General features: G+C 38.5%; 1 long non-coding RNA gene across 1 annotated transcript; it reads left to right on the forward strand.

Moving 5' to 3' along the window:
* The first annotated feature begins 15,377 nt into the window (after nt 1–15,377).
* LOC142360732 (uncharacterized) lies at nt 15,378–114,899 on the forward strand. Its single transcript, XR_012763318.1, has 3 exons — nt 15,378–15,491; nt 114,008–114,139; nt 114,599–114,899. It is a non-coding gene; the product is annotated as an uncharacterized LOC142360732 (long non-coding RNA).
* The last annotated feature ends 29,280 nt before the right edge of the window (nt 114,900–144,179 follow it).

The following is a 144,179-nucleotide window of genomic DNA, read 5'->3' on the forward strand; positions in this document are numbered from 1 at the left end:
ATGTGAGACATGCGCTGCAATCAAACAAGCCAAGCGGGTAAAGCCCCAGTGGTATGGAGGACGATGACTAAAATATAAATATGGGGAGGCTTGGCAGATTAACCACATCACACTGCCACAAACCCGCCAAGGCAAGCGCTATGTGCTCACAATGGTGGAGGCCACCTTTGGATGGCTGGAAACCTACCCTCTGCCCCATACCACCACGCGGAATACCATCCTGGGCCTGGAAAACAAGTCCTGTGGTGACATGGCACTCCCGAAAGAATCGAGTCAGACAACGGGACTCACTTTCGTAACAGCCTCATAGACACCTGGGCCAAAGAACACTGTATCGAGTGGGTGTATCACATCCCCTACCATGCACCAGCCTCTGGAAAGATTGAACGGTACAATGGGCTGCTAAAAACCACTTTGAGAGCAATGGGGGGTGGGACTTTCAAAAATTGGGATACTCATTTAGCAAAGGCCACCTGGTTGGTTAACACCAGAGGATCCACCAGCCGGGCTGGTCCTGCCCAGTCAAAACCTCAGCGCCCCGTAGAAGGAGATAAAGTCCCTGTAGTGCACATGCGGAACATGTTAGAGAAGACAGTCTGGGTTAGTCCTGCCTCGGGCAAAGGCAAGCCCATCCACAGGATTCCTTTTGCTCAGGGACCTGGGTGTACCTGGTGGATAATGCGGAAGGATGGGGAAGTCCGATGTGTACCTCATGGGGATCTGATTTCGGGTGAGAATAGTCCATAGATAAATTGTATAAAGATAATTGTTAAATAACCCTGTCACTGTCTGTTATCACTGTTATAATTGTTATGTGTTATACCAGTAGTATCATAGTAAGAATCGTCCAGATTAAAGAAAGATGGACTTTTTGATGAAAACCTAGCAGAGCACAGCGATGATGGGACTGGACCTGGTTTTCAGCAACTGGCACACAGCAACTTCATCAAGATCAACATCTCCTGCAGACTGTGGGCACAGGCCGCAACAGATACATCAGCCGTGAGCTCTGGATGCAGCAAGTGACTGCCCATCACCACACATCACCTCTCCTGCCATGGAAGACTGTTACGACAGATGGAGCCCAAAGTCATGAATTAAATGAACTCAACAGACACTTTGATCCATAGACTAAGGGAATGATATCTGGAGACAGGAGAAGTGGTGGTGATCAACTGGACAATCGGGGACCTGGGCATGACGTAGATGGCATGGAATAAGGCATGGATTTCACAGAATCACAGAATCACAGAATCACAGAATAGTAGGGGTTGGAAGGGACCTCTGTGGGTCATCTAGTCCAACCCTCCTGCTGAAGCAGGGTCACCTACAGCAGGCTGCACAGGACCTTGTCCAGGCAGGTCTTGAATATCTCCAGAGAAGGAGACTCCACAACCTCCCTGGGCAACATGTTCCAGTGCTCCGTCACCCTCAGAGGGAAGAAGTTCTTCCTCATGTTCAGACGGAACTTCCTGTGCCTCAGTTTGTGCCCGTTGTCCCTTGTCCTGTCACTGGGCACCACTGAAAAGAGCTTGGCCCCATCCTTCTGACACCCACCCTTCAGATATTTGTAGGCATTTATAAGGTCCCCTCGCAGCCTTCTCTTCTTCAGGCTGAACAAACCCAGTTCCCTCAGCCTCTCCTCGTAGGGGAGATGTTCCAGTCCCCTCATCATCCTCGTAGCCCTCCGCTGGACTCTCTCCAGTAGCTCTTCATCTTTCTTGAACTGGGGAGCCCAGAACTGGACACAGTACTCCAGATGAGGCCTCACTAGGGCAGTGTAGAGGGGAAGGAGAACCTCCCTCGTCCTGCTGGCCACACTCTTCTTGATGCACCCCAGGATCCCATTGGCTTTCTTGGCAGCCAGGGCACACTGCTGGCTCATGGTTAACCTGTCGTCCACCAGGACACCCAGGTCCCTCTCCGCAGAGCTGCTCTCCAGCAGGTCCACCCCAAGCCTTAATCATGTCCTGAGTTTGGCCAGGACAGGGCTAATTTTCACCGGAATCCAGGAAGGGGCACAGCCAGGCTGGCTGACCCCACCTGGCCAAAAAGAGCAGGGTATTCCATACCATGTGCCATCATGCTGGGTTCCGGTGGGGGGGGACCTGGGCAGCGGGAACTCACTCGCAGCTCAGGAGAGCGCAGCGGCAGCGGTCCAGGAGAGCAGCTCTGTGGGTTGTGTGGTTTGTGTTGTATTTTCTCCTTATCTGTATCTTTGTTGTTCCTGTTCCCTTTGTTTCTTGTTCTGTTAAACTGCCCTTATCCCGACCCACCAGTTTCTGCCTGTTTCTTTCCATTCTCCTCTGCACCTTGGCGGAGGAAGGGGCGGCCACGTGGCGCTTTTGTTGCTGGCTGCAGCCAAACCATAACACTTCTTTACGTTGTTCTCCTTTGGGAACTCTTCTCTATTTCCACATTCTTAGAATCAGGTCATAAGACTTGTACACAACAATTTATTTGTACGATGCTGAATACTTAAACAAGATTACTTCTTAGACTACTTTCAGTAGTGGTAATAAGCACATAGGTATGTCATCTAAGATCAAGACCTAAATGCTGACATCCAAAAGAGAATAATTTTCTAATGCTAAACATGTGCAAAAAAGTTATAAAGTGCAGAAGTGGTTCAAATCAGCATCTAAATAATTCAAAACTGTCTGATTCAGTTAAAGCAGACTGGTTTTGAAGATAGAGTACAAAAATCTGTTTTCAAGCAGTAGAAAGATTCGTATCCAAATTATAGAATCTTTGCAAAATAGCCCTTTCCACAGCATTTGTTTTTCAGCATACATCAATGATACTTGGTTTTCAAATGACTTCATGTGACCTCATGGTCTTTTGCCAGCGGAACTTTCCATTTCCCAAGAGTGCAATAACTGTATTCCTCTCCTCGTTCTCAAATTTACATTCTATTATATTATTATAATTGTAAAATATGGTGAGTTCACCCTGGTGGGCACATAAGCCCCTACCCAGTCACTCCCTCCCTCCCTCCCCCCCAGCAGTTGCCATTAACTTCTACTGTACACCTTATCATTGTTTGAAATAAGCCAAAATGCCATGTCAGCTTCTAAGACAGTAATATTGCATATCCATTCTTCTTTCTCTTTTTAGTTTTCATCATTTTTTTTACACTGTGCGTATATACTAAACATCAAGATCCTGGCAAAGCAGTGCAACAGTTGTTTATGTCTGATGTAAAGTGCTTTGAGATTCCCCTTTAATGACAACTACATGTAAAAAGGTAAGGTATTATTAATCATTAGAAGTGAAATTATGAACCAGGCTTGTTAATCAAGACCATTTGGAATTCAAACAACATCCACTGTGCCAGCTTTCCACTATGACTCATTATAGGTAAGCATGATACTTCATAAATACATGAAATATCAAGCGAGCAAAGTGTGTGTGTCAAAAATACTACATGTAGTCTTAGTCCTTACTTGAAATTGGGAAAGAAGCTAACAATCTACAAGATAAGGCACTTCCCCTGTATTTAACACACGCATTTTGGAAAAAAACCCTAAACATTTGTGTACTAAAAACAAACAGACAAAAAGAGTGAACCAAAAGCCTCTGTACTGTAGTCAGATAAAGACAAAAGATCATTTGTTCCATAGTTTTCTATGGTACTCATTAAGGTACCCATACTTATTTCGTTTTAATCTGTCAGAGATAGATTGAAATACCAGTGCACCTGACCAAAATTCAAGCAAATGGAAACCCACTACATAGATGCTATCAGTGAGGTGCAGGGAAAAATACAGAAAATTAAGTTATTTCAAAACTATCAGGGTGTTCTGATTAGTCAAAATCAACCTACTTGTATAAATATAATTTGGAAACTTCACGAATGTACATATATTTCTGCAAAATTACAGACTGTATTTTTATTAAAGGTACAAAAGTGTGATTTTCCAATGGATTTTTTTCACAGCTTTTTCCCTCCGTCTTTCTTTTAAAGCAGGATTCTGTGGGGATTTTTGCAATGGTTTTCCATCTAATTGAAACTTTATGTCACGGAAAAGAGGCTTTAGAGACATTTGCACAACCATCTCTACAATTTTAAGTTTGCTTTTGAAAAGCCGTAATCAGAACAGAGGAATCAGAATTTCTTTAAGAAAGATAAAGAAATTATTAATTATCTCTTCTATAATGGAGAAAATTTCTAATAATGATCCAGAATTTGTATTGCTGAAATAACATAGTTTTTCACTGAATTATTAAAATTTAATTGAAAGCACATAAATCTGGTTCACTATAATGTGCATCATTTTTGGTGGTATAAGCAGAACAGAGTTTCTCCACCCTAACACTCAGAAGGCAGGATTCTGCATTTAAATCTGTAGTTTCTAGCTAAAAGAATGAAGTCTGTGAATAAAATGCCCTGAGTTCTACAAACAAAATCATGGAGTGATTGTGCAGAATATGTTTTTAGTGGTCGTGGTGTTTTCAGAAACTACTATATACACCATCTTCAGCAAAACCTACATGTCCTTTTTGAATTTGTAGATCTATTGAATGTTTTAGGCTGGAAGGCAGCTCTGAGGGTCATCTAATCCATCCTCCTGCTCAAAGTCAGACAATGTTTCAGCATGTTGCCTGGGACCTTTCCAATCCAGTTTTGTGTATCTCTAGGGATGGGGATTCCCACTACCTCCCAGGGCTTCTGACCCCATGCGTAAAAACTCTTCCGAGGAAAATGTTTCTCCTTCAGTCTCATAGGAATTTCTCTTGTAGCTGGTGACCATTACCTCTTCACTCTGCATCTCCAAGAACAGCCTGGCTCCATCTTTCCTGCAACCAAAAAACGGGGAGTTGAGACAGCGATGATATTATCCTTCCATCTTCTAGTCCACTGGCTAAGCAAAGCTAGGTCTCTAGCCTCTGCTGCTTGTTCTCTCCAGGCTACCCTTGCCTCTCCTCCATTGAGCAGCCCAGAATTGCACAGAGTACTTCAGCCTCAGCATCACGAATGTGAAATAGAAGGCAATAATCACTTCGCTTGGCCTGCGGGCTGTCGTCTTGCTCATGGCACCTAGGGTGTGCTTCCTACCAGAATTCTCTACAAATATTTTAGAAACGGTTTAACTCTACAGACACCATAGGCAATGGGACCCTTCAGATTTGCTAAGTCTATTTTTTTGTAAAATCCTTTAGCTCTAGGGATTTCATACATATGAGAAAAAATAAAATTACATGAGAGAAGATAGTAAAACTTACGTAAATCACACATAGTCAGGTCATTCTGATTAAACTATTATTTAACTGAGTGTCAACTATGCTTTCAGAAACCAAACTTTTCAATAAAGTTAAAACCTATGTTTTAAAAACAGAAAGAAAGCAGAAGCAATGTTGCTTAGAAAAATGAGAAATATGTAAAACCTTACCAATATCTAGGAGTAATAAATTGTTTTGTTTCATGATAGCCTACAGCCATTTGTCATTGTGAAAGTCTATTTGATAGAAAACTTGAGGTATTTCTGGGCTAGGTTTGGATTTTTTTCCCCTTTACTAGTCTGTCACACTGCAAGCGCAGAAGAGTTTGCAGCAGTGAGATTTGATTTTGCTTACAAAAAGTCTCTGTTGCTTTTGGTGAAATCAGAATCAAGCCCTTCCAACTTTATCTCCTCCTTTCTCGTATTCAGCAATTTTTTACTTGATAACCCAGATACTCCTCTCATTCATGATGTCATAGTATGTTTAATGGCATATTTTCTTTAATTAGGTGTTTTTTATTAAATGGAGTGTTATGTAACGGTATCTGATGGCATTTGGGAGACTTATGAATATTAGTATTCTGAATATGCAAATGGTAAAATATTTCCCTATAATTAAATATACTATTTGAGCACTGAAAGGAGGCAGCATATTTTCATAAATTCTGATGTGTTTTATAATTGTGGTTAATTTAGTCCATGATTATTTGAAGCAGCGAACTAAGAAGGTAAGCACCTGCATGAAGAATAGTGGAAAATAATAAGAAGTATCTCTATAAATGGCTAGTTTTGAAGCAGCCAGACACAACTCAGAATTTATTCCAAAAACAGGTAGAAAGTAACTCCCTTTAAACGCGTGACTAGCCCCACTCATATCAATTCACTGCTTGCAAAAGCCTGAACCTTCCTAAATGCCTACAGTAGTCAGAAAAAAAGCATTTTTAAAAGTGAGGGGCTATTTGAGAGACAGAACTGCTTGGTCTTGTTTTTTGCCTCAGTAAATCATTAGTTGTATGCAAAGTATATATCTTTTCAAAAAAGAAATATTTCTTCATACTGTAGGCAATACAAAAAGCAACATGAATCCTGAACATATCAGTAACATCCAGTAATATTGTCCTATGTTCCACACTGTGCTTATAGCAAAACCACATTTAAAGAACAATTTCTTCTTGTTTTTTTTCTTACTTGTCAAAGTGATTAACATTGTTGTTAAGATATATTTATTTGAAGTTATGGGGTGGTCAAATAGTGCCATATTTAATGACACAGAAAATAAAAAATAAATTAATGTGTATATATATACACATATGCGGAAGGGAGATTTGTTATTAGGAAAACAGAAAAGAAATAGACAAATATCTAATAGATATAACTGAGGGAAAAATCATGAAGTGAGAAATGGAGAGAACGAAATAACAGACCTTTCATGTCAAGCTTTTTTAGGACTAGACAAAAGAGTGAACAAAATGGTTATTATTTTTGAGAATATTTCTGGAGAATATTTCTTAATACTGTCTGCAAATATTCAGCTCAACTTGAAAAAAAAAGAAGAAATCCACAAACAAACAAAAAAAAGCCCCGAAGAAACAGCAGTATCTCTACAAAACACAGGCACCCTAAATTCTAATTTATTAAGAAACTCTGGGGAACTAGGGTGCAATGACTGTTGGAAAATCTTCTCTAGGGATAAATTTATTTCTGTGAATCGTAGAGCTCAGTGAGAACTGATGTTAAAAAGCAGTGTATAAAATCAATATTTATCCCCCACCACTACCACCCTTCTCACAGAAACTTCTTTATCATTCTCAGAAAACAGAAAGATGTCCTAGCATATCAGAAGGGTGACTCAAGTGTCTAGGATCAAGAATCTTGATCTTCAGTATGATCTTTTATCATAAAATAACCACAGCCTCATAGCCATCCTATGGACCTCCCAAAATACGTTCAAATGATAAACTCCTCCCTCATGTTTCACCACCTAACTCCAGTGCTACCTGGTGCTCTGCCTGCTGTTTTCTGCTCTAGTATATCCAAATCAGCTCGTTTCTGAGGAAGAAGTGTTGGCACAGATGTGAATAGTTTGTTTCCTCCAGCATTCAAAACAACCTTCAGGAAGCTGGAATAAACCATCTTGTACAGGACACCAATTAGTTCCCAGCTGCTTTAGTTTTTCTACTCCTCCCCATTTCTACCCTTCATCTCAATCACTTGAGGGTAAGAATCCGTAATCCTTTTATGAGATAGGAGCCAAGAGTGATGATATCTCTGCATACAGGACATCGTACTACACACAGACGACTTCCTTTATGTCCAGCTGAATTGTTTCAGAAAACCAGATGCTGAACAGAATGGAGACTTGTCCAGGACATTTAGCCCAGTGAAGACTTAGAGTATAAATGGCCACTTTCCTTCCAGCCCAGGCTGAATTGACAGATATCAGCGTCAGAATGTCTAGGAATTGTTCGAAAATACTAGCTTTCCATTTTAACACAATTCAAGTATCTGAGGACAATATGTTGTCAATCTACAACTCACAGATTAATTTCACCATTTTTCTATTCATGTGATTTGACTTGATCAGCTTCTGTAAGCACAGTAGTTTTCAACCACATCATGGCAAAGCGTTTCAGAAAAGATTTTCTGGTCCATTTTTTCCAAAAACTATTTTCTAATGCAGGAATATATTGAGCTCTTTATTAAAAAAATGAACAAGCAAGAACTGCAACAAAACCACCCCCAACCCAAATAGAAAACCCGAGAAAACATTAATTTCCTACATCTCTAAAAGCGAGTGGTAATTAAAAGAATAAATCTACTTATCTAGATCATATCTCCCCAATTTGGGTATAAAGGAGGAGGCTGTGTCAACAACCTTATGAAGGACACGGAAAGCAGCAATCAGTGCTCTTTCCTCATCCACTGGCCCAGTCATCTCATGAAAGAAACAATCATGCCGGGCAGGCATAATCTGCCATTGAGAAATTCACACTCGCTGTTCCCAGACATCTCCTTGTCCTTCATGTTGAAATGGTTTCCATAATGTTCCCAGAGACTGAGGCAAGTGAGGCTGAAAAGCCCAGATCACAGAATCACAGAATCACAGAATGTTAGGATTTGGAAGGGACCTCCATGGATCATCTAGTCCAACCGCCTGCTGAAGCAGTGTACCTAGGACAGGCTACACAGGACCTCATCCAGGAGGATTTAGAATATTTCTGGAGAAGACGACTCCATAACCCCTCTGGGCAGCCGGTTCCAGTGCTCTGTCACCCTCAGAGGGAAGAAGTTCTTCCTCATGTTCAGACGGAACTTCCTACGCTTCAGTTTGTGCCCATTGCCTCTTGTCCTGTCACTGGGCACTACTGAAAAGAGTTTGGCCCCATCCTCTTGACACTCAAATTTAAGATATTTATCAGCATTTTTAAGATCCCCTCTCAGCCTTCTGTTCTGTAGGCTAAACAAGCTCAGCTCCCTCAGCCTTTCCTCACAGCAGAGATGCTCCAGTCCCCTAATCATCCTCATAGCCCTCCTCTGGACTCTCTCCAGTAGTTTCTCATCCTTCTTGAACAGAGGAGCCCAGAAATGGACACAGTACTCCAGATGGGGCCTCACTAGGGCAGTGTAGAGGGGGAGGAGAACCTCCCTCGACCTGCTGGCCACACTCTTCTTAATGCACCCCAGGATAGCATTGGCCTTCTTGGCAACAAGGGCACACTGCTGACTCATGGTTAACTTGTCATCCACCAGGTCCCTCTCCCCAGAGCTGCACTCCAGCAGGTCAGCCCCTAGCCTGTCCTGGTGCATGGGGTTGTTCCCAGGTGCAGGACCATGCACTTGCCCTTGTTGAACTTCATCAGGTTCCTCTCTGCCCAACTCTCCAGCCTGTCCAGGTCTCGCTGAATGGCAGTACAGCCTTCTGGTGTATCAGCCACTCTTCCCAGTTTTGTGTCTTCATTAAACTTGCTGAGGGTACACTCTGTCTCTTCATTCAGGTCCTCCTTGCCCTCCTTGAGGACAGGTGTGACATTTACCTATTTCAAATTATCGGGAAGGATCTTTCAAAGATCTGATATAATACAAGACAAGAGGCTGATGTTAGGTCTGATACACTAGTAAAGCCAAATTACCGAATAACATAAACAAAAATGATGTCTGAAATTTCAATCATTCATTCAGACTTCCACTATTAACACGTAATGTCTGTGTTTCTATAAAATGAAGCGTCAGGCCAACAGGACCTGTTTCCATTCATTGTGTCTTCAGATGATAATACAGAAAACAGTCTAAGTACAACTGATGTAATTGTAACGGTTATGAAGTTTTGGTGATTCAAAAATAGTATATGTACATTTAAAGTTTTTATATGACTACTTTGAAATAACTCCTTGTCGCGTTAAAGGGGGGGTAAGGGGAGTCTGATAAGCGGCAAAAGGAGAGCCCTCCCGTTGAGTCATGATGTTCAGAGAAGACCCCCTTGCATTCTAAACTCTCTCTCAGTGGAGAGTCTAGGTGCAGCTGGATCAACTCCTAGTCCCAGACTTGGTCGACGGTTTATGTCTAAAGGGTTAAGTGTGTAGCCACTTCTCAGATTCAACTTGCCTGTCAGAGCCCCTCCAAGGACTTTCACTGAAACAGTTTCACAAAGCTGAAGCAATAGGTAATTTATTCAAGCGACTGGTGTCACAGATTTGGGATTGCCGTTGCTAAATGCTCTGTCTACAAAAGTAATAGTTTAGTGCTTTAGTTAACAATGTGTTCCCCGGGATATATCTGACAAAGTCAGAGGCGCGACTCTTACCAAAAAGACCCTTACCAAGAAGGGACTTCTTGGGGGGACGAAGAGACGTTCAGGCCCGTCAACTTGTCCGTCAGGTGAAGTTCTCACTTGGCTCCTCCTCCCAAAGAGAGTTTTCAAGTGCCAATTTTTATATGTTTGGAAAATCTTTTTGCGAGGTGGGACTAAATCAATTATTGTGTGATTGGCTCTTGGAATGGAATATTGTGTCATCAGAAGCAAGACTCAGCAGTGTGCATCCGGGGGCCATCTGTGCTTTATCTGAAGCAATCTCTGGCTGGCAGTATCCCCGGTGCCCCACAAATCACTTGGTTTACAGTGATGGGCTGTCCCCCCTTACTTATGTCTGATAAGATAAGCACCAGTTAATTACTCCCTTTGTTAGCTTTGACACCTCAGTTGAGAGACGCCTTGGTCTGAGTTTGTCTTTCGTCTTACATTTGACAAGTCCAGCAAGGCCATCGATTACACTCCTGCAAAAACACACACGCACATCTTGTAACAAATATCTTTTTCACCAAGTAACTACTATAACAAAGATAGGAAGTAAAAAATAACTGACTGTTATACCAGCCAGATATACACAATTTGAATTCCACCTATATTGTTAGTGCTCATTTTTAGTTTCTCGAACAACATTTTTTGTCTCAGAAAGAATCATGACTATTTTCAGAATTTACTTGTGTGCTTTATTCTCCATTTACAGTACCCAATTACTTTCACTCAATAGTTACCTTTATTTTGTGATGAAAGCTAGACATTTTAAGGAGCCACCCTGGCCACTATATTTCTTTCACTCCGTGCCAAAGCCCCCACTTCTATTGTTGTTTAAGAAATGTAGAAAGTCTAGCCCACTTTTCTAAATCTTTTTCTAAGTATGTCAGAGTTAACAGAGCATCTTGCCTTTTTTTTTTTTTACATTGCCTATTGTAAAGTTCCATCATTCTGGCTTGTACAAAAGCTAATAAGTTTCCTAAAACAAGGAGACTTGACAAGTTCCACAGAATCTCCTATAAGAATATACAAAATCAGTATTCTTTGTTGCAATCGAGACTATTTTGTTAATGGCTATTCTAGTATGTTACTGGATTTTCTAACACTTGGGGAAAACACAATGCCATAATACAGTTTCATTAAATAAAAGTAATTTCAATAATGCAGCAACTGAAATAAAAGTGGGTTTACATCGGAGGAGGGAAATTGTAATTTCCCATCAGCCACGGGTTATTTGAACAATATACAGGGTATTGTTTTCTTACTTCTTGTTTTAATCCTCAAACATCTTTCCTTCCTTATGGAGAGATAAAAAGTTGTAATTTTTAATCTATGACAGTAACCAATGTTTTTGAGGGACAGAACCTCTCAATTTTTATCAGAATGGTCTATGATAATTTGTACAGAGATAGATCCTAATGGAATAACAAACTAAAGAGGAAATTGAGGTTTATTACAGATATTTTAGAAATAGAATAAAAATCCAACAAGGGATTGTATCTGGGCAATATGTTGACTTCTTTTAGAATAAACCTAAAATAATAATAAACATGCACCACATAAAATAAGCAACAATAAACCTTCATGACTAAATTGTTGTTCTATTTCAGTGAATGACAATACCAGCTACACAGTTTGTTTTGACGTGTAAAAAGATATTGAATATTTCAGGATGATTTTTGCATCATATTGTTAGAAACAGAATCATAGAATCACATAATGGTTTGAGTTGGAAGGGGTTTTATAAATCGTCTAGTTCCAAACCCCTGCCATCAGCAGGGACACCTTCCCACAGCCCCATCCTACCTGGCCTTGGTAATAGATTAATACTAGATAAACCGTAGAATAAAATAAATAAATAATATGGCTTCATCTTTGTCAACAGGTAAACAATTTCATACTGATGAAAATGATGAACAGCAATTGCTTATGCAAACCAAAAAGTCAGTTTAAATAATATACAAGTCTAACATCAATTTAAGCTCTCAGAAGAAAGATACTTCCTGAAAATACTCTGTATTATTTTGTGGGTTTGAAATACACTTAATTTTCTCAAGGGTTGATTTTTCTTTTCCTCTACATAAAATGTGCAAGTGTAATTTATCTACTAAAATGCAGGACTACAGAATCAGGAGAACAGAAAAAAAAAAAAAAGAAGAAATTACCATTTCTTAGAATTTTTTTTATTTCATTGAAGCTGGTCTTTCTCTTCGGCTCATTTAACCAGTATTTAATTCCCTCAGATCATATTATTTAACTGTTTCTATGTGTGAAGATATTCTATCACTGCTTATTACTACTCCTAATCATTGTGATGAACCTTTTGAAGTGTTGCTTTTAATTAGGAAGCCCCTGATATAATTCCATTTTTAGATGGAAGTAAACACAGTGAAGTTCATATAATATTCTAATAAATGATACATGCACATTAGCCCTCACTTTCTAAGTCTATAAAGACAGTCAAGAAAGCTCATACAAATGAAACAAAATTCCATATTTTAAATGGATTAATTAGATTACACTAAACATTTATTGTGACTCTTTCCTTCCCAAGGAAGCATTCTTTATTCAACATAACTCACTTTATTTCCAGGTGAATTAGAAACCCTTTAATTTACTTCTGTTCTGATTTTGAATGTCTACATAGAGAGCTAATAGTGTTTGACTAGTCCTCCATAAATCAAACTTGTTCATTGATTTTAATTAATTTCCCTAAGCACCTCTCTGTAGATAAACCCTAAAGGGAAAAATTTTAACAACTAGAGGTTGAATTCAAGATGAATAAAGGAAGGTGAAAGGGTTAATAACTTTGTGAAGCTTTAGGTTCTTTTCTCCTGTTTTGTGGAGTGCTTTCCTGCTTCTGCATTTTTACGAAGAAATATTTTACCAATGTATTCTTCAAAAAAGAACTTATTGATATATTTCTCAATTATGCCTCAGTGTCTCACTTAATACGTCTTAGATATTTACAGAATCAGGCAAAGCCCTCTTTTCTGGTCTGCTTTTTGAATATTTTGAGATTATATCAGCCATAGATGAATAGTGTCCTACCGATCCCAAACATTAACAATTCTGTGGAGCTAATTTTACTCATTTTTATTAAACAAATATCACCCTTATTTAATAGTATTAAAAAAAAATCAATGACTACTGAGGCATTCCATTCTCATGTTAAAAAAAAATAAGAGTGGGAAATTCACAACCAATATGTGAATGAAATGATGTTCAGATAAATATTTGTTTTCCACCAACTCAGTCACTTAATACATAACACAAGATTCCTCTAATCTGCTTCCTAGAGACTCTGGCTCCCCAGAAATGGGATATTTAGATCTGTGTGTGAAAGCAGATCAAAGAAATTACTGTGATCTGTTCAAAATAGGAAAGACTACTGTATTTGATGTGCATATATAACACTGTATATTTCACAGAATCACAGAATGGTCGGGGTTGGAAGGGACCTCTGTGGGTCGTCTAGTCCAACCCCCCTGCCGAAGCAGGGTCACCTACAGCAGGCTGCACAGGACCTTGTCCACGCGGGTCTTGAATATCTCCAGAGAAGGAGACTCCACAGCCTCCCTGGGCAGCCTGTTCCAGTGCTCCGTCACCCTCAGAGGGAAGAAGTTCTTCCTCATGTTCAGACGGAACTTCCTATGCTTCAGTTTGTGCCCATTGCCCCTTTGCTGCAAAAGATCATGCATCTTTTTGTAACCATTGAATGAGAGTATGGCTTCATGTCTCCTGCCATACTCCAGCCCTACGCTTAGAAGGAGTGATTATGTGTTAGACTTTGAGATGAGGGAAGGTTATGAACTATGTTGTCCTTGTTTTGTTTTCACGACATTATTTAATTACTTGTTCATTTATTTTTTTATGGTGAAAGACTATAGATCCAATTATCCCTGTCACATGCCAAAAAAAATTTAAAAAAGGAACAGTTTGTCAATTTCTTTGCTCCTATAACTAAGATTTTTCATGCATTGAAATAACATGAAGTCCAACTTCAGAGCATGGAATACGTGATAACATTCTGCAAGCTTGCTCTGAGGAATGACAGACTCCTGGCATTTTCACTTTGCTCTGACTTACTCTGCTGGGACCTGGGAGGCAACTTTTTAATCAGCAGTCAATGGCCCTTTCTGAAAATCATATGTATTTAAATGCATGTATTTAAAATGTATCAAACTGGGTACACTGAGAAGAGTGGAGAGGAGAGGAGGGGAGAGGAGGAGAGGGGAGGGAAGGGGAGGAGAGGGGAGAGGAGACCAAGACTCAGTGATCAGTAGAGCAAACTACCTGTTGTAAACTATTAGCATTAAAGTAAGTAAAAAATTCATATTCTAGCTTTAGCCATTGCTACTAAAACCCAGTATCAGCCAGTACATAGGCAAAAAAGGCTTTTACTGAATTATTTGCAAAAACCTGAAAAAATTGACAATGTGTTTTTAATAAACTCTGCAAATGGTTATGCATAACTGCAATGACAGTTTGTTTATTGAACCTTTGTCAATAGCGTAGGTACTGTGCCTAACTAGTTCACACTACCATTTTTAAATTCATATATACACAGCACCGTTTACCAGAACAGCAAAGCAACCTGAAAAATAATTCTGGTTTTGTGCATAACTGCAAATTAACATGAACACTTCAGAATTTGTTATTTCTAAAAACATATGGAAATCATATATGCACAATTTGAATATATCATTGCAAATACTGACCATATGTTAGTTTGTTACAGATTTACATTTTGCCTTCAACACCGCTAAATATTAAAGAAATGTATTTATTGTTTTACATGTTAAAATCATAAAAATAAAAACGTGTTTCTTTTCCCCTCATTAACATTTTTTTAATAAAATGTTGCAAAATGATGATCAAAATTTTGTTCATAAATGACAGCAGCGTCACCATTTTGTGGAACGGACCAGTCTGGCACAGTACTCCACTAAATTTAAAGATTACAAAGGATTGGAGAAGCATTTGGGCTATTTTTAGTGTTTTAGCTTACAAGTGTCACTATTATAGAGGAAAGCTATAACTAGCAAGATGACTTTATCTACTGTATTCTGTCAAGAAAAAAAAGCTAAGAGAGTCTTTTGGGTTGTAACCGTGAGCTCTTACTGGCTTACCACCCCTAATCCTGAAGGACTAGAACACCAATGTTTCTAAATATTATTTTTTTAAGTGAGGTGGTGTTTATGTGTGTTTTGTTATTTCTACTACATGGATTTATTAAATACTAAGCCAAAAAAATCTATATATTTCTCCCTTATTTGTGAGAAACTGACTTTATTTTTAATCTGTGTTATTAGTATCCTTATCCTTCACCTTATATGCTTCTTTTATTTTACCAACTTCGTAGTCCCTCCTTCCAGTTACTGAAAGCAGCTTCATGACCCAGGGTTGCAGACTGCCTGAGCTCTTTCTCCTTGTAGCAGGACTGAAGAAAACGTGGAAAACCCTACTGCACACTGGTAAGAAACCTCACTTGAACTTATAAGTGTTTTTTGTGTACTCACTGCTACCCAAAGCACGGTCTAATCTGAATAAGCTTTTGTACGCCTAAAAGCTTGTCCTTTCCCCATCCACCCCAAGACTGTGTCATTTCATCTAGTAAGAGACAGCTCTTTAACCACTATATGTGCAATTATGCAAATCTTGTTCTTCAATACCTATACATGCAAGAGTGAACATTGTGTTCCTTCTCCACACTTACCTGATCTGCCTTTGCAGATTAGCACGGACAACAAAATAATAGTGAAATCACAATCGAGTGTCTGAGTATTGTGCTTGAAGAGAAGCAAGGGTGAGTTCATACTAATTACTTCTTGATCATTATTATGTGATTCTTTTTTGAAAGATGTATATAAAACTAAAATATTTAAATTTCCTGTCAGGACTTGTTTTCTTGTACCAGGAGGAGGATTAAGATGCTTTGAACCTACCTACTCACTCCATGCACATTGAATTTGTTAGGATGCTAAGAAAGAGGCAGAACATAAGAACACTGTACATAGTAACAAAGATTTTATTTGAAAACCTTTCTTTTTGTTCAATAGGTATATCAACTTTTTCCTTAGGTGGAGAAATTTCTTGTATGAAATGTGAAAAAGTAAATACAGCCATGGTTAAAGGGAGGTTAAAACCAATAGCTTCTCTGAGAAAGCATGATCTCTGCAATGTTACAACATGCTGGGTATCTTTTAGTATACTTACAATGAAAGTGTTTGTTCCGAAAAGAGTGCAATGCCCCAACAAGACATTAGAGTTTTCCCATCAATTACCAAAAATTCATCTAGTTCATTTCAGTCTTACTTTTGTTACGTTTTTTCCTTTCTCAGCATCAAACTGATTCAAAATAATTGCAAATCTAATTCAAGTGAGTGGATCACAAAGGTGTAAATCTTCTATCAACATTCAACTTCATTGAAACTACATATGCTAATGCTAAGTGAAATTAATAATATGAATGGTATTTTCCAGTCTTTGTTCTGAATACTCTGAGATAGTATCAATATAATTTATTAAATTAACATAAGGAGTAATTTTAAGTATTTAAAACTTGCATAAAACCATATTTTAAAGTATATTAGAGCATTTAGGTTATTATTATCCTAGATACTTTAGTTACGCTCCTCAGGTGTAACTAGGTCAAGGACTGTAAATGCTGTGTCAGTTGATATCTCATAAAGATTGTAAAGGCAATAGTTCTAAATAATATATAAGCAATTATATAAACAGTACAAAAAATAGGATTTTTAAAGCAAGGCATCGGGATTTCTGGGCTGAAAGCCTACAATATTTTACACAATATTTTAAAACTTCTTTAAAAAATGAATGTTTCATGGCTTTCTAACTGCCTTGTCAGTCGTGAATTACAACAGAATTTAGCTGCATTTAGAGACAAGAATACTTGACCAGAGGGTCTCTATCTCCTTCTGTCACTTTTTTCCAGAATACCATTGGCACATATACTCCATCTACCTAAAGAGTTATATTTAGGAATTAGACTGAGTGAACAGTACTGCAGGCAAAAGAGAATTCCTACAATGATTTTTATATATATAAGTTGGTGGATTTAAAAAAAAAAAAAAGATTTGTGTGTGTATATATATATATATATATACACACACACACTCAGTTTATAATAGAGGACAATATTTCATACAAGCTAATTAAAAAATATTTTCCCTGTCAGTTAACCAAGCAAATATTTCTCAGAGTTGAAAGGCAACTTTCCATATTTTATCATTTACTTCATTAGCAATATAAAAAAGCTTGTCACATTTAAAATACAATTAGAATAAAGGAAAACTGTATTTATTTTTGTAAGGTGTTATTAATTTCATTTTTATATTCTTAGGGGTTTGCTCTTTGCAACACTGTGGGCACCTTTAAACTGACTTTTGTGTGTATTAGATCAGACCTTCAATCTCTGAAAGAATATTACTGTACCACAGCTAGATAATAGTTCTCTTTTTAAGCATCTTCTACATAATAAATGACACAAGTTCAATCAAAGCTATGTCTTTTGGCAACTTATACAACAGTTACTAGCTGTTTCATCTCTAACTTGAGGCTGAAATCTATGCCTTAAGCCAAGATAAAAGCTTGGCAAAAAATGGGAGCCTGATAAAAAAAAAAAAAAAAAACAAAAACAAAAAAAAAAAAAAACCTAAAAAAACCCAAAAAGCTGAATATACCCTTGAGTCCTGAATAACAGACAAACGCTTCTACAATGATATCTGAATCCTCAGACTATTAGTTATTGTTCTCTTATTTCTTAAAGGAGGTGTGAACTGAATACATCTGCTGATCCTTAATGGCACATGCTCTTACTATTACAGAGTAAAAACCTGCAGTAATTAAAAACTGAGGGCTCAATTTACTGGGGCAGCACAGGTGTCCAGTGTCTTCTGAGACTCCCGAAAGTATACAGCTTGGGTTCTAGCTGCTGCTGCAAAAGTGTGCAGATCTCTTGGAGGCTTGTGCCTTATCTGTTCATCCTCTATGGTCAGCTCAGAAACTCTAAAATATCTCACATAGCACTCCCTACCTGTGATTAGGTAAGTGAATTTCTCCCTGTATTTCATTACTATTTCTGCTTTCAGTTTCAGAAAAAGAAAGAATTGGTTTTGAAGCACTATGGAGAAGAATATTTGATCAGGTTTATAACTTGGATCAGTGGCACTGAAAGATAGAAGCATTCTGAGTGCATTTAACACATTTGAATAGTTCTACAGAGACATCAGATTCATTGCAGCAAACTAACCTCTGCTCCTGTTGGGTCTCTCAGATAATTTCTTAGGGTTAGATCAGTGAAACAGTGTTTTGAAATAGTATGTTGTGGAACTCTTACATGGCTCAACTTTAAAATAGCCCAAACTTAGCAGATAGGATTTTCTTTAGTATAACCGCCAGTTTAAAATTAATTTCAAACAGAAAAATCAAAATGGAGTCTGCTACTACTTTACACAACATTCCTACTGAAGTAAAATGATGAGGTCTTCTCACATTCCTTCTCTGTAGAACCACATTTGAAAATACACTTTATATAATACAGAAATCCAGTGAGACACAGAGCATTGGAAATTTATATTTGTGTTCCTTCCATGGAAGTCAAAGAATCATATTTTTAGATATCCCAGCTATACTAATAGTAGAAGCCATTAAACTTCTGTGCTTACTGAATAAAGAAGCAAATTAGACATATTTTCTTTCAGGGAACTGATTTACAGCAGTTGTTTCATGACAGAAATAGAAAATAAGAATTCAAAATCACTGAAGTTACTGGAAGGCTAATAAATCACAATTATAAGCTGACTGATTGATGGTTTAATACTTTTTGCATCAAAGGATATTTTTGGAACATATTCGAGTTAATAAACATGATCAGCCATTGTGATGTGTTGGACAGAATAGTTCTGGCAAGAAATGAGTCATGTAAAGAAGAGTGCTGCTAGAAAGAGAGATGTCATCTGTCTTTCTATGTGCCCAAACTGAGTACTGTAGAGACCTATACAAAGGGGAAAATAGTATACAGAGGAATAAGCTAATAAAAATTAAAATACAAGTATTAATTGATATTACTCAAAACCAATAACAGCTATAAAAGCTTAGAATAACACATTTTTAAAAAGTATGCTAAGCCTTTTTACATAATGTTGCACTACCCAGTTCACTTGTTATTCCATCCTGATAGGGCGGTAGTCAAGTTTTCAGCTTTTTTTTCTTTCCCTCTAGGTGCTCTTCAGCTCCCGTACCCAGTCATCCTTTCTGAATGACAAGATCTAGTTTAACGTGTTTTTTTCACAAACTCCTTCTATTTTGACCTTCAGGACAAAAAAAACATAAAAGACCCTCCTTTCATTCATTAAGAACTGTCCTAAGAGAGTCTGTTTCCCTAAATAAGCTGGCAGTCATCTCTTTCATTCAACTACTTTGTAAACAACCTTTTGTCTACTAGAAGAATGAGATGTCCCTCTCTTTGATGAATGCTTAGCATTACCCAGTAAGGAGCATATCATTCATTCTTATCTTACATCATGACTACAATAGTTTTTACATTTAAAACATGCTACAAACACCTAAACAGTTTAGTATTCAGTTGTGTATAACTGGCTTTTACCTGAGAGTAGGTACAGCAGCAATCAGCCGCCTTGAAGTAGTAACATTTAAGAGTTTTCTTCAAGCTCTTTGAAGTGGAACAGAACCACACTGATCCTAAACATTTGTGTAGGTTTAGTAAATATTTCCTCTGTCATTATCGATCTAACAAAGAAGGCATTCTTAGAGTTAAAAAAACCCCTACCACCAGACAAAAAACTTGAAAGAACAAAACACTTAAATTTTTATCTTATCCTTTTAAGGAAGAAGGTTCTATTAGACTTTATTCTTCCATTCAAATTTCTATTAAAATATTCTTTCTGAGTTCAGAATTTCCACAGTATGAGTTGCAGTTAAGATTCAAATTTTCCTAATATTAAAATAATTTTTGATATTAATTTGTTTTCTCTTTTCTTGATGTTAGGTTTGGATTTTTTCTAATGTCATTAGACTTAATGAATAGGGTTGAAGTGTATTAACTGAGATTTTATTGTGCAAAAATTTCCACTTAGGTAAACTTCTGATTTGCACTTTTAGGAAAAAAAATACATAAGAAGGGAGAGCTGTTCAGCATACACTTTTATTAAACTCCTACACTATTCTTTAGACTGAAACATTAGATATCACTTTGCCATGTAGGAAATAAGGCTACCTGGTGCATAAACTTGACTAAATGTACAAGTGATTGCCTGACTAGACTTAAACTAACTGTTATCACAGACACAGCACTTTCTAATTTTTGGATTTTATGCTCTCTGTGAAGGAGCTCAGTGGAAAAGGCCATGAAGGTCCTGGTAGGCATGAAGTTGGGCGTGAGGCAGCACTACACCCCAGTAGCAGTGAAGGCCCGCAATATCCTGGGCTGTATGAACACAGTTGAGGAAAGTGATTATCTCCATTTATGGTGCATTCATTAGGGCATATCTAAAATACTGCATCCAGTTTTGGGCCCCCAAGACAGGAAAGGCAGTGATAAACTGGAGTGAGTTCAGAAGAGAGCCCCTGAGATGCTCAGAGGGCTGGAGCATTTGCCTTGTGAGCAGAGGCTGGAGGTGCTTGGCTTATTCAATCGGAAGAAGCGATGGCTTGGTGGGAGAGAGGGGAAGGGGATTCTCAGCATTCCCCAACGCTTACAGGGAAGTGACTGAACAGTTGGAGCCAGGCTCTTCACAGCAGTGCATAGCAGGAGGATAAAACTGAAAGTAGAGAGGGTCAGAACAGAGACGAAGAGACCCTTTCCCCTTGGGGGACAGGACTGGACAGGAGCACAGGTTCCCAGCAAGGCTGTCTGGGCTCCATCCTTGGAGATTTCCAAGCCCTGACAGAGCATAGCTCTAAGCAGCCTGGTCTGAGCTCACAGCTGGCCCTGCTTAAGGGGGAGGCTGAACTGGAGACCTTCTGGCCTCCTTTCGCACCTGTGTCACCCTGTGATCTTATCATCTTACAATAGCGCTGGCAACTAAGAAGACCAAGGGAAAAATTGATTCTTTAAAGATGGGTAGTATTTCGAGAATGCATTGCGTCTAAATAAAGTATTACTAGACTATGAATTCTATATCATGATGTTATGATGGCAAAATTATAAACAACCAAAACAGGGTCATGTAATGAAGACTGACAAAATTTAGGAATACACAGAGCTATATAATATTCCTGTAAGGAAATACTAATATAGAGTTTTCCTGTATTTTCTGTTAGATTTAAATCAGTTGTTCTTGATTAAGAACACTCTAATTCTTTACCTGTTAATGCCTCCACTGGAAGGATGTCCTTACTATTGCAGATGTACGTTCCATTTCAAATGGAATAATCAAGGATCAAGCTACATACTGGAACATACCTTCATAAATCTCTCTCATTCAGGTTACTCTGGCAATATATTTAATCATAATACTGGATTTAATAAAAGCAATATATTTTAATCTCAAAATTTATTGTTTGTATAGTAAAAATAACATGAAAGTTTACTGAAAGCTCTTAAAGTTCTGAATATTTTTTAATTTATTGTTATTGGTCAGGAAATGCTTATTGGATCAAATTGCATTATCCCCAGAGTTGCTGTTCTGTTACATGCATATCTCTGAACCTAAATAAAAAACTAACAAAACTTTTATCCTATATTTGTGATGCTTTTCGTACTTTTTCATTTGTGAAATATCATAAAATTTACAAAATATACATTTCAATGTTTAATATTCCACATTCCAATACCATTTTTAAACAGCATTACTGAAAGGGCACATTTCTATTGGCAGCATTCCTCAGCTAAGTCGATAAAAATTTTGCAGCTGATCTCAGTGTGAAAAATTTCTGAACAAAAATATGATCATGGGTTATAGACCTCAAGTGAAGTCAAGTTCTACAAGTTCAAGTTCTACTTCTCAAGGATTACACTGATGCTTGCTAAAACAAACAATCAAACATGCACAAAAAGGTTCTTAATATAAAAAATTATTTGCTATTTACGAGTATTTCATATATATTTTGTACCTTTAAATTTCCAGTGAGATTTTGAAGCTTCTGTAGAATTGAGAGTGAATAGTAGGGCATTTGAATGGTATGTTAATCTGCTGACCCTCAAGTTTACTTTGCATAATAAGTAAATCACTCTCTCTAATCAAAAGCACTTTCTTGCTGAGCAACCTTATTTGTGGATTTCAGTTCCCTACTGACAATTCTTGATAATAAGAAGGGATTATTGAATTTTGATTAGCATCAGATTATACTCATTTTATCCACCAACTGACATTTCTGCTAATTGAGGATAAATGCACTAGTGAGATACCTCCCCAAAACATAGCACATATTAAAAATCTCAGCACAAGCTGAAAACTTAATTAATATTCATTGTGTTTCCTGAAAGCTACTGGTTGCTTACACCAGAGTCTTGCAGATAAAGTTGAAACTGCAGACTCTACAATATCACTATTTGGCATATTTTTTTTGAATTATTAAAAACAAGTGATATATCTAAAGTTATTAGCAAAATGTTAATGTAATGACTTTAGTCATTACAGACCTTTTTGTGATAAATTATGCTCCTGAAGAACACCAGCCAAATGCTGATTTCCCGGTCAGGAAAATTTCACAGACACTTGAAAAATGGTTACAGAGTAAGGAGTACAGAGCTACTTTTGTTTTCTGGTAGTAATCATTAGTATTGGTAAAAAAATGGACATCTTTCTTTCTTTGATTATTTTCATCAAGCCTCAGCAGAAACCTCAAGGCAATAATTATTGCAAATGATAGATTTTTTTTTGAGAAGTCACTTGCCCCAGTGCTTCATTGTCATGCTCTAAAATGGCCATTTTTTGATGTGAAATACTGTTATTCCAAAAGGTTTCAATTGCCTAAAATGCAAAGTCTTTCTTTAAAATCTTTTATACCTCACAGTTTAATAATCAGCTGCTTAGCTATTTCTCAGTTTAGATACAGAATCCAGGAACTGCAGCTTTTAGTTAATGACTACAAAAATGAAGATGAAAGGAGAGTTCTTTCCTTCCAAGGATACACAAATGGATAATCTCCAATACCTTTTTTTTGTTAAGCATAGGGCAAATGATATCAAAATGCACAACACTAACACTTCCTCATTTAACTGCAACTGTCATAAAGATAATATTGATTTAGACAAAGGAGAAAGAGGTTGAAGAAATTCTATGCCAAATTAAATACCAGTTTATTGTGTCACTGATTATGAATACAAGTATATTATTGGATTTATTTGAGCAGCTAATCTCTGGAATATGCATTTCTTAAGTAATCATTTTTTGTTTGCATTAACAATTAAAATAGAATGGAGCCCAATTGAAATATAATTAGCAATTCAAATCGGATTCATATTTATGAAAGGTACCCTGAATTTCAATTATAGATAGTTCACAGGCATGGCAGGAATTTTAAGGCTTTGGAATTTTATAACATTTTCCTTTTCATACGCTGGACACATCGAGCCACCCAATATTTTACAGTAACAAGTTTAACACTAATCAAGCTATATGATATCAAATGCATTGGAAATATCTGTTTCCATTTTCTGTACTGATTTTATTGTTGCAGTGTTAAACGATTGGCAACAAATTAAAAAAAAAGAAATTAATTTTAAAATCATAATAATACATTTTCAGCTGGCTAGGTTTATTGCAAATCCTTCATTTCATGTTGTGGCAAACATTAAAACAAAAGTTCTTATTATTCCACAAACTCAGAAATCCACTAGCACAGTGATTACGACTTTCATTTCATTAATAGTGTTTTACACTTTGTGACATTTTGTTTCAGACTTTTCCCCTGGGAATTTTGTTCAGCATGGCTTGATTGAGAAAATAGAAGGGAAAGGAATGCATATTCATGGGTATAGTAACTTAATGCGCCAAAGTCAGTACTCTGTTCAGACTGTGGCTGTCACAGTTTACTGCTTCTCTCTTTGTCTGTAGTTTTCCTCTAACAAACATTTAAGAGGAAGATATCTTTTCACACTGAAAAATATATACTAATATCATTAATATCGGTATTTTAACTCACTGAAAAACTCTAGTTCTTAAATTATAAGATCATAGATTGTTCTGTCATTTATGGGAAACACTTAGAACCTACCATTGAACACTTAGAATCTGTCCCATTGCTTTTTAATAGAGAAAGAAGTGAATAAAGTTTCAATATTGTCAATATTTGCTAGGATTCTCAGTTTAGAACCATAGACTTCTTGGAACATGAGCACAATGGAACAAAGGATTCCAGCTGTGACATTTCCTGATTAAACTACATTTTTGCTGAAAGTGGACAGAACTGGTACAAACTTAAACAAGGTGTCACACATGCTCACATTGTATATTGTTCACTACGTGCATCTAGAACCAAGCATATGGAAGGACAATAGCATTATAAAAACACCCTGTATTTATTTGATACAGCTGGCTCTACATAATATTCCTATATAATATATGAAACTGCTCTTTTGCTGTACTTCTTTGAAGTATTATTTAGTTGCAATTGTGAATCAAATTTATAACAATATAGATGTGACTTGTTTATCCTGACATACACAATGGGCAAAGTGAACAAACTCAGTAATGCTTTCAGAAGAATTTAAACTTTGTGTTTTTCCCATAATGATGCTCATTTGGAAAGAAAGAAGAAGAGAAGTGGTATTACCTTCAACCTGGGCATTTCATCAAGAAAACTGCTGAAGTTACGTTTGTCTGGATCCCTGCAAAAAAAGACTCATTATCATCAAAAAAAGAAAGCAATACTTTTTTTCCAAGTTCTAGCATCTTTTCTGCAGCTCTGTCCTGTCTAATGTGGTCTTTACAATCTGCTTCTGTTTTCTAAATAATAATCATTACGAACTCTATCAACAAAGAAATTGTTTTCCATTAACTAAAGATGCTTACAGTGCCTGCTAATATAGTCTCAAAATTATCAGAACTCATGTGAATAGCAATACCTTAATTTTCATCTGTGGTACTCAGCAAAGCTATCATTAAACACAACTGCTTGTGAAAAAATCGAATCGCAGAATCATCTAGGTTGGAAAAGACCTTTAAGATTATCGAGACCAACCATAAACCTGACACTGCCAAGTCTGCCACTAAACCATGCCCCTAAGTGCCACATCTACACATCTTTTAAATACCTCCAGAGATGGTGACTCAACAGTTCCATGGGAAGCCTGCTCCAACACTTGGCAACTCTTTTGGTGAAGAAATTTTTCCTAATATCCAATCTAAATCTCCTCTGGTACAACTTGAGGTGATTTCCTCTCATGCTAAGGGCACTGTAATGCCTTTATTGGCATTCAGTATTTCAAAAAGTAACAATTTTTAGTATCAGTATCAGAACATATCACAAAAACACATTCTCTTGCATATACAGTTATGATAAGCTTGGCTGTAATCCTACAGTTACATAAAATGGGATTGTTCTTGCTATAGAGGTTTATAGATTATTCCTATTAGAAGGGATGCCAAGGTGCAGTTGCATTCATAGAGCTGAGCTCCTTCAGGTAACACTTTCATCAGGGACATGCTTATTCTTCTCCTCAGAAACCCCAATATTGTCCAGGGGTCAGACATACTTTTTCTTCTTTTTCTTTTTCTTTTTCTTTTTCTTTTTCTTTTTCTTTTTCTTTTTCTTTTTCTTTTTCTTTTTCTTTTTCTTTTTCTTTTTCTTTTTCTTTTTCTTTTTCTTTTTCTTTTTCTATTTTTTGTCTTTTTCTTTTTCCTTTTTATAATTATCTGTTCTGTCTACCTGAAACTTTTGAATATCTAGAACCAGTTTCTCAACTGTTGTGAACAAAATTGTGCATGTATACATCTATAAAACTAGAGCATCTGTCCCTCAGTGTTTTTGAATACTATTTTATGGTTTATGATCTAATTCTGAATTAATTTTCCACTTCAACAGTATTTAAATTTTAAGTATGTGATATTAATACAAGCGAACCTTAGATAAACACAATATTACCTTACTCATATAATAGATTTTCTTTTCATAAATGTTTTATGTGGCTTAAATGTATGGTAAGTATTCAAGGAAGTTTACAATTGAATGCAGTTCTATTCATCAGTTAAACCATTTTAACTATTGTTATGCACTGCTGAAAGTTCTGTTAAAGTAAACTAAAGTCAATCCTCATTAATTTTCTCATCATCTATGCAAGAATGATATGAGATTATGTGATTTTGTAATGAAATCTCACTTATATTGCACATATATCATACACACTGAGAAAAAAAAAAGATGCAGATTAACCAAGAAAGCTAATTTTAAAATACTTTTGGACTACTATTTTTTCATAAATTACTGCACGGTGTGTCAGTGCCCAGGTGTTGGCAGGGGGAAGCTGCAGTGATGACCTCTGTGAGAGGAGGCTGGGGCTGCCCTGTGCCAGACACAGCTGGTTCCAGCTGGTTCCTGTGGACCCACCGCAGGGCACGGCTGAGCCCCTCAGCCAAATGACTGGCACCTCTGTGACAATGTATCTAAGAGAGGGTAAAAAATGCTGTGCAGCAGCTGGGAGAGAGAGGAGTGAGAGAAAAATGTGAGAGAAACAGCCCTGCGCACACCAAGGTGAGGAGAAGAAGGAGGGGGAGGAGATGCTCCAGGCGCCTAAGGAGAGGTTCCCCTGCAGCCCATAGAGAAGACCATGTTGAAGTAGGTTGTCCCGCTGCAGTCCATGGAGGTCTATGATGGAGAAGATATCCACACTGCAGCCTGTGGAGGACCCACGCCAGAGCAGGTGGACATGCCCTGAAGGAAGCTGCAGCCCATGGAGAACACATGCAGGAGCGGCAGCTGTGGAGAGGAGCCCACACTGGAGCAGCTTTGCTGGCAGGGCTTGTGACCCCACGGGGGACCCACACTGGAGCAGCCTACTCCTGGAGGACTGCACCCCATGGGAAGGACACATGCTCGAGCAGCTAGTGAAGAACTGCAGCCCGTGGAAAGGACCAATGTTGGAGAAGTTCATGAAGGACCATCTCTCATGGGAGGGACCGCACACTGGAGCAGTGAAAGAGCATTAGGAGGAAAAAGCAGCAAATTCTTATGAACTGACCAAGGCTTCATTCCCCATCCGCCTTCACTGCTCAGGGGGAGGAGGTAGAAGTGTTGGGAACAAAGGAGTGAAGGTGAGCCTGGGAAGAAGGAGGGGAAAGGTGAAAGGTGGTTTTAGTTTTGTCTTTGTTTCTTACTCTCCTACTCTATTTTTAATTGGCAATAAATTAGATTAATTTTCCTCAGGTCGAGGCAGCACTTAGCAAGCTATCTCTCTGTCCTTATCTTGACCCACGAGCTTTTTCATCTTATTTTGTCTTCCAATAAGAGGTGAAAGGGAAGGAGGATAAAAGTGGAGTATAAAAGGGGCTGGTATCATTTCAACAAGCTGTGGTCAGTACATTTCTCTGGCTATAGCTGTTGCCTCATCAACACTGTTGTTCTGCCTTCTTGTTAAACTCTTTCCTTAGCTCTTGCTGTGTCACCTTACTTTGTGCTCTTTGTGTTTGGGTGGGTGCACAATTCACAGATGAAGCAGGACTTGCCAGTGAGTAGGAGGAGACCCACATGCGCACAGATTAAGCTCTTATCCTAGGACTGATACAAAAATGGAGCCTAGGATCTGAGGGTGGGTATTATGCAGTCTTAGACCCTATGCTAATATCACAGATGTGCAAATGTGAATGTGCCCATGGATGGAGAGGGTCCATGAATGTGTCAGTAGTGAACCTTCAACCCAAGAGGGTGAGAAAGGGGTGGGACTAGGCATCTCATGCTCATGTGTGTGGGTGTTGACCTGGGTGCAGGTAAAGGCATTGCATCCCATTGTACTGCTCAGCATGTCTGGCCATCTCTGTAGGCATATATGTGTGCACACAGGCACCTGCGTCTTGGAGCTCAGCCTCGCTGCTGGCTCAGTCTAAGGTCCACAGGACCCAGCTACCCTTAATATTTTGACTAAAGACCTACTATCTATTACAAGGACAAACAACTGAAACTAGGCATCCTCAGTAGCATAACTTCAGTGTGAAATTCATTTGCTAGGCGCTGTTGTATAGACTGCGGTTCAAAACAAAAAAAAGTCTTAGTCAAAAGATCAAGTTAATTTCCTGTAAACTACTGCTTCATCGAGAAGTCAATGCTAGACTTTTTCAAGAGGTAGATTTTGGTGTTCCCATTTCTACAAATCACTGGAGCTGCCGGTTACATTAATCCTATGCAATGCGGTTGGGTTTTTTATACTGAAGGAACTCAATTCTATGGACAGCTGCCAGAAGTTAAACCAATCCTATTAAACAGAGCAAAACAAATTTATATTTTCAAGTGCTCCACAATAACTTTAATTCAACAACAAAATGTCTAAGTGAAAGAACAAAAAATTCCAGCTAGCATTGAAGGAATTTAAATATTAAAACTCATTTGAAATTATAAATAGAGGCTCCTCTGAAAAACTATGATCATGGGGATCCTGTGATAGAGCCATCAAAGGGTCTTTTTGACATAAACTGACAGCTTCTGATTAATGCTACCACACCAAATAGTTATGCTTTTCCAAACAATTAGTGAAGAGTAAGATCTTTGGCATATATATTAAACTATCTGCAGAGTGAATAAAAGACAGACTAGAAGTTGTTCATTAATTTAATGCTAACATTAGTCACAGAACATACAAAACCTGTATTAACCTACGTTACCAGATAGATGCTCCAGCAGCTTCTTCAGAGATGGTACTGTGAGAGCTCGACACCCCTGAAGTCCTGCTCACTGTGCATGTAGCAGAGCAAACCCCACCATGCATCTCTGACACGTTTTCTTAACGCTGCTCTTCTTACCCGTGGGGTTTGGCCTCAGCTGGCTGGATCTGGCTTGCAGCAACAGTTTCCTTGCTGCTACACAGGCACTTTGAAGCAAGTGAAAGCACCTAGGCTGGTTGTGGCTGGTTTGCAACCACAGATGTACGTTTACATTAAAATGCTAATAAAATGTTTTCAAATCAAACCTTGAGATTTTTTAAAAAGGTAAAATTTGCTTGTTAGAAGTTATGTAACACAAATGTCCACCTTGCTTTTTGCCTAACAAGTTTTGTACTGCAAAATATTTGTAGGCAAAATTTTCATTTTTTCTTGCTTTTTCCTTCCCTAAAATATCATTTGCATGTTATTTCAAATCGCTCACTCCAGTCATTTTTTTTGTTTTGTAACTGCTTCTGTCCATTTTATAATTTCATGCATGACATTTTCCATTACCTTTAAGTAGCCAGTGGCAGTTATTTAGAGAGTTTTTCCTTTCAGAATATTTCCATGGAAACTAGAATTAAATAGTCATTATACTGGGGAAGTCCTTTTGTTCCTTGTGCTTTTGCACACACTGAATTTGTTGGAATTTATAATTATGTGTCAGAATTTAGAATCCATGTGTGTGTGCATGCATATGTGTGTATGATGAGTTGTGATGGTGACTGATAACCTCAAAACTATCAAGATCAAGGTTTAGATAATGACTAGTTCTATACACAGACTGACATAGCAGCTCCAATCCTGCTGAAGATTGTCACCAATGTACTCAAGAAATTTGCGTGTTACAATACTAATTAAACCTGTCTTCATTTGTCCAGTGCATCCACCTACAACAGCCCTGAAGAACAAACAATTAACATAAATGCTCATGTGAAAAAGACAATGAAAATTCAAATGTACTGTGGAACAAAATCCATGTAATAAACCAGCAAAGGATACTGGGGAAAAGAAACTCCAGTATTGCTGAATATGAAAATAATTTGAAACTTAAATGTAATTTTAAACATACAAGACCTGTAAGAGAAAATATTTGCCTTTTTAAATACAGAAAACATGAAATAAAACATTTGGTTTATCTTTCATGGGGCCAAGAGAATAACAGAAATGGGACAGGTGCCAGCTGTCTCTTGTGAAGAGGGAAACATTGATAAATTTTCATGCTGAAGGAATTTGTGAAATCTGTACTTTTAGTTAGAGTGTGTTGTGAGATTCTGAAATACTAACTGTGCTCTCCAAAAATGCTTAGTACTTATTTAAGAAAAAAGATAGTAGAAACACAGGAAGCCGGAAGTTACAACAAATATGAAACACATTGGTACCACGGATGTTCCCAAAATGTAAGTGACCAAGACTAATCATAAAATTAAGGCAGCTGAAAACATTTAACTACATTAATCCTGCCTGTAAAGTACATCTCATGGTCATTAAAAGCTTGATAACATCTGCCATCATCATGTGCTACAAATAAAAAGTGTCCTAGAAATCTATTCTGAAGAACAATCAGATAAAAATATCTGATGGAGTGAAATCTGTAACCCCCATGCATTCAGCGGACACCAAAACATTATATGCTTCATAAACAAGATTTTTATTTGTGTTTTGTAGGTGTTCAAATAAAGTTCCAACCAAATCTCAGTTGGATAGATAAAGGTTTGTATCTCAGTGTGATAAAGGTTTCCCTGTTTCTGCTGTAGTACAGAAAACAGTACTCAGAATGAACAACATATAAAACCAACTTAAAAAAAAGGGGCTTTTAATTTACTTTTATTCACATCTTAACTTTAAATATGTTACAGCCAAGCATAGTGCAACACAAAGGACCAACTTAGTGTTTTGGTAACTTTTCTAGACTCCCTCCCTTACATAATGATCTCAGTTTCTTACATAAAACTCTTAGTATATTGGGAAGAAAAAATTCACAGCTGTGAATACATAAATTCAAATTACAGATCAAAATAGCGAAAGAACATCAAAAAAACCAAACAGTAAAACAGTAGGGCTATCGAAAGGTTTCCATTTTTAAGTGTTTTTAAAGAGAAAAGTAGTTTTTCCAAAACTACGCTTTTTCACAGGAACCTTTCACCACAAGTACGCATTTAACACAAAGTAAAAAATTTTACTTGAGGAACAAGAGATGCAAACCAGAATAAAAAGTCAGTTCGACTTTGTTCTGTGACCATCAGAATAGCCTCACTGCCTTGTGAAAAATGTAGTTTGTATTCGTCATGCTGTTGTCCTCTGCTTATGATAAGACTGTGCTCCTGTACCAGACATCAGATGTGAGATCAGTAAGAATTGCATATTTAAAGAATAAGTTTTCTAAATGTACCACCTATTAACATTATTGGTTGAAGATACAATAAAATTCCACAGTGCATTTTCTAATAGTAAAAAAATATATACAGTTTCAAATTGTTAGCATGGATGTAAGTTCGTCTTTAATTGAGAAAGTTTTTACGGTGTTTCAAAAAGGTTGCATACATATCTAATTAATTTAATTAATAGACTCACCCATTTTAGTGAAATTAATCATAGGAATAAAGTTAGATACTTGCTCACAAGTTTGCAACATCAGATTTCCGGTTTCAAAACACTAGGAGGACTGAGGGTACACTGCTGTGCTTTGTGTACTTCAAACACAATATACTCTCATTAAAAGCAAAAGCTCAAATCCTACAAGGCATTTACCAATATTTTGTAAACAGTGTTTTATTTTATCTGAGTTACAAAAGTACTTTTTTGGTTTGGGTTTTTTTTTCCCCCCTAGAAAACATCAGACTCCCTCAAATATTATAATTAAAACCAGTATGAAAATAAATTATGTAAAGATAAAATCCAAATGTTTTCACATTCTCAAAAAGTATCTCTGCCTTTAAAATGAAGAGAAAAGAAAATTAATGTTACTCTTTTCATAGGTCAAAAATCTATTTTCTTTGCACAGCAATCTTACCTCCTATTGTGACAAATCAGGTACTCTGATTTCAGAGAATATTATACCTCGTCATTGACTGATGTATTATCAGATATTTTATTTAGAACTCAACCATATATTTCTGATTTTGCAAAATGCAAAGTAATTTTTGTACAGAAGGAAATGTATTTAAATTAAAAATAGATGAAGAAGATATAGATATAGAGATGAAGTTTGATAACCTCGATGACACTACAAAATACCTCATTATCTTAGTTACTGTTATCTGGCACAAAATAGGAAAAGCGTTCTGTTGTTTTTTTAATGTAATTAGTATATTTAGTACTACCAGTTCCTACTGCAGAAAATATTACATGTCTATGTTATTTATCTTTTTAAATCCAGTTTCTATGGTAACTGTCATAGTTACAGTTTGTTAAAACTTTTTACAAACATTATTCTATTGGTTATTATAATCAGATACATGTCACAATACAGAATTATTGACCCATGGAAAAATACTGAACCTTGGTTCCATATCTTGTTATATACAAATTCAAATGAGATTAAGAGGTGAACTTCTATTTAAATGAAATTCCTGTAAAAGTTGCAAAGGTAAGAAGAGCTTTCAAACTGCCAGAAATCTGCCATAACATCTTATCTAGAAGAAAATTTAAAGAATTAACTTGGTCAATAAAAAAAATGTTGTTTCACTCAGGAATCTGTGATATTCATAGAGCTTTAACAGTGAGACAGAACAAAAATCCTGATAAACAAAAATGAAGCTATATTATTTACATGGATGATTGCATTAGTATGTTTAATAACCGCATCAATTTCATTTAAAAATATCAAGCATCATGCATAATTTGACATTTGTTCTTCCACAGCACTTATTTAAACTCATGATATCACTGTAGGATTGCATAGTTTGCATGGACGGGAAGTTTCAAAGCTGTTTCACGAAAACAAATGTGCATCCTAGCAGATGTAATTATGCCAGCAGGTTATATCTACAGCTGGGCTACAGGTAGATTGAAGCTGCCTGTTCAAACTAAATACCAGCACTTTATTTTCTTGTGTGGTTGGTTTTGGGGTTTTTAGTTTTTATATTTCAGTTTTGGTATTGTGCTAAAGGTTTAGGTGTGGGTTTTCTTTTCATTTTCTTTATCTATTTTATTTGTCAATATATTTTTAAAATTGTTAATAGATAAATTGCAGTTTCTCCAGATAAGCCTGGCTTCAGGCACTTTGCAGTGATTTACAGTGTATGGTCACGACCGCATCTTCCATCCACAGATAACAGATGTTATAGGTTCTGAATCACAGAATTTAAGTGAATGCTTAGAAATCATAATACATAGACTGTTTAATATGCAGAAACACACCCAAATTTTTTTCCCTGCTGGCAAATGAAAGACATTTGATCTCAGGGAAACTTCACAGTAATTTATAGGAGGTTGATGATACAGTTTGCCTGCTATACATTATGATTTGTCTGCTGAGAATATCTGTGAGATCAACTGGAGTATGCCTTTTATATATTTCGCTATAAATAGACGGGTCCAAACAAATTCTCTCTCCTTATAGGAATATATGAGTTACAGATAACTTTATATTAAAAAGCAAACAAAAAAATCCCAACGTATTAGCTGATCAGTATTAAAAACAGACCGTAAGCAATAAGCTCAGGCAGTAGTGTTTTGAATGTCTATTTCAAAGTTTTAGATCTAGGAATATCAGGACTGGAAGAGCTGAACTTGTCCTCTATCGAGTGTAAACCCTAACACCTAGTTGATTAATAAAAAAGCACATCTACAGTGGTAAACAAATAAAATTTAGAAACAAAGTCAAGGCAATTAAAATCCACTGCAAAGCACTGACATTTCTTAACTTTGAGAAGTCGCACAAAGGATTTAGTTATATGACCATTTCCTTGAAAATAACCACTAGTATATCATTCTGCAGTGTACACTACATTTACCGTTTTTCCCTGCCATTAATTTCCAACTCTGACTTCTTTTACACTATTCCCTGCTCATTTAAATTCATACAGTTTTCTCCATTGCTAAACGGTAAGAGGTGAGGTTTTTCTTTCACTTTAAACTTGGGAATCCATCTAGATCACTACTGTCCTCTTTCCTACCATATTTACTATTCTAAAGAGTTCTCATTTAAAGAAAAATTCAGCAAGAAAATGTATGTTCCTCTGAGGCACTTTTTTCGCAGGATTTCTTTAACCTCATGTTAAGTGCAAATAGAAACCTGTTCAGGATTCGAGTTTTAATATTAAATATCATTAATATTTTCAGATAGCTGAGATATTAGGAGGCTATACAGCCTATTTAATTCCTACATAAATATCTGTTGATTCAAGGTGCACTACTATATTAAAAATGTAATTACAAATCATTCATCCTTAAGCCTTTTTGTTAAAGTCAAGAACAAGAAGAGTATTTTTGTACATTAATTTATAAACACTTTGTACCACTAGGTGTTAAGCCTGGTGGAGCCCATCCAGTCCTGTCCATAGGAAAGCATTCATTTAAAAGGACATGTCTTGGTGTTCCTTCCCAGGAAGTTCAAAACCTCAGGCAAGCTTTTCATCTCTCTTTGTAGCTGTGAGAAGACAGCCATTTCTGTATTTAAAGATGAGGTTTGGTGATAACGTTTTTGAATATTAATCTCTTGCTCCAAATGCAACTCCTATCATGACAGAGATTTTATCTGGGACCTGGAAAGTTACTGAGCTTGTTCTGATGTTGATCATGAAAAGGACACCTTCTACACTGTAACTTATTGATGATTTACAGGAAAAAAATGCACATATGATAATTTCCAACGACCATGATGTAAAAGAAAAACTAAAATATTTTCACTTAATAATATGTCAGTTTATATTCCCTCTAGAACAATAACAGTTAGAAATGGGTATACATAGTTAGAATGAAAAAGTTCAAATTAGGTAAAGAAATATTTTAAAAGTATACCATCAGAAATGACACAACAGCAAGAAATCAGTAGCTGTAACAGCAAGAAATAGCAACGAACACTTTAAAATAATGATCAGAGTTAATTAATGCTGAATGAGAATCCTCCAGAAATACTCCTGACATTCACAATGATACTAAATGAGTTCATCATTGCTTTTATGAAATCAGCATTAAGCCACTGAACTAGGAGTAAAAACAATTATGTGCAGTATGATATTTTTGTTCCTCATTTTGTATCTATTTTGTCTTCCCACAACTTCAGTCCTCCAAACAAATTCATGAGTACATGAGTGCATATTATTCTTATGCATAATTCCATGGAGTGAAATTTATGGGAATTCAAGGAGAATGTATTAGCAATGAGCCATTTGCAAATCAATTCTGCCGTCTTACTCTTTATTTTGTCTATATTTGTAGTTCCTGCTAAGACATCTAATCTTGGAATTATTTCCCTTCCTTGCAGATGGAAATTGCGCATGACTAATTTGCAGTAAGCTAGAATTAATATAGGTAGGCTGAGTCAGACTAGGGAACAAGTCAGTGAGAAAAGCTGTAAGTATCATTGTTCTTCCCTGGTGATTGTCTAGGTTGTCTTCTGATGTCCCTTCCATCTTAAGGAACTTGAAGTCACACGAATGTAAATCCAAACCAATGTATCTGATACTTAGGATACAGAGAGAGAAAAATACATGGATGTAGGTAGGAAAAAAAGTGTATTCAGTAAGAAATAATTCAGGGAGGACAAATAACCTTTGAAGAAAAAGGGCAAAGATGCCAGGTGTCCACCACACTGCTCTATCACTCCCCTGCTCAGCAGGAGAGAGGGGGGAGAAAATAAGATTAAAAAACCCACATGGGTCAAAATAAAGGCAGTTAATAAAGACAAAGCAAAGGCCACACGTGGAAGCAAAGGAAAACAAAAATATTTATTCTCTACTTCCCATGAGTAGGCAATCTCCAGCCACTACCTATGAAGTAGGACCTCACTATGCATAACAGTTGCTCCAGAAGACAAAAATGATGAATGCCCCCCTTCCCTCTCCTGCTTTCTATTAGTTTTTATGAACACAGCGTCATATGGTATGAAATATCTCCTTGGTCGTTTTCGGTCAGTTGTCCTGGCTATGTCTCCTCCCAAGCTCTGGCCCACTCCCAGCCTACTGGCCTTTGGGGGTGAGGGGGAAGCTGGAGAGACCACCTTGATGCTGTGGGAGCACTGCTCAGCAGTAGCCAAAACACTGGTGTGTCAGCATCACCTTTCTAGCTACAAACAGCACTATGAGGGCTACTATGGGGAAAGATAACACCATCCTAGCAAGACCTAATATAGCTTTACATCGTCTGTCCTGGCCCCCTTTCAGTACTTAAAGTGGGCTTATAGGACAGGTGGGGACAGACTTTTTAGAAGGGCCTGTTGTGATAGATCAAAGGGTAATGGTTTTAAAGTAAAAGAAGGTAGACTCAGGCTATACATAAGGAAGAAATATTTTAGAATGAGGGTGGTGAAACACTGGAACATATTGCCCAGAGAGGTGGTAGATGCGCCATCCATGGCAATGTTCGAGGTCAGGATGGATGGGGCTCTGCGCAGCATGATCAAATTGAAGATGTCCCTGCTCATTGCTAGGAGGTGGTTGAACTAGATGACCTTTAAAGATCCCTTCCAACCCAAACTATTCCACGATTCTATGATTTTATGATGTCATGACCAAAGCCAACAGGTTATATAAATTGTAAAAATGGATATGTGAGTAGCCTTCATTTTCCTTATAAGGAATCAAGATCTGTAACGCGGGGTCCTACTCATGCCCTCAGCTGAGAGCCAGCTTTATTGCTGGTAATAAAAAAGGAATTTGAGCTAGTGCTTACGTCTGCTACCTTCTGTCCAGCACCCACACACAAACTAAAAGAAACAAAAAATGCAAGAAATCCATTTTGGTAACAATGGAGTGACCCAGGTGGGCGTCTGCCTGTTCCCAACCTGTGGAGCACGGCTACCGCACATGACACAGCCAGTTCTGGGTGAGTTCACCCGATTGCCCTTGCGGGATACGAATTTCCTGGGAAGGTACTAAAGCCAGGGGCAGCATCAGTCATAAGGGGTTCAATAGGTAAGGTAAAACAGGATTTGCCACTGGTGGAAATTCTGGGAAACCAGAAAGAAATTGAGGGTTCTTTAGGACTCAGTAAAGCTAGAGATGTAGTTCTCTATCAGGATGAGTGGCCAGTCGGAACTAGGGAGGGGACACCCTCTGAGTACTGGCCCCTGGAAGGTACATTTGCTATGGATAAACTGGCCTTCCTGTTGCATATGTGATACAGTATAAGGCAGAATTGTCTTTGATGGTAAATCCAAGCTGACTCCTTCCCATCGCCTTTTTGTCCTTCACAGGACAAGTTGGAAGTTGTTTCCAGGACCTGTTGCTCCATCACCTACCCAGGGCTGGAGGTGAAGCTGGCAGGCCTAGTGAGGGTCGTGGGAGGGGGCTGCACAGGAGTATGGTGTGCAATGGTCCCAGAAGGTTGGAAGCCTGGATTTTTTTTGTTTTCTTAGAGAAGTAACAGGGGCAGACCAGAGCACTCTCGTTTGGGGAAAAAACTGGCCTGTGGAAGAAGCAGTCAGTGAAATGCTCCCAAGGAGCACAAGCAACAAGCAAAGGGGATATCCTCAAGCATGTGCTCCTCTTTAACTAGACCATTACTCCCTCTCCCATCACAACAGGCCTTGCTAAAAAGATTTTCCCCGTCTTTCCTGTAGGCCCCCTTTAATTACTGAAAGGCCACAGTAAGGTCTCTGTGCAGCCTTCTTTTCACAGGCTGAACAACCCCAACTCTTTCAACCTTTCCTCACAGGAGAGGTGCTCCAGCCCTCTGATCAGTTTTGTGCCCCTCCTCTGGACCCACTCCAACAAGTCCATGTCCTTCTTGTGCTGAGGGCTGCAGAGTTGGATGCAGGATTCCAGGTGATGTCTCACCAGAGCAGAGTAGAGAGGCAGAATCACCTCCCCCGACCTGCAGGCTGTGCTTCTTTTGATGCAGCCCAGGATACGATTGGCCTTCTGGGCTGCAAGTACACATAGGTGGCTCAGGTCCATCTTTTTATCCACCAGTACCCCAAAGTCTTTCTTGGCAGGGCTGCTCTCAATCCCTTCGTCCCACAGCCTGTATTAATACCAAGGATGGCCCCGACCCAGCTGCAGGACCTTGCACTTGGCCTTGTTGAACCTCACGAGGTTCACATGGGCCCACCTCTGCAACTTGTCCAGGTCTCTTTGGACGACAACCTGTTCTTCTGGCATGTCAACTGCACCACTCATCTTGGTGTCTTCTGCAAACTTGATGAGGGTACACTCAATCTCTCTGTCATTGACCCCTGTGGACACTACCTGTTACCGGTCTCCATCTGGACACTGAACCGTTGAGCACTAGTCCCTGAACGTGACCTTCCAACCAATTCCTTATCCACCCAACAGTCCACCCACTCAAATCTGTATATGTTGCTGATTTAGAGAGAAGGATGTTGTAGGGGACCATGTCAAAGGCCTTACACAAGTCCAGATAGATCACATCCGTAGCTCTTCCCTTGTCCACTGATGCAATCTCTCCATCATAGAAAGGCACTAGGTTGGTCAGGCAGGGCTTGCCCTTGGTGAAGACATGCTGGCTCTCTCCAGTCACCTCCCTGTTCTTCATGTGCCTTAGCATAGCTTCTGGGAGGATCTGTTCCATGGTCTTCCCAGGCACAGAAGTGAGGCTGACAGGTTGATAGTTCCAAGGGTCCTCCTTTCTACCCTTTTTAAAAATGGGCACAATGTTTCTCTTTTTCCAATTGCCAGGGACTTCACCTGACTGACATTTTTTTTTAAATATTATGGAAAGTGACTTGCAACTCCATCAGCCAATTCCCTCAGGACTCTAGGATGTATCTCATCAGGTCCCTTAGACTTATGCATGTTCAGGTTCCTCAGGCGGTCATGAACCTGATCTTTCCTTACAGTGGGAGGGGTTTTATGTCCCTGGTCCCCATCTTGCAGTCCATCAACTCGGGTGGGGTAAGGAGAAAGGTTTCTAGTGAAGACTGAAGCAAAAAATATTGTTGGGTACCTCAGCCTTCTCCTTGTCTGTTGGTACCTGGTCACGATTCTTGTTCGTCATGGGGGGTATGCTTTCTTTAACCCTCCTTTTCTTTCTGACATACATCTAGGAGCTATTCTTGTTATTCTTTGCATTTCTTGCCAAATTGAGCTTGAGCCACGCCTTGGCCCTCCTGACCCAATCCCTGCACAACAGGGCAGTATCCCTATACTCTTCCCAGGATACCTGTCCCTGCTTCAAAATAGACTGAATTGTTCACTGGCCACGTGCTAAGGGATGGAGAAGACTTTTTTTGCCAATGTAGTACAGCAACCGTGTGGCTAGTCACACATTCAGGTCCTGGTCTGTCATTTCGTTTGAGCTCAGGAGGGTTGTGGAATGTAATCCCAAATCAAGCCAGGACTTCCTGATTTCAAAACTGTGATTTCATTACAAACTATTCCATTTGGACATTATATATATGACAAATAATCCCATTTTTCACATTCACAAAATTCTACTTAGGATGCACATATTTAACTACAAAGCAAGTAGTTCTGTAAGTACGAAACAGAGAAACTTTGTCTTCCTACAGATATAAATACTAAACACTTGATGTGTGGGGAGAAGTAAAGAATATACAGGCAGGTAGCAATTGTAATTAATTTCTCCCATTTCCTCCCTGCTAGTTAAAGAACATGTGTTCTGATATTACAGCTAATAGTTTCATTTAGAGCTATTACAATCTAATTGCCTATCTTCATCAGACTTGTAGAAACTGAAATTCATCATGAGGAAGGGGAAAGAGGTTTAGTCAAATAGTCAGTAAGAAGAGAATGTATTACTGGAGATAATCACTCAAAGTGTAATTCCAAAACAAGGAGTAAAAAGCATGACCTCTCTTTCATATTCATATTCAAAGATGTTAATTAAAAAATAGATATGATTGTTTAAAAAAACAGGAAAAGAAGGCTAGAATAAACTGACATAGTATAATTTGTTTTCCTGCACTCAAACTTGCCCTCCAATCAAAATGTAAAAAATTGGCAGCTTTCAAGGTTGCTTTTCATTCTGAGACTCATGGGCAAATGGCAGGGAGTTTGCAAGCTTTCTCAAGTAAGGTTTAGAGGGTATGCTTAGTCTGAATCTCTGAGAAACGGCTTGTTGCACTTCAGTATTTTTCTAACATATTTTGTGTTTCCTTCTACATATTCTCTTTAAAAAAAAAAAAAAACACCCGGAAAAAACCTGGGATAATTACATCTAATCTGGATATAATTTGTCAGACTTCACAGACATTCCAACTTGTTATAGAAGCACAGAGGTAGATGATGCTGATTATTCCAGCTTCTCTCCTCTTTCTTTATCCCTGATTTTGAGGTAAGTAAAAGGTTCTCTTGTTTTATGGAAAGCTAGTACTTGCTTGGTGGAAAAAGAACAATATAGCAATTCTGTCTTTGTGGATGTTTCACCTTCTCTTTGCATTAATATAGAGTAATTTCCTTTTATGGACATGATATCAGCCACCCTGTTAGTCAGTGTCTCATTTCAGATGCCTAAACATATTTACCATCACTTTTTCTGCTTTCATGGGATGCTGGATGTGTGACACAGGATCTCTGAGAGACCTCTGTCATTACTGATCTGCCTATTCAGTGCCTCAGTGTGATCTCAGATGTTCACTGGTGCCTGTACTTAGACAAAGTATACGTGCCTTTGCTGTCAAATCAGTTGATGTCCAAATGTCGTAATAGAAGTCAGTATAACTGAGGACTACGGGGAAATTAATGCAATATTTCGCCTTCCACGGGCGAAGATGAGCTGAGATTTGAGATTTCATGTACTCATTTTGTTACTAATTCTGTTGGGCATACATTATAGCCTAATGCAAATGAGAGTGCTAAAATACAAGTAAATTCCTCAGGAACTGGATAAACTCTGTGTTCTTATGCCATTGAGAAGTTTCAAAAATAGAACAAGAGTTGTATATAAAGTATATTCACCATATATCCTGTAGTCCTGTCAAAAATGTGGAGACTGTAGCTGGAATGTGACCATAGTCAGAATACATAAAACTGATTTTGTGCCATGCTTGATGATCATCATGGCAATTTCTATTTTACTGCCCTTCTAGGATATAAAGCAAACTGCCCCTCTAAGCTTGTTCTGGACAAATAATCGTCTATTTTAGTATATGGTTGAAACACTAGAAAAAAAGTTATTCTCTGGTATATTGTTTCATCTTTTATTAATTAAAGATTAAAAAGGATTAAATGAAAGTTTTATCTTATGTATCATAACTTATATAATATTTGGAGAATTAAATTTTATTTTCCTTGAAGCTCTCTTAAGACTTTTCTGCCTATTTCTCTCTGGTATTCTCTTCGTACTAATCAATCTAGTGCTGAAATTCCTCTCAGTGTTGCAATTTAAAAGATAGATTCAGATTAACATCATTCTAGGCCATCTGTTCTGGTTGAAATAAATTGAAGATAATATCATTCCAAATGCAAAACAATCTTAACATAATACTTTATTTAAGAGCTAAAGACAGAAAATCCACATTTCCACACAAGTCATCCCTAAGGAGATAACATTAACACTTCAACTTACAAGAGAGTTGATTCTTGCTATATTTTCCTGTATTTTCCTATATTTTACATCCTTCCAGTAGTCACAAAGGAGCATGCATTCTGATTATTATTAGCACATACAGTTTTAGTCTTCCTTTCCCCCAAAAAATTACTACACACTAAGATAAAAACCTAAAATTTCTTTCAGAAATTAGGAGCTTATTTCAAAGACTGACTTCTGCTTGATACCATGCTAAAAAAAAAAAAGCAACAAGAAAACTCACACTGCAAACAAACAACAAAAAAAAAAAACCAAACATGCACACCTTTTTCCCCTTGTAACTCTTAGGAAGAAATGTCATACCGAGTTGCTTTCAAGGTTTTTAATTTTGTGTAAAGATTAGATCTTAAAGAAGCAGTAAATAGCATACCATAGTTGTTCAACTACTGATCTCTGTCAAGCCATCCTACTTTTGAGGGTTAATTCTACCTTTGAAGTTTTTTATTCCATTGTAAACTATTTTTCATTGACAAAAGTAAAATATCTATATCACAAATTTGGAGAAATTGTTTAGGTCCTTATCTTTCTGTTGTTGAGAAATAAATTATCTCTTGTCCTATGTTCTGTTTTCCTCTCAGTTATTTAAAGAGTAGGCCAGGAATTATGTATTCTTCTATACCGAAAGTAGTATTAAATTCCCTATAAAACAGTTTGGTCACTGACCAACCTGTCTGCATTTCACACTAGAAAATTTAATTTAGATGTTTCTGTGGTCCGTGATACTTACTCCAGTACAAAATAAAGAAGAGTCACTTCTCAAACTACCCTTGAAACAATCTTGTCCTGCAGTAGGCAGGACAGGTGGTGCATCTCAAATGACATTGGATACTGACTGTAGGCAAGTGAATTAAGTGTCTTCTGAGCGGTGAGGTCTAGGTTCTGCTAAATGTATGGAATAAATTTCCCTGGAGTGTAACGACAATATCAGCTTCTATAATGGATTGTATAATCACCCTTATTTTGGTTATCTTGTCCAGAATGGAATACCATATTTTGTCTTCTCATATGAAAAATTTGTGAGCTCTCAAATCAAAAAGATATTTTCTTCCATTTTCTCTGTTTATCTAAAACCAAACAAAACAAATTCGATATTCTTCCTTCCTTTCTTCACTAAATTATAACAGAAAAAGAGAACATTTCAGGCTCTTATGAAGCATGTATTTCTACCGTTATGTCAGAAAAAAATACTAAGTACTTCATATTCCATAGCAAACATGAACTAATTTCTACTTAAATATTTTTTCGAGATCAATACAAGAAACTTGATAAAAAGTTATAAAAGTATATTAAAATTATTTTAATGATTTCTATCACCTCCTCTGTAAAAATATGAGCTAAAAGTCATGTCCTTCATTTTCCTGAAGAGTGAATCTACATTCAACAAAAACTGAATATTAACTCAACTCCAGACTAAACCTGCCTCTGTTATTTTATTGAACCTTTTGTACAAGTGAGGTTCTAGTCATCAGTAACTATTAATCATAATATTAAGTAATAAGGAGAAAGCATAAAAATAAAATAAAAAGTGTTTGTTCTTTATTATTGGTAGTTTCTTTTGTTATTTTTTAAAAATGGCAGACATCTTCAATTAGTTCTAAGAAAATATAAAACCCACTCAACTTCTGAAGTGTTACAAATTCCTTTCTTCATGTGTGGAGGGAAAAAAACCCACAGAAACTTACAATTTATATTCAAACTTCTTATTTAAACTTGAGCTGAAAAGATGTTTTGAAAACATTACATCTTGATATCTAATTGGTGATCACTCCATGTGTCACTAGCCAGGCTGTATTTGATTCTGATGATCACCAAAGTGAGACAGAAAAGCTGAGGGAAAACTCGGGGCGGGAGAGGGTGGGGGGGGAGGGGAGGAAAGTGTTAAAGGAATTCAGATAGAGTGAAGGGAGGAAGAGCACCAGGAGATAACAAAGTGATAACCTTCAGTGACTCAGTGACTTGCATTCCTGGCAACCCCTTCTGCCTTTTTGAAAATTTTCTTCACAAGGCTCAAGGGCAGAAATTTGTCTAAGGTGACAGAAGGCAATATAAGCACATTTCTATTCCTGACACAGAAAACTACTATTGTAGGCTGTAGAAGAACTATCACTTACGCTTTTAGAACAGACTAAGCATAGCACTAGAAAATGTACTCTTTGAAATAATGCTATATTGTCATGAAGATGATAATTATGTAGTATGTGTGTCTACAGCTGGTAGAGAGGACATTCTTCATGTTCCAAATGACTAAGCTCCCAGACTTCTACCCTTCTTGTTAATGTTGAGTCAATTTTAATAACTAAGCATTGACTTGATGTCAGCCCCTATTGGGGGACCAAACCAGTATAAATTTAATCTCCTAGCCAAAAGGCCAAGAATCTTCTCTGCATCCTTACATGTGTGCTGAAGTTCTCCCATGCATCAAATGTCCATGAGGAATAGTTCATTCAGTACCTGAGACCAATGAGATTAAGTCCCTGCTGGTTCTAGTGTAAATACTGGAAAATTCCATTACATCTTCTTTTTCTCCTGAGGCTCTGAAAAAAGTCTGCAGGGCTTTTCCTGATTTATGTTAGATTTAGTAAGCATGGACCATGATTTTTTCTTCGTGGTTCTTAAGTGCTTAAGGGTGCATGATATATAACCCGTGTGAATTTACTAGGCGTTGGTAAAGTAATTCAACAGTCTGGTTTATGACCAACCCCTACCTTTCTATCACAGAATATATCCTCTCCTGGGGGTTAACTTTAAACTTGAATATAAAATGGAGTGTTCTTCCCAGTTAATCTGAAATAGCACAGTTCCTAATCCTGGCTTCAAAGGTATCAGTCCTGAGGACAAAAGCCTTCTGAAAGACTGAATTATGGAATCTTCTTTCATGTAACACTACCTTACAAGGTGCTGCAGTTTATGGTTCACATCAAGTACCTTGGAAGGGGGCTTTTTTTTTTTTCCTTTTTTTTCCTAATGAGGTCAAGTTGGAGAAAACAGATATCACAGTGGAATTAGATCTCAGAGGAGGTCATAGCTCCCAGTAAAAGGGCAGCAGCCTGTTCCTCATTTTCACAACTACATAAATGTCCAGCAGAGGAAGTTTGTTGGCTCAGATGTTACTTTCCACATCTGGCAGTCTACTCTGTCTTATACCATGTTCTCATCTGACCTCGGTGCCAGGCAAGATTATAGAGCAATTCATCCTGAGTGCACTCACTAGGCATGTGAAGCAAAACCAGGGGAGCAGGCCCAGCCAGCATAGGTTCATGAAAGGCAGGTCCTGCTTGACCAACCTGATCTCCTTCTATGACTAGGTGACGCACCTAGTGGACAAAGGAAAGGCTGCGGATGTCATCTATCTGGACTTTAGTAAGGCCTTTGACACAGTTCCCCACAGCACCCTCCTGGAGAAACTAGCTGCCCATGGTTTGGATGGGTGTACTCTTCGCTGGATAAAAAAACTGGCTAAATGGCCAAGTGCAGAGAGTGGTGGTGAATGGAGTTAAATCCAGCTGGTGGCCAGTCACCAGTGGTGTTCCCCAGGGCTCAGTTTTGGGTCTGGTCTTGTTTAACATCTTTATCAGTTATCTGGATGAGGGGATTGAGTGGTCCCTCAGTAAGTTTGCAGATGACACCAAGTTGGGCGGGACTGTTGATCTTCTCGAGGGTAGGAATGCTCTGCAGAGGGATCTGGACAGGCTGAGGTCAATTGTATGAGTTTCAAGAAGGCCAAACGCTGGGTATCGCACTAGGGTCACAACAACCCCATGCAATGCTACAGGCTTGGGGAGGAGTGGCTGGAAAGATGCCCTGCAGAAAAGAATCTTGGGGTGTTGGCTGACAGCCATCTGAACCTGAGCCAGCAGTGTGCCCAGGTGGCCAAGAAGACCAACGCCATCCTGGCTTGTAATCAGGAATAGTGTGGCCAGCAGGAGTATGGGGGTGATCATCCCCCACTTGGCACTGGTGAGAGAACACCTGGAGTATTGTGTTCATTTTTGGGCCCCTCACTACAAGAAAGACATTGAGGTGCTGGACAATGTCCAGAGAAGGTCAATGAAGCTCATGAGGGATCTAGAGAAGAAGTCTTCTGAGGAGTGGCTGAGGGAGCTGGGGCTTTTTAGTCAGGAGGAGGTTGAGTGGGGACCTTCTTGCTCTCTACAACTACCTGAAAGGAGGTTGTAGAGAGGCAGGTGTTGGTCTCTTCTCCCAGGTAACTAGCAATAGGATGAGAGGCAATGGCCTCAAGTTGTGTCAGGGAGGTTTAGATTAGATATTAGGAAAAATTTCTTTACTGAAAGAGTGGTCTGGCATTGTAGCAGGCTGCCCAGGGAGGTGGTGGAGTCACCATCCCTGGAGGTGTTCAAAAAACATGTAGTTGTGGCACTTCGGGATATGGTTTAGTAGGCATGGCGGGATTGGGTGGATGGTTGGACTTGATGATCTTAGAGGTCTTTTCCTACCTATGATTCTATCATCTATCATCATGTGTTTCTATTGGCAATAAACCCTGAAGTAACCATAAAGCTGTTTTCAAGTGCTGAGAAGGCAATTCCAGTTTTCATGAAAAATCACCAAGTAACTTTTCCGCTTCACAGCATGCTGAGGAAGGTTTTCAACACATTATTTCTCTGTCTTTGAAAGATTACTGCAAACCCCTGGACCCTGTGCTGTCCTGGGTTGTTTCAGATTGTGAATACCCTTGATAGAAAGCAAAAGGAAAGCAGAGATGGCTGTGTAAGAAAAAAATTCCTCTGTTAATACCCTTTTCCAGTATATTTTCTTCATATTTTCTAATAAAAGTTTTCAGTGCTCATCTCCGTTAACAGATTTTCTATTTCTACACAAAAAAATGGGCCCAAAACTCCATGTCTAAATCAGATGAGTATTAAATGCAAATCTATTAGAACACAATACTTTAATAATCTCATGCAATGTTTTTATTTGCCATTCTCAGGTATACAGAGGATCACTAAAGAATGAAAATGTTGAGGAATAGAAGGAGAGTAATGATGGAAGAAAATAAGAAGGAAAGTGAAAGAATTTAATGAAGGACAGAGTAAAATAATAAGTATTTTGAAGAATAAAGCATTATGAGAGGACAAAGGTAATCAGGGTAACAGTGAAAGAACTGAAAAACTTAAACAAATAGTTCTGAAATTCTCTTAAAGTACTCATTCTGTAATCATAACCAGCATTATTCTTAAATGCAACCCTCATTCACTGGAAAAATCTTTTTCATTTCTAAAAAGAGGCTATAGAAAAAGAAGATACAGGAGAGATCGCTTGAAGTCCTAAGAAAGATCACCAGCAGAATCAAACCAGTAAACATGGAGGAAAGATAAAAAAATAATAATAGAGGGGAGGGGGGGGGAGGAGCAAAAAAGAAAACCGAAAAAAACCAAACCAAACCAAAAAAACAGAAACTAGCAGAAAAACCCAAACTGAATGAAAACCAAAACCCACTGCACAATTACAATTTCATTCTAATAAACCAAAAAAGAATCTTCTTAGTGTCCTTAATTTCACTGAAATTATATCAGCCTTGAATAATATTTAAAATGAGGACTGGAACGGAAATATCTCATAAGGAGGTACCAACTTTTAGATTATGTATTTGACCTTGATGTAACTAGAAATATATTTTTAAACTCACACAATTACACTCTTACAATTTATAGAGGCCTAATTTTGTTTTAAAATGCATGTTTCTGTCATTCACATAGCTAACAATGAAATTAATCCATTTAAAATTCTAAGAGGTTTTTTTTTTTTAATTAAAGATACAGATCACAATGTTCACAGGTAAAAGTGACTTTAAATCTACTTTAACCTGAATACATTGCATGCTATCAGTAAAGCTCTTATTGCTTTAAGAGAAATATGCCCTACCTTGGCACAAAGGTCATTCACAAAAAATCAACAACCACAACATTTTTTATCTAGGTGACTGCCTGATCTGCTGTTATGCTGAAGGCATCCTTGTGCTTTCGCCCAACTTCCTTCAATACTCCCAGTGTCGCTACAGCATGTATGCTACTTAAAATGCTTCTAGCACCACTTGCTTGACCATGCTGAGTTCAACTAGAATAATTTCAGTAGTGTTTGGATGCTACAAACATCACCATCTTTAATCATGCTAAACAATGCAGTATAACTTGTCTTGAAACCTCCAATTAATTTTCACATTACGTAGAAAAGTTACTTTCTGATAAAGCTGAGAAGCTCAAACCCAATTTAAATACATTTTTCCTTTCTCTCTTTTCACTATAGCACCCATGTTTTAAGCATACTTATAATTTAAGGACTGTGTCAGATGTGAGTCTGTGGCACAAGCAAGACATACAATACTAGATAGCAGGTCTTAAATATTTCTGGTAGACTATAAAAGGATCTGTGCCAGAACATCATGCAGAGACTACTGTGCATTCTGAAATCATGGAAGTATTTCTACAGTACAGTCAGCTTAAACAGCAGTGAAGTCTATACAGGATATTGATTCATTATCTCAGGCAGAAAGACTTAGCAAGCTGTTCACCAGACATTTGAATTCTAGCACAAAAGTTCCTCACCTTCTTCAAAATAAACTGTCATAGACTTTTGAAACCATTAAACTCCAAGTAATGAAGAATTTAAACCAGAAAAAAACAAGAAAAGCAAAAAAACCCAAAACAATCAGATTGAGCTGCAGATCTTTCCAGCTCCATCTTTAGTGTCTAGCCTAGATAAGGAGGATGATAAAGAAGTTATTTTAGGTGCAGTTGATAACATCCCTGTAATCCTCAAATCCTCAGGACACTCTCATTTTAGCATCTGTTACATTATATAGTTTGAAAGCAGGACCATACAAACAGCTGATGACTACAGAATTTTATTCATTCCCAGCACACACTGTCACGGGCCAGGACTAGCATGGCATCAGCACTGAGCATGAACGTGCTCACTTTTCCCACTGCAGTCAGATAAAGGGTCTTACAAGTCAGGTGGTCCTCAGTCAGGTGGACAAGTGTCGGCTTCTTGCTCCCTGAAACTTGTTGCTCATATGTCTAGTTGAGCTGGCACCTTCTTCCTTCTCTTTTAGATTTTTACATGCTGTCACACGAGACTTCTTGTCCTAATTCTTTCGTGATTTACACCTTTATTTTAAACTGTTACCAACTAGTATCAACTCAGCAGTCTTGATTCTGCATTGTTTCTTTGTTTCTGCTTTGTCACCTCTCAGTTGTTACTAGCCTCAGCAATTTCTTCTTTACAGACATCAGGAGTAGATATTGCTCATCATTAGCTTCAGTTAGAAAAATTGGGCTCTCAGTCATATCAAAATTTGCAGTTCTGACTTGCGTTGAAGATAGCACTATTTCTCAGTTGTTTCTTATAAGAACTGAGAAGGCCTAATGAACAAGGTAAACATGGGTGAACAAAAAAGAATGGTTATAGAAGCGATAGGTGTACCAAAAAATTCCCAGTACTCAGTGTGGAAAAAAGTTTCCCTAAGGTAAAAAAGAATACAGTGTGAATAAATCAATATAAGTATAGAGACTGGGTAATACCGAGGGAATAGGGAAAAAGGTCTGTATATTGTAATAGCATAAAAGACGAAGTGGTTATTGCATTGGGAAGATGACTTGAGTGACCTTCCCTCATTTAAATTAAGTAATGAAAATGTCCTTGATATTCCATGTAGCTTAAAATTTTCAGAATTAACTCTCAAGTCTTCAGTATTCAACAGATTCAGTATTCTACATCTAGGACAGAAATCAGCAATGTCTATTAAGTATTTGTAATTTAAAGCTGTCCCCTGACTTGCAGATTTTGGCTTTCTTCCAAGCAATTGCCTTTCACTTAACTTTTCTCTCCAAAGACAAACAATGTATATAACTACACAGATAATTACCTACTTCCTGAAAGTTAGAAAGTGGAAATTCAGAAGTCTTGTGTTCAACCACCTGAGACATATGCTAGTATCACAGTATCGCCATTTAGTTCTTTCCCTTTTTACTTACCAGTTTTGCATGGAACGAAGGAGCAAAACACTAAGGATACTCAGAGTCCTGTCTATGGCTGCAGAAAGAGAAGAGGTCTGTCTGGTAGGCCGGTCAGCTATGTTTGGAAGTATTGCACACATTGCTAGACATTGTGATGACTGATGCAATTGATATATCTGCACTTACTTCATTTTCTCTTAAGATTTCCCGTTACTTACTATAAAATGATAACTAAAATATAAGCTTTGTTATTAGCTACAAATTATGTTGTCTATTACACTTCCTAGCTCAACCATCATGCTGGTATCATGGTCTACATCATCTACAGCCTTTGCAGTTGAAAAGCTGTTAATTTTGAATTTATTTTTAAGCATGATTAGAAAAAAAGCCCACGTTTATTTTAAAATAATCACGTAATAAAGTTAAATGGCAAATGAGAACATGACTTTTGCTCTATGCAGAGTATCAAGGCAGAACAAATTTGAAACCACTCAATGAGAAATTTTTCTTCACATATTAAGCATCTATAGACTTCTGTCCCAGTTTCTCAGCTATTGACTTACTTGAAATCTAGGTCACCTTTTTGCTCTTGCCATCAATAAAATAAATGTGATTTGTATTTCAAATATATACATCTGTCTGTTGGCATTGATAACAGTACTATGGCCAAAAAGAATATAGGAAAACACTGTGTCTACTAGGAAGGATCTAGTTTCTGTACTGCACAGCTACAGTAGTTACCTGAAATTGTTCAGTGTCCTAAAATTAATCTCCTTTGTAATTGCTGGATGTGAGATTCTCCACTGAGATTTCATTGGCTAGTATCAGAATAAATAGCAAATTTAATAACAAGCTTACTTCAATTTACCTCACATGGTGCTATATGGAAACTAGTTTGGAGGCAAATAACTAAATTCCAGGACACTATCGTGATATTTCAAAGGTATTTTATTGCCTGGATGTGTTTAGTGAGTTCTAATCTTCCAAAAAAATCCCAGTAGGTTAAGTTGTCCAGATACAGTCTTATCCACTTGTATGCATGGATGCTGTTCCACATCTTACTTGTAAACCAAGTCCTCTGTTATTGGAGCATATTCCAGAGAATTAGGTTTGATATTAACAAGAGAAATCCATCCTTTCAGGATCTTTTAAAGTTTAATAAATGTATAAAAAAAAATATTGGCTAACACCACTTTTTGTAATGCCATATTCTAACCTCATGGAGTTTTATTTTAAATTTAACTCACTATCACCTCACAAACTGTTTAATGTTCATCATGATACAGATCATGCATTTATTACTGCTTATTGTATGCTGACTGAAAGGTACCCAGCCCCCTCAAAAAAGCCATGCAATTTACAAAGTATTTTTTAACTGTTCTATTCATACTTTTTACAATGGACCTTTTCTGTTTTTCATGAATTATTCGCTTGATATTTATTTTTAAGATAAAAATTCAAAAGATATTTACAAAATATTCATTTACCAACTTTTCTGGTTTTGTTTTGGGTGATAAGCTGTATGATTTTTTCTTAATTGATATAATAAGGAAAGGTGCAGAGAAAGTCAAGAATAACAGAATTTGGGGACAGTTTCTTTGCAAAGAGAGATGAAGTCAATAAAGAGCTGCCAGCTCCCTGGATTTACCCAGGGACAATGTCGATATCTACAGGTCACATATGACAGAGTGGTGATAAACTACTCTAATAAAAATTGACAGCAATAGACTATGAACGGAAATATGAGAAAACAAATAAAAGATAACGTTAAAAAAAACTAGTTTAGTTACGAGACTCATTTTTATAAAGCATTACGAAGGCAAAATATGAACGATTCAAAGCTGAAAAAAATACGAAGAATAGGTCCATTAATATCGGGTAATCAGCAACACTAACCAAGTATTGCCAAAAAGGTGCACTAGAGGGAACATGTTTTTTTCTGTATAAAAGATACCCCACTTGTCATACAAAATCCGGGACACCTGCTTCTTGTCACTGTTGTCAACGCAACATTGGACTTTTGGTCTAACTCAGTAAAATAGTTCTCACATTCTCTTGCAAAAAAGATAATTAAAATGAAAGCAGAACTAAGTGTATCTATATTTTAGTGAAACACATTTTAGAGAATTATATTGAAGGTATCTTCTGTCCCAGTAGATTTTATTTTCTGAGAGAGAAAAATTGTCACCCAGAAATATTTTCTTGAAAAAAGGATTCCAACTAGCCAAACTTTGCTGTGTAATAGTTTATTGAATGGAGCGAGATTGTGCCACATTCACTTCAATTTACTATATTGTATGTTATCATGTAAATAACTGGAATAATGTGTAATAATTTTAGAATATGACATCTTCCTGGATTTAAGGTATTCAGAGTTAATGCTGTATACGTTGACTAATAGTTCATCCATAACTGATGTCTTTGAACAAAAAGAAGAAAGAAGAGAAAAACTTGTAAAAATGAACAAAGCAGCATTTATGTTAATTTGTAGCTCACAGTAAATTTTAATGTCTAAGCCGTAAGCCAGTAACACTAGAAGGCATATTATGGAAATTCAGATGGATTCTTAGCACTAACAGTATGCCCAATGCTCCTGCAATATTGGTTTTTGTTTACAGTTAATAAGCTACACAGAAACCTTCCTTTGTTACAGCAGTTAAAGTGCAATGACAGATATTATCGATTTGTACTTCCGCGCTCTATCTCACCCTGCTTTGTAGGCAGCTGGGTGATTGTCTGCATCTGCAGATGCCATGATTTTCACCTTTCTCCTGCTCAGGGTGAAATAGAGTTAGAATGTCACTTTTCTCAGTTAATCTTCACCGTATGTCTTGTCCTGCTTCTGCTATTAGAGTTTTCATTAACTTTTTCAAGTAAGCTACTTAAGCAGTCAAAGGCAACAGCTGAATTAGAAAGAAAAAAAGAGTTACTTCTTAGTTCAGTATTTTAATTAAAACAAGGAGGGGAAAAGAAAGAAGAAAGGAAGGGTCTAGTTTAAATCCAGAGAACTCCATAGAGAATGCAGAGGAGCTGAAGCAATTTCAAGGGAGCCAGAGCATTATTTACCAGGAAGGCAATAGAGTCAGTACAGACAGAAACAGCTTGCAAATGTGACCGGTGAGGCAAGTTAAATCTTAAATAACAATTGTGTCTTGATGCAGGAAGAGTTTCCAATTCCAAATGTGACTGGCGAGACAAGTTAGGTCTTAAACAATAGTTGTGTTTCTCTGCTTAGATAATAAATCAATGTTTAAAGGAAACTTGTTTACAAACCTCAGAGTGACAGAATTAATTGTAGTAACATTAGCCTATAATACTAAGTGTGTTTTACAGGGGAACACTACAATACGGTTGTACAAAGACCTGAAGGTTTCCAAAGCTTAAAAAAAGGACTCCCTTTTCTACCAGTTCTCACCCATAGAAAGCAAATGAGATTAGACTTACCATCATTTAAACTAATGTTTTATTAGGAAGCAAAGTAAATCACAACAGGAAATTTTTTTAAAAATAACAAAACAGGACTGATGATGCAGACAGAAGTAAACTAAAGATTTGAAAGAATGTCTGTAGCCTGACCCCTAGACTCAATGTTAATGGAGGTCCTTTCCGTATCTCTACACTCTAACTCCACTCAAATATCCTATATGAAACAAAGTTCCTTCTCCAACATCTTTCTTAGTCCGGCATGCAGCATCAGTTTCTTTCCTTCATATCGTGAGGGAGGGGAGAGGAGCTTTATCACTGCTCACCTCACCATAAATCTTTGGGTTCCTTTCAGAAAACTCCCACTCTGGATTTGTGCTACGTGGACTACATATTTGGCTCTTGCTTGTCATTGATTCTTGCATTTTAGAGCAGTCTCCAACTCTGAAGAAATGTGCCCGATCTACATGCGTGCTCCCCTCCTTCCTCTGTTCCTCTGGAGAACCTGAGGACTGACATACAGCAGTCAGGGCAAAACCATCAGCATGCTCTCTCTCTCTGCCGCTCACTCATGCATCCAGCTTCTTAAATAACAAACTTGGGAACAAATTAAATTTTCCTATAATCAGTCTGAATGATACAAGTGCATTTTCACAATTCATTTTACTGAGAAATATGTCACTAAAGTTACTTTAAAGTGAGAAAACAGACACAGAGAGTACATGTGCAAGACATTTAGGTACAGAGAGTATTTCTTTGCATTTACAGATTGACTGTGTTTGAAAAACTGCCGATATAACTTTTTGTTTAACTGTGAAAAAAAAGCATAATATGTTCTTGTATCCATTTCTGCAGTTAGTGTTAAGTCTATTTTAAAAAGTGCAATACAACGCATACTGCAGGGTTGTGTGGTTCTGGTTTTGTTTTTTTTCATTGCAGTACATTTCTGAAACCAGAAACCAGCCAAGACATGACTTTTCTGGAAATTGTTATAGAATAATGTGAAGATTAAGAAGATAGTTTGTAAGAGCAAGAATCAGATATAGAATAACAGATATTTGAAAGGGAACGTCTGCTTCCTCTTCCTTTTGTCTTTAGTACTGTGCATTATATGACATTCAACTCACTAAAAAATTGGAAATAAATATATTTGTACTGTATTGCAATATCTGAAAAATGGCACCTTTAGAACTATGTCACAGTGCTGATAATAAATACTGCGACATGCAGAAATCCAATTTACAGTGATACAGTGCCTGTAAGAAAGCCAGTTCCAATACACTTAAGGATTTATTTAGGGAAGGAGAGAGTTTCAATAGACACCCTATTAAAACGCCTACTCGTTTATTTGTGTAGGCGTAGGGAATACACACTGAAAGGACATGGGGTTCCACCCCTCCCCGGCCCCATCTATTTCCACTATATTGCAGAAGTATTTCATTTCTGGACAACTACTTTTAAAAAAAGTATGTATTATTTTATATTTCTTTTTGAAGCATTTCGTGTGTAGAACTCCTCTGGACCACTAAAACCTCGAAAAAGCCTGAAGATATTTTAATAAAATCCAAAACTGCAGTCACGTGAAAAATAAATACAAAATCTCTACAACTTCATTCAATGTTGAAAGACTATGTTACTTGCATTAATTATATCCAAATATTCCTCAATACACCTGCTGGCATATCATTGAGCTAGGAAAGGTTATAATAAGCATTACAGGTCTACAGTTCACCAAGATATATCAGATTATCAGTTACAAAAAAAAAAAAATGAAGAACATTAATGTGTATAGAAACCACTTTTTTTTCAGTGGACAACATCTTTCACAAAAATAAATTGGAAACTATTTCAGGAATATCTTTCCAAGAATAAAGCACATTTTTACTAGAGTAGAACACAAACAGTACTTGAAAAAAAGAGGTTATTTTCTAGATCTCAAACTGGTTTGAATTTTAGTTATCTGAAATAGCACATTCCCATATGCTCAGTACGTCCAGTTATTTATTAAAGTTACTACTATATGTTCATTAGTTTATTCTCAAACAAATTTTTAAATAATTATTTTTTAATTTACAGAAAAAAACCAAAGAAAAATAGTGTTTGATACTTTTATTGAAGTAAATATAAATAAATTATTGAGTGACAGGACTGTTTTCTGTGGGTGTTTTCTTTCCCTTACTTTCCTGACTTCTTTTTTGGTGTTTACAATGTCATAGAATAGTTCGGGTTGGAAGGGAACTTAGAGATTATCTACTTCCAACCCCCCTGCCATTGGCAGGGACAGCTTCCACTACACCAGGTTTCTCAAAGCCCCATCCAAGCTTGAACATTTCCAGGGAGGGGGCAGCCACTACTTCTCTGGGCAACCTGTGCCAGTGTTTCACCACCATCATGGTGAAGAATTTCTTCCTTGTATCTAGTCTAAATCTCCCCTCTTTCAGTTTAAAGCCATTACCCCATATCCTATCGCTACAGGCCCTTGTAAAAAGTCCCTCTCCAGCTTTCTTATAGGCCCCTTCAGGTACTGAAAGGCTGCTCTAAGGTCTCCCCACAGCCTTCTCTTCTCCAGGCTGAACAGCCTCAATTCCGTCAGCCTTTCCTCACAGGAGAGGTGTTCCAGCCCTCGGATCATTTTTGCAGCCCTCCTCTGGCCCCGCTCCAACAGGTCCTTATCCTTCCTGTTCTGAGGGCTCCCGATGCAGCCATCAATTATGCCATCAATTCTCAAAGTATTTGGAAGATATTGGGTTCATCATGTCAGGTTTTCTCAAAAACCCTGAAATATTTCTTGGAACAGAAAACCTTTTTCACATTCTGTTGTAGGTCAAACGTGTCATCGTTCTATTCTCATTGTTGTCACATAATTCCTTAAACACAGCGTGTCATAACATTATCTAATAACAGTTTCCTAGTGAAAAGGAATGTCTTTACTGTGCTTTGCACCTCACTTTGTTTGTCTCAATCATATATGTGAATAATTTACCAATTTTCTTTTGTTAGAAATGTTTATTTCCATCATCTACCATCCTAGACTGGAAAGATCATCTTTTGTGCCTGGTAAAATAAAAGATAAATTTTGCCTGGAGCACTGAACTGGAACATTTGTGATGTCTGGTTTTGTATTGCCTTGGAAAAACAGCATGCATATATTATTATTGTCTCTTTTACCTCCACTCATCATCCATACCTAAATGCCTGAATTTGGGTTTAATATAGTTTACATTTCATCTATTGCTTAGCCTAATTATTATGCAAAAATATATCCTCCAGTTCTTTGCCAAAATTTTTCATCTCTGCAGAGATCTTCCCCTCAGAAAAGTAATTACCCTAATAATTAGGTAATACTCTTTGAAAGTAATTGATATTTTACAGCAAAGGATACTCAATAAAACAAATTCAGGTTGTTTATATACAATAATCAACTTAAAGTGAATTGTCTGGGAACACTACCCCCATTTCCTTTATCTTTTTCTGTATTTCTTTAATACAAAATTTAAGAGACCAGTAGACATTGCCCTGACATAAACTACAGAAAGGTGTTGTTTCGTTCATCAATGAAACTGTGTCTTGCTTTATCTCTTGACAAAAAAAAGAAGAAAAGGGAAAAAAAAAAAGCAAGGATAAAGAACATGGGTGATCTGCTGAACTTCAACTTTGTTATATTGTTCAGCTTTTGCAATAGAAGATACTACACTACATAATGTCTGGAAATAAAGTTACTGTCATACTGTGAACAGAAATTTACACCTGATTTCTTTACTTCATCTCAAACGTAGTAATGTTTCCAAAACTTGTATATAATTAAATTTTTTTTCTGTAGGTATTTTACATACCTGACATGGGAATCTACATATGCGCTTCCACAGCTAACATAAAAGCACTAAATAATAATAATTAAAACATCAATTTTCCTTCATTTCATTTTATTTTTTTTTCAGTTATTGTTGCACTTATAGAGTGCAAATGGAATTTAGGTTCCTTGTCACAATAACTAACACTGTTGATAGGAGGAAATAATTTTTTTTGGTCTGACTTTTTTCTGAACAATTTTCTGATGTATTTTACTTAAAATTAAATTTGTTATCTTCAAGACATTACATCAATGTTTCGAAACCTGCAAAAACTGTTGACTGTTCAAGATATTTAAATTTCCCCCCCCAATTATAGTGACACTTTCCAGATTATCATAGAGATGGAAATCGGGAATTAAATCTTTTATTTTGACAGGCAACATTCTGTCCTAGGAAGCTGAGTGCAGTAAATGAATTTGTATTGTTTTGGTGGCCAGAACATCTTTCATGTGATCAGCATTTGAGATATACATTATTCAAATATATATATTTATAACCACTATTAAAAAAAAAACATGACAGGATGACAGTGACTGAGTGACATCACTTTTATATATAGACACAAAAATGCAGTGAATCCAATTTTCTATGCCTCCTTCTCCTGGCTTCCACTCCCTTACACTCCTCGTACAAGCTTGATTTGGAGATAATGTCCGTATTAGAGACTTAGTCCTATTAGGGAGTAAACTACTGAAGAATATGGAAACATTAAATTTGCTACTCCAGAGCTAGACCTCAAGAAAAGGAATGGTATTTTTTTGGACTTAAATTCAAGTAGGTTGATTTAAGGGCTGAAAATGCTGAGAGATTAAACAACCTATCCCAGTCTTCTCTTACTATGGTACAAATTGTTCATCTGGGATTTGAACATGGAAATATTAAGTACACTGTGATGCAGTTATACAGATACTCACCAAGAACTGGATCCAATGTTTAGTGAATATCATCACTGCTTTTTTCCCTAGTGAATTCAAAGAGCTTTGCATCAGTCCCCTAACCATAGCAAAAGCTTCTTTCCACGTGTTCTCTGACTATTTCTCTGTCTTCACTGTAAGTCAGGACAGAGCTTTGTCTTTGTTCGTTTGATGTTCTCATGTTCATCTATTCATTTTCTCCTTATTCTAAGGACAAAACAACCGTTTGCCATAACTCCACCTCGGACAGATTGGTGCCAAAAGCAATTTGAGGATAGTCTTGAGCTGAATGTGGGTGTTTTCTTGGATTTTTATCCACTTTTGTGTATTAATTGTCTTCTCAATGAGCATGTAGGTTTTACAGTACATGCCAACTGTGCACAGTATTCCTCAAAATATCCAAATATAAATCTAGACAAATATTTTTAATTGCACTTATCTATCTACACATTTCTCCAGAAATACAATAAATAGATCATTAATATCAAACCCAAAGCATGTTGCTTTTTGTAACTTATTGTGCAGTTATAGAATTGATAAATATATGTTGTTACTATTTTTTTAAGAACTGGCGCCATTAAATATTAGGTTACTGTCTAGAAAAAAACAAATTTAAAAAAGAAATTTTTTTAAAAAGAGTATGTCCCATAAGACTACAGTGAAAACTGTGGTAGAATAGAGCAAAGAAATAATTACGTTCTGGGAATTCAAATAATTTTCTTCTGTATGTACATGTTAAGAAATGAAGTAGATATAGATAGGCTAAGGAGCACCAGGGAGTCTGAGCGAGAGATAGACTGGTGGAGCCATACTCTCACCTCCCTGAAACCTGAACAGGGACAGTGACCAGAAAAAGGCTGTGGTCAAAGGGAGCCTGTATCCTCCCCCCACCAGGAGGCACGCAGGGACTGAAAGGGAACCGGCGACTGGAAAGAAGTCCACAATCGGGGTAGCAATCAAACCCTCTCCTGGCCCAGGTGCCTCTGCACAACAGCTGAGGCTCTAGTTGTGGAGGACGAGTCAGTGGATGATGTGGGTGTTGATCCATCTGCACCAGACGAGTTGCAGCGAACAGAAAGACCCACCACCTGTACTACTACCATCATCCACAATGAAGCAAAGAAGGGTCCTAGTTTTAGCACACTCTCTTCTGAAGAGAACAGAGGATCCAATATGCCGGGCAGACCCTCCTCACAGGGAAGTCTGCTGCCTCCCAGGAGCCCAGCTGAGAGACATCACTAGGAAACTTCCCAGCCTAGTGCAGCCCTCAGACTACTGCCTGTTACTGCTCTTCCACGTGGGTGGGGACAAAGTTGCAATATGTAGCCCAGGGGTGATCAAAAGAGACTTCAGGGACTTGGGGTGGCTGGTGAGGGAATCCGGGGCACAGGCCATTTTTTCCTCCCTCCTTCCAGCTGCGGGCGGTGATGTTGCAAGGAATAAGCGGACTCAATCTATCAATACATGGCTCCATGGCTGGTGTCACTGACACAACTTTGGCTTTTTTGACAACAGGATGGCCTACACAGCACCAGGCTTGCTGGCATCAGACAGGATTCACCTTTGTGAAAGGAGAAAGAGGGTCTTTGCTCAGGAGCTTGCGGAGCTCATTGCCAGGGCTTTAAACTAGTTGTGAAGGGTGACAAGGAACACACCGGGCCTGTCAGTGACAAACTATGGAGTGATAAACAGAGGTTGGAGGGACAAGGTGCTCATACGGGCCCTCATTGTTGCCCAGAGGAGTGCTGGGGACACTGCAGCACAATCGAAGTCTTGCAGAGATGAGATGGGAGCTCCTGAGGCAGTAGGTGCCAACAACGAAGCTTCTGTGAAACACCCCATGGGAAACAAGGTGCGTTCCTCTGTGAACGTGACATGGCCAACAGCCCTGATGAAGTGCCTCTACACGAACACACGCAGCACAGGAAACAAACAGGAGGAACTGGAAGCTACTGTGGTGCTAGAAAGCTATGATCTGATTGCCCTTATGGAAATGAATCCCATGACTGGAGGGTGGCTATCAGCACTACAGGCTGTTTAGAAGGGACAGGCAGGGAAAGAGGGGTGGAGGCATTGCCCTCTGCATTGAGAAATCAATACAGTGTGAAGAGCCATCTCTGAAGAATACCCACGAGCCGGTTGAAAGCCTGTGGGTGAGGATAAGAGACAGAAGTGAAAAAGGGAACCTGGTCGTGGGTGTCTACTACAGGCTGCCTGATCAAGGGGGAGCCTACTGACAAAGCCTTCTTCCTCCAGCTCCAGGATGCTTTGCACTTGTGGTGTCTCATCCTGCTGAGGGACTTCAACCACCCCGACATCTGCTAGAAAAATAGCACGGCAAGTGGTAGGCAATCCAGGAGATTCCTATAATGCATTGAGGACAACTTTTTAAGCCAGGTTGGCAAACAAGCTGTTGACACACCAGAATGATGGTATGCCATTCAGAAGGAACTGGACAAACTTGAGAAATGGGCCCATGTGAACCTCATGAGGTTCAACAAGGTGAAGTGCAAGGTCCTGCATCTGGGTCAGGGCAACCCCCTGTATCAGTACAGGCTGGGGGATGAGGGGATTGAGAGCAGCCCTGCCGAGAATGACTTGGGGGTACTAGTGGAAGAAAAGATTTACATGAGCCACCAATGTGCGCTCGCAGCCCAGAAGGCCAACCATATTCTGGGCTGCATCAAAGGAAGCATGGCCTGTTGGTCGAGGGAGGTGATTCTGCCCCTCTACTCTGCTCTGCTGAGACCCCACCTGGAGTTCTGCGTCCAACTCTGGAGCCCGCAGCACAAGAAGGACATGGACCTGTTGGAGTGGGTCCAGAAGAGGGCGACAAAGATGATCCGAGGGCCTGCGCACCTCTCCTATGAGGAAAGGCGGCAAGAGTTGGGGCTGTTCAGCCTGGAGAAGGGAAGGCTGTGGGGAGACCTTATAGCAGCCTTTCAGTACCTGAAGGGGGCCTATAGGAAACATGGGGAAAATATTTTCAGCAGGGTTTATTGCGATAGCACAAGGAACAATGGCTTTAAATTAAGGAGGGGTAGATTTAGAGTAGATATAAGGAAGAAATTTTTTACAGTGAGGGCAGTGAAACACTGGAACAGATTGCTCAGAGAAGTAGTGGAGGCCCCATCCCTGGAAATGTTCAAGGCCAGGCTGGATGGCGCTCTGGGCAAGATGATCTTGTTGAAGATGTACCTGTTCACTGCAGGGGGGTTGGGCTAGATGACATCTAACTGTCCCTTCCAACCCAAACCATTCTATGATTCTATGATCCTAAGATTCTATGCATCTATGAAGCTTACTTATACTGTTACAAAAATTGAAGGTTTTGGAGGAATAATGAGCGTGCCCCAAAAAGACAGCAGTAGTTTTGAACTAAAATGTCAGGAAACAATAATTTCCAATATCAATATGTTTGAGGAACCGATACACAAAATTGACCCTGAATGGTGTGTAAGCAAGAACATCAGTGTTCTCTTGAGATATGGAAAGAAGTAAAATTCTTCAAGCTTCTCTATCAGTCTCTCTCCTTAACCTGTAAGAGGTTCTGTTCCTTTGTTGACATCTAGCTGACAAATTTGGTCTTCCCCTGACTGGTGCAGAAAGAGGGCAGGAGTATATTTAGGGAACCTAATGTATACCGATTTAAGTAGCATACTCGAAATTCACAATTCCGTGGAGCTGAATAGCTGTCACTACTGGCGTTTCTTTGGCTCCAGTTTCTCTTTTATTCAGACATGATCACTTTGGTGCTGGGAAAGGTGTTAATGATAAGCCAGTACAGTTATATGTTTCCCCATGTAGTCAGTACTAAATTTTGTTGGGTTTTCTTGCACTCTCAGTGTCATAAACTAACCGTAAGAAAAAGTAATGTGCTACATTTGGAAGAGTTATGCTGCATTCTGTGTCATTCCACTATATATCTATTCATCAGAAATACAGAGACTGGACTTTTAAACTACTCTGCAGCTGTCTTGCTGTGTTAAATTTTCTTCAATTGCTGCAAACTGATTACTAGAATTTTTGCAAAAGCAAAGGCTCAAATTTGTGAAGAGTTTAAAATTTGAAAATGAAGCTTTATTTGTGAAGAAAGAGGATTCAAAATTCTCATTAGATCCTATTTTGAGAAATATCTCACATTTAAATATTATTTTGAAGAAAATTTTTTAATTCCATATTTTTATTCCTTATGTAACTTATATAGAAAAAACTTGAAATTAATTAATCTTAAATTAAAAACATTGTCTTGAGAATACTGAATTACAGGTTTCTATCATGTTGCATTTTTTCCACTTTTATGACAATACCAGTGATCATCTTAAGTGAAAAATTATGAAATCTACCACACTTTAACAATTCTTTTCAAAGTAACTGCTCATTTTACTGATATATGTCTCTATTGAAGATTATTCAATAAGCTGTGCTAAAAATAGACCTATTATATTACTACTTCACTGCTGTCCATACTGGTGCAACATTAATTCACCAGAGAAGAAAGGCCTGATTTATAAAAATAAGCCATTGTGCTAAATGGAGTGAATCATTAGTAGCAGTGAACCCTGAGGAGATTCAAAGCTGGATCAAGATTGACTAATGAGAAAATGAGAGGAATATGGCTCCCATCCTGACTAATCAATCAATGAAAGGCCCATGCCAGAGTTTTGAACAATAGGGGAAGGCTGTTGTACTTTCAAAGTCTTGCTTTTTAACAATTGTTTTTTCCTGTGTTGCTCTGTACTTTATGCACATATTGACGAGCCACTCAAGCCATTGCATACTGTATGGTGAAATAATATGCTATGTAAAGGACATGGCATTTTGAAATTTGAGGTGTATTTTTGTGTTATAGATCTACTGGTTGCAATAGGTTGCTGTACATCATTATACCACATGCAGGTTTCAAATTCTATCATTGTTACTTGAAATGTTTTTACCACATAACTAAGTCCTGATTTATGTGGTTTTTGGTAGTAATCTAGCACCTAGCTTTGTGGCCGTGTTGTTGTTTTCCCGAACATCTTGCATGAAGTAAATCTTCGAAAAAAAGTGCACAAACATAAATTGTTTTTAGATTGAATTCATGCTCAATTTGTTGCATCCAAATTGTATTGCATTTATCAAAAATGTAATGTACATTCAGCTTACACCTCCATGGAGAACCACCAGTGTGCTGAAAACATCAGATTTTCTGCGTATGCGCAGATCACTGCACGTATGCACACACAGTGGGTCTGGTATTCTAGAGGAACTTGCTGGTAATAGCCACTCTTTTAATACTGCTCTTCGTGGACTTCCATTGAAAGCATTGTTCAGACCAGGAGACAACAGTCTAAATTTGACGAAAACAGAATGATGTATGTTGTGTCCAAAGAGTTGCAGCACAACTAACCCTTCAGAATCCAGTCCCAGTCAGGTTTTGAGCCAACTTACCACATATTCAGTAAGAGTTTATGACTTCTGCAGGTGAGATTTCTACTTTCTGTATCATATTCGTTGCATAGTTTCAATTTAATTTTCAAAACAACGTGGTAGGATAGGAGTAGTAAAAGAATCCGCTTTATATTTTTTCGGTAGCAACATGCTTGAGATAAGGCAGAGTGCTCTCCAGACATTTCTTTCAAGGGCATGGCTACTGAAAAGCAGTGCCAAGCACAAAGTGGTACTAACATGGATGAAGAGTAAAGCAAGCAACCCAGGTTGAATGGATGGAAAGTAGTTCTTGACATTTTATTCACTTAACACTAGGGGCAACTTTCACTTTGCATTCGTGTTCAAGTATTAGGCAATACATTTTCACCCAGCTTGAAGCTGAACTGTGAGCAAGCTCTGATTTACCAAACAATAAATCTCTCAAAATCTCAATGCAAGCTATGTACATTCAAATAGATAACAAAAGACCAAGGACTCAGAATCTTGTTAGTGGATTGGGGCTGATGTTGCCTGTTCTTTGTGTCAGGCTACTTGAGTCATTATGCTTCTAAAAAACAGACCATAAAAGAAAGAACGGCTACTGCTGTGATAATATTAACTACATATGCAAGATATTTACGCAGGAAGCAGCACAAATTTACTGTGATGCTATCTTCTCAATAGAGATTTTCACTTATTGTAACATGATTTCATAGCATTAATGAGGTTTGTATTCATTTTCTTCACAGAAGTCACTAATACAATAGTTAAGAGTGAGTCATCTATTTCCCATGCAATTATCTCTGGATAAGAATTTTACAATGTATTTGTGATTCATTTTCCTATTACCTTACCACCTTGCATAATTCACAGCATATTTATTATTTATTCAGAATAATCTGAAACCAAATTATCAACATGGATGAAAAAAGATTTGGAAACATATGTTTGTGGAAAGGTGTATAGACTATCAAAACAAGTATTCTTAATTATTTTAAAACTAAATTTTAACTCTATTCAAATATCCAAATCGCTGATAATTTCCGTATTATTAAAGGAACATTTAAAGTGTTAGTGCTGTCTTGAATGTTATACTGGGAGTAAATTTTCTTCATTTTTTTAAAATGAATTTCTGGGGCTTATGCTAAACAATATCATAAATGAAATAGATGCTTCATACAGCACATGCCTTCAATCAGCATGGTTATCTTAATGTCAGCTCTGTTGACACCAGAAATAACACACCAGAAAGAAGAGTTAGTTCAGTGAGTATTGACTGAGTGCGTCTAGGTGGAATGAGGAGCATTTCAAGAGATTACTAAGGGTTATAAGGGTGAATGCTACAGAAAATCATGTTACTATGTATTACTCCATTTGACTCTCCTCAACATGTAGAAAACTGTCATGGAATTCCAGCACCTAATTACCATCCTTTACACCCTAAAGAAAGAGATAATTTGCAATAAGCCCAAATACTTTATGATGGACAGCTAAAGAACATTCATGTGCCACGTGTTTGTAACCGGCATAGGCATCCTATCTATGAGAAGTAATGAGCACATTAACAATGTCCACAGGACAGTCTGCTATTACATTTCAGATCTGTCTCTATCACAGAAAGTTTTTCCACTGGTTTAACATTTTTCTCCCTCACCAATTTTCTAAAAGTTAATGTGATAGGCAAGTACAGAGCAAAGTTCTAGGGATTTCTGTATCTTGTCATGGACCGGCTTATCATGTTCTCTAACAAGAAAATGCAATGCCTACATGTCAGACTGAGCTTTTTCTCCTCTATCAAACAAAAGTGCATGCATGGCTCCTTGGGGAGTTCTTCTGTTTGCTGTTATGCTTCCAGATCAACACATCATCTTAGGTCAGGTTTTCTGTCAGCTTGAAATACAATACAGAGACACCCTGAGGACTTACTCTTTTATGCAACGGACTTAAATGATCTAATATCTTTGCAATAAGCATGGTATAAGTGTCCTGGTTTGTCTGCCAAGAGAGTATTCTGAGGATGAATTCAAAGCTTTTGCACGCCTAAAATTCATGCTGGTACTGAAGGTATCTTTAAAAACAAATGCAGTATTGGGTACATTTTTGCTCAAGGTCAGAGACAATTCTGTAAGACTATTTAGTGTTTTCTTCTATTGGTAGAAACACTAAGCTATCACCAAAGGAAATTTTGTTTCAGGATACACATGTTTATGTATAGATAAAACCCCAAAGGCACTTGTATAGTTATAATAGTGTCCTGGGTTTGGCCAGGACAGGTTTAATTTTCACCGGACTCCAGGAAGGGGCACAGCCGGCACAGCCGGGGGGGTGGGGGCTGACCCCACCTGGCCAAACAGAGCCCGGTATTCCATACCATGTGCTTTCACGCTGGGTTCCAGTGGGGGGGGGTGGCGCAGCGGGATCTCACTCGAGGCTCGGGAGTGCGCGGCGCCGGTCCTGTCCGAGAGAGAGGGTCTGTTGTGTGAGTTTGTGTTGTATTTTCTCCTTATCTGTATCGTTGTTGTTACTGTTCCCTTTGTTTGCTGTTCTGTTAAACTGCCCTTATCCCGACCCACCAGTTTCTGCCTGCTTCTTTCCATTCTCCTCCGCACCCCAGCAGGGGGAGGGGCGGCCGCATGGCGCTTTTGTTGCTGGCAGCAGCCGAAACAAAAACAGATAGAAATTATGGTCTAACAAACAGATATCTCAGAGAATGAGTGTGATTATTGACATATTGAGACTGAAGCCAAAGCAGCTACACCTGTAGAAGCAAAGCATATTCACCAAGAGGTAGTTATTATTAGCTTGCCTTGAACTCAGCTATTTGCATAAATAAATTCTGTAACTCAGGACACTGTATATCCATTTAGTAACACTGAAGCACTACTAACAGTAATAACACAAGCACAGCTTGTTTGTAACACATTTAAACATAAATATATAAATAATATGTAACCAAGACAAAGCAAATGGAAACTTTCGGGACACTTGTGCAAGTGGACTAAAGGAAAAAGTACAAGCAGTAACACATGCAAGATAAAAACAAGGATTTAGGACAGACAGGAGAGTGTTTATTTCAGGGCCACATTTTCTTGTCTCTTGTCTTTTATGCTGAAAGAATACATTGCAAAAAAGGCAAACATAATCCTGCAGAACAAGCAAGAAAGGTGCCTGGTAAAACAAACACAAGTCCTTGTCCCAAAAATAGAATGAACTATGTCGGGAGCAAATGTGATCATCATTCTTCTTTTGGGGAGAGGTATAAGAAATGTAAAAAATGTCAACAGTGGGAGATGAAAGAAGAGTAAGCTAGAAAATGTCCATGCTTTTTCCAGCTGTCCTTGTGGAAGAGATCTCAAACCTCATGACCTTGACCTTCGACTAAAAAGGTCAAGCACTTTAGCTGTCAGCATTAATCACAGGGTATCAGGTAAATGGTATTGTATATCCACAGCTAATCTAGATTGTTGAGGATTAATTGTTTGAAAATTTGGTGATAGCAACAGATAGTGAGTAAGTACTCAGCCTTGGCAATGTGTATTTTTAATGATTTAATGTTAATCCAGTGTTTTCTTGAAGTTTGGAAATTGTCTGATTTATCAGTCTGTTAGACACCCCCATGACAACAATCTTAAGTTCCCTAGCTGATATTGATATATATAAACAAAATACGTAGGGGTTATTTTTCAGTTACATATGATTGTTCATAAATGTAAAAGTTTTACAATATTCAGAAAGTTTAGGCAAAGGGGGAAAAGGAGACACATCATTTTATTCCATAGGTGCTAACAAGGAAGATTTCTAAATGCTAATAAATGACTGCAGGTTCACTTTAAGACCTATGGAAATCAGTTAAGATGGCCAGTGAAGTTCAGCGAAAGTGTATGTTTCATTCTCATGTTCAAATATATACTGACATTATGATTAGACATTTACCTTACAAACTATATAACTGTATAGCCAATGAGTATGATGGGAGTTTCACAGCTGGGTCTGTGTAGCTACCCATACGATAAACATCAAACCCTAGGAGAGTTAAATCCCACTCCGGCTAGACAAGGAATATATCAGAAAGCAGAATCCAGCAAAATCATGAAATACAAGTAGAGCAAGCAACCTGATGAGATACTTGTCTAGGTTTGCTTCTAGACACTAGGGAGTAACTGGATGAGAATGCAGACTCTGAAGAAGAGCTGGGTGATGAGGGCCACCATGAAAGGCCACATCTATTGAAGATGGCTAACCATCAGAAATGGAAGGAAGGAGAGTGACAGACTAAAAATGATGGATTTCAGAAAATGCAGACTTAATGAGCCTAGAAAAGTGTTAGATGAGCCTCCTGGGGAAAATTAGAAAACGATGAGAGACAAAAGAGAAACATTTAAATCTATAGCTGCCCTCACACATTCTTCTGATCAGCAGAATCATAAGCTAGTAAAAATGATACCATAAAGATCAAAGTTTGTAATACGTTTTTTGTTTTTATCTTTAGTAAAAAAGGAAACTTGTCTAATTGCATGGGTATTTCTGTAACAGAAAAAGAGATAAGATCTCAGACTGCACTAAAGGAAGGCATTTTAAAGTACTGAGTATTGATCAGATAATCCCAGGTTGACGAAATTCACCTTTGGGTGTGTAGAATACTGTCTGAAATAATGTCAGCAACATTGATAATTGTGTATGAGAAGCCACGGAGACAGGTAACGGGACAAGGGTTTATTTTTTAAAAATCAAGAGCTTAGATGCCAGAACACTACAGAACTTTAATTAACACTAGCTTCTTCTGTGCTACAAGAACAGTTAACCCAGACTGTTGTAAAGACAGCAGAAAACAAGTAAAATTAGTTACATAAAATGGATTACTATTTAAAAAGAAGTGCAAGTGTCTACACTTAGAAAAGAATACTCAGCTTTATGAACAAGGTTTAAGGAAACAAAAAGCTATGTAGTATTTCTGAAGGAAAGTATCAAAGATTATGTAACATAACTCTTACAAAAGAAAATTAGTAATATCTAAATAGCAGGGTAGTATTAAGACACACTACTCCAAGTAGGCAAGATCTCAGTTGCAGGCCTATGTTCAGTTTGAGGCTCAGATCTTCAATGAAGTTTAGAAGAAAACAGTTAGAATGCCTAGAGCTCTGGCAATGCCACTGACTAGGAGAGGTTAAAAGAACAGAAGTTATCCAGAGGCGAGAAGGATGAGAAATTATTCTATGTTAGTCTTCAAATAGATTAAAAACAGCTGCAAAGGTAAAGAAAATGAGATAATATCTTCTTTTTTGTCCATAATAAATACTGCAGAAAGTAATGGGTGTAAATTTTAGCAAGGGAGATTAAAAGCACATTTCTGTCATGGTTTAGCCTGGCTGGCAACCAGGTGCCCACAAAAGCTGCTCTATCACTCCCCCTCCTCAACTGGACAGGAAAGAAAACATATGACAAAAATCTTGTGAGTCAAGATAAGGACAGGGAGACATCACGCACCAATTACCATCACAGGCAAACCAGGCTCAATCTGGGGAAATTAGTTTAATTTGTTACCAATAAAATCAGAGCAGGATAAAGAGAAATAAAACCAAATCTTAAAATACCTTCTTCCCACCCCTCCTTTATTCCCAGGCTCACCTTTACTCCTGTATTCTCTAGCTCCTCGCCCCAAAAGGCATAAGGGGACAGGGAATGGGGGTTGCAGTAAGTTTATCACTCATTGTCTCTGTCACTCCTTCCTTTTCACTGGGAGGACTCTTCACACTCTTCCCCTGCTCCAGCACAGGATCCCTCCCACAGGTGGCAGACCTCCAGAGACTTCTCAGACGTGAGTACTTCTCACGCTTCCCAGGGGGTGCAGTCCTTCTGGAACAGACTGCTCCAGCGTGAGTCACCCATGGGGTCACAAGTTCTGCCAGAAAACCTCCTCCAGCATGGGCTCCTCTCTCCATGCATTCACAGGTCCTGCAAGGATTCTGCTCCAGCACGGGCTCCCCATGGGCTCACAGCCTCCATCAGGCATCCATCTGCTCCAGCACGGGGTTCTCCACAGGCTGCAGGTGGATACCTGCTTCATCATCAACCTCCATGGGCTGCCTGGGGACACCCTGCCTCACCATGGTCTTCACCATAGGCTGTAGGTGAATCTCTGCTGTGGCACCTGGAGCACCTCCTCCCCCTCCTTCCTCACTGACTTTGATGTCTGCAGAGTTCTCACTCCTCTCTCCAGCTGCAAAAATGCCCTTACACAATTTGTTTTTCTTCTTAACTATGTTGTCCCAGAGGCACTACCAATGCTGCTGATGGGCTTGGCCTTAGCCAGCAGCGGGTCTGTCTTGGAGCCGTCTGGCATTGTGTTGTTGGACATACGGGAAGCTTCTAGCAGCTTCTCTCAAAAGCCACCCCTGTGGCCCTCCTATTACCAAAACCTTGCCATGCAAACCCAGAACAATGTCAAATACCATTATCCTCTGCTGGGATATGAGGCTGGACTATATGACCTTGAAAGGTCCATCCAGCTCTGTTTTTCTCTTACTTTACATAGAAAAATAAATGCAAAATATTCCCAGTGTTACTTAAAGTAGGGAAATGATTGGAACTGAAGTGTGATTAAGATGTACATTAATTCCCACAGAGAAATGTTATATTGAATTGAGGAAATGTAAAGTGCTCTGGGTAGTCATGCAAAATATTTTGCTTATGCTTGTGTATGTTTGTATAAAATCAGTTACTACTGTATGTGTCTCTAGGAACTGAACTTTTGCGTTAATCACTTGAAACTGTATATCAGACACTGGTGGCAGATGATTAATTCATAGTTAGGATAAATGCCACAAATCTGATAAATAGCATCAATTTTAAAAGCAAACTGCCAAAGAAGAAAAGACACACCATTGTAAGTCTTGCATGTATGTGTTTAAACATTTAGAGATTCAAACTAGTTCACTGTCAGACCAAGATATTAATGCATGTTTAGAAGAATGAGTTACAGTTGGATCTCACACTGAAATGCAAACCAATATTGCAGGTCAGAATGGAAGTCAAAATTACTGTTGTCAAAATGCCTTTTCCTTGTAAAGTCATGCTTCAAATAGTCATTTATCATTTTTCCCCTTTGAAGATAGTTTATTGAAAAAAAATTGTATTTCACAGAATCACAGAATCACAGAATGGAAGGATTTGGAAGGGATCTCTGTGGGTCGTCTAGTCCAACCCTCCTGCCGAAGCAGGGTCACCTACAGCAGGCTGCACAGGACCTTGTCCAGGCGGTTCTTGAATAACTCCAGAGAAGGAGACTCCACAACCTCCCTTGGCAGCCTGTTCCAGTGCTCCGTTACCCTCAGAGGGAAGAAGTTCTTCCTCATGTTCAAACGGAACTTCCTGTGCTTCATTTTGTGCCCATTGCCCCTTGTCCTGTCGCTGGGCACTACCAAAAAGATCTTGGCCCCATCCTCCTGACATCCACCCTTCAGATATTTGTAAGCATTTATAAGGTCCCCTCGCAGCCTTCTCTTCTTCAGGCTAAACAAGCCCATCTCCCTCATCCTCTCCTTGTAGGGAGATGTTCCAGTCCCCTCACCATCCTCGTAGCCCTCCGCTGGACTCTCTATTTCCACCTGAAAAAAGAGTTATGATATTAAGCATGACTATTTCTTTTCTAAGTGATTGAAGTATTGTAGGTGCTTTATGAACTATTAGAGAAAGTGACTGATCCTGAAGGAAAGACCTAAGTCATCACAAGAATTGTATGGAAGAAGAAGTTCATTACTGTATAGATTCCTAAGACAGTTTCTAAGGCCTTGAAAGAAAAGCACGTGAAGAGATGAGAGACATCAGCTGCACAGAGTTACCAAAAATAAATTGTATTGCTTTTAAAGAAGTCTGTTCATTGCTACTTTATTTATAATATGCACACTTGTCACCTTTCTCTAAAAATTGTGTTTGACATCCATAACAATATTTTCAGACACATTATCAAACTACTCGGCACTGGTGAGGCTGCGCCTCAAGTACTGTGTTCACTTTTGGGCCCCTCACTACAAGAAGGACATTGGGGTGCTGGAGAAGGATGACAAGGATGGTGAGGGGTCTAGAGAACAAGCCTTATGAGGAGCAGCTGAGGAAACTGGGACTGTCTAGACTGGAGAAGACGAGGCTGAGGAGAGAACCTTACTGCTCTCTGTGACTACCTGAAAGGAGGTTGTGGTGAGGTGGGTGTTGGTCTCTTCTCCCAGGTAGCTAGCAATAGGACGAGAGGCAATGGCCTCAAGTTGCATCAGGGGAGGTTTAGATTGGATATTATTAAAAATGTCTTTACTGAAAGAGTGGTCAGGCATTGGAACAGGCTGCCCAGGGAGGTGGTTGGATCACTGTCCCTGGAGGGGTTCAAAAAAGGTGTAGATGGGGCACTTCGGGATATGGTTTAGTAGGCATGGTGGTGTTGGGTTGATGGTTAGACTTGATGATCTTAGAGGTCTTTTCCAACCTATGTTTCTATGATTCTATAAAGTTTTAATATAATTGTAATGTAAAGGCAAACATTCTGTTCCATGAAATCAGCCTTCAAAATCTGAGGAGGATGTGTATGCATATAAAAGAAAATCAAGTACTCTTTGGTAGAAGAACTATGGTCTAGGCTGGTTAACATACATGCTCCTTTGAATATGTGTGCTCCAAATTAATAGGCTCCATTTATGTAACAAAGAATTTCTGGAATAAGTATTTTAGACTTGATATCCCCAGACATTTATGTGCCTTTTTTGCCATTTGCTATTGGGATGCATATACAAAGCTAAGCATGTGAGTTTGAAAGAACAGTACACTACTTCTAACTATGAAATATTCAAGCAAAACTGAAAAGCAAACATAAAGCCTGGAAAAATTGTTCAAGCAATTGTTTAAAGACAAAAGGACGTTGCCAAAATACATTTGCAAAATGATGAGTGACTCCTAACAGAGAGATTAGGAAAAGGCAGCACTGCATTCAGACGTAATTACATCAAAATTTTAGAGCAGAAGAGTCAATAACAGGAGCCCAAGGTTAATAAAACCTCCAGATGTAGAGCGGATATGACAGTTGCTGACCTTCTAACTGGATTCAGGCAGTAGAGCTCAAGGATTTAGAGTATATCTAATAAATCACATCACATAATATTCCTTTTAAAATGGAAAGATCTCATAATCTCCAGACAAAAGATCTAGTCCTCCATGCCTTTACAGATGCATTACAGGAGAGAAAAAAGTTGCTTACTTTTGTTAATAAAATTGTTAAAATAGAATTGTTCTAATAAAAACAATCCATCCACTGTATCATAAACTGTGGGAAACTTATTCAAGGTGAATAAAGGCGAGAAGAGCATGAAGCATGAAATTAAAGCAAGAAATCTTTGGTGTCATTTTTTCCATTGCTTTAATTAAATTGATCAAACCTAGTCATCCTCAGTGATAAAACTAAAGAAAACTGAATCGCAAAGGAAAAATTTTGAAAATTCATTTAATCTTAATCTGACAATGTACTGCAACCTAATGGCTGTTAATACCGCTGCTACACCAAGGGTACTGATCCATCTGAGCAAAAAACCTACCTGAGCTAAAGAAAGCACACACATACTTGAGAAATACTTGTTAAATCCAGATTTTAGTTTTTTCCTTGAAATTTTAACATTGGTGATTTCTCTTTAGGTCAGTGTTTATATTTTTGAAGGTTGATAATTAACTCTCACTAGTTAGGTATTTTGCAAATAAATAATGTACAGAAGCTTCATTCAAAAAAAAGGACAGGAAAGAAGTAAGACTACACTTAGTATATACCTTGGAGAATTATGCATAATTGTGCGGTTCATTACCATACTGGTCTCAGGACATGCTTAAAAATATGCTTATTGAGAAGCAATACTACTTACTGTTATTCTATGCCACTTGTTTGGTGGTGTAATTTTCAGCTGTCTCTTAGGGATTGCAGTGGTTTTCTGTACTGGCAGAAATCATGAAGTTGCTTATTCCACAACTTCTTAATCTGTTTATTCTAAGGGAGAAACATCTCTGTTGGATATTTTTCATTCCCCGGACCCTGGATTTGCATAAGAAATCTTTAAAATGTGCCATTCACAGGTTCTCAGGTACATATTAGCTGCTGTGTATTAGTGGAACCACAGGGGTCTAAAGCATAATTTAGCTGTTAAATTTCACACAGTACAGTTTTTTGTGCTTTTGGAAATAGTTGTATTACTTGTGAAAAACATCCCTCTGATTTTTTTTTCATTCCAAAACATGCAGATAGCGTGATTTCTTTATGTATGTAATATCATTAACAAAGGGGAAAAAAAAACAGGAAAAAATGTTTGCTAAGACGTGAAACTGAGATCAGAAAAGAATCGTCTCCGAAATTTTGTTGAAATCATGTAGGAGTATATGTTGTATTATTAATGATCACATTTTTTTTATTGCATAGTATTTAGAGACCTCAGATGGATTAGGCCCCAATGATAAACATCTTTCAACTGCTTTTTGAAATCTTGAAAGCTAACTGATAAGATATGGCAGATAGATAAGACGTGGGCATAAAAAGTGGAAAATGAGAGGAACAAAAGAAATATTGTCACATTATTTTTCAGTAATGCAATAAGTATACATTTCTTTGGATATGGCACTCGGATTTTATATCTTCTTCTAATATGTTATAGTAATTTTCTCAATTGTCTTACAGCTTTGTAGAGAACATCAATATTTTACGAGAGATGGGCACAGTGTCATAATGAATGATACACTTAAGGGTGGTCTGGCTCTAAGTAAGATATCTGAGAGTCCTCCCAGCATATCCCTCTTTCTTTGTTCCCCTCTCACTGCCCTGCAACATCTCAATGTCTGTAGCTTCTTCTACAGACAGTAGCATCTTCTACAGACAGCAGCTCAGAATCACAGCTTCCATGGATGTGATCAGTGTATATGTGCGACTGACTCCACCCAGAAGTGTTTACATTGCCTAGTTTACATCTCTTGCTTTAGTGCCCAGTGGCCGTGACATTTTCAGATATGCACCTAAAAGGGAGAATAGTAGCTCTTGGATTGAGTTGGTACAGTCTGTCAGGAACTATGACAGGTCCTATTGTACAGATACTTCTGCTTTGGTTGTGCCAATGCCTTGCTCCCTGTGATGATCCACCCACATTATGTTTAGTGATCATTTGCCCAGAATAAGAAATGTGCTGCTGGACCACAACATTGGTCATAGTTTTAGTAGTATCTCAGTATCATTTCTGACCAGTTTTGTTTCCTGTACCCCCTTTTGTTTGAAAGAGTCAACCCAGAAACTAACTGTCCTAAACAGAAGAAGCAGACAATGCCCTTATTTTCCCCCTACTAAGTAAGGTCTGTGAAACTTCTGCCTGACATCTCTTATGGAAAAACAAACAAAAATTCCATTATTTCTCTAGAAAGTAGCATTATAGAGTTGTTTCAAATTTGTGCTGTTATTGTGCTTATTATTGATCGTATTAGCATCAAGACTGGAATAATTGAGAACAAACCTCACCATTTTCAATTTGTCTTGGAAAAAACGTTTTGCACAATGTCAGCTGCCAGCACTGGAAGCTTTCCCCTCCTCTGTTCCATTTTTTAGCTTTGTCAAGAGGCACTTCCCTTTTTAAAATAACACAATATAGAAGATCATTATAAAGTGAAGCATTCAAGTTTTGATGATCTGTTTCCTCTTAATTGACAACTGTGAAAAGCTATAGTAGTGCAGCTGTCATACTCTTACTTGACAGCTACCTTCCAGAAAAAGAAATCATTCCACGATTTCTTCCATGCTAGCTAAGTAGTTTTCTGGAAACACAAATGTGAAAAGGCTGCAGTCACAGCTTCTTTCAAGTTTATGTAAATAACTTTTTGATCAGGGAAAAAATAGATGAAAAATAATTCATGAAGCTGAAATTCAGCTGATGCTTCTCCCGTACTGCAGATGGAGCAGTTTTGTTGGAAAGTTCTATTTATTACTGTGAACAGCATTAACAGGTAATTGATTATTACTTTAATTTAGTAATGGCTATCCATCTGTTAGAAAAATTAACGGCTGAATGACTCCTGAAAACTATAGAATATTCATGTTGGTATGCACCAGCATACAGTTTAATTGATATATATAACTTTCCTACCTTTAATTAGGATTTAGACTATGCGTAATGTACTGATTCAGAACAAATCCTTTTTTTTTTTTTTTTTTAAACGAAGTAGCTCCCACATCCTTATTTATCAAATCAAACAGCAAATCTGGATTCCATAGCTTTTTGGTGAAGAATACTGAAGACCAAATGCAACTTTTGAATTAATGAAGGGGTCCACAAGCAACCAGTCAGAGAAGAATTTATCGGGTAGTGTATGAATACATATCGAGTTCGTGAAAAAATGCATCAGAAATTGTCTAAGAAATGCTTCCAAATGTGAAAGTATCCAGCTCACAACATGTATTATGTCCTGTTTGCCCTCTCATGTTCTGCTATGGCTTTTCATTTATTTATTTGATTTCTAAAAATACTAGCCACAGAAGATTTCCAGATGTGAACTGTCTAAAGAGACATTATTACGGCAGTGGAATACTGTAGAAAGTCTGACTAAGAGGAATTTAATCCTCGTTCTACACCCTACTAATCTCATTGAAGGGTCAAGTCACAGGCCACAGAAGATACATCCACAAAACTATGAACTATTCAATTGCTGATTATTTTAGCAGATAGGTAGAAAAGAGGAAAATAATAAAATATTTGAGAAATAAGGGTTGGGAGTGGCAAAATGAAAAGCAGAACAGAAAAAGGTTACAGTAACTGACATGAATAAGGACTGCTGAATGTAAGAAAAGTCAAAGAAAATTTAAACTGTGTCAATGAGGGAGTAGGATTTCTTTATGCGTAGTCCATGCATAAGCAACTGAAATAAATAATAAGTAGAAACACATTTTTTCTGACAGAAAGATGTCTGCATTTGTTCTACTGTTAGTATTTGAGCCAATCATCTTTATTACTGGAAGTGCTATCATGGAATAAAGAATGTTAAATCCTAGAGTTATATTCTAGCCCATGGGGCTCAATTAACAATAAATTCTGCATGATAGACAAAAGTCTCAAAACAGTAGGAGAGTTGAATTACTTAATGTCATTATGTCATAAAATGGGTCAGAAAAGAATTATCAGCCATGGTAAAAGAACAGTTCAGAATTAGCCACCTCTTCATTCAACAAAAGATATCTCTGCATGTAAGTGAGGCTTAACGACAGGTGGAAAAGACTTAGGGAGAGTAGTTTCTTCCTTTCATTTTGGGGAGGAAGCCTGTATGTTAGATATTGTGTATGTCTGAATAAAGAAATCTAACCAGTTAAAGCAGTGTACCAAATCTTATCCTCAATTAAATAGAATGAAAAGACAATTCATTAATACTAATATAAAACAGAAAAATGAAATAAGTAGAATTTGTAATTTACATGTAATGGCCATTTTTTGTCACGTTTTCAAGTGCTACACTATTCTAAGAACACCATCAATTTAAGTGGTATACAGAGTCAATTTAGTCTCTCAGACGCCACTGGCAGCTTCTCAATCCCTGAGACACATTCAACCAAACATAAACAATGGATAAAAGTGGAAAAGATAATTATGTTCTTACAAGTTATGTGAAGGTTAGTAGATAGTGAGAGTGACTGATATCAGTGGATTGAGGAAAAGGAAATGTATTTCATTAATCATAGAGTCTGAAAGAGATGGCCTGACAGTGAGGACAGCCATAGCAAATGTTCTTCCCTGCTTCATGGGACCACCAAAGAAGACTGGGGTTAATTTGGTGGAAGGTAGCGGATAGAGGACATGAGTGCAAAAGTAAGATGAATTAATTATTTTCCACAGTGTTTTCATTTGAAAGAATGAAATCTGTGGTCCCTAAAAACAGATTGCTTTTCAATCTCTGAGTTTACACTGACAGCTTTATCTTCTATGCCAGGAACCCAAAAGTAAGGTAGGGGATCTTGAACTTCATGTCTCATTTGGAAATACTATGGTTGTCAAGGTCTGCAGCTAGAGAAGCAGCCTACCTGGACCCCTCTGCGCCTGGCTGCAGAGTATTTGTCATGTGTTGTCTCTTCCCTTCTCCATAGGTGGTAAATTCAGTCATCACGTGGCTCAGACAACCAAGAGGATTTCTAGCAATGCTCTTTCATGTTGCAAAAAAGTGTGGAGATGCCAAAAATAATGGCAGAAGTACCACAGATACTAATGCAAACAGATTTCTCAACATTTCCTGTTGTTCTCTTTGCTTTGAATCCAACAGTTTGATTGAAGGCTCACGGTAAACAGGGGGGAGGAGCAGCCCAGTGCACTTGTTTATATCATATAATGCGTCTCTGGTTCCGGGTTCACTGCAGAAGAACAGCTTCCTGTTTCCCTTTAAAAAGTACCCATTGTCATGGAAAATTTTATTACTGATCAATGTCATTTTCAACTCAGAGTATGCTAGTCATTTTCTACAATTAGAATAAATGGCTTGTTGGAGATTTGTGATTTGTACCTGTGATAGCACATTTATTTGAACAGTTTGAAAACAGAAGCATTTATTTATAGTTTGAAAGCCTGCTTGCTTAGTATAAATTATATATGATTATATTATATTATGACCTGTTGTATATGAAGCAATTCACCTATGGAGCATGTGTTAAAAGGAAGTAATAAAATTTATGAACACCAAATTATTATAGATTTTTCTGTTAGTTATGGTCCTTCTGAGCCCACCATCTTACTATAGTAAATCCACCTGAAATCTTGTCTTTCTGTTTTCCTCCCTGTGTGTTAACTGTCCATTTGATAATGCTATCTTTTAGAGAAGAATATTTTTCATGTTGATTTTACAAACAAGATTAAACAATTTTTACTTTTTAATTGAGTTCTTTTTGCCTACTGATTTATTCTGAGAGACTTTCACGCATTGCACAGAATCATTGTAGAGCAATCAGACTCTTAAATATTAACCATAATGAATAGTTTTTTGTATTGATAACCAGACCTGTACATTTGCACATTCAAATCCATCCACAGCAGTACAGGTAATGCCATTTACAAGAGATTTCTGTTTACTAGTTTCTGTCAGTCATTCCTCCTGGGAGTTGATAACCTATGGCTTAGGTACCCAGTGTGTCAACACTTACTAGACAAATTAACAAACCCCCCTAGTTACAAACAGACGTGAAGAAACTACATGAAAATAAAACCTGTATGTGAGCCCATGAAAGTAAATGTTTTAAAAATGTCATGCATAAAAGAAATGAGCTCTTGATTTTTTTGTTGTTGTTCTGGAAAAAAACAAAACAAAACAAAGAAACAAAGAAACAATCCCCAAACCTCTTAAAAATTTTAATCAAAAAGAAAAAGAAAGGCTTACACAGTAAAACAGTATTAGTAAAAATATTGGAGGGTAGACACTTCTTATAACTGCCAAAGATTCAGTTTCAGGTAAGTATTGTTATTTCTAGGTTTAATTGTCTCTTTTATTTCTCTCGCTCCTGGAAGCTTTGGCTTAACATGATGTCTCTCCTGAAAATATTTTCAATGAAATATAACCATTTGTTATTTAAAGGAAATATAATTTGTGACAGAAAAATAGTTTATGTGAATGCAAAGGAATGTAAACAAGGTAATAATCTACTGCTCCAACCAAATAGCACTTGGTACATGTTCTCTGGCAGAATGTTAAGGTCCTATTGCAGTGCATGCTTAATGATCTCTTATCGGTGTCTTAAGTATCGTATTCTTTACAAAGGTTGTCTCTTTCAGTGTTAACAAAATTACAGATTGAAAAAGATTCTTCATAAAGTAATAAACATAAATACATTTTTACTAGTTAAGAGTTTAATATTTACCCATATTTATAAATGAATGCTCCAGAAAATATTTAGGTTTAATATACATGCTGACTTCAATTCATTCACTTGTAATGATTAAAATAAATATATTTTGACGAATCTAGAAAGTGTCTGCCCCCTTTTTTTTACATGCCCTTCTGATTAGACTTACTTTTTGTAAACTTTCTTCTTGTTGACAGAAAACTTCAGGAAACAATCAAATGCGATCTAGTGCTCTATTTTTCACTCATGCCTTTTCTAGCAGAAATATTTATAGTAGTCCACAGAGTATTTTAATCATATACTGTCAAAGCATCTCTTTAACATTTTGAAACTTCTGATGTAGAGCATTTACAGTTAGGAAGTATGGCAATTATATTTTCTTGGGCAGCCTAGACTGAACCCTACTTCTGTGTCTACAAGAAAAATTGGAAGAGTGTTGAATGAGCAGGGCACATGCCCATATATTGAACAAAGGAGAGAAAACTGAAACTGAAGGGTTGTAGAAGAAGTGAACACCACGTATTCTCTACTGTTATTAAGCCAAGGACTTTATGGAAGGAAAAAAGTAGTAAAATTAACTCCGTTGTTAAAATGTTGTACAAAGAGGCGTAGTAGTACAAATTCAATAAATACAACCATTACCTAAGCAAGCACTTCAGCATGTGCCTGACTTTGGGTGGTGACAATGTACTTTGTATGTCATCAAAGTACCTCTGTATGAATAAATCTCATATTTGGGGACTTTCATAGACTGCAAATCAAGGAAGCTAGATTATTTCTGTGTGTGAGATCCAACAGTCATGTCAAACTACACACAAACTTACCCAGTTAAAACAGATACCTGTTTATCTCCTCCCTGTCATTTTCCCCTGTTTTTCCCTTTTTCACTTGCCTCCAAAAACTGTACGGTTTGATCACTATAAAAAAGAGAAAGTTGTGTAGAATGAAGACTGGTCCTGTGATTTGACTGCAATGTTACCTGTCTTCAAGTCAATAAAAGAAGATAAATTGCTCAACAGTATACTACAGTATAATTTTCTAATTAACATTATTAAACAGAATCTTGCCTTTTTTTCTGCTGTGAGAAAAATAATAGCTATGCTGTCAATTGCAAGTGGAGTTTAAACATGTGAAAACAGATCAGAAGAAGCATTAATTTGGATCTGTGTCCAAATGCAAATAACATTGTAAACAGAAAGTTTGCAGCAGCAAGTTGCGGTGCTGATGCCCACTTTCGTGTACAACACCCTATTTTTACTGTACATCTACAGTGCCTTTTTCACCTTTAACACACAGTTATGCTAGGGCTGAAATGTCTGTTGAGCGAGATCCTAATTCACAGCAGTCTTAAAAATCCTTATTTTGCAGTTGAAATATATTGCATTTTTGACAAAGCCTGTCATTCAAAGTTAAAGTGGATTGCTTTGTGAGTTTGATATTTATAGTTCTCGGAAGTCTCTACCAATGGTAGTATCGTAACACTGGCTGCTGACTGTCTAGAGCAATATTGTTCAATTAAGGCCAATAATATATTGCAAATTGAAGATAAATTTTAATGTTAGGAAATTCTGTAAAAGTAGTATATAATATTACAAATGCACATCACCTTTTTAAAGTGAAAGCCAAAGAATAATTATAGTGAGTATATTTAAAAGAATATGAAAGGGGGTTCACGCAGAACTTGATCCTACTTTCTTTATCTATGTCAATCAGGAACAACATAGCTGCAATTAGTTGAATTATATCGGACTTTCGAGTCTTCACATCTCAGATATTTTATCTTAATTCTCTTTCAATAGGGAACTCAAAGTATTTCACCAGTCATACACGGTCAAATATATGTCTATGAAATATTGATAGTTTCATATAGCATTAATGCTCTTCAGGGAGTGACCAAAAAATGGTTATATATTTCAAAAAATTGTCTAGGAATGGATTCAGAAAAAAATTAGAGATTAAGGGACAAAAATTCTAATCTGGGGTTTAAAGCATCATAATAATTTGTGAAAAGATTTATAAACTTCTATGAAAAAAAATAAAATGTTTCAATTTATGTTCAGAAAAGGGAAATAGCACAGTTACAGCTGTTCCTGGAGTCCAGTTAGGTTAAAGACCAAAAAAAAGGGTATCACATGCTACAGAAAAGAACCAAAACCCATCAACCAAAGACAAACAAACAAACCAAATCCCCCAAACACTTTAACATTAAAATGTATTCTAAAGTTTAAGTGGGGTTTTTTGGCAATATTTTTTATTTTCAGGGAAAACAACATTGGTGTTGATTGTTTTTTAGGGATGGTGATGGCATTAATATTCAAAAGATATCTGACTTTTTAGAGCTAATATAATTCTGAGCTGTGTTCATATTAGCGATTTCTTTTTACCTGTACAGTATGCAGTTGATCAAATATCCAATTTAATATAAACCTTTAATACAAATCAAATCTACCTAACTGTATTTTTGTTAGTTTTTCTTTCTTGTTCTCTGACGACTGTCATCTTTGCTGGAATCTGAGACTGTAAAACAGAGCAGCAGATATGATGAGAGCAAGTGTAGGGCAATCAGCAAGCTATGTCCCTCTGCATACTGTAAGGAAGTTCCCCTTAAACAAAAATTTAAAAAGAAAAATAAATGTGCGGCAGAGACGACTGGAGGAAGGTTGTTTTGTCATCCTTCTTCAATGGCTGGACTGAATGATCTTAGAGGTCTTTTCCAATTCATGATTCTATGATTCTTCTTTTAAGTTTAAGCAGAGACAGAAGTGAGAAATAAGTAAATTGGTAATGGAGGCGGAGGAAAAGCAACCATTAAGTGTAAATGCCCATTCATGGAAGCAGAAGAAAAGCAGATAAAACCAGAAAAATATCCAAACCCATACATTGTTCAAGAGTCCATGAAAATGGTGAAGATTTATAGTTCAAGAGTTGTCTTGGTATCACGAGGTTTTTCAAATTACTTGCAGAAAGTTTACAGAGATTATTGGAAGTCAGTAGCAAAAACAACGGACAGCAGACCGTGGTTAAGCAGGGTTATGCATATATTGTTCTGCTCCGTTGTCCTCCTCACTCTGTGGAACATGGAGGAAAAAAAAAATGTAGTAGGAAAGCACGAACTGTATTCTACTCCACTGCAAACCAACCTTATCCAATATACATTTCTAAAGCTAACATCTTTATGGACTAGGAGTTAACGAATTTTCAGTGTTTTAGTATCACTTCTGTACTGTACGTCTACAACAAAGAAACGTTGCTATGTCAATGTACGAAGGAAAGAAAACAAAAAAAGTTCAAGGACTTCGCAAGGTGACAGTACACCAAAACATTTTTTCTGCTAATAGAGAATCTATTTTCTGTAACTCCGTGAAGAATTTGTGTGAGCTGTTCACTTCTTGATTTTTTGTAATACATAATGAGTTTTGTTTTGCTGACTCTGTTGACTGAGCCCAGAGCATAATTGGAGATTTTTTCTGCTGACTGAGTAGAAGAAAGTAGTGTCTGGAATCACATATAGCTCTGAAGCAAAAGTTTAATCTGTACTCACGCAGAGATCAGCTACAAAACTGATGAAATTGGTGGTTTGTAAGCACTGGAAGCTTACAGATGTCATCTTCATAATGTGGTATGATGAGCTTACCAAATCAAAGCTGCATCAAAGAGACACCAGGGGAAATCTTAAACTTTTTCTATTCCTTTTCAGCCCAGTAAGAAGATCTCGCTGAAAGAAGCATCAGTGTATAACAGTCATCAAGTGTGCTACATTTCCAAATAGTTTCCTACTCCATATCATCTCCTAAACCAGAACAGGAAAAAAGGTTGAGAAAAAAAAGCCATTTTTTTCCTATGACTTTTGCTTGCCACTGACTTCACATAATGATACGTCTAGTTTCTTATGCAATTAATCATTTAATTTGGACCAAGTTGAGCAAATGGGGTTCCTTGTTTCACCACATGTGAGGAATATTAAAACCTCCGAAACAAGCAGCCTCCCCTAATGAAAAGATTTCTATTTCAGTTAATTACATGAAGTGTGCACAGCAGAGAATTGCCCTCAAATTTCTCATGGATATGTATTTATAAGTATTTTTGATTCTAAGATCACATTTAAGAGAAAATAACTCCTGAGCGATCTAGACTTTAGATAAACGTATTCTCAAAAGACATTTTCAAGGATGGGATATAGTTGAAGATACTTTCTTCCCTAAGATAAGTCATCCATTTCACCTTAAACTTTGCATTATGCACACACTTCAGTGTTGTTAGTCACTGAATTGTACCTGAAGCCTGGTCTCTGTTCACCGCTTGAAATAGAGTATTGATTTTGCCATTCCCATGTCTGTTGCTCTTTGTTTACCACAACTGCCCTTTCTCTGTCTTCTCCATTTACATTTAGTTTGTTCTTTATTTCTCTTTCTTTATCTCTCTTTTATAGTCTTTTAGGTATTCTCTAGTTATCCTTCCCTTAACACAAAGATTTTTGAGCATAACAATATCCTTTCTGTATACTAATAAAAGGTGAATATTTTTCTTCCTGTTACATCACTTGTCATGCAACTATGAAGGAAAGGATAAACCTGAGAATTCCATCCCACAAGTCTCAAGAATTTCCACACAAAAAAGCCACATATTTCATGGCATAAACAACTCTTTCAACTCTGGCTACTTACACAGTTTGATACTGCGTACAACTTAGTAAAAGCTGTGAAAATGCTTACTGATTATGAGCAAAGTCAAATATGTTGCTGAGGTAGTGGTTACTAAATACTACCGAGACAAGAAAAATGTACAGACTTGGAAAAGTAATGAGTCTGTTAGAAGAAGAGAGGAAAAAAGAGTCTCTTTTGTACGTTCTGTGACCTTAATTTAGTGACATCTTGTCATTCCACTCAATATCCAACATTTTGCAGATGCTAAAGTGAAAGTTTCATTTAAAAAACAATTTTGTTTTGGTTTAAAAAGCATTTGTATCCAGTTAATATTTTGCTCATAATATCTAGGCCCAGTGCTCGCTAATACACACTAACTATCCCCAGATGATGTGTAACCTAGTACCATTTGCATTGCACCGTTACTTTGCTGAATATACATTTTCTTTAGACAGACCACTAGAATAATTGTTTAGATGGGACAGAAGTATGAACTAGATTAATTCCTGGGAAATCATCCTTCCTAATTTTGCCTGAGGAATTTGAAGAAAGTGGAAATGGTTTTAGTCTAGCATTTAGAAACTTTGCATTTCAGCTTTATACAGTCCTACTCAGTACTAGGAATTAGAAGAAAAAATGAACATATAAGACGTAGATCCTCTGGCCCGCAATACTGTCTTTGTGCCATTTAGAGAACTTAGAGTGAACCATACTTCTCTTGGGAAATTCCATTTTTGTAAGATAAGTCAGAGAGAGAGAAGCAGACAGACATGATGGTTGGCAGATAAAAGTTGAAATATGCTTGATGCTCAAGATCCCATGAGAAACTCGTTGTATGCATACATGAAGTTACATCCACAGGGGAATGTTTTGAAACTCTATGCCTGTGTACTGAATGACCGAAGAGTTAATCAATTAATGCGCATCATTCTCCCCTCTAGTTCACACAACACATAAACTAGTCTGATACACAGAAACAAAGAACAAACCCACTCATCTTCAAGAAGGAAACAATTCCTATCATTTGCTTCATCCAACACTGTTGGAATCTTCCCTTCGAGTTTATAGATGCATAACTGGTAAAGGACTGTTTAAATAGAGTGATTCTGTGAACAGCAGGAGTTCTGACCATGTCTTCAGTTTTGCCTTCCCAAATTGTCGTGCATTGCCTGGAATATAGATTACCCTGTGTCACCGTTTAAAGCAAGGCGGCAATAAACTGAGTGACAGACGCTCTCTCTTAACCCCCACCCTCCCACCAGAGGAAGAGAAAAGGAGGAAAAGGGAGAGAGACTTAAAAATTTAATATAAAAAGTTTTACTAATAGCACTAATAATACTAATAATGAGAAATAACGCAACATATACAAAACCGATACCGAGTTCCCCAGAGTTGGGTGCCAGGGCACTGGAGTTCCACCAGCAGCTGCCAGGCAGCACTAGGAAGTCCTGGACTGGCCTCAGCAGCAGACAGGAATTGGATTCAGGAATGCATGGATCGGCATCTGGATCAGGATTGCAGGCAGAACAAGAAGCAGGGTCCTCTTCAGAAGCCGGTCATGGATGAAGAGAGCGAGACCCTCGTGATTCTCCAGCTTTAAACTGAGTATTACGTGTATGGCATGGAATACCCAGTGGGTCAATATCGGGTCACCTGCCCTGTCTGCCCCTCCCTGCAAGTGCGACCTTTTACAACTCCTCACTTGCAGGACCTAAGAGATCTATTGGTGATCTTGGCTGCTACAGTAATAATTATAAACACAGGGCTTTTTCTGCATTCCTTTCCTACCGTTAGCTCAGTGTAACTATAAACATTAGGTGCTATCAGCTTTGGAGCAGAAGTTGTCTGTAAAATATGCAGCCAGCTTCAGAAAAATGCAATTACTAAGAAGAACTTAGATGTAAGGAAGATTCACTAAAAGAGAATTTGTTCGGATTTAACCAAAACCAGGACACCCTGCAGTGTGTAATATGTGTCACTCCTAACTTAAGATTTCCAGGCTTTAGTTAAACTTTGCAAAAGCCTTCATGATACATGAGCACAGTTTTTTCTGACAAAGTACAGTAAGCAAATGATGCAATGTATGATCTGATTTTGTAGACAGAAAGTTCATTTTTATTTAATTCTTTTTTTGTTGAAGTCACACTTAGTTAAGCACACAGAATACTTTAGCAAATGTCATAACTAAACTTCCAGTAGAGTAATATGAGGTTCAGACAAGAATGCATAGTTCTGCAGTTGCTGGTGAACAATCTATGTCACATACAGCATGGTTTTAATACTCCTTTTTGTCTTTTTGTCAATGAAAATTGAATGCCAGAGAATGGTAAATGGAGGAGTTTACTGTCTTAAAAATGTGTATAGACTTATAGGAATAATTTCCATTTATTCAGATGACAGTCCTCATGATTTCCTAAGAAAAGGTGTATTTTATTGTGAAATATAATTTATCTCAGACCTAAAGATACCCTAAATGTGAAGACACGCTAACTGTGGCCAAGCACCAGGTTAGGGTTGCAGGTAAATAACTACTCCATTGACTAGAACTGGACTGAGGTTTACCTAAGAGATGAGACTATTAAAAACTGTTGGGTATGACCTAAGGAGCTGCTGAACATGACAGATAAAAGTGTGTGAAGCAGGCAACAGCTGCAGATAACATCATGAGGGAAGGCTGGATTTTACATATGGTTACCAGGGAAGTATGTGAGAAATGGCTGAACTTCACAGATACTTGGAGGGGAGTACTGGAAATCTTCTGAGGCTACCTGTACCTACGTAACCCTATCAGTTGGACCATAGGAGGCTGAGATGACCTAGGTAAATGTATTAGAAATACTGAATCCGTGTATGGATATTGCAAAACTGGGACCAATAGAGAAAAATTAATTGAGTTGAGTAGTTTATTTGGGATGAGACTCGGGAAGAGACAGGGACCAACAAATGCCTTGAAAAGGAGGGTTGAGAAAAGGACAAAGGGATAATAAGGGGTGCAAAAGTTGTCAGGGTTGCCCATGAATATAGAATAATTTGGGTTGGAAGGGACCTTTAAAGGTCATCCAGTTCAACCCTCCCCAACTACAACGAGCAGGGACATCATCCCTGAATATCTGCTGGGCAGCCCTGTGAGTGATCATGACATCTGGAAGATGACAATAAACCAGATTTGTCATTCTGATCCCACCACTACAGTCATCCTGCTTTTGTGATCAGGAGGATGGGTGGGGGGCAGGCAGGGCAGGCAAAGGAACATCCAAAGAGTGAGAGAGAGTCAGATTGACCAACCTGGTATTAATGGGTCTGTGCACATTCCCAGCCCAGCAGTATCAACAGCTACACACTGCGTCATAATGTCCAGTGTAGATGGTTTGTGGCATTTTGGCATCAAGGCTTGAGCACGAGTCAATGAGCAGGAATCCCAGGGTCAGTGGTAGTAGTAGAGCTCTCAGCAGCATGGGCCCCCGAGCTCAGATATGTCATGTGCTCTGCCTTTCTCAAAGACTGGGGTGTGAAGGGACCTGCCACATGGGGTCGATACATTTCTGTGACTTCCACACAAGAGGTTAGTAGCCCTGAAATTAATCCAGTAAATAAGTCTGTAGGAATTTAAAAAGTGGTGAACAGGGAGAGGATGAAGTCGAAGGGTTATTTCTCACTTGAACAAAATGAGCTTCTAAAAATACCAGTATCAAAATCAGTTTCATCCAATCTAACACTTGAGTGAGTGTTTATTTTGAATTTGGAACCTGGATTTAGCTAATGACATTTGCTGAGGTTTTATCAACCATTTTATCTTATTTCTTACAGATTGCCTATAATGCTTTATATTTTCCCTTAAGACTTGAGTAATTATGCTTCTAAGGGAGGCAAACTGAATAAATAACCTGCAACCATGTACTTATTTTCATTTACGTGATATTTTAAGACTGTAAAATTTCCAAATCAATCAAAATGTTGTTTGAAGTACTGTAAAGCACTATTTCCTGTGAAAATTCTTTGTAAGGGGAAACACATGTATGGATAAGGAAAAGAGTTCACATGCTTTCTGCATAACAAACAGATCTGGGGCTCAGGCTGTTAAATCCTATTAAAGTGACTTCAGGTTTCTTTGGTCCAAAATGTAGAGGTTTTTCAAAGCTTCATTTGGTAGGCTACAGGGAGTAGATCCTAAATGCACATACATATCTAAATTAGACCAGAGGCAGTGTTTAATACCTACCATGTCTTTACAAAATCTTCTCTTAATGAAGCTATCAAGATCTATATGTTTACCAGCAAAGTTATCTAAGGACTTTACATTCTGCTGGTGGATTTACTTAGGATTATTGCCATGATGGCAGAGCTGAGGATTTTGTCAACTTTATTTCAGTTTATTAGCTGTGGTTCAACAGAAAGAGTTAAAAGTAGCTGTAAGAACTTCATGGTTAAAATGCTGCTCTGCCCAGCTGCCAGGCCAACCACTTGCAGCCTGCTCACTGAGAAGGGAAAACACATGACAGATTGCAGCGTGCACCCAGCCAAGGTCTCAGCTGAGCTACAGGGCAGCACAACTCCAGTGCTGCTGCCATGTCTACCCCTGAGACATCACCAGGCTAGCAGGCAGTACAGGAGGAGAGCGAGGAAGAGGAGGAGAATGCCTTGGAAATGAGAGAGACTGATTACTCTAAAGCTGGTTTCTCCTTTGGCACCAAGAATCAAGGCCCATGCCTGTTTTCACAGGTCCTGCAGACCTAGCACAGCCACATTACCCAAAGGAGGGAAGAATTTGAGCCATCTTTAAGATAAAGCACAACTTCCCCTAGAAAACCCAAACAACCCAGGCCAAGTTGGCCTACAGGAATGCGGGGAGTTGCTCCAGAGCAGGCAAGTCTTCCCATGCAGAAGCCACAGCTGAATATGACCTGTCCAAGGCCATACCTCTCACAGCAGGACGTTCTGGCTGTGCACTGTAAAAGTGACAGCCTGCTCCTGACCATAACCAGTAGGACCCCAGACCATTCAGGCATTCCACAAAGAAAACACTGCAGTCAGTCATGGTTGATTTAAAGCAGAAGGCTGAAGTGTGAGAAGGCTTGTTTCTGGATTCAGTTACCAGACATGGAGAGACAAGAGGCTCCCTCCGTCAAACCTTTTAAGACCATTCTGTGAGCTGTTACTCAGGACATACATGTATTACTGAGATGAAAATGGAGATACCAACCACGTTTGTGACATACTGTCAATTCTATTATCACCAGTACAAACCATGAGTGAATGTATCTACATGCAAAATGTGTGAGAAAACCCAACAAAACTGACATACAATTTATTTTTTCTCTACTTTTTTTCTGAAAAAGCCAGATTTCCATAAATGATGAAGATGCCTCAATGAATTTCAATTATCACTCAAAATTCTTCAGTAAGTACAACTGAAGAATTTGTTGACAGACAAAACTTTTAGGAGGCTTGGTCTTAGTTGCCTAAAAACTACAGTTTTTCTTAGTTCCTGTAGTAAAAAGAAACAATAAAGGTGAAGTTTTAGACCTACAAGCACAAGAGACTGCCTTTCTCTGAATCAAATTAGTGGAATTCATTTAGGCCATAAAAAAGACCAACAACAGATTTGTTTTAATATTTTTATCTAGCCTCTACTGCTTTGTAAACATGGGTCAAACTAAAAGACAGAAAATAGTCCTCTGTCTCACAAACAGCTTGGCCTTAGCAAAGAGTCAAATGCTGTATTCATGTTCACATGCAGGAAAACATGCCTGCTTATTTCTAAGAATTTAAAATGCCACAAAAGTAAAGAAAGTTGGACTAAATTTCATGGACTATTTCAATGTCAAGTATTCCTTATTCTGTTCATATGATGATATTCTATTTTCAACAAAACAACATGTTCATTGCTATACAATTATTGCAGCAGTTTCAAGATGACCATATTTAAGTATTCCAGAAATTTAAAGTATTGAGAGATATATATTCTTTCTAGCTGGTATATAACAAACCTCATGTCATTACTGAGTAAAGCTAAAATGTTTTTCTAATAGTCTTCACAACCTTTTCTGACATTCACAAGTACTGTAATTTGGAAGAGTTGTCTGTTTACTTAAAATGCCAAGAGTAAATTACTGTTGATTGTTCCCTGGGACCATTCTACTTTCATCACACTCATATAACACTATGACATTTTTTGTTTTGACTTTTTTTTTCCTCTTCCTTTTTCTTTTCTATTTTCTTTTTAAAGTCTCTTAGGAGAAAGAAATAGAGAAAAAATGTTAAGGAGGTTGAAAAACAGATCTCTACTGCACATAGGAGCAGCAGTAGGTCGCTTCGCTCTTTTCAGCTTCCAGTTATGTACGAGGAGGAGGTACTGGATAGTTAGGTATGTTATGATCCATCTGCCTCTGGAGTCAAGGAACATACTTAATAAACATCGGTCAGAGATGGTCTGGATACATTAGATCTAGCTCGATCCAGAAGTGCAGATCTCTTGAAATTCCTACATTTCAATGAAATCTATCACTTTCAGAAGTCCAGTCAAAACTGTAAGTCAGATTGGTTAGATCAAACTCATTGAATGTTGCACTTGTCTATACGAGTGCCTTTTATTCATCTATTTCATATCCTGAGGAAGAAGTAACACAAACCTGCAGAAAAGCATGATAAAGAAGCGTGCATAGAAATGCAACACGAATTCAGAAATCCTAGGTTTAACAAGCTGTAGCTAATCATTACAAAGCTTTTTTAAACTCTTCGTGAGAAATAAAGAACGAGGACTGATGAGGATAGACTTTTACAACTTACCATCATTAGCCAGACAATACTTTCACTCTGGAAAAATTCTTCTGCTTAGGCTGTTGCTCTGTGCAGAGATGTAGGACCAAGGCAGCACCTACCCACTGTGTAACACGCAGCACAAACAGAAAAGCAGGTTTTTACCTACAAGTTCCAGATCCTGAATGTTTGCTGTAGTTTCTGACTGAGATCTCAGGTTTGCATTTGATTTGAGCAGAGTAAGGTCCTTCAGGATATTTAGAACTTAATATAGGTCTTTTTCCAGACTACTGTAATGGACAGTACACCTCAGAATGTTTATCAATGGAGTGACACGAATGGGAGAGTGAACTACTTGCAGTGTACAAAGTAGCAAAATAGTAAGGACCTGAGCAATAGTTCACAGTGTGTTTGGCCAGTAGCTTACACAGCCAAACTGTGAGAAAAACCTGTTATTAATGTGTCTTCTTGACAGTAACAAAAACTAAGTTGGTCCCAAAAGAAGTAGGAGGTCTCTGCTGCACCCTGAATATCAGAACTACTAGACCTAAAATAGCTTCTAGGCCTGGCCAGAGGTCTCATAAGACCTCCAAGTGAATCCCATCCTCCACAGTAGTTGTACAGTACCTCTGGCTGAGATCTGGGAAAGTATACATTGAGGTCTCTCAACTAAGTTTTTATGTAATCATTATCCTGTTATTATATGTGCTGAATCATTCATCTTGATGTTTGGTGATAGACAGGCTCCCTTTGAATTTTACATCTGTGATAAACCGATTATTAGTCTTATTTTAAATTTAAGTCTGTAACACATTCCTGTTTATTTGCTTTGTTTTTCCAAGGTGTACTTAAGCAATCCTGTAATAGAAACAATAACATGCATTTGCTATTTTTACCTGCATATAGCCCATAGCTAATGAGCCAGAGCCTTAGTATATTATTTCCTCAGAACAGACCTATTCTACAGATTTTGGAAAATGCACCTATCACTTATTTCCCTTCCCAAAAGATGGGAGAAGAACACAATAAAAAACTCAATTGCTAAGGGTAGCTCTCAGTCCTGTAACTTTGAGAAAGCTGGAAGTGATTTTATAAAGATCACCTATAAAGTTTGATTGACTAAAAAATAATTCTGGTAACAGTAAACTTCTATGGAAAGAAGGATAGGCTGAAATAGGGGTTAATTTTCAGAGCCCAATTTATTAGCGAAAGAATCTAATTAAGGTCTCCTAACCCCATTTAGGAGATACAACACTAAACATGAACACTAAAAATAAACCTTTAATTTGGTGGTAATGAAAACCCTATTTAGTTTACTAGTTATTGTTAAGATGTAATAAAGCATCTTGACACAATCTCAGCATAGAAAGATCGGAGGCTATTACACATCACTTCTCATTTCATGTTGCTGTGTCTTCTTTGAGCAAAATAATTTTTTTGCTGTAGTCAGTGTCAATAAAATACAGAATTTCCATTTTCTCGCTATATTTGTCCAAGAGTCTTGTTTTCAATCGCTGATTATTTTTTGCTAAGTCCTTCTTTCATGTTGTTTTAATTGCTGTTTTCTCATATTGTTCTATAGTTCTGGTCTTTATTTTTTTCCATTCTGCCATACTTTAACTCTGGTAATTTGAAATCATCTTACTCATAGATTTTCATTTCCTACTCTTATTTCTTCCATCTTTTTTCCTGTTGCCTTTATTTCTCATTTTATTGATCACAGAAATCTTTATACTTCCTAGTTATCTATATTTCTTCTATATATTTGGATATAAATTGCTTCAACTCAAACTTTCCTATTCCCTCATCACTTCCTCCTACTTCCCTATTCCAGCACACCTCTCTTCTGCTTCCCATATCAAAATTATTTGAAGGAAAGTAGTTAAAATTATTATAGACTTTTAATTCATGCATCTGAAAGTCTCTTCAACTAAGCTTCAACTAATAAAATTTTCAAGTGCCTTGTTCATTCTGACTTAAAATTTCCCAAGTGGCTGAGACTCTGTCATTCCCTTTCGGATACTGATCTACAGCATGATAAATGTCCATGCTTTTCATGGTTGTCTTTCATTTCTTTCATTCTTTCACTGATGCCCCATTACAATAAAGCAAAAGCTTTACAGAATTTTTCTGAGACCTTTTCTCATGAAAAGTTTACTTTGCTCATACTTGCTAAGCATGCTCTTTCACTGAGTGTGCCTTGTGGAGAAATAAGTGTCCAGGCTCTAAGGAAGTTCATACAATGATAGACCTGACCATGCAAAAAAACTTTCCTTGAAGCTGACAGTCTCTTCAGAGGGTAGTGCAGTGCAGTCAGAACTATGCCTTTTACAGTGTCTTCCATCCAATAAAGACCCAGCAGAATCCATACTCTCTCTGATTTCACCATACTGCCCCATCCCCCCTAAGGCCTATACACAGGTGCAATGCCTTGCCTTGTAAGTTTTGTGCTTTGGCCTTTCTTCATCATATAATCCAAAATCTTGACACTCCCAACTCCTACATTCTTCTGCACTTTTCCTGTGATTCAGTAAGTAATGTTCCATGCACTAGGAGAGAAAATAGTTTATTAATATGTCTAAGATTGGTGAGATGAAGATAACAGAGGTAACTTAGTGATAGCTGTCTATGAAGTATACTAATGTGTCATCACTTTATGTGCTGGAGAAACAGACAGTAGTCAAATGAAAATGGGTGGTCATTGATGGAAATGGTGTCTGTGCTTTGTATAGAGGGCACCAAATTACACATAAGAAAAAACAGTCTTCTGCAGCTATGTGTCAGAAAACTGTAACAGCTTAATTGATGAGCCAGAAATGTTCAAAAGAGCTATGGATGATGCAGGAAATTTGCAGCTTGTCCTGCTTCACCTGTTCCTGTTCACACAGACTTCCGTATTATAAGTCACTCAAGACTAGAACACAGCCAATGCTCATGACTTCTGTCACTAACCAAGTTACTATAAATTTCAACCATTTTGAAACAGTAGCAGTAATAACACTGTCCTGATTTTGGCTGGGATAGAGTTTATTTCCCTCCCACTAGCTGCTGTGTTTTGGATTTAGTATGAGAAGAATAATGACAACACTGACGTTTTTAGTTGTTGCTAAGAAATCAAGGGCTTCTTCCAGTTTCTCGTATTTAGCTAATAAGCAGGTGTGCAGGAGCTGGGAGGAAGCATAGCCAGATTGCCCAAGGTGGGCAATGGAAATATTCCGTACAATAGATGTCATGCTCAGTTTATAAAGGGGGATTTGCCACAGGACAGGAATCCTCTTTTTTTTTTTTCCTGCCTCTTTTTTCCATGAGTTCAAACCCTTTCTGATGTGGGAGTTTGAACTTTTTCTGGGAGTTCAGTCTTCTTCAGGAGTTTCACAAAATTTGTGAAATCCATGAGTCCCAGTTTCCATAATTGCTGCTCGGGGATTGACTGCGAATTGGTGATCAGATGGTGAGAAAATTGTGTTGTATATAGTTTGTTTTTCATTATTATTACTGTTATTATTAGTAGTAGTAGTAGTAGTAGTAGTATTTCCTTTTTTGTCTTGTTAAACTCTGTTAATCTCAACCCACGAGTTTTACCTTTTGTTGATTTCTTTTCCCCATCCCACTGGGGGGAGGAAGGGGAGGGGCTGTCTAGTGCTTAGTTGCCAGCTGCAGGGTTAAACCACTGCAAACATCCACCGTGACAAAGTCTTTTGGAAGGCATGGGAGTAGAGATGTGCAGGAATGCCACCACACTACATTTACATCACATCTCCTTTGCAACTGCCAGCAAAGATCTGATTAAATTAACAGTGACTCTTAGAAATTATTCCATTAAAAAAAAAATTGAAAGAAAAAAATACTGTAGTGATGAAATGGCCCAAAAAATGGACAAATTCCTTTCAAAGAAAGGCTGATGATAATCTTTTCTGTCCTCTCCTACTGCCACATTCACCAAAAAAACTTCTGATGACTCAGGAGTATATTATTAACTTTCAGAACAAAATATTTTCTACTCTTTTTTAAACGGGCAAACATATATTCTACTCGTCACACACATTCCTTTTGTATACAAACTGTGCATATGGACCAGAGCAGTCTGTAGAGACATAATCCTTGGCCTACTTCGTACAAAGAGTTACAAACAAAAATTTTATAACCCACCAGTTTTTTCACTGTACTAGAAATAGATCTCATTCCTTTAACCTCTTAGTTCCACTTTTATATCTTCTAACTGCTCAGTATTACTACAGCAAGCAGACACCCACATAACACTGTTGACCCAAGCTACTACATACAGCTGAAGTGAGATATTTTTGATTTTTTCAAGTACACATTCTTATTTTCACTTTAAATACAAATATGACTTTCAGCTAGAGGCAATCATTCCCATCATTTCTTGATTTTGCTCGGGTCAACTCACAACACAATCACAGCTCTTACAAAATGCTTTAACTCATTTTATCATCTTTCAGAATATTTATCCAGGCCATGCTGATAGAATTGGAGTGCCTGCAGATAATGCTGTGAGATGAGACCAATCCAGCAATAGCAATTCAGAACCTCTGAATTTCTAGGTGTTGAGATGTTTGGTAATGAAAAATTTAGAATAATGCAGACTAAAAACAGGACTATAACTACTATAAGTGATAAAATATGTTATTGTCCCTATCTTCTCCCATAAGGCAGATTGTTTTTGTAATGAAATCAGGGTTTGGTGTATAATGAGAAACATAGTAAGAATGGTGTAAGTATTCTCCTTAAACTAAGGAGTCTTGTATGAGTTTGACTAAACTGAATTTTTACATTTTTCCTTTCTTATTGCAAGCTCCTAAGAAAGAAATCTTATTCCTATAACTCAATCTATTCCTAAAACACAAGTTAATTGCCATGCTTCCTTGATCAGGATTGTCTGAAGGATACAAAAAACTCTTTCATTGCAATTCTCCCTTTGTCAGAATGGGTTGTACGTATGAACCATTGGCTTTAGAGATGGAGTTGTGTTTACATCACAGTGTAATACCCAACAGTAGTGGACAAACCAAAAGTGACATGGTGATTTTGACTAATTCTAATTAGAGGTAACCCTAACCCTAACCCTAACCCTAACCCTAACCCTTACCCTAACCCTAATCTAAATTAATTAATCAATTTGTGATGTAGTTTTTCCTGCATATTCTTTCTGCTTCACCAAAGGCACGTCTTCTAGCGCTACTTCCAGGATCTCTTCTTTCACATTCCTTTGTGAATTTTAAATGAATGAAAAAAAATTATTGTTTTTCAGTAGTTGCCCATGTGGCCAATTAGGTAGTTTTTCAATATTTTTCAGACATTGGTCCTTTCCTAGCAATCTTTTGAATCTTATGTAAGTGAGAGAGACAATATTTATCTGAGCTCTGATGTACTTTCTAATCTTTACTGTGTACATTTCTCTCATCACCCGGTTTATTATTCTTAACTTTATTCCTTATTCTTCCATTCCATATCAGATACACTATACCTCCCACAGTCAATTGCCACTGATGAGAGGTTGTTTTTCAGTTTCTTCAAACCTATCTTTATATTTATTCAATCCATTTACACTTATTACTTGATGACATTCATGTTTTTCTAGCTGTACAGTAATGAGAAGATTTTAATTCCTTTTCTGATGTGAATTTATGTAATTTATTTTAACTCCTCAACTAGTCTCTGCATTCTTTACTAATTCAGTCTGTTTAGACAGTGTGTAGGGGGAACTAAAGAATTGCTGGAAGTTTGGGATGAAATCAGATATGATAAATGAAGGAACTGAAAGTACAATATTATGTTTTGTGCAAATCAGATCAAAGTCAAAGATTATTTATTGTCTAATTTCCCCTTGTACACATTGTGCCGGGAAAGAACAGTGTCAACAAATCTACAGATTAATTTATTCCTGAAACTAGATGTGACCCTGTTTATTTCAAGGTAGTTTAAATGTTCTATTTTACGTAATGATAACTAATCTCTAGAGGCTCAGCTCCAGCCCACCAGCCTTAGCCTGATCGATCTGGCCCGAACTTGACAATTGTATTTAATGAGAAGACCTTTCTGTTTTCATTTAAGACAAACATAGGACAAGGATTTTAATTGCAGAATCTGTGATGTGGGCAGAATACCCATGCACACACCTCCCTAAAAGCCCTGTGTATGGCATAAGACACTTTCTTTCAACATCAATTTTTGGACTAGAAAGCATGAAGTACCCTTTGAGTATGTTATTTATAATATATTTGAATGAGGCCGCTTTCACTTTCATGTCATTGCTACACAGTGGAAGCACTACCAAGATGCATAATTTTCAGGTTTACTTAAAATTTCCACAAATTGGTGTTCTATGGGCGAATGATTCTAGCAACTACTTCATGAACTAACAGCTAATGTCAGCTCTGTCAATAACTTCAGTCTACCACCTGCAGTTCACGGTTCACACACCGAATAGTTTTCTGAAAGAGCAGCAATCCATTGCTTGTCCTAGGCTACGGATTACTGATACTATTATGAAGCTTCAAAGAAACAGAAAAAATCAGTGTGAGCAAAAAAGTTTTGAAGTCTTTCAATTTTAAAAAATTGTATTAATGTGACCACTGTAGAAAAATAATTTAGAGATAATACATCACCTTGATAGATGAGTGTTTTATAAGGACACTTATGCACCAAATCTTTCAGACTGTAAAGCACTTAAATCTGTAGGAGGATTGTATCTGCACTAAGGAAACTGTCTGCCATATGCCATGCAGCTCACAAAATGTGTCAGAGTGTAGGATGACTGTGGAAGACATGTGTTACAATACTTGCTACTGTCTAGTTTCAAGTAGCATTATACTGGACTCATTAGTGCTGTGAAACTGCTGTGTCCACACCGAGTAATTTTAAATCAACAATATTAACATTTCTGTGATGAGGTAACATCACAAGGACACACGCGCACAAGTTGTGAGTCAAAGAGCATCACCTACAAAGTGCTAACATCTTTTCCAAAACAATAAATCTTCCATAATTTTCAAAAAGAATCTTTAATGTTAAACCCCGAAAAACAGATGTTTTCTGGAAATATTCCAATACCTTCACCAACAAACCAAGGATAACCGAGACTTCAGTTTCTTTGGTGTCTCTGTAGTAACACATTAAACTTTGTGGCTGCAACATGGCAAAGAACTTTCTCATGTCAGTCTAAGAGCAGAGATTCAAAAGAGCTTTCCTATATCCTAAACTTCACTGACTTTCTAAAAGCTACTTAAAGTTGATGTGCCTTGGATGCTGGTTGAAGTGTTTGCTGGGAGGCATAAACCCTCATTAGAGTCCTACCTTATGACTCTTCAAGATACTTTACAGGTGTCACAAGAGATCTTTAGATTGATTCTTTGTCCCCAGACTATCCTGAAAGAAAGGGCTCCTCTGTGCTGTTGCCTGCACACGTACAGGAAAAAACCTCAACACTACAGTATTTTCTTTAAAGAATACTTTCTCACTTTTTCACTGGCTATAGATGAAAGATCACACACTAGGCACAGGGCCATATTTCTGCCTTAAGGTAAATACTTTTCAAGTACTCAAGGCAAGAACATAGGTCAGATTTATAGAATTCAGTTAGGAGGCCATAGGAGATCTGAGAAACCTTACTATCTATGACAGGTAGAGATTGAGACAACCTGAAGAACTACTTTTTAACTTGCATAAAGTGTATTGGGAATTTATTAAGAAAAAAAATCCATCTGCATGAGGTTATGGACACTTTAAGCAGAGAAGAAATGACAGTGCTTGGGAAAAAGTAAGACCAGTAATTCAGCATATGCCAAAGAAAAGCAGAATAAAAACCAAAATAAAGAAAATCTAAACGACAGAAAACCAAACCAAACCAAAAACCTTAAAGAAACACTTTAGCTTGGATCACTGTTGGCAAAAAAACATCAAAGAACAAGTAACCTCTCTCTTTGTGCACAAGGTAAGTTATTTAATCAAAGGCATCCAAGAAACACAATACTGCTGCACAGACCAGACAGAAGAGGGAAAAAAAAAAAAAGCAAAAGAAAACAAAAGTTTTCTAAGAGAAAGACAACGCTTTTACAGATAATAGATGTTGGTGCTGATGACGCTAGCATCAGCCACTATGGAAGAAGCACTGTTCTCTGCCAGGTAGAATTATGTAATTTCTTATGGGTGGGAACACTGAGGCATTGGGAGTTAATTTAACTATTGATGCCCGAAAAACATGAAAATAATTGAGAATTATGGAAGTCAACTTAACCAGGTAAAAATTAACAAGGAAAACCCTAATGAGTAGTGGAAAATTTAGTCAGTACTAAAAATGGAAATTTTGTAGAGTGTTGGTCTCTCTGTACCAGCAGAAGATGGATCTAGAGGGGACATCTCTGTATCTCAACAGAGAGGGACCACTTAAATTGAAGCAATGACTGTAGGACATTGGCTTGAGTTATTTTCATTAAAGTTGCTAATTTTTAAACAAGTAAAATAATGTTCTTATCAACATCTGTTTTTTCTTTCAGATTTCCTAGAGAGGTGAAGAGCAGACAACTCATTTTTAATATGAACACTAAGCTGATAACAACTGGACCTCATATATCTACAAAAGAGAAGGAGGGGAAAGTTCTTACGTTAAGAGCAAATTAAATCTTACTCAAAAAGTAATAAACTGGTAATTCATTAGATATTAAAGATAAATTTATGAGGTCCAATATAAGTGTCATTTATTAAAAAAACATAAATCGTATAACCTTGCCACAGTCCACATCTAAGAGTAAAAAATTGTTAAATCACCTAACATGAGATGTTAGTCATCTAGGCTTGCTTTCTCTAATATGCTGTGTGTAGAAACAGATCTATCTGTAGCACATGTACATAGAAAGCTCTAAAGAAATTCCAAACTTCCTATTAGCAGTCTGTCCAAATGTTGTACCTTTTAATCCTTAAAGTAAACAGAAGTCGCAGTTTTCCTGTTTATGATTGATTTGAAACTCTGAAGATGTGTTGTGTGGACATGGTTAATTATTTCAGATCAGCTGCCATTTGAAGAGTTCAGAGGGATAATGAAGGACACCTGAAAATGTAGGGTTTTTCATGAATTTAAGAAGGAAACACACCTTAAAAATAATGAGATACCACTTCATGTCAAGTACTGTCTGTTATTATATTTCATTGAGAGAAATGAGGGTTTTGTTCATTCAAGATTTGATTATACCAGTAGCATAGCAGGAAATCCAAATTGGTAGTTCTGTGAATGGTGCCCTAACATACAGTAACTATACGACGTCTGAATGGGCACAAGCAGCTGTGTTCATGTGGTCCAAAGGCAACAGCCCTATACTTTAGCTCTCAGTCTTTAGGTGCTGAGCTGAAGAGGTGACGGACCATTACAGAAAGGAAGAAACCAAGTCAGGCTGGCTGGTGGCTAGATGTGGAGGGACAGTGCTGTGCCCTATTTGGGTCAGGTGGTCACTTCTCCCATGTCTCCAGCTGTCCTCAGATTCTGCATGAGAAAGCTGCAGTCAACCCTGCTCTGTTTGGCAATGTAGGCTCCTGAAATCATGATTTGCGTAAAAAGCTACTGAGATTTTTTCAAAAGGATGAGTTTAAATTAAAAAAAATAATTAGGGAGGAAGTAGCATAGATCCATTATAAATTCTTAGGGCTCACCCTATTTCTGCATGGTCTCCTGTCTGGGATCTGTGCTCTTATTGCTATGAAGCAGCCCTAGGACACCCTGTTAGCTGTATTACGGGAACACCTGGAAGATCCAGTTCAGAACTGGTACGATACAGACAAGTCAGGAAATGGTAGTCCATGTAGCATAAAGCAGTATTTTTAACTCTTTATTGACCTCACAGCTAGGTTTTATTGCCAGCTCAGTAAATACTAAATGTTGCTGGAAGCTCAGGTTGCGAGATGCTAGCTTTTGAGAAGGAGTTCCTTTGGACAGAAATACACATGTATGGAACAGCATAACAAGCGAAAAGAGGTACCAGCACAGCAGGCAAACTAATACTCGATTAAAACCAGCATATCTGACAGGAAAAACAGAGGGTCCTCAGGTGGGCAGATGAGTAGTAAAGGGATCTGAAAGTCATAAGCACTTTAGAAGCATGAATTATTTATAAAGAAAAAGACATTGTTCTGTCTGACACGTCTTCTAATTAGATATTCAGATCAACAGTTTTGCACTTGATGTCTGGAGGGCAGAATTTGACAGTTGTAGTCTGGTGTAGTAGGATCTTAATCCAGTAATCATAGTGAAAACACAGAGGCTGTTCAAAGAATCCAATGTTTGGTGTGAATGAGGGTATCTACTTCTGTCTGCAATTCTTCTCTTTCACTGACTTACCTTATTTTAACGTGGAATAATTCCACTGAAGAATAAAAATACTGAACTCTGCAACAATAAAAAATTGAAATTAATATTCAAACCTGTGAATAAAGAAAAAAATTATTTACCTTTCATATTTTGTGCCAATCTCACCTTAGAAGGTAATAAAAGTTAAAGTAACATAGAGACATTCCAGCTATATTCTGAAAATGTTTTTACTTTGGCAACCAAGGAGATTACAAGTTACATGGTGAAGAAAGCTTTAAGGTTTTTAGTGGTGATGCTTTTTCTGTTTTTAATAACAGATTAAGTAGGCCATGCCTTTTAAGAATCGAGGTGTGGTGGGATGCTGTGAACCAAAACATCACTCAAAAGACAAAAAGCTGCACTTCCAGTTTGATTTATGTTGGTCAATAGAAGATAACTACCTCATGTCCTCTTTTATAAGAAGCACTTGATATACTTGATGAATTTTACTAAATCTTAAATTCCAACTTTGGACAGTGGCACATTGTTCCTGTTCTATTACTTGTAGGGTAGCTGTAATATATTACAGCAGACTAGCATCCCTCTAGCGTCCATTCACCTGAATCATTTCAGTTCTCATCCGTTAAGCTCCTAGAGAAATGAAACAAGGCACCTTTTCTTCTACACAGTCAATAAATTATGAAACATCACACAGCCAGCGAAAGTGAACAATTAACTGAGATCAAGAGATATTTCACAAAAATGGCTCATTTTTATCAATCAGAACCACACCTTGGTGTACCAGATCAGACAGTAATGTCAAATGTGAGTATTCTTATTCCGATCCCTGGTAAGAGATATTGTCATTTCTCATGTAACTACTTGCCATTGCAACATCATAAAAATAAAACTATTTTCAGGATATTTTTCTCTTTATAAAAGACATCTCCTTTATACAAAATCATGTCATTTTTTATTAGCTATACACTGTGAATGCAAATCTAAAATAAGAATCTTTCATAATGAAAGTACATTTTATCATTTTGAATCTTGTGGCAAACTGAAATCATGTTGTTCATTGAAATGACAGATATATTGCTTGGTCATTGATGTTGTAAATATCTACCTTAAACAAATTTATTTATTATCCTAGATTTGAAAACAGTGAGGTGTAAGTCAAAAAACCCTTAGCAGCTTTAACTGGTTTCCATTTTGCCTTTCATCCTTTGCAACTTTGAAAAAAGGTATATTTTTCAAACTGTTCCTCCCCTATATGCAATGTTAGGTATAATCTATTTGTGAGCGTGTCACTTTCTGCATTAGAGGAGAGCATTTCATTTCAAATTATTGTCCACCATTCTCTGATCTATGTTAGCCATTTTTTTGGACTGAAAATATTGATGTTTTACATTGGGTTTATTGCAATTTCTCCTGCTAAGATTTTCTTTTAATGTAGTCTGCTATACTTTGCATATACTTGAGCTTCATCTTGTTAATATTTACTATCAATCTTAATTTTACTATTATAAATTGTGTCACTGAATTCAATAAAATTGCTCAAGCATTTAAAATCAACTTTTCATTTTTTTGCTGATTCAGGACCTAACAAAACAAGCTTAGAGGAGCTATACTGATCACTGCATGACATGATTTTGTGCAGCCCTTGACATTTAGTTGACTTTGTCCCTGATTAGTTTCTGTCATACCGCTGGGCAACAAATTTTTTAAAAAATTTTTCTCACCCAGAATTCAGTGTTTACAGCACCGCATAACCTATCCTTGATTATGAAGGTCTTCTAATAATTCATATAAATGAGTTGTAGTTCATCACTTGTACATAAAACCCTTCAAAGTGTGATGTCTGAAGAAGTATAAGATTTTCTAGTTTGACTAATTTAAGTGTCCTCAATGTTTGGTGTTACACTCAAGAAAACTGATCCTCAGATTAGAAAACGTTTAAGTAAAACTTTTTTTGAATGCTTGTCTTTGGCTTTTCTAGTAATACAATACTGGGTTTTTTTTATTTTATTTGTTTTAGTAAGTCCATGAATTTACATAACTAAGATTTCAAGGAATTTGTAGTGATTGGCTTTGAATGGGGTTCATTGATGAGTTGGAAATGTTTTTTTCCCTTGTCATTCACATTAATTTTTAAGGGATTTAATCCCTGACTTTTTTTGCAATAGTTGGCAGTTAATTCCCATCAGTCTTTGAAAGACAGGAGGTGAAGAAACAGGAAAAAAGGTGCAATAGAAGCCTGCAAGATGTATACATAGTAGAATAAATTACAGCAAATCATATAAATTATAAGCAACAGATCAGCAAGACCATAAGTATTTTGTGTGTGAGCTCCCTTGGGCAATGAAAATGAGTGCCACATTATATGGCTCATCATGCTTTATTATATTTATACCTTTTAGATTATTTCCTTATTTGAAGTCAGCTTCAATAACATTGCAAAGGTAAAGTTTTGAAGGAAAAATAACACTTTTACTAATTATTTTCCCATTCATAATCCATCCTTGTCAAAGATGTCCATACACCTAGCCATATATGAGAAAGTTGGCTAGGCACAGATGTTCTGAGCACATGCTTTTATTTGTTATGTTCCCATATTACTTGCAAGACATTTCTGTACGCATTTTTTCATCTGTATATATCACCATGTTACTCAGTAGATGTTTTTTTTTTAGTTCTCAGGAAAAAAAAGTCCAAAATCCCCACCAAACCTGAAAAAATGAAAGAGGAAAAAATACAATCTTTTGTTTTGCTGTTGAAGAATGAAAAAAAAAGCTTTTTCGCTGAGGAAAATTATTACTTTGAGATTCCTGAAACCTAGGAATATCTACTCATCTGTCATTTGAAACAGCTATTGTATAGCATATTTTCTTAAAATAACTCACACACTTATTACCCAGTAGCTCTGCTCAGAAAGGTGGCTTTATGGCCCATAGATATTTAGTAGCTCAACTGCAACTGATCTGTCTGATGAATAGGGCTTTTAAATACATTATGATTTTTGGAAGACCATAAGTGGAAGGAAACTAATTGAACTGGCTTTTGAATTGGCTGGGGGTTTGCCGATGTTTGACAGATAATGAAAAAAATTTAAATCACCTTTAACAGGAGAATTTCTTTGACTCTGGGAATATCACAGTGAATTCACATGGTATTCCCTGGGATGTCAGTGGAAACCACACTTTTAATTGCCAGTGTTACATATATATGAATCCTGTTGTCAGTAGGTAGGAACTGCGCTGGGACTGCATAGTACTGTAGAGTGAAGCTGTTAAATTGGGAATGTGTTTGTGCCAGATTAGAACAGAAAACTAGACTTTGGCAAATTAAAAGTCGTTCATCATTCATCTTAACTAAAACAAAATTCTTTCAGGTGCATTGCATAGAATTTTGTGCTTAGTAGGGCAATCACAGAATCACACAGAATCACAGAATAGTAGGGGTTGGAAGGGACCTCTGTGGGTCATCTAGTCCAACCCTCCTGTCAAAGCAGGGTCACCTACAGCAGGCTGCACAGGACCTTGTCCAGGCGGGTCTTGAATATCTCCAGAGAAGGAGACTCCACAACCTCCCTGGGCAGCCTGTTCCAGGGCTCCGTCACCCTCAGAGGGAAGAAGTTCTTCCTCATGTTCAGACGGAACTTCCTGTGCCTCAGTTTGTGCCCATTGCCCCTTGTCCTGTCACTGGGCACCATTGAAAAGAGCTTGGCCCCATCCTCCTGACACCCACCCTTCAGATATTTATAAGCATTTATTAGGTCCCCTCTCAGCCTTCTCTTCTTCAGGCTGAACAAGCCCAGTTCCCTCAACCTCTCCTCATAGGGGAGATGCTCCAGTCCCCTCACCATCCTTGTAGCCCTCCGCTGGACTCTCTCCAGTAGCTCTTCATCTTTCTTGAACTGGGGAGCCCAGAACTGGACACAGTACTCCAGATGAGGCCTCACCAGGGCAGTGTAGAGGGGCCCTTTAAATTTCTCGCTGTCTAAAATTCATTAATTTCTTGCCCAGAAAATATGATCTTTAAGGTGAATTTCATATTCTTCATGTTGGATAAGTGTAAATCTCAGTCAAAAGCCTAGCTTGAAACAATTAATTCCACACCAAGTTTGGCAGAATAGAAGTCATTAAAAACAAGATCGACTAAATTGTTATTGCATCCATCTGTCTTTCTGGTGTTTTATGCTGTTCTTCTCTTCATATCATAATCTTTATGTATTTTATAAGTAAACACAAGGGATCTATTTTTTTTCTGTATTATTTGCTAAGATTCATCGGCTGCTCTTTTCTTTCAGCCAACTTAAATGTTGCTTTTAAAACATTAATCTTTATCATTTTCTGTGGTACTTTTCCATTCACTTTTATTAAATTTGTATCATCCATTGAAGTACTTCAGAAATAGTATTTATTCACAATAATACCTATTTCTTGCTGCTGTATCTAAAACTGGTGGGCAGCCATATAGAGAATTATTACCCGGACATAAATATTACACTTGTTGTAATATTTAACATAGAATTCTCTTTCAAAGAAGCTACTACTATGTATATTCAGAAAGGTTTTAATCTACAGCATTGGATCCTCGGATGTGGACAGCTGAGGGAGCCCTTTTATGTTTTACTCTTCTACTGTATTTTTTAGATATTGTCCATACAGTATAGGTAAAGAAAAGGTGGTAGCTGCTCATCAATAGTAATGTCATTTTCTCTAAATGAAAGTAAGTAACTGGGTTTTTGTGGGAACATACTATATTAAGGAAGGTCATGATGTCCTTGAGAGTTTCTGAACAAGTCTAAAATAAGGACTTTATCACTTGCAACAGAGGACTTTGGCAGAACGCCCAGAGCAAACGAAGGAGAAATCATGCACAGTTAAGCTAGCCAATTGAACGTTTAGGAGAGGCGCGTGAACAATGTATGTTAGGGAATAAGCATTTGGGCTGGAGCACGTGGACAACTTTGTAAGGGTATAAAACGCAGCTTTCTGATAAATAAAGGGTCTTTGATTTGGATATCGGAGTCCATGTCATCAATTTCCTCAAATGGTGACCGCAACGTGATGCAGGACAAGTTTAGGATGCTATCCAGGACCCAGGGACGGATTCATGGATCAATAAAGTGCACTCCAGAGTAGCAGCATCCAGAGGAGACGTCTCAGCTGAACAATTGTCTAGCTGGCTGGACCGAGCAGACCAAGACCCTGGGGCTATGCAGGCACCTTTTCCATTAACACTGTAATCAGGATCAGGTGAGCAGCCGAGAAACAATGGGAGTGAGTATGTCAGCTGAGGAGAAAGGGATTGTTAAGATGTTTAAACAAATTTTAAGGAGGAGAGGGATTCAATATGAAGAACAGACTTTAGAGCTGTTGTTAGCCTGGCTCAGAAGGAGTGCCCGCGGAATCACCATGTGTTTTTGATGTTTTAACTTGGAAGGAGGCAGGAGAATTACTTTTTGAACATGCGTCAAGGGGAGATGTGAATGCAAGTCGAGTTTTAACAACCTGGCGTTTGGTTTATGAAGCATTAAAAGATGCGAGAGCAGAGAAAAAAGTAGCCAGCGCCATTCAGAAAAGTTTTTTGATGCAAATGTACCATCTGAGGAGTGGTTGCCAGGGGTTGTTTATGATGATCTGCCTACACAGACATCTGCAGGAAGCCTTGTGTCAACAGGCACTCAGACAGATAATAGTGATGATCACCACAAGGAGTCCCAAACCAATAAAGAATCTGAAGGTGAAACTGTGGTTTCACGACAAAGTAGCAAATCATAAAGATTGAGAAAGAAACATATTAAGGGCTTTTTATGAAAAGCGGATAGTGATAGCAGCATTGAATAGGAATCAATTCAAAGGGCTGGAAAAAAGGGATGCAAGAAGAGGGAGTCTATTAGGGAGAGGTGGAGAAAAATAAGAATGGATGGCTTAAAGGATGGAGAGAAGATAGATGTGGCATTTCCAGTTACTTTTAGACCAAACCAGCCACTTCAATATCAAGCTTTTGACTGGCAATTGATAAAGGAAGTAAGGAAGGCTGTTGTGCAGAATGGATTACAATCTCCATTCTCACAAATGTTATTGGAAAATGTGCTGTGTGGACAATTAGTTACTCCATATGATTGTCAGCAATTGGCTTCGTTGATTTTAACACCAGCACAAAAGCTATTGTGGAAAGACAAATTTGTTGAGTATTGTGAAATAAAGGCAGTGGAGAACCTGGGACGCCAACAAGGAGATCCCTTGTTAGGAGTTGGCATGGATCATTATACAGGTGCAGGACGATTTGCGGACCCTGAATTGCAATCGAGAATATTGTCAGAGGTTTTAAGAGAGTCAGCTTGGATGGCTTTACGGGCATTTTTAACCTTGCCTGAAGCCAGCAAACAACCAATTTCCTTTACCTCTATCAAACAAGGGGTTTCTGAAACTTACATGAGTTTTATAGACAGGCTGTGCGATGCGGTAGAAAAGCAAATTGAACATCTGGAAACTAGAGAATCATTATTATTAAAACTGGCCTTAGAAAATGAGAACGCCGATTGTAAAAAGATATTGATCGCCCTACCACGAAATGCCACCTTAGTAGAAATGGTGGAAGCAGCCAATCGTGTAGGAACTTTGCAACAACAAGCTACATTGTTAGTGGGAACTTTTGCAGCCGCGATGAAGCCCTTAGAATCAAGAAGGTGTTATACCTGTGGACAGCAAGGACATTTGAGTTATCAGTGTAATAAAGGTCAAGGAAGGTGGCAGAGCAGACCTCAAAGAGGTTGAATGCCAGGAATGTGCTCATGTTGCCGCAAAGGATGTTTTTATGCCAATCAGTGTCAATCACGCTTTGATAAGGATGGCAATCCCATTAATCAGCAGGAGCGTGAATTCCAGTGTAAAGCCACGCAGTCCCTCCGACACAGCACAGCTCACAGCGCCAACAGCCAGCACACCAGACGGGTCAGCAAACCTTACACCTGGCGGGGCACAGAGCCCCTCCGGCAACCAGCGGCACGGCCTGGCCAGGCCCGACCCAGAAGCGGCGTGGCGAGAAAATATTGAGCTTGGCCTGGGGGCAAATGAGGAACAAGTTGAGAGCTTGTGGGTTAGAATTAAGGGACAGGCTCATAAGGGTGACATTACAGTGGGTGTGTACTACAGGCCACCTGACCAGGAGGAGGAAATTGATGAGGCCTTCTACAGGCAGCTGCAAGCAGCCTCACAGTCACAGGCCCTGGTTCTCATGGGGGACTTCAACCACCCTGACATCAGCTGGGAAGACCATACAGCTAGGTAGGCGCAATCCAGGAGGTTCCTACAGAGCATCGATGATGACTTTCTGATGCAAGTGGTGGAGGAACCAACAAGGAAAGGCGCGCTGCTGGACCTTGTGTTAACAAACAAGGAGGGACTGGTGGAGGATGTGAAGGTTGGAGGTAGACTTGGCTGCAGTGACCATGAAATGGTCGAGTTCAGGATCCTGCGCGGAGGAAGCAGGGCGACAAGCAGGATCAAAACCTTGGACCTCAGGAGGGCTGACTTTGCCCTCTTCAAGGAGCTACTCGGAGGAATCCCGTGGGCCAGGGCTCTCGAAGGCAGGGGGGTCCAAGAGTGCTGGTCGCTCTTTAAACGACACTTCTTCCATGCACAGGAGAAATGCATCCCCCTGAGAAAGAAATCGAGCAAAGGAGGCAGGAGCAACCTGCCCAGTTGCCCTTAAGCAACAGATATGGGGCTCTGGAATGTGAGGGACTGGCCACAGAGGATGTGAGTGAAGGTGAAGCTCCATCCAGGGGGTTGCCTAGAACGAGTCAGACAGCCCCACGTATTGCAACTGCCTCAACTAAGAAAAAGAGGAGGGTCATTGTCATAGGCGATTCCCTTCTGAGGGGAACAGAGGACCCGATCTGCCGACCGGACCCATTCCACAGGGAAGCTTTCTGTCTCCCTGGGGCCCGGGTTAGGGACGTTGCTAAGGAACTCCCTGGTCTGGTGAGGCCTTCTGATTACTACCCCCTCTTGGTAATGCAGGTTGGCGGGGACGAGATAGCAGAGAGAAGTCCCAAGGCCATCAAAAGGGACTTCAGGGCACTGGGGCGACTGGTTGAGGGATCAGGGTGCAGGTGGTGTTTTCCTCCATCCCATCAGTGGCAGGGGACAGCACTGAAAGGGGCAGGAAAACTCACCTGGTTAACAGGTGGCTCAGGGACTGGTGCCTTCGGTCAAATTTTGGCTTCTTTGATCATGGGGAGGTGTACACAGCACCGGGCCTGCTGGTGACAGGTGGAACTCAGCTATCTCAATGTGGAAAAAGAATTCTTGGCCACGAGCTGGCGGGGCTCATTGAGAGGGCTTTAAACTAGGTTCGAAGGGGGAAGGGGATATTTCCCAGCTCACTAGGGATGAGCATAGGCTTGGCGTGCCGAGGCCAGGGGTGAGATTGACAGCCCAGCTCAAGTGTGTTTACACCAATGCACGTAGCATGGCCAATAAACAGGAGGAGCTGGAAGCCATTATACAGCAGGACAGCTACGACTTGGTCGCCATCACAGAAGCGTGGTGGGACAACTCACATGACTGACATGCTGTCATAGATGGCTACAGACTCTTTAGGAAAGACAGACCAACAAGGAGAGGTGGGGGAGTTGCTCTATATGTGAGAGAGCAAGTAGAATGCATTGAGCTTGGCCTGGGGGCAAATGAGGAACAAGTAGAAAGCTTGTGGGTTAGAATTAAGGGACAGGCTCATAAGGGTGACATTACAGTGGGTGTGTACTACAGGCCACCTGACCAGGAGGAGGAGGTTGATGAGGCCTTCTACAGGCAACTGCAAGCAGCCTCACAGTCACAGGCCCTGGTTCTCATGGGGGACTTCAACCACCCTGATATCAGCTGGGAAGACCATACAGCTAGGCAGGCGCAATCCAGGAGGTTCCTACAGAGCATCGATGATGACTTTCTGATGCAAGTGGTGGAGGAACCAACAAGGAAAGGCGCGCTGCTGGACCTTGTGTTAACAAACAAGGAGGGACTGGTGGAGCATGTGAAGGTTGGAGGTAGACTCGGCTGCAGTGACCATGAAATGGTCAAGTTCAGGATCCTGCGTGGAGGAAGCAGGGCGATAAGCAGGATCAAAACCTTGGACCTCAGGAGGGCTGACTTTGCCCTCTTCAAGGAGCTACTCGGAGGAATCCCGTGGGCCAGGGCTCTCGAAGGCAGGGGGGTCCAAGAGTGCTGGTCGCTCTTTAAACGACACTTCTTCCATACACAGGAGCAATGCATCCCCCTGAGAAAGAAATCGAGCAAAGGAGGCAGGAGACCTGCATGGTTAAATAAGGAGCTTCTAGCAGAGATCAGGCAGAAGAGAAAGGTCCCTGGAATGTCGAAAGAGGGGCAGGCCACTTGGGAAGAGTACTGGAACTTTGTGAGAGCATGCAGGGAAGCAACGAGGAAGGCCAAGGCCCACCTTGAATTAAAGCTGGCAAGGGGTGTCAAAGACAACAAGAAGGGCTTCTTCAACTACGTCAGCAGCAAAAGGAAGGCTAGGGACAACGTGGGGCCGCTGCTGAATGGGGCGGGTGTCCTGGTGACGGAGGATGCGGAGAAGGCAGAGCTACTGAATGCCTTCTTTGCTTCAGTCTTCAGTGCTAAGACTGGCCCTCAGGAATCCCAGGCGCTGGAGGTAAGAGAAGAAGCCTACAGAGAAGACAACTTTCCCTTGGTCGAGGAGATCCAATGTGTGTGGGATCGCTTAAGCAATATGGACATCCACAAATCCATGGGCCCCGATGGAATGCACCCACAAGTGCTGAGAGAGCTGGCGGATGTCATTGCTGAGCCACTCTCCATCATCTTTGAGAGGTCCTGGAGGACAGGAGAGGTGCCCGAGGACTGGAGAAAGGCCAATGTCACTCCAATCTTCAAAAAGGGCAAGAAGGAGGACCCAGGGAACTACAGGCCGGTCAGCCTCACCTCCATCTCGGGAAAGGTGATGGAGCAGCTTATCCTGGAGGCCATCATCAAGCAAGTGGAAGAAAAGAAGGTTATCAGGAGTAGTCAGCATGGATTCACCAAAGGGAAATCATGCCTGACCAATCTAATACCTTTCTACGATGACATGACTGGCTGGGTAGATGAAGGGAGAGCCATGGATGTTGTCTACCTTGACTTCAGCAAGGCTTTCGACACAGTCTCCCATGATATCCTCCTAGAGAAGCTCACGAAGTGTGGGCTGGATGAGTGGTCGGTGAAGTGAATTGAGAACTGGCTGAATGGCAGAACTCAGAGGGTTGTCATCAGCGGCGCTGAGTCTAGTTGGAGGCTGGAAACTAGTGGTGTCCGTCAGGGGTCAGTACTGGGCCTAGTCTTTTTTAACTTCTTCATCAACGACCTGGATGAAGAGTTAGAATGTACCCTCATCAAGTTTGCTGATGACACCAAACTGGGAGGTGTGGTAGATACACCAGAAGGCTGTGCTGCCATTCAGCGTGACCTGGATAGGCTGGAAAGCTGGGCAGAGAGCAACCTGATGAGGTTCAACAAGGGCAAGTGCAGCGTCCTGCACCTGGGGAGGAACAACCTCATGCACCAGTACAGGCTTGGGGTGGACCTGCTGGAGAGCAGCTCTGCAGAGAGGGACCTGGGTGTCCTGGTGGACGACAGCTTAACCATGAGCCAGCACTGTGCCCTGGCTGCCAAGAAAGCTAATGGGATCCTGGGGTGCATCAAGAAGAGTGTGGCCAGCAGGACGAGGGAGGTTCTCCTTCCCCTCTACACTGCCCTAGTGAGGCCTCATCTGGAGTACTCTGTCCAGTTCTGGGCTCCCCACTTCAAGAAATATGAGGAGCTACTGGAGAGAGTCCAGCGGAGGGCTACAAGGATGATGAGGGGACTGGAACATCTCTCCTACGAGGAGAGGCTGAGGGAGCTGGGCTTGTTCAGCCTGAAGAAGAGAAGGCTGAGAGGGGACCTAACAAATACTTATAAATATCTGAAGGGTGGGTGTCAGGAGGATGGGGCCAAGCTCTTTTCAGTGGTGCCCAGTGACAGGACAAGGGGCAATGGGCACAAACTGAGGCACAGGAAGTTCCGTCTGAACATGAGGAAGAACTTCTTCCCTCTGAGGGTGACGGAGCACTGGAACAGGCTGCCCAGGGAGGTTGTGGAGTCTCCTTCTCTGGAGATATTCAAGACCTGCCTGGACAAGGTCCTGTGCAGCCTGCTGTAGGTGACCCTGCTTCGGCAGGAGGGTTGGACTAGATGACCCACAGAGGTCCCTTCCAACCCCTACTATTCTGTGATTCTGTGATTCTGTGAGACATGCATGGTTAAACAAGGACCTTCTAGTGGAGATCAGGTGGAAGAGAAAGGTCCCTGGAATGTCGAAAGAGGGGCAGGCCATTGGGGAAGAGTACAGGAATGTGGTCAGAGTGTGCAGGGATGCGACGAGGAAGGCCAAGGCCCACCTGGAATTGAAGCTGGCAAGGGATGTCAAAGACAACAAGAAGGGCTTCTTCAACTACGTCAGCAGCAAAAGGAAGGCTAGGGACAATATGGGGCCGCTGCTGAATGAGGCGGGTGTCCTTGTGACGGAGGATGCGGAGAAGGCAGAGCTACTGAATGCCTTCTTTGCTTCAGTCTTCAGTGCTAAGACTGGCCCTCAGGAATCCCAGGCCCTGGAGGTAAGAGAAGAAGCCTACAGAGAAGACGACTTTCCCTTGGTCGAGGAGGACTGTGTGTGGGATCGCTTAAGCAATATGGACATCCACAAATCCATGGGCCCCGATGGAATGCACCCACGAGTGCTGAGGGAGCTGGCGGATGTCATTGCTAAGCCACTCTCCATCATCTTTGAGAGGTCCTGGAGGACAGGAGAGGTGCCCGAGGACTGGAGAAAGGCCGTTGTCACTCCAATCTTCAAAAAGGGCAAGAAGGAGGACCCAGGGAACTACAGGCCGGTCAGCCTCACCTCCATCCCGGGAAAGGTGATGGAGGAGCTTATCCTGGAGGCCATCATCAAGCAAGTGGAAGAAAAGAAGGTTATCAGGAGTAGTCAGCATGGATTCACCAAGGGGAAATCATGCCTGACCAATCTAATACCTTTCTACGATGACATGACTGGCTGGGTAGATGAAGGGAGAGCCATGGATGTTGTCTACCTTGACTTCAGCAAGGCTTTCGACACAGTCTCCCATGATATCCTCCTAGAGAAGCTCACGAAGTGTGGGCTGGATGAGTGGTCGGTGAAGTGGATTGAGAACTGGCTGAATGGCAGAACTCAGAGGGTTGTCATCAGCGGCGCTGAGCCTAGTTGGAGGCCGGTAACTAGTGGTGTCCCCCAGGGGTCAGTACTGGGCCCAGTCTTGTTTAACGTCTTCCCTTTGAGGGTGACAGAGCACTGGAACAGGCTTCCAAGGGAGGTTGTGGAGTCTCCTTCTCTGGAGATATTCAAGACCCACATGGACAAGGTCCTGTGCAGCCTGCTGTAGGTGACCCTGCTTCAGCAGGAGGGTTGGACTAGATGACCCACAGAGGTCCCTTCCAACCCCGACCATTCTGTGATTCTGTGATTTTCCTGACATTCAAGGCCTTGGTTGCAAAAAGTGTGTATAATTCAATTACTGCAGTAGAACTCCTTGTGGACAAACAGCTGGACTTTATTATCTTTCCAGGGTTCAGATGGCCTTTCTAGATAATTTTGTTCACTCTGTCGAAAGGTGAAAATATTGGCATCATGACTGAAGAATTGTCCCCTCTATTTACCTTGTTAAAAAGGACTGAGATTTGTTATTTTCCAGAAGATTGACGCCAGAAGCAAAAACTGTTTTACAAAAAGTTTCGGATAAAATAGCAATTGCCTTTACCTCCAGAAGTCATGTCAATTTACCAACAAGTTTGTATACAAACCAGACCAGAAGTATTTGCACAGTTAATCATTAAAGGTAAACAGATAATGGCCCAGCATATGTTTCACAATCAATGGGACAATTTTTTATAAAATGGGGAGTACAACATGTTACTGGCATTCCACACTCTCTGACAGGCCAGACAATTATAGAATGTACACACCAAACATTAAAACATTATTTGCTGAAACAAAAAGAGGGGGAATCTGGGGAGATACCAGTATACAGATTAATGAAAGTACAATATGTGATGAACTTTTTATGATTAAAAAGGGGAAGATGTTATTCCTCCTATTGTGAAACATGTGCAAGCTATGTCAACAGGAATGTCAACATATAAAAAGCAACTTAAAGTGTTAGTGAAAAACAAGGAAGGAAAATGGGAAGGACCGTTTCAATTAGTAACACGGGGAAGAGGCTGTTCTTGTGTCATTACAGATAGTGGACCTACGTGGATCCTGGAAAAATGGGTAAAACCGGCGGCAGAAAAGGGAACGTTGTTGGATGGATCATCTTTGGAGCAGTGATCATCACGACAACGGCAGCAGGACCATGGACCATCCAAACAAGGCAAAACTTATGGTTGTCTTTTGTAAAAGTAACAGGGCAAGACTTGCTGTGTTTGTCATCAGCCCCACCCGGAGATCCATGTAGAACATGTCTTATTGGAAAGGCGGTGAATGATTTCAGAGGTTTTATGGAGTATGTGAATGTTACTGGCATTTTAAGAACTTAGAGGTAGATAATTGGGGTGAAGCAACGAGAGTATTGGTAGCTATGTTTTCTCCACATGTAGATGTAGGTAAAACTTTACGTAGTATAGATAGGTTGTCATGTTGGATGGCAAAGTAAGTGAATTTAATGTCAGCTTTAATATCAGAATTAGTGATAGATGTAAATTTAATGAGGCACGCAACGTTTCAGAATAGAGCAGTCATAGATTTCTTATTAGCTCGAGGACATGGAGGTGAGGATTTTGAAGGAATGATGATTTTGATTGTTGTTATGATATCACTTTGTTTCTTGCAGTGTATTCAGAGAATGATTCAACGACAACATCAACAACTACATGCCTTGGTCACTGAAAACAAAAAAGGGGGAATTGTGGGAACATACTATATTAACGAAGGTCATGATGTCCTTGAGAGTTTCTGAACAAGTCTAAAATAAGGACTTTATCACTTGCAACAGAGAACTTTGGCAGAACGCCTGGAGCAAACGAAGGAGAAATCATGCACAATTAAGCTAGCCAGTTGAATGTTTAGGAGAGGCGCGTGAACGATGTACGTTAGGGAATAAGCATTTGGGCTGGAGCACGTGGACAACTTTGTAAGGGTATAAAACGCAGCTTTCTGATAAATAAAGGGTCTTTGATTTGGATATCGGAGTCCGTGTCATCAATCTCCTCAGGTTTTGGTTTTGGTTTGGATCTGGGGTTGGGGTTTTTTTGGTAAAACAACAAAACAGCTAATACCTACACAAAACAAACACACAAAACCACCAAACTTTGAAATATCCAAAATTTTACATTTGTTACAATTTGATCATCTTTGGATTAGCAATACCATCCTATCTTTTACATAATTCCATCAGTAAATATATTAAATCAGAAAAATATTTTAATCTAATTTTATTTTCAGTTTTCCTTTTATGTCTCTATACGCATTGCTGTTTAAGGTTCCTACATTTGCTGTTCTACTGAGTCTTTTTACAAGTGAGGTTCTCAAAGCACTGTAGAAGAGAAACAAAAAAAAACATTCAATCCTTCCCCTCATCAGTGACTTTATGGGATGTTATGCATCTTTACATTATTTACACCATGTTCAGACATAACGACCATTTGTTGTTTACAGCATACACAAATATAAATATAGACATAAGCACATCCTGTATAGTTACTGTGCTGTGTAGGTATAAAGTGTTTATATACACCTGTAGCCTGAACTGTGTAAGTTATTTGTTCTACTGTAAAACTTAGCTTAAAACCCTTTATTGTATTAAAACTGGGAACCACAAATTCTGAAAAAGGCAAAAGAAACCTCTAATTTTTAGATGCTTGGATAAATCTGAAAAGAAACTGTATTTCATTTTATGTTGCAGATATGGGAAATATTTTTAACTCGTTCTGATACCCCTTATCACTTTCCCCTCACAGACTCAAGACTTCCTTTTTTATTACTCCTGTGTTTCCCTTTTCAGTCTCTGCTGGGAAAAGTAGTAGTCACAGAGGTGGCCTGCTGGATTTTTTTCTGTTACATTTGGGCTTCTGGAAATCCACTCTAATCAAGATGCAATTACACAATATAAAAACCAGTAGTTTACATTTTCCTTTGTTTTCCAGAGCTTCCAGCATTCTGTTTCACAAATCAGTGCACTGCACTCAAATGGCTATGTACAGGTTTCTAGAAATTTAGAGTAACTTTTCACTTTATTCAGGTGCCTAACTGAAAGGTGATCAATCTGCAATTTCCTGAGCATTATGTGTGTTTTATTTAAATAAGAAGCACCAAGTGTTAGTGTTGTGTCATAGTGGAAATCATGAGAATGCGTTCACAGTGTTCTGCACAATTCACAGAAAAGAAAATATATAAACTAAAGTCAGATGTTCAGATGGTCATGTCTATAAAGAAAACAACTCCAGAAACAGTGACTTAAAGCTATACCTGATATGATGACCTGAAGGATTAGTCCTGTGCACTTACTTCAAGCAGCTCAACTCTGTCTGCCCTGGATCTGACAGGGTTACAAATTGTAGACATCATTCTATCTACTATTCTTTTGACTACAGAAGCAAGAACATATTATTCTTCCAGGAAAGAATGTAGCAGACATTTATCTCTTCCCTGGAAGACCTGAATGAGAGAGGCAAACCTCCCCTTGATTCCAACAAAAATGTGAGCCTGCTGAAAATTTTATCATAGTAATATGAAAATTATAGTAGCACAGTAATATGAAAATTTAATCATAGTAATATAATAACATAGTAATATTATAACATAACACCACACTGCTCTTATTAGCAAGTTTCTTGAGAAAAAAACCATACGTAAACTTTTCTTGCAGAATGAAAGGTTTCTCTGCTCAATGCTGACTTGAAGCCATTGGAGGGTATGTACAAGGAGAGATCACCAGAAATTAGCTTGAAACTTTTCAACGTCTGATCTTGCTAATCCAGTAGGAAATACCACTAGGACATTGCATAACCCGTCATCAAATTACTTGACCCATCAACAAATCAGCAGCCCACAAACAGATATTATAATGGACCTAGCAAATGCCTGGGCAGAACAGGGATCAGTGTGCAAAAATCTCTCCGGGCACCTGCAGCAGACTCAACCCTGGACATCAACATGACGAATGCTATTCATGACATGCAGCATAAAAAGGAAAATTATACACCAATGTGATTCTCAAGGAAGAATACCTTAATAGAACATGTTCAAGACCACTCTTAACCCTATTGAGATTTAAGAAAGAAAACAGAGTTTTGCTACTGTTAGTAAAATGCCACAGACATTATTTTGACATAACAAAGTCTCAGGACTTGTCTAGACTTCTATTGCCTTGACCTGATTTAGCTGTAATAGCAATTGCCTAGTGCTCAGATATTATTGCCTGCATTTGTTTTTACAGTAGGTTAACTTAATGTCATTTGTGTTATAATACCTATTGTTAATTAACTGACAGTAATAGCAAATAGTTATTCTGTTTGGAGCGATCTATGATCCTAGAAAGAAAATGTCATGTAGAAGAAATCAGGCTGAGGCAGAAAATCACACTAGTCACTTCAGGAGTGCAACCTTGCGAATCAGACGAAACTAGTTTTAAGAATAAGAACAGTAAAATAGAAACAATATGGAAGTTCAAACCAGTCAAGACTAAACAAGGAAGCAGACTGTCCTCATGAATCCAAGACTAAGAAAGAAGAAAGCCCCATCATGAACATCATACCCTGGTGAATACCTGAATATGCCAATGACAGATTGCAACCCCCAAATATTTCCATCCATCTGCAAAAGGTTTTGTTGATTGTAGGACCCAGAGAGACATAGAAAAGTTGTGCATTGCACCAGAGAAAAGGGGTAGATACTTAGAAGTTTGTGTATAGCAATTTTTACTATTATTAACAAGGCGACCCATAATAACTGAATGATTTGGACTGTAAGTGTAGGTATTACTGTATCTTCACAAATAATAATGTTTTGCTGTATTTGATTGGACTGTTAGAACATTAATTACTCTAACGACACACTACTGTCTCCTCAAATAAATTGCGTTCCCTTTTTGTCGTTATAAAAATTTTGAGTGTAATAAAATTGATTGACCAAAGCAAACATAACAAAACTTTTTCTGGAAAAGTATTTTCCCATTTTTCTTTTCAGGAAATAAAGGTTACAAACAAGAACCTTGTGTAATTTCACATGCTTCTAATCTTTCAGAATAGAATGAGTCTAGCTGGGAGAAAAAGACTCTGTTGTTCTGATAACATTCATGGTCTATGACCCTTCTAATATGAATTACCATTATCAGTCATAAAAATATCTATAACCTAATTGTAAGAACATTTCGGTTTGGAGAAGTCCGTGCCCACTTCCTGTGGTGCATAGTCAGTAAAGTTGACAAGCCAGTGGAAGCAAAGCAGAGGGCGACGTTCAAAACAACGGATCCTTAAAATGTTGAATATTGTCTGACTCTAATCTAAGGGTTTTTCTCTGATTATTGGTACGTAAAATATCTGTCTCTCTACTGCTATATGTATTATCCTGCTCCAACTCAAAACCATAGACACAGAGACCAGCAAGGAAAAACATTAAAATCAAGATCCTTTGCTTTATTGCATAATGACCGGAGAAAAACCCAGAAATGTGTATTCTCACATTTAGTTCAAAGTGTAGTACATATAGACTACAGAAGTATGAAATCTACGCATATTGATTTCAATTTTTACTTTAGGCTTTTTGCTGCTTCTGTGTCACTTGTGCCAGTGACTGATCTCTTCTTTCAATCGCAACTTGAACCAGGAATAAATATCTAGCAAAACACCACTGAGAATAGACCTGTAAAGAAACATCATACTTCAAATGTCATTTTGCCTATTCAAAAGAAAATATGTACAATAGTCCAATTTATAGTCACTACAGCTAAAGAATGTGAGAACACAAGTCTGGCTTAAAGGGGGCTAAACAAACAGGTCAGATGGCAGTTGACAGGTTTTTGTCATACATTCAAGAAGGCTGTGACCTCCTGGCCAGCTGTGGGTGATGACTGGTAAAAGTGGGACTCTTCCAGTAGGAAAATAATAGTAAACTGAAACAAAATAAATATGGAAGAACTGTCCCTGCAAAGCTATGCTAGAATTACACTGAGTTGGAGCTATAGTTCTGTGTCAAGGTCAGACCTATAGTGTAAAACTAAAAACAGGGAAGGGCAAGCCTATCCTCCAAATATCTTTATGCGTGGGTAAGGGATAATTAGTTAATAACCATCTCTGATGGATCACAAATAGGTTAAATACCAGCTCATTTGTAAAACTGTGCCCTTGCTGTGTTTTCATAGATTGTCTCCTTTGAACCAAAAGAATGGCAGTGTGGTACCTGTTGTCTTACCATGCTAGCCTTCAGACAACTTCAGTGCTTTCAGTGTGATGTTGCCAGACATGCCTGCCATAATTCATTGTAAGGTACCAAGAGTTCTTGAAATTTCTATGTTATTATGTGATTTGTTATATTCCTAGCAAAATACATAAGGAACTAGAAGATTATTCTGTTAACATTTTTCCAATCAATCCAGTGCATAACACACATAAATTCTGGTACATTAGCTCTCCTGTTTTACAACAACCACAGACATTTCAACTGTTGAAGAAGTACTGTATCCTAAATATCAAAAGATTTTCTGGAATTATGTTTCTAGGCATATGCTTAACAGCCAATTTTATTTTTCTAGACTTTAACACTTAGTTTTTTACTAAGGGTCATTGTAAGAAAAATCCACTCCATGTAATGAGAACTTCAGGCACTTTACAAAGCTGTGAAGACTGTCCAAAAGACAGTGCTCTGTTCCTTTTATGTCATAAATGTAAGTGTATAGTTTACTTATTAAGCTAAATATAAGAACAGTTCAGGATTTTTTAGATAGCCTTTAAGGTGTAAAAATTGGCCTGGGGAGGTAGGGTGAGGAAGCGGAACTGCATTATCAGTAAGGTAAGCTTTCTCCATTGTTGGTTATTCCAATATTGAAAAATGATTAGCTAATTCTAATCTCAGAAAGATGGTTGAATGAAATATGATTTTCATTGTAAAATGGAAAATATTTGGCTCAGAAAAACAGAAATCTTTGTTTTAAACCCTTTTGCCATACTTTCACAAACTACTGATGGATCTTTGTGTTTTCCGTTTCTGTCAGACATTCCATAATGTACACAGTCACCCTTGAGAAGTACTTTTATGAATATTCTAGAAAAGGCTTCTCTCTTCAAAAACTTTTTGAAGTACTCAGTTAAGGAGAGCAACTTAACACAAATGCAAGTGAATGTACTTGACAGTCATGTAGACCTGAAGCTATGCCTCCTAATATCTTGTATGAATGTAAGGTGGCTGAACAGCTAAAGTTGTAATAGTGGGATATATGTATTTCTAATGAGAAGACAGCAAAGGGGACTGTGCCAAATTATTTGAGCTTCATTCATGAAGTGAAAGGTTCCCTTTCTTCCTTTCTGTATTGCATTGCCTTGGCCCAGGAAACAAGACGACATGCTTATTATTGTATCCTTTTCTTTTTTGGTCAGATATTCAATATTGCCTAGTGCCTAGTTATTTCCCACCCTGGTTATTGTTAAGTTCTCCGTTTCCAGTCTCATGACTTTTAAATTCCTCAGTCTCCAAAATTGTAGAAATAAAAGTTCCAAGAAGTTTCTTAGAGGGCATTTTTCAGCCTTTTAGCTGATCTATTTTTTCATAAAAAATTTATTTGGGTTTGTACTTTTCCTCAATGTTCCTATACAGACATGATCAGAAATAGAAGAATTTAATTTTTGAAAACTATTGATTTTGAGACATATTATGCAATTCAGAAACAAGAGACTGCGAAAATACCCATGCTCCATGACAAAATACAAAAGAGGATTAGCTAAAAATAGCCTACAGCTCATTTTCAAAATGACAGCCCCAGGGATGAATCTGAGAGAGATTTGAACATCCATTTCCCACATGCCATATTCCTCAACTCCTGGCTGATCTGGGGATTATCATTGTTTACTTCCTTCTTCATCTTTAAAAAACAAACAGACAAACCCTCTAGTACAGGGAGTTTGTTCCAGCATTTTTTTTTAAGGTTAAATCCCAAATCAAGTGAGTTAAGTCTCCAGATGAGTTAATAGAAAGACTCCAGGTAATTTTAGTGCAATTTGACTTAGGTTCTTAGGACAGAAGACAGTCTACTGGTAAATATTTTCCAGATGCACTTTATATAATACAGCTCTGATCCTGACTGAGAATGCTGCATGCTCGAGCAATGTAAAAAATGAACAGCAGGAGCAGTGCAACCATAAGCAGGATACACAAAAGAAGTTTAAGCATGAATACTAGGTGTAAGCATACTAGAACTGAAAGATTTATGTGATGTCAATTATCAAAAAGCATCCAGAGAAGTTAAAGATTTTGTTGAAATGCCAATCATAACTCTGAGATTATACAAAGGAAATCAGATTGTTTTCCATGTGATTTCTTCTGAGTTCCATGTTTCAGTCTGAATGTTTTTGGCCTGTTCTCTACTCTGAAACAGTTATTGTCATAACCTTGGTTGCAAGAAACTCAAATCCAAAGTATTTCTATTAGTAGTAAGAACAAACATTACTTCAGTTTCGGGAAAGTTGCCTAGAGCTAAGCATACATAAAAACCTTGGTAGAACTTGAACTTTGTAAGGCTAAGCAAAATCTGCATTTTGGCTTAAAGCAAACTGTTTCCTAAATAAATTAAATATGTAGCATGTGTACTCTTCATTCTAAGGAAGCCAAACCCAGGACTGTTCTCCTTTCATTATATATATATTGCCTCTGAAGTTATTCGGGTTCTTCAGGTGTTATTCTGGATATCAAGTTTCAGTGTTGAAAGAAACACATAAGTTGCTGCCTCTCACAAGGATATTGGAGAAATCCCTGTTAAGTCACAGATCTTTCTTCTTTACTAAAATTGGACCCAAAATACCTGAACTTAGTTTCAAATATTGTTGGCAGATCACTTATGAATTAGTCTGTTACTTTTCATGCTAATAGACATCTCGCCTCTCCTCTGTGTTTTATCTGGCCATTTTCTGAGACGTTGGATTTTTTTTTGTATTCTGTTTGTGAGACATCCACCACCAAAGACCTCAGTTCCACTTGGCTATCTTGGGCCACTGCTGCACTACTCTCCTACTGAGTGTAATCCAGCTCATAGGTACCTTACACTAGCATTCTCCATGGATGTGATAACCAACTACCATAATAATAGAAACAGCTAAATACATACTTAAGTAATACCAAAGTAATTTTAGAGAAGCTGAAGATAGAACTTTCCTTCTGTCACAGTTTAAGCCGGCGGCTGGCAACTAGGACCAGACAGCTGCTCGTGCAGTCCTTCCACCTCGGCAGTGGGATAAGAAGGAGAATGGACAAAAAGAAAAACTCATGGGTTGAGATAAAAAGAGTTTAATAAGACAACAAAGGAAAGAATGAATTATATTTAATAATTAATAATAAATAATATGCAAAATGAGCAATACACAATACATTTTTTCTCACCGCCTCACAACTAATTGCACAGCCAGTCCCCGAGCAGTGATCATCGAACTCACAGAACTCATGGATTTCACTGAGTTAGCGGTTTTAACTGAGCTCCTGCCGCTCTGGTCATCCCCCATTTATATACTGAGCACGATCTCTACGGTGTGTAATATTTCTGTTGGCCAGCTTGGGCTGGCTGCCTGGCTATGCTCCCTCCCAGCTCTTGCACACCCACTCGTTAGCCAAACATGGGAAACTGAAAAAAAGTCCTTGATTTCTTAGCAACTAAAACCATCACTGTAGTATCAATATTCTTTTCATACTGAATCTAAAACATAGCAGCTACTGGGAAGAAAATTCACTCTATCCCAGCCAAAACCAGGACACCTTCACACAGGTATGACACTAAATTTCTAGCACTGTGTATGGAGTATTACAAGTAAACCTATAGTGTGACCTAGAAGGACTGAAACTTCCTTTTAAGGTTTTTTCACATGGGAATTATGTAGCATGTATAACACACACTACATGACCACAGGAGATCAAGGCTTCTTCACTCTTATCTGGGATAAGTTTATTTAAGAGTCTTATGAGTTTGTCATTGTTAGTTGATGGATAATCATCTGCCATGTAATTGGCATACAAGACTTAAATACCTGTCTATCTGTACACACACACAGTTGACTTCTATGCAACAGTAAGTGCAAAACACAGCATGAAGAGTAAAAAGTCAGTGGTTTAATATGAACTAATGCTTATATTACTTTGCTGGATTACACGATTAAACTTCACTCTTTGGTGGTATGGAAATTATGAAGCGACAGAAGAATCACTTCAACAGCTTTTTAAATTGTACATTGATTTGTATAATATAGATTTACTCAATGCCTTCAGAGATTTACTTCTTCATAATACATTTTAAAAGGTCTTACAAGGCATTTTATAGTCTCACTGACTTTTTCATTCATTATAACAAAAGCCAGGGCACTCAAAAAGTCTAAGTCTTCTTCTCACTATCCCCCTTCATCAAAGGCATTCCTGGCCTAACTCTAGGGACCAGAACACATTTCTTTCACCCTAATATTACTTAGATTTCTTTGGCAAATTTTACTAGGTTGTTGAGTAATATATTGGAATGTAGTGCTTTAACACCTTCTAGTTACTCTTGGGTCCACTCCTCACACAATAAAACAGAGCTTATTTGCACAACCCACATGTACATAGCATAGTTACAGAGATGGTAAGGTCAGGTTTAAAGAAAAAGAAAACATTTGATAATGGATAGATCACCTTTCTCAGATTTGCTAGCTAAGATTGATTGAAGCATGACTGGATACTGCTTAAGTAACCATGAGATATTTCGCCTCCCAACTGGGTATCCATTTCTTGTGTAAACCCTACAAGATGAGTTTGCCTTCATAGAAACCAACTGAATTTTTGAGACATCAACAACGTGCCCACCCAAACCTTCTGGTGTGCCAGTTCCATTCAGAGAGAAACCCTATCAGCAAGGGAGGTCTTCTAAGATAGCATAACAGGATGTTTGGAATAGAATAGACTATTTCCATTGGAAGGGACCTACAGCAACCATTTAGTCCAACTGCTTGACCAATTCAGGGCTGACCAAGTTAAAGCATGTTATTAAGAGCATTCTCCAAATGCCTTTTAAACACTGACAGACTTAGGGCATTGACCACCTCTCTAGGAAGCCTGTTTCAGTGTTTGACCACCCTCTCGTGACCTCACTATTTTCCCAAAGACTTACTTCCTAACTTGTCTAACTTTTAGAAATTTTTCTGCTTAGGTTTGGTAGGACAAAATCAACTTCTGCTTTATTTAGGGAGTAAATACAACTTCTTGGATAGAAACTGGGGCTTAAGTAACCACAAGCACATTAGTAACCTCCTGCAAGAAATCCTAAGTATTTCTGCTTAGATTACAATATTTTTTCATAGAAATTATTTTTATGCAAAAGAGTATATTAATAATCATTATTCATATTTACATAAATCACTTATGCAGTTCCTTACTGACTCAAAACTGAGATCACTTGTTATGGTGAAAATACTAAATTATAATGTTGAGATTTGGGGCAATTGATTCCTCTCTCAATCCATCCGTTCTGTTGTTAAGGCACACAGAGAAAAATTTTACTTGGAAGAAAAATAATCTAGTCATTTTTTTTGTTTTCATTTTCTTTCACCCTTATTAAAAAATCAGTAAAAATTATCAAAAGATCCAAAACCTACTCACTGGGGAAAAAAATACAAAACTGAAAATCATTGTGTTTAAATACACTGTATACTTTTCTTGAGTGAAAGGTTGTTTAATTTATTTGACCTGTTTCGGGACATTCTTTTAAAAGAGTGGGCAGAGTTTTATTTTGATTTATTTGCTTTGCAACACTACCACAACCGTAACAGAGACAGAGTAGCACACCATGGTTTGCCATTAGACCCTTTTTTGGAAATGTGGGAATATGTTCTCTCTGCAAAAAAAATTGTTATGACTCCCCAATATAGGTGGTAGGTGTATGAGGCTTAATAGGTTTTGTGACTCAAAAATACTGCTACAGAAAGAAGATAACAATTGTCAAAGTAAGAAAATATGTAAATGTGGAGAAATATACAGAAGGGGAAAAAAAGTAAACTAATGAGGAAATCGCAATCACTCTTCTCATCATCAACCAGAAATAATTAGCACAGCATGCTACCATTCAGATGTTGATTAAAGGTATTTGCTTATTATATTTGAAATAATTATGCTCGTTCATGAGGCTGTGTCAGCACTTCTATTAGGAACTATGTCCCTCTGGGCTTTGTACCTTTAAAATTTGTTCAGGGATGCATACAAAATTTCATTAGTTTGAATTACAACACTTTGAGTCAGATTTGACGAAAGTCATGTGTGTATGTACTATGGTATTCTTAAGAACCCAAAGTTCTTCTTTTACATCCTTTGCACATTCGCAGTCCCCAGTGAAGCAAAAAGAAACTACAGAAGCACAAGAGAATGCAAAAGTGTTCAGAAAACACACCTGGGATTTATATGTATATACAGTATATAAAATATCTAAGGACTTCTGCATACAAGTATCATTTATGAATCAATGATTGTGAATTAATTTCCTCTTGTGCCTGAATATGGTAGCTTTTGATTTATAAAATCTAAATGATAGTATTGGCATTAACTTTTTGCACAGAAATATGGTTAACTTCTGTAAGTGAAGTTGCATTCTTCAGGAGGAGACTTGAAATCAGCTAGGACTTACTTAATTCCCAGTGTTGACCTTTGTTAATATTCCTTTTCATGTTGCAAAGGATATTAAGATCTTCCTGGCTTGTTTTCAGAAGGGGTAGACAGTTTTTTATTTGATTTGTGGCTGTACTAACAACTTACTGAACACATAAGTGTCCACCAAAAAAACTGTTTTGTACTTGCAGTTGGGAGAATTTATATAAATAGATAATGTGTCAGAATTCCAAACCACTGAGCACAAGTAATGGATAAGATTTTCATTGACTTCCTAAGATTTCGGAAAGAAAAACAAACAAACAAACAAACCAACCAAAGATTATCTCTCGGTTCTTCCTCTTAATGTTTCAAAGCGTTAATGGGACCATTAGTTTTCCTCCATTACTGATTACATCAACATTTTATGCTAAATCAGTGTTACAGTAATAGTGTTCAACAGGAATGCATGTTCAGAAATCTGAATTCAACCTTGGTGTCATATATTTATCATAGTACATTGTAGGAAATATGTATAATGTTGATCTTACAGTTTTATTCTGACTGCAGCGCAGCAGGTATGGGAGTTTTAGCTGTCTCTTGTCTAGAACAACTACAGGCAGACTACATCTGTATAGCTTCAGGACTATGGGCTGTAACAGCTATATGTCATATGGGATATGCATAACATGGAGTGAGGATTTAAACATATCCTCTTATCAGCTGAATCAACTATCCTGTTGTCATAGCTCAAGATCTTCGGTCATCTTTATGCTTAGTCACCTACTACTTACCATCTACTACTCCTTCTTAGGATCTACCAACATCCTTGTCTACATCCTTTGTAAGCCTCTAAGGGCTCAAATGATATATTAAACTCTTGTGACAAGTATGACATTACCTACATTATTTTATTTTACAGGTTATGTTACAGTTTACAATTCACATCAAGCAAAAGCTTGGACACTTCAACTCATGGGCATGAAACAGATCTTCCTGATCTCCGAGACATTATTTGAGTGACAACTCAATGGAAAATAAGATCCACATCCACTGCATTCTGAATTTACATAGCCCTTACAGGGAACTGAACCTCAGTTTCCCACGTTTTGGAGTAAAGTCCTAAATGCTTCAGTTACTGACACTCAGAAGCAGTTTTTTGGCAATTGGTCCTGACTAACTACTTCAGTAATTAAGTATTAATTGTGCTGTTAAAAAGACAAACTAATAATCCAGAGAAGTGGGAAACAGCAAATTGACATGAAGGCCTGCTACTGTGTGACATGTATGTGATAACATATCCAAAGTGTGCTATCGAACAGCCTATTCCTCATTCTCAGGAGCAGGCTGTTTTACTTAATTCTAGGAGTTTGTTCATAGCTCAGTATCTAGCATAGAGGAGAGTCTAGTTTTTCTAGATAGAAAAGACAGCAGCTGATGGGACAGCAATGGGAAAATTAATTCACCAGCCTTCCTTAGCGTTTTAGTCCTGTCTGGGTCAATTGCTTTTCTCCTGAGATGAGTTTTGAGTGTAAGTTCTCAGAGGCTGAACACATTTCACTTTATAAGGTCAGGGCTAAACAGGAGGAAGCTGGGTATTCAGTATCTGAGCCTTTTTTTGATGACCCGTTCCTGTGTGTGTCTTGTAGATCCAGCTTAGTTCTGTCAGGCATGAATTGTCTTCACCATGGTTGCGGCATCTAAGCCCTGATGATGTGACATGGAGAAGAGCGTTATTTTCTATTTTTCCTGAACAGACATGGTGCCTGAGAAGGATTTTGTCCTTTTATAACAATTACACTTCTTCACTGAAGACTCATGCCATTTAAAATTCCTGACTCTCACTCATCCCTGGGGTAATTCCACTAAAATGTAAATTTCTGATCCTGCAGTGAGAATAACTGCTTACATATTTTTGCCTTATGGGTTCAATGCTTAAAAAGTCAAAGTTATTCAACTGGACTGATACTGAACATGTTTTTCCCTACTGGCAAATCTATCCTTCATTCATAGAGTATTATACTATGAGCAATATATTCCCAGACATATGTTCAGACAGTCAATAAGAAGGTATAATAAATATTATGGTTTTAAGCCACCTCACAGAAGAAGGTTCCAACATGTTATGAAAAATGTAATAACCTGTTTAAAAGTAAATACGTGCTATATAAACAAAGAAACAAGAAGCCGACAGATATGTGGTTATGAGAAAACCATATTTTTGTTTAAAATGCCATAGCTTTAACACAAAATATATTTCAGATCAATAGAAAATTAAGCTATGCACTTGCCAGTAGCTCAGCATGAGTTTCTCAAATAAGAGAAAAAGAGCATGCATTTGACTTCTGTCAAATTGTTCAAGTTTATATGAGAAGTATAATTACAGGGCTAGTCAATCATCAGTAAAATTTTGCCATTCCTATTTACATTAAAATGTCAACTCCCGGCTTTAAGAGGTCCATTACAGAAGAGTTTTGTTACAGACAAACTGGTCACTTTTCTGATACTACTACATCATATATGCCAGTTTAAACAGATATTTTGTAGATTCCAAGACCAAGTTTTAAGGTAACAAGAATTGCAGTAGTGTAAGTGATGATTTGTCATTTTTTTATTGTTTATATTGTATGTCACTGTCATATCTGTCTCATACCCAAAAGTGATAGTGGATATTTTGTCTGAAATGAAGGTAGGAAATGGAGAATAAGTTCACTGCCAAACATGTACAGAGCAAGCTGCAGTCTGCTGACCATCCTTTTTGTACATTCAAAATAAATTCTGGAAATACAGAATTAAAAAATATCTGCATGTTTTGGCCTTTGCTCATCCATGGTACTAGAAACAGAGTAGATGTCCAAATGCCTTTACATGTATTAATACATGATTTTCTGTTTCAATTTATTCTCTTTCTCCAAAATAAAAATAACATTTCAGCAGCAGATGTAGCTAGGGGTGTCTGTCACAAACCCCAAATGCTTTATGTGTTTAAAGATATGCATCCACCTAAGTTTTCATCAATAAAGAAAGGCAGATGACCATGTTATTGAAAGTGCTCAGATTGACGTTGTTGTGAAGAACACCTTCTCTTGCAACCTTGTCACGCCTATTTCTGTGGCATGACTTAAGTTTGCTGTGTGGTCTGGGTGGCTATGCATACAAAGATTATGCATTTATATACTAAGAAATTTACCTGTATTTACTTCATCAAACATATTCTATCTTTAATGTGCAAGCAGCCCTGAGAACAGAAACTGGACTGAGGGATTTGCTCCAGGAAGGCTGGAGAATAATCCCTGTTCCTGCTCGCACCCTCTGAATGTCAGGAATGTGGAGTTCTCAGTTTCAATTGTAAAGGAAGGTTCAGTCTACGCTACATCTCACTGTTAAGGGCACATTTCTCAGAAGGACAGTCAGAAGTCTAGCATCCTTCATTATTTGACAAATTTTTGATTACTAGTTTATTAAAAAATGATGCATTGCAACATCACAACATACGGAGCGAAGTGGTTAGCTGGTCTAACCTCTTCTATCCAACAAGCTGATGCAGACGCATTTCAGTTTAATCCACGACAGAGAAACAGTTTTAGTCATACTCTATCTTTTCTTTGTCAATAGATTGACTCAGACTTTCCACAATCAGCACACTGACTACAATGATTTTTAGTCATGAGTGCTTGTCAAGGTTTAGCCTGGCTGCCTGCCAGGAGCCTACCAAAGCTGCTCTGTCACTCCACCTCCTCAATTGGACAGGGGAGAAAAAATACGAAGAAAGGCTAGTAGGTCAAGACAAGGACAGGAAGAGATCACTCAGTAATTACCGTAACAGGAAAAAGAGAATCAGCTTGGGGAAATTAGTTTATTATCAATCATATCAAAGTAGGGTAATGAGAAATAAAACCTAAATCTTAAAATGCCTTCCCCCTACATCTCTCTTCTTCCTAGACTCGATTTTACTCCTGATTTTTCTCTATCTCCTCCCCCCCGAGCAGCACAGGGGGACAGGGAATGGCGGCTATGGTCAGTTCATCACACGTTGTCTCTGCTACTCCGTCTTCCTCGAGGGGGAGGACTCCTCACTCTCTTCCCCTGCTCCAGGGTGATGTCCCTCCCATCGGAGACAGTTCTCCATGAACTGCTCCAATAAGAGTCCTTCCCATGGGCTGCCATTCTTCACAAACTGCTCTAGTGTGAGCCTTTCCCACAGGGTGCAGTCCTTCACAAAAGACTGCACCAATGTGGGTCACATATGTGGTCATAGGTCCTGCCACGAGCCTGCTCCAGCATGGGCTCTCCACGGGCTCACAGCCTCCTTTGGGCATCCACCTGCTCTGGTATGGGCTCGTCCATAGTCTGCAGGTGGATATCTGCTCCATCATGGGCTGCAGTGGGACAGCCTGCCTCATTATGGTCTTCAGCACAGTCTGCAGGGGAACTTCTGCTCCAGAGCTGGAGCACCTCCTCCCCCTCCTCCTTCACTGACCTTGGTGTCTGCAGAGTTCTCACTCCTCTCTCCTGCTGGAAAATGGCCTTAAGAAGGTTTCTTTCCCCTTCTTAAATATGTTATTGCAGAGGTGCTACAATTGTCACTGGTGGCCGTGGCCTTGGCCTTGGCCAGCGGTGGGCCTCTCTTGGAGCTGGCTGGCATTGGCTACATCAGACATACGGGAAGGTTCTACCAGCTTCTCACAAAAGCCACCCCTGCAGGCCCCCTCGCTACCAAAGCCTTGCCACATAAACCCAGTACAGTCCCTCAGGTTCCCTGTGAGCTGTGTGTGAAGTGTATAGCTATATGATGCAAGTTTTAGACCATAGACAGAAAAATCTTACACAGCTTGTTCTGATACGAAAAAGAAAATCCTTGTAACTTCTTTGAAGATGCTGAATAATTAATTCTAATTATATGACATTGTTACTATTGTGGAAATTGTCAGCATTAAAAAAACCTCACATACATGTGAGTTCTTGAGTTACTTATGTTCCTGAATGTTTTTTAAATAGCAATCTCAATGCTGTAAAAGTTACTAGAAGAGTATTAGTGTTTTATGTTGTATAGAAGGATAGTACATTTTAATGTAGTTTCCATAACAACCAGACTATAAGGTAATCTCAAATAATTTACATTTCACTGCAGTCTACATTATGGATACCTAACATTACCACAAAGAATAGAATCAAGAGGAACAGTTTCATGTTTTATTTTTTTGCATACTTAATGAACTGCACAGTCATAAAGAGGTGTTATTTCTGTTAAATAGCAGGTCTGACAAATAAATAACTCTCTATTTACTTAAGCAGTCATCGAAGTTATTTTTAGAAAACGTAAGAATCTGAATATCTGCAACCAGATGCACTCAGAATGCCACAATATTGGTAGAGCAAACCATCATGGACATACAGCAAGCAAATATGAAGTTGTAGCCTTGGTTTTGTCTAGTGCTTTGGAATTTATTTTGTAGAAATCCCTCAGTACTTTATGTTCTGCTTATTTTTGAACAACTCTTTTCGAAAAACTCTCATAGTATTGTGTTTATTGGATACTGGAACACGTATTATTTGTATTCATTGGTTAGAAAAAGGTTTGTGTCTTGACTTTGGGTGAAATCCATTATCTGCAGCCATCTATTCACTAGCTGGTTAGCTTTTATTGAAGTATTTCATTTTTTATAAAAGAGAAAGAGATATTCTTTCTCGTTTGATTTTGGGTTTTTTATGAACTGCAATATCTCTTAAATCTGTGTCTGTTTTTCTTTTAATTCATGTTATTTTCTGGTCTCTATGTATTCTTACAACTGAGCTGGTCTTTGAAACTATATAGATGCCTTTCATTGTATAAACTGAAGACAACTCTTTTCCTCTGTGCTATAATAATTTTTTTTTTTTTTAAATTACTAACATTAAGAAATGTTTTGCAAGGTACTTTCATCGTGTTTATGAGTGCAAAGAAGGTAATTTTTCTACCTTCAGTCTGACACCTCCACTCACACTGTTTATAATGGGCTTTCAGCAATAAGATTTACCATGAGGCCAGCTATGGAGTATTGTAACTGTACCAGCATCAGTTCAGTTTAACTATACTATCTGGACTCTATCAGGCACATGACATCACGGACAATTTTTATAAGTGTTGAAACTGTCTGTATTGGGTTTGTGTGGCAAGGTATTTGTCGGGGTATGCGCTACAGGGATGGTTTCTGTGAGAACCTGCTAGAAGCTTCCCCTATGTCCAATACAGCCAATGTTAGCCAGCTCCAAGACAGATCACAGAATCACAGAATCACAGAATAGTAGGGGTTGGAAGGGACCTCTGTGGGTCGTCTAGTCCAACCCTCCTGCCGAAGCAGGGTCACCTACAGCAGGCTGCACAGGACCTTGTCCAGGCGGGTCTTGAATATCTCCAGAGAAGGAGACTCCACAGCCTCCCTGGGCAGCCTGTTCCAGTGCTCCGTCACCCTCAGAGGGAAGAAGTTCTTCCTCATGTTCAGACGGAACTTCCTGTGCCTCAGTTTGTGTCCATTGCCCCTTGTCCTCTCACTGGGCACCACTGAAAAGAGCTTGGCCCCATCCTCCTGACATCCACCCTTCAGATATTTGTAAGCATTTATAAGGTCCCCTCGCAGCTTTCTCTTCTTCAGGCTGAACAAGCCCAGTTCCCTCAACCTCTCCTCGTAGGAGAGATGTTCCAGTCCCCTCATCATCCTCGTAGCCCTCCGCTGGACTCTCTCCAGTAGCTCCTCATCTTTCTTGAACTGGGGAGCCCAGAACTGGACAAAGTACTCTAGATGAGGCCTCACTAGGGCAGTGTAGAGGGGAAGGAGAACCTCCCTCGTCCTGCTGGCCACACTCTTCTTGATGCACCCCAGGATCCCATTGGCTTTCTTGGCAGCCAGGGCACACTGCTGGCTCATGGTTAACCTGTCGTCCACCAGGACACACAGGTCCCTCTCCACAGAGCTGCTCTCCAGCAGGTCCACCCCAAGCCTGTACTGATGCATGGGGTTGTTCCTCCCCAGGTGCAGGACCCTGCATTTGCCCTTGTTGAACCTCATCAGGTTCCTCTCTGCCCAGCTTTCCAGCCTATCCAGGTCACGCTGAATGGCAGCACAGCCTTCTGGTGTATCTACCACACCTCCCAGTTTCATGTCATCAGCATACTTGCTGAGGGTACATTCTAACTCTTCATCCAGGTCGTTGATGAAGAAGTTAAACAAGACTGGGCCCAGTACTGACCCCTGGGGGACACCACTTGTCACCAGCCTCCAACTAGACTCAGCGCCGCTGATGACAACCCTCTGAGTTCTGCCATTCAGCCAGTTCTCAATTCACTTCACCGACCACTCATCCAGCCCACACTTCGTGAGCTTCCCTAGGAGGATATCATAGGAGACTGTGTCAAAAGCCTTGCTGAAGTCGAGGTAGACAACAGCCACGGCTCTCCCTTCATCTACCCAGCCAGTCATGTCATTGTAGAAAGCTATTAGATTGGTCAGGCATGATTTCCCCTTGGTGAATCCATGCTGACTACTCCTGATAACCTTCTTTTCTTCCACTTGCTTCATGATGGCCTGCAGGATAAGCTGCTCCATCACCTTTCCCGGGATGGAGGTGAGGCTGACCGGCCTGTAGTTCCCTGGGTCCTCCTTCTTGCCCTTTTTGAAGATTGGAGTGACAATGGCCTTTCTCCAGTCCTCGGGCACCTCTCCTGTCCTCCAGGACCTCTCAAAGATGATGGAGAGTGGCTCAGCAATGACATCCGCCAGCTCTCTCAGCACTCGTGGGTGCATTCCATTGGGGCCCATGGATTTGTGGATGTCCAGATCGCTTAAGCGATCCCTCACACAGTCCTCCTCGACCAAGGGAAAGTCGTCCTCTTTGTAGGCTTCTTCTCTTACCTCCAGGGCCTGGGATTCCTGAGGGCCAGTCTTAGCACTGAAGACTGAAGCAAAGAAGGCATTCAGTAGCTCTGCCTTCTCCGCATCCTCCATCACCAGGACACCCGCCTCATTCAGCAGCGGCCCCACATTGTCCCTAGCCTTCCTTTTGCTGCTGACATAGTTGAAGAAGCCCGTCTTGTTGTTTTTGACATCCCTTGCCAGCTTCAATTCCAGGTGAGCCTTGGCCTTCCTCGTCGCTTCCCTGCATGCTCTCACAAAGTTCCAGTACTCTTCCCAAGTGGCCTGTCCCTCTTTCCACATTCCATGGACTTTTCTCTTCTGCCTGATCTCTGCTAGATGCTCCTTGTTTAACCATGCAGGTCTCCTGCCTCCTTTGCTAGGATTCTTTCTCAGGGGGATGCATTGCTCCTGTGCATGGAAGAAGTGTTGTTTAAAGAGTGACCAGCACTCTTGGACCCCCCTGCCTTCGAGAGCCCTGGCCCACGGGATTCCTCCGAGTAGCTCCTTGAAGAGGGCAAAGTCAGCCCTCCTGAGGTCCAGGGTTTTGATCCTGCTTATCGCCCTGCTTCCTCCACGCAGGATCCTGAACTTGACCATTTCATGGTCACTGCAGCCGAGTCTACCTCCAACCATCACATCCTCCACCAGTCCCTCCTTGTTTGTTAACACAAGGTCCAGCAGCGCGCCTTTCCTTGTTGGTTCCTCCACCACTTGCATCAGAAAGTTATCACCACTGGCCAAGGCCGAGCCCTTCAGCAAGGGTGGTAAAGCCTCTGTGATAACATATTTAAGAAGGGGGGGAGAAAAATCCCAGTACAATTGCAGCCCAAGAGAGCAGCGACAATACGTGAGAGAAACCACTCTGCAGACACCAAGGTCAGTGAAGAAGGAGGAGGAGGAGGTGCTCCAGGTGCGGGAGCAGTAATTCCCCTGCAGACTGTTGTGAAGACCACGGTGAGGCAGGCTGTCCCCGTGCAGCCATGGAGGTCCATGATGGAGCAGATATCCACCTGCAGACTATGGACGAGCCCACGCAAGAGCAGATGAACGCCCAAAGGAGGCTATGACCTCACAGAGCACAAGCTGGAGCAGGCTCCTGGCAAGGCTTGTAGACCTGTGGAGAGGGGACCCCACACTGGAGTAGGTTTCCTGTCAGGACCTGTGACCCTTGTGACCACATGGGTGATCCATGCTCTCCCTGTGGGAAAGGATCACACTGAAGCAGTTTATGAAGAATGGCAGCCCATGGGAAGGACTCACATGGGAGACTCTCTCCCATGGGAGGGACATCACCCTGGAGCAGGGGAAGAGAGTGAGGAGTCCTCCCCTTTGAGGAAGATGGAGTAGCAGAGACAGCGTGTGATGAACTGACCATAGCCCCCATTTCCTGTCCCCCTGTGCTGCTCGGGGGGGAGGAGGTAGAGAAAAATCAGGAGTAAAATCGAGCCTAAGAAGAAGAGAGATGTAGGGGAAAGGCATTTTAAGATTTAAGGTTTTATTTCTGTGTCCTACTCTGATTTTATTGGTAATAAATTAAACTAATTTCCTCAAGTTGAATCAGTTTTGCCTGTGATGGTAATTGGTGCGTGACCTCTCCCTGTCCTTATTTTGACTCAGGAACCTTTTGTTATATTTTCTACCCCATGTCCAACTGAGAAGGGGGAGTGATAGAGCAGCTTTTGTGGACACCTGGTATCCAGCCAGGGTTAACTCACTGTCATGGGTGACTCACACCTCATAATCACTCCACATTTTTAACCCAATGTAAACTAAGAAGTCACAGCTGTGCATAGTCACTATATTAGGGCTGATAAAGTTATAATTCTTGCTACAGATCAACACCAAATTTTTTTTACATAAATAAAACTTCATAGCAAAGGCAGAAAGAAAGATAGTGCTTGCTATGTTAGAGTTTCTCAGTGTGTTTGCTGCAGACTTTCCTGGAGGCATGATGTCATTAATAGAAAAGATTTCATATAATTACCAGCTCTGAGCCTAGTGAAGCAGAAAAGTGAACATTCCTTGTTCCACTGTGCTCAAAATGATTGTTCCAAGAATGGGGGACAGTTCCAAAATATCTCTACATCATAGTTTTCTTAGTATGGTGCAAAGGAAAAAAATGTGAAAATAAACTTACCTTTTCCCATGTTACCAAAAAAAAAAAAAAATTACTTGTGGTGGGGCAAATGAAAAGACAAGGGACATATTTAAGACAGTAACTTAAATTCTGACGTAATACTTCTATAATTGCTCTGCAATGACCATGAGTAAAGATTTAAAAACAGAAACATAGGAAAGAAAATATTTATTTCTAAAAGTTACTTTTTCTCCACATCACATATAGCTGTCATTACACTAAAGAAATCAATGAGTTAATAAAGACTCTTCCATTTAACCTTTTCATCACTGGCTCTCTGAGCACTTCAGAAAACCAAGCTGACTCTCCAACCTTCCACCTTTGGGTTTGATGCTGACACACATTAGCAACAGGGCCACATTACAGTGATAGGTTATCTCCTCACCAGTGGCTGTATGTGATAGAAACTACGTTTGTTCAGTGAAGTACTTATGGTGAAACAGTAATTTCAATAGGGGATTTCCATACAAGTAGGAAAATTGCAAATAATAGGAACTAGTTGCATTGTCATCAGTAGTGTATGTTATCCAACCATACAGCAGTCGCAAGCTAGAGGAGCCCAGTTGCTAGACTACAACAATAATGTGCAACAAAACTATGACAAGCACTGGCAGTTGTCTGGATATTTCTTCCTCTGGGGCTCTGCCAGCCATGTTGGGAAGGAAATCTACATACAGTGGTTAACATTAGGACTACACTGTGGCTGTTCTGCACCTTGTTCAAGTATCTGAATTTGAAGAAAATTTAAAAACTAACAGATGTGACTGAAATGCCCACTCCTGCCTTGATTTTCATCTAATCAGAATCTTAATTTTAGAAGACTGGGTTATGTTTGTTATCAGTTTAAGAAAAATGCTGTCTTCATGTGTGGAAAACTATATTTACAGTGTAGATGAGCGCTATCACTAGAGCAAGCATTATCTTCATTATAATTACATCAGTAATCAACCTTCAAGAAATAAAAGAAACCTGCAGCTGTAGGGTAGAGAATTCAAGAGAAGGCAATGGTGGGTGAGCACCTGCTGCAGCTGAAGCTCTCATTCTTCACTCTGATATTAAGTAGATCAGAACCGTGAATATTTACTACATCAAATAAACCTAATCCTGAAACACAGTCATTTATACTTGTTTCAACGCATGGCAATGAAAGAAATAGTGTTATCATGGAATAGACCATTAAAATGAATGAAGATCAAAACACTACAGGAGCACAGCGAGGTGTACAAGCGGATGCATACGATTTTCTTTCCAGTGTTAACTATAACAAGCAACTCAACTTTAGACGCACAGCATTTATTACACAAAAAAAAGATAAAAATCTTTAACTGTGACCTGTTCGCATGGAGTCTGAGAAGTGTAGCCTTGGTTAATACGAGTATCTTCTACTCAGAAGTCCTCTTACAGAAATCAGCTTAATAAAGAGAGAGGTGTTACAAATCCTTGGGAAGATTATGAGCACTCACACTGCATCAGTGAGTCTACATTTGACAGTGCAAAACAGCAAGGGAGAGGCCATCACCACCTCACCCTTTATGTCCAAGTACAACTCACAGGAGTAACAGCTCGTCTGGTCAGACGTTCATCAGAATTGCATGATAATGGAATTACCATAGCTCAATATTTTAGTTGATCTTTTCCCCCGTCTGTACCTATTTCTCTCCAGAAATAAATGATATTCCATTTAGTGTTTTCTTTACCAAATAATTTTTGTTTCCTTTTTAAATTTCCCACAATATTCAACCAATTATCTTTTTATCATTTCTAGGTGCATTTAGCCTGTATTTATCCAAGTAGGGAAGATTTTCAAAAAATGTTTCAAACAAAGGTATTTTGCCTTGGTGTTTCTCTCTTGTGTTTTTTTCCATAACTTACAGGTGTTATAAATAAAGCAAGGAGATGAAATATAGAGAACATCTTTGGCAGATGATCATGAAGAAAAAATGGCTGATTCTGAAATCTAAATTACTAGAAACAATTCATTAATGACTGTCCAACACCAAGATCACAGTCACGGCTCCTGGAGCACAGGTACAGGAGCACAATCACACAAACTATAAAATCTATGTAAGTTTGAGAGATTTTCAGAATAACAAAACAGAACGCCTACAACTCCTTATGAATTTTAATTGCTGCTTGTATCCTATAGGCAGTCTTTTCAAAACTTATAAAGACTCCAGCTGAGATAAGGTTAAATTCAAATTCTGTCCTCATATTACTCTTTTTTATTCACAGAGATCTTACTGATATAAGCAGGAGCGGCATTTGTGCATGTGTATCAATGACTGTGTGGATTAGTATGAATGAACAAAATTTTCTTATTGCAGGATTTCACTATATTTCTCCCTCAGGATTTTTCAGTAGTCTCTACAGAAGTTAAGGGAACTTTGACCTCTGTAGTCATTATGGCTAATAAGAAAACTGTAGAGAGGTTCATTGGTTCACATCTCAGAGGGGCACAATCACAGTTCTCATGCTGCTGCTGCAGTGTATTTCTATGGGAATGTTTTTAGAAGTGCTACCAGCAGAACTTTATAATCGTTCTGAACTGACATGTTCACTAAAGCTACAGAAAGCTTGATCTTTAATCAAGAAGAAGGAGCATCACAAAACATCATTTTATTGTAGAGATAATATGCAATTCACAGTTATTTGATGATTACAAAATTTGTTTTCCACTGAGTTGTCTCCTGTTGTTATATTTTCTATTTTTAGTTACTGATGTATTACTACTATATTTACAAAGCAAGAAAATGAGGTACACTTATCAAAATTTTGAATTTAAAGGATCATTAAAAATAAGTCTGTCTGCGGAGGGGAATTTTTAAAGTATTCCCTTTTAGTCCTCTTATCAGACTACTTACAGATATCTGTTTCCTTTTCTACATTGATCATCTAATCTTGTGGGTTTAGCCATCCCTTAATTTATGACAAAGACATCTGCCAGGCCCTGTCCTCATTTTATGTTCATTCTCGGCTATCATTCATGTATCTAGCACTCAGAAGTTTCCGATTTCTTTTGTAAATGGGTTCATTTTTATTTATGGCACATATCTTACTTCTCGATACAAGAGAAAAACCTGGCTGACAGGTAGGGCAAGGGGCAGTTCATCACAAGAGTCTGAAATCAGCTTAGTCTCTTTCTCAATTATTGTTCTCCATGTCTTTTCTGTGACTGACCTTAGAGTAGTTCTGATCTTGTGTTTTCACACTCACTGATGACTACATGCATGTATGCCTAGCATAGAAACAGCCACGGACAAAAGCGAGAAGTGTTGATAAATAAGGGACTTTATTTTAATTAGCTATATAATTGTTCTTTCCACTTTAATTTATAATAGGGTTGGTTTTATGATTTTTCAGTTGCTGGAGAAAATAATACAGGGTTTACTTCCTTTATGAATTAAAGAAATCACATACATTGAAAAGGTGAATTCACTTTTAAAGATATTTATTCATGTCTATATATGGCTTAAGTCACTCAACTGGTCAAAATATATTTTGATTTTCAACTCTTTTTTTTATAGAAGATCAGTGCACTTCTCTGAAAGAGTTATTTTTTCCAGACATACCAAAGACACAAGCACCCAACAGCGCAGCTATCAGTCACATGAAGTTCTGCCTGTTTAGTGTTCCAGCAAGAGTTGAACTGTTTCCATACCGCCCGTGAGAAGAATCTGAGAAAAGTTTTCTGCATATATCCAATAAACTGTGGTCAGTTCAATATTTAAAATACATGATTATATGAGAAAAATCTATTATTGAAATAGTTTTAGTGTTATTGTCCTTTCCTTGGATTTTATTCATCATTACATGAAAAGATTACCTGACGTGCATGGGCCCTGAGCTTGTGCATGGGGAGCAGCAGCAGAAGACTGCTCCACCGAGGAGAGCAGCGAGTCAGCAGCTGCAAAGACAGTGCAGGACTGGCAGGACACCATCCCACCCAGTCCAACAAGGAAAGCACAGCAGGACCAGTGGTGGTGATCACGATCAGATGCAGAGCAAGGATAGCCAGATGAGTTCATAGAAATTAATCATCCCTGAGGTCAAGCCAGAAAGTCAAGCCCAAAAGGTAAGGTTAGGATCAGCCAAATACAAGGTGAGGCATAGTATAACCTGATTCAAGCTCCAGTCCTTCACCTTGGACCTTTCCTGGACTTTGCTGCAGATCCATTGTGCCTGGCCTGCCTAGCTTATTCCCCAGCTCCTGGCTCACGTTCCTCTCTGCAAAGCGGCCCATACTTGCTGCTGCCTGAGAGTGACTTCATTTCAGAAAATATTTCCTTCTGGTTTTGTGCTACTGTTCCAAGGACTCAACATCCAAAAAAGAGATTAGGTACTAGGACACTCAGCCTGGGAGCAAAAAGAAGTTAGGTTTTTCTCCTTACAAATGTGGCCTCACACTGGGTCATAGTCAGTCTTGCAGAAGTTCTCTCCATCTGTTTCCTGCCTAATGCATCTTTAATTGCCTTTCTGTGAATGACTGAATGTTTAATTCAATTTTAGTATAGACATTTTACCCACGACTGCTGAAAGCTGAATACAGAAATAGTCCTTCTAACAGGAACTGCAACTTATGAATCCTGCTTTCTGTCTCTTGAGTCCTCAAGGTGAATGTTTAACCTCAAGGTAACCCCATGGTAGGAACATTTTGTGGGCTGCTGGATGGTACAAGTTTGAATTTCCTCAGGAAGTAAAGGGAATTAAAACCATATAAATCAATTCCTGAGTGAATGCTCTAGACTAGGCTATTACGTGAAATGGAGTTGCTATCACCATTTCTGGAGACGTTTTAAAAGAATGTTCTGTCCACAATTGCACTTTGGGAAAAGGCTAATTCTGCCCTGTACTTTAAGAGAGTTTTAAGAGTGTCTATGAAGCAGAGATCCTGAGGTTTTTGGTAGAGTTAAACCAAGTTTTCGTTGTTAGATGTACAGGCATAACCATTACTTCTTGATACAGTGTGTCTTGGAGAAGTGTAAAACAGAGCAAAGGATTTTTAGAAATGAGGAAAAAGTAAACAAAGATCTGATCTTGGTTCCTTTTTGAATTTTTCCTCAGGCTTGCTGATGATTCGTGTGACTGATGTTGCTTTTCTTTCCCCTGCTCCATGCCACTGCTGAGAAAAGGAAGGATATTATGTGTAATAACCAGGGTCTGGTCTATGCAGTATTTCCTATCTTAAACAGTTAATAACAGATATTATCCAGTCCAATGTGTTTCTCATGACACATGAGAAGAGCTACTGCATTTGGATGTCATGGGCAGGAAAGAAGCTTTAAAGTGCTTAATCCAATACTACTCTGAATGTTATAAGCTCTTAGATGTAATAGGGATTTTCTTCAAAACTAGTACTCTTAACACATCTATTTTTTCAACTTTTACTCTATATCCAGTAGTTTTGTTTTGAAGGATTGTCTTGAAGGAGATAAGAAAAATTTGACCAGTTGATGGTCTATGCATTGGTCTTTGGGCAACATAACAAATAAAAGAGAAAATACTCAACTTTCAGGCAGTTTCATATATTTTCCATCTTGCCTCCTGCTCTCAGACGGTATTATCAGGTTGGAATGCAGAATATAGCTTTATTGCCATCCATATTAGCCCTTAGGGTGATGATGAATCATAGCTTCCACAACCTTTATCAGTTAAGACCCTTAAGGATATAATATAGTTTCTAATTTTGAATTAGTTATTCTGATTACTACATGTTTTTTAATGAAGATGTGTTCATGAAATTAAATTGCATTTTAAGTACATAGAGAAAAAAATTTTCAGAGTCCTTATTCTAGTTTTTAAAAGCACTGAAAGACATAAACAAACAAGCTGGTGTCACTTGTCTCCTGCTATATTTTGGTGTATGAATTTCATTTGCGCTTTCCCCACTTTGGCTATTACACCAATTTATTGGTCTCATTTCAGTTTTATTTCTTCCATCTGCACTTAAAGAAAGTTTTTCTATTCAGTACTTTCAATTATTGATATATTCGTTCTCTTTCCCAGCAATACTTCATTTTAAAAGGATAATATAGTGCAATTCTCCTCTTAATATTCTGTAGAAAATAAACCTGTACAATAAATAAAACCATAATATATGTATAGGTAAACTTAGGTTATTGAAAAATTCACTTTATTAGATTTTAGAAATACTTGCAATTATATTTCTAGATATGATGCTAAGAATAATATCTCAGGTTGCATTTGTTACTAATGAAACGTTCATTTTCATTAACTTGTACATAATCTTTTGTTCAATGACAGATATTGAAAGTGTTGAAGAGAAGAATTAGACTTTACTTTGCAAAACCAGATGCAGTTGAATAAACTGGACTTTTTTTCCACAGTCTAGAAATCCATCTTGATTCAGCATTCTGTATTTTGTTTGATATTATATAAAATCTGAAAGACATGGCTGTTATTAAATTGTTGTAAATCATAAAGTATATGTGAGGAATCTTTAATGACAATGAACGGATGAAGAAAACCTATGTATCATACTAAGGCAATTACTTGGAGTTGATTGAGCAGAAATATTTCCTTCTACTGTTAAAAGATGTGGATATACAGTATAGAAAGTTACAAAAAGAGGTTTACATATCAGTTCGGATACTGAAGTGACAAAAGCTAACAAAGAAGCATCTTTAATACTTCTCCTCCTTAAAGCAAAAACACTTGAAAGTTTTACCTCTTTAATATCTTTATTTAAAAGTAAGAAAAATACGTGACTGGAAAATATTTTACTTCTCATGTCATGATTCCATTTAACAAGTTAGACCTCTGTTTACTCCTGAAGAGATTAAGTTTCTTTTTGTTGATAGTATGCAACGATCTCACATGTAAATCCAATCTTACATATGAATTTTTACCTAAATGAAGAAGGACATGTTCTACATACAGAAATGGAAATGATTCAGTTGAAAAAAATAAATATATATTAAAAAATTTAGAATACTCTGTATGCACTGAGAAATGTCTATACTTTAAGAGAAGGCTGAGATTAAAAGTCAAAAGTTAAGAAAAGTAAAATCTGCATTTATGTGTGATGCATACAGACTACAATCAAGTGAACACTTTTCTTCTTTTTACTAAAGAGATTGATCTCACTTGGTCACTGTTTATCATGCTTCTTCATTCTTTACTGATTCTCAGAACTTCTTTCTTTGCCTACACTGTTACTACAACTTCTGTCTGAAAATGAATTGGGTAAAATATTGCAATACTATGCACATGCTCCACCTATTTAAGAATATCTTGTTTAAATGATCTATGGCTGCATTAGTGCTTTTAGCTTTATGCTTAAACTGCAGTTTAGGCAAGTACAGCATAAATTAGACCTGCTGCCAGACAAGTTTTTCCTAGACATTTCTACCAATATCATCTCATTTTTGTTGGCAGAAATGTTTGTGCAGCGATGATGTGAATTTTGTTAGCGAAACAATCCTGGTAAAATCAAATAATTTGTTCTGAAGTCCACAGTTGGTTTAAAGTGTGCATTTCCCAGAATATCTACTGTGTGATTCTGTAGATCCTTGCTTAGGCAGAAGAATGGACAAACATAGGCAGCCATTCAGTGGCAGAAAGGAGGTCTGACACATTTCTTTAAAACAGCATCAGGTTATGCTGATTTAAATTGATTTTAAAAGTAGCAATTTAGACTGACTTTTTTCAGGATGTCTGAACCAACCTAATAGCTGACTTCTGACAGAAGGGATGGTTCCTCCTCCTTTCTTTCCTGAGTTCTACTGCTTGGCTGATCTGTTGGTGAGCTTTGCAGGTCACTAGACCAGCAAAAAACTTTTTTGGAGGAGTCAGATTATTTTTGTGCCCACTTAGTGCATGACCTCACTGAGCATATAAGCACAGTCCATGCAGTGCAAAGAAAATGGCGGGGCTGTGCAGATGGGGGCATGGGCTTCCCGAGCCTCTTCTAGAAGCCTGTGTATTTGCATAAGTGCAGCTTTCTCAGGAAACCTCACTGTTACTGCTGTGCTGCTGGTTAACATCCACAACCATTCTTCACAACCCAGCCTTCAGAGAGTTTTTCGGAGTCATTACTTTTCAAACAAAGCATGCTTGTCCCAGAAGATGACCTAATCGTTCCTTATGGGACAGCAATATAGCAACAGCACAAGCCAGAACAGGGGACTCTGAAATGTTAAAAATATATGTGTAGATACGATGTTGTTCAACTCAACAAAGACATCTTCATTTAAGGAAAACAAAACTGTATCATTTTCCTGCTTTGAGTTTACTGAGCTGAACACTATGTGTCAGTGGCACCTGCCTTCGCAATGATTTACCTCCCTCTGTAATTTTATGAGTAATGTTTTCTCTGGCGCTATCAGCTGTCTGAGAAAAATTAACATTAGTGTAGACCTAAGGACTGATACTTGAGTGATAACAGTAGAAACATAAGTGAACATTTCGCATCCAAAAGGAAGCTTCGAGTACAGCTTACTGGGCAACTTCCAACAGAAGAGTCTTCCAAGGGAACCTGTGAAATGTTTCCCCGCCAAAAAACACCCTTGTTTTAAAACTGGTCTACCGAAATCTTCCTGGTGTTTTAGCAGTTTACTGATCTGTCCAGG

Source organism: Opisthocomus hoazin, chromosome 3, assembly GCF_030867145.1.
Source record: "Opisthocomus hoazin isolate bOpiHoa1 chromosome 3, bOpiHoa1.hap1, whole genome shotgun sequence".
NCBI classification, from domain to species: Eukaryota; Metazoa; Chordata; class Aves; order Opisthocomiformes; family Opisthocomidae; genus Opisthocomus; species Opisthocomus hoazin.